A 144,179-nucleotide genomic window follows, 5' to 3' on the forward strand; every position below is an offset into this window, starting at 1 on the left:
AAAAATATTAATAATATACTTCAAATGCATATGTTTTATAAATTATATAGATAGATAGATGAGAGAGAGAGAGAGAGAGAGAGAGAGAGAGAGAGAGAGAGAGAGAGAGAGAGAGAGAGAGATAATGACATCATTATATCAAGGAATGTTCTATGAAATTTCTCCTCAAGTAGCCCAATAAATTGAGAGCAGATTTCTTGCTCTAATGAATTAAGGACACTTTACAGGAAGTAATTTTCTCCTGTAAGACCCCAAATATTTTTTGAAAACTATTTTTCATGTTAAATTACAATATTTTCATTATTCAGGAATTTTCTTATGAATTTATTCTTTTCTATATTAGTCTGACTGAAAAACAAAGGGAAGATTTATCATTTAATAAACAGAAGGGGAAAACATAGCAAAATACTCATTGTACCCATGTATATCATATGTGTAGTTGAATGCATACACATGTAGTGTACTCCTTTAGATCTTATGAGCCTTAAATCATTTGCTTTTATTAATGTGAGTTTCTGAATTCTATATTCTCTTCCTCTATTTGATTCTAAATGTTTGACAATGATTTCTTTCTACTTTAGTTATTTAATAAATTGTACATGAACATGTCTCCTAATTATTCGGTAATATTTATTTCATTATAACTTTAAACACCTTGGGAAATGTTCTCATGTTTAAGAGGCTAGTTGTTGAATTAGCTTCTTCTTCAACATTGCACACTTATAAACTAAAGATGAATTGACTACTTCTATATATGCTTCAAGGGTTTTTATTTATTTATTTGTTTTCTGGCTATTTTATTTTAAATGGTATTTGGGTTTTTTTCCAATTATATGCAATGGTGATTCACAATATCATTTTTTATGAGATTTTGAGTTCTGATTTTTCTCCCTCTCCTTTTCCCCCTCCACAAGTCAATAAGTAATCTGATATAGATTATATATGTGCAGTCATGTAATCATATTTCCACATTAGTCATGCTGTGAAAGAAGAAACGGAATAAAAGGGAAAATTAAAAAAAAAGTGAACATAGTATGCTTTGATCTGCATTCAGACTCCATAGTTTTTTCTCTGGATGTGAATAAAATTTTTCATCGCAAGTCTTTTGGAATTGTCTTAGATCACTGTAATGCTGAGAAGAGCTGACTGTCTCATAGTTGATAATTGTACAATGTTGCTCTTTCTGTATACAATGCTCTCCTGACTCTATTAACTTCCCTCAACATCAGTTCATGTATTTTCAGTTTTTTCTGAAATCTACCCACTTATCATTTCTTATCCCACAATAGTATTCTATTACATTCATATACTACAACTTGTTCTGCAATTTGTTCCCAAATTGATGGACATTACCTCAATTTCCAGTTCTTTGCCACCAAAAGAAGAGCTGCTATAAATATTTTTATACATATATGCCCTTTTCCCATGTTTATGAGTTCTCTATGATACAGACCAAGTAGTACTACTGATGCGTCAAAGGATTTTATAGCCCTTTGGACATAGTTCCAAATTGTTTTCCAGAATGGTAGATCAGTTCACAACTCTAACAACAATGCATTCGTGTTCCATTTTTCCCACATCTTCTGTAACATTTATAATTTTCCTTTTTTATCACATTAGCTAATCTGATAGGTGCAAAGTGGTTCCTAAGAGCTGTTTTGATTTATATTTCTGTAATCAATAATGATTTAGAGTATTTTTTCATACGAATTTAGAGAGCTCAAATTTCTTCATCTGAAAACTAACTGTTCATATCCTTTGACCATTTATCAACTAGAGAACAACTTATATTCTTACAAATTTGACTCAGTTCTCTTTCTATATCAGAAACAAGACCTTTATCAGAAATGCTAGTTGTAAAGTTTGTTTCCTGTATTTCTGCAATCCTTGTTCTATTGGTTGCATTGGTTTTGTTTGTGCAAATAACTTTTTAATTTAATGTAATCAAAATTCTCCATTTTGTATTTCATGTTTTCTGTCTCTTGTTTGGTCATAAATTCTTCCTTTCTCTATAAATCTGAAAAGTAAACTATTCCTTACTCTCCTGATTTTCTTATGGCATCACTCTTTACGTACTTACTTTATGTAAGTCGTACCCATTTTGACCTTTTCTTGGTATATGGTGTAAGATGCTGATCTATGCCCAGTTTCTGCCATGCTATTTTCCAGTTTTCCTGGCAGTTTTTGTCAAATAATGAATTCTTATCCTAGAAGCTGGTGTCTTTGGATTTACCAAGCAGTAAAATACTATGGTCATTTACTACAATGTCTTGTGTATATATCTATTCCAGTGATGCGTCACTCTGTATTTTAGCGAGTACCAAATACTTTTGATGATTGCTGCTTTATAACTACAATATAGTTTTAGATCTGGTGTGGCCAGGTCACATTCTTTTAAATTTTTCATCAATTCCCTTTATATTCTTGACTCTTTGTTCTTCTAGATGAATTTTATTATTTTTTCTAATTCCATAAAATGCTTTGATAGTTTGGTTTGTATGGTACAGAATAAGTCAAATAACTTAGGTAGAATTGTTATTTTTATTATTTTACTTCAACCTACTTATGAGAAATTGATCTTTTTTTCCAATTATTTAGCTCTGACTTTATTTGTGTGTAAAGTGTTTTATAATTTTATTCATACAGTTCCTGTGTTTTTCTTAGCAAATAGACTCCCAAATATTTTATATGTTCTACAGTTATTTTCTTAAATTAAATATCTCTTGCTGCTGAACTTTATTGGTAACATACAGAAATGCTGATGATTTATGTGTTTATTTTATATCCTGTGACTTTGCTGAAGTTGCTAATTATTTTGAGCACTTTTTTGGTTGAGTCTCTCAGTATACTCTCATATCATCTGCCAAGAGTGTTTAGCTTTGCTTCCTCACTGTCTATCATTTTTTCTTCTCTTGTTGCTAAAACTATTCTCTGGTGCAATATTGAATAATAATGGTGACAATGGGCATCTTTGTTTCACTTCGGATCTTATAGGGAATACTTCTAACTTTTTCCTATTAGAGATGACACTGATGGTTTTAGATAGAAGCTACTTATCTTAAGGAAACTTCAAGGGATTTTATATAAAACTAATAGACTTTGCAACTCTAAATCTTCTTTTGTTTTGTTTTCCTTCCTTCTTAAAGAATGTTCTTTTATTCTGGGATCAATTAGATTTTAGATGAATATACTTTCTCCCCTCGCACATAGCCTGAAACACTTAAGAAGCACTTCTTATTTTAATAAGTCTCTGATGGAGAATTTTTCATAAAGTAAGGCAATCTAAAGATGAATTTCTTTGAAAACTCTAGACTGAATGAGGACATGCTCTTCTTTCTCCATTATTAATATTTTTTTTACTCCCTCAAACTTAAAGTCATTTAATCAGAATTTTAGAACTGAAGATTTGAAGTTGAATTATTTTATTTATGAAGTTTTACATGAAACTTTTCTCTCCTCTTTCAGTTCAGGTCAATGAACAACCGAAGTCCTTTGAAGGTTTTACACCTATTCACTTTATACTTTTCCACCTTAAATATTCTTTTTTCCCTTTAACAGGTTGTTCATAAAGACTTGAGTTTTTTTAACACTTTAGTTACAGTGATGATGATTAGTTTCCTTTTGCTTGATTTGCAGTTAGTTTGGTGTGATTGTGTCAGCTGTTGTGTTTTTATCCTCTGTATTTCCCTTCTTATAGTTTCCTACCACAGTGTCTTTGGCAATGAAGCAATTTTTTTGTATCCTTTCACAAATTCTCAAATCTGAAAAGGACCTTAGTGCTAAGTCCAACTGTCTCATATTACAAAAAGATCCAACTTTCTCCTAAATAAGAAAAGTACCTTGCTGTACTGGACAGATTAATTTTATAGGCCCACTCTATTTTCAATGCTAATCATATACATTCCATTGTTACCTTCTTTATAAAACATAAATATTACCTTTGACTGAGGGAGAATTCTACTGAAATGGCGAGCTAGCTCCTTTCCCCACACAACTTAATGGTTAATCCTATCCTTTGACCTGAGTTTATTTACTGATTGTGTGACCTTAGTGAAGTTACTTAAACTTGTTAGTCTCTGTTTCCACATCTATAAAAGGATCTAGAGAAGGAAATGGCAAACCACTATAGTGTCTTTGTTGGAAGAACACCTCCTCCCTCCCCCCCGCCATAGGGTCATGAACAGTGGAACACAATTGAAAATGATTAAACAACCACAAAATTTTGGGTAGCTAGGTAGCACAGTACATAGAGTGCAGGGTCTGGAGGCAGGAAGACTCATCTTCCTGAGTTCAAATCCAGCCTCATACACTTACTAGCTGTGTGATCCTGGGCAAGTCATTTAACTCTGTTTACCTCAGTTCTTCATCCAATAAAAGCAAGCTGGAGAAGGATATGGCAAACTACTCGAACATCTTTGGCAAAAAAAACCCCAAAAGTAGTAACAAGACTAAGAACAAATCATTAGGAGTTCAGTCAACTGACTGATTAGTCCTCATTGTCTGCAATTTTGATAGTATACTGGGGAAAGTGCAGGGTTAGAAAAATTCCAGGTGGGCTTTGTCATGACCTCCAAGAAGGCTTCAGGTAACATTGGCCTGTGTTACTTCTACCCTCAAAACTGTGATGATCCAAAATTGATTGCATTCTCAGGTGAACCTAAGTCCAGAATGTCTATATATACATTCTGATAAGAATGGTCTGAGAAAAATAGAATCAATCTGAAAGGAAGAAAATCTACCATAGAATGCTACAGGAATAGGTTAAATGGTCATGGGCAATGTACTTGTTTTATTTTTACTGTAATCCTATTTTTATTTTATTTTTATTGAAAATTTTCCCACAAATAGTGTTGGGGTGTGTGTGTGTGTGTGTGTGTGTGTATGTGTGTATTTGTAAAAAATAAGGCACCTTTTTATCAGTCTGTTAACTAGCATTTATTAAGCATAGTAGTAATGTACTAGTACAATTCTAAGCAAGGGAACTACAAATACCAGCAGAAAGAAAGATAGCTCCTGCCTTCAAGGATCTGACATTCTAATAGGGGAAGACAAACGGAAAATGAAAAGGGGGAAGAGGAAAAGGCACACAGCTGGAGGCATGGTAGAGGAAGTCCAGAATACAGCCTTGAAAGGAAATGAAACATGTTTGTCATGGGCCCCTCCTTAAATGGGAGTGCTGGAGGTTCATCTACTCAGGAAGAGTGGCTGTTGGGACAGAATGGACCTCTACTGTGGCAGTTCCAGGGCTAGAGCAAGGATTTGGAATGAAGAGCTAAGCAAAAGTTCTCAAAATGAAGGATAACATCCCCTGGGCAGGAGCACTGCACTCATTGGGGTAGGGGTATTGGGAGGTAGATAGTAGCCTTGGATACAATTGAAGGGCATTTATTCATAAAAATAAGGGAGAGGTGGAAGCATAAAGAAATAATAGAAAAAAAGAAAATTTTGAAAAACCATTTGCACATGTTTTATCTGTTGTGTAACAGAGTTAAAGTCATAGTGATTACATTATTTTCAGAATAAACCCACAAAATACAAGTTATATCAGATCAGTGTTCAAGTTCGCTGACAGGTCTTAAGATGGAAATGTTGGCAGGAGAGCGTGTCTAGCTTTGTCGGGAAGTTCAGCATGCATTGATAGGAAGATGTGCATGTAATGACTTGTTTACAATATGATATGCCATGGTTACATGATGCAATATTGCACCATCAAAATTTCAATGCAGGAAATAAATTTACATTAAATTATTATATTTAACATGCCATTTAAAATATACATATATACATATTTATATATAATGCAATGATGCAAAGTTAAAAAAAAAACACTAAAAGGTTAAAGGAAGTAGATTTCCAGGGGAGCATGAATATTTTTTTAAAAGGCGTCATAGGCCAAACAAGTTTGGGAACCTCCAAGCCAGGGCATGGTAGAGGAAATGCTGAAGCTGGTCTGGAGAAGAATTTATTACTGATGATGATATTTATAATAATTAAAACTCTTAAATTTTTCCATAATTTGTTTTAAAAATTGAAGATCTATCTTCAATCTCTGTACAAGAATGCCTGTATTAAAAAGAAATGAAGACATCCATTTTTTCCTTTGATTTCTTTTGCTTAAGGTGCTTTTGTTGTAAATATATTGCCCAAAGAGAAATAATGAATAATCCCAAGCAAGGCAGGTAATATAGCTCCCTGATCAAGCCTAAATTCACTAATTTGCTTTGCTTCCATAACTCTGGTTTTGGAGCTACAGGTTCAAATTCAGTTTCTGCTATTCACTTAATATAAGATTTTAGGCAAATCACAAATTTTCCAGGGCTCATTTTCTTTATGTACTAGACAGGGATACTGAACTTGCTCTACATTTCTCACGTAGTTGCTATTGGGTTTAATAACATTACGAATGTAAACACACATCCTAACCATAATGCACTACATTAGTATATACTACAATTATTATTCCTATTTATCACTGTAAATTATTGGGAATTAGCACTATTCAAAATGATGTTTAAAAGGTACGCATAGACAAGTTTTGGTTGGTACAAGTACAATTACAAGTAGACACTAAATTCCAGATATCTTTGCTTTGGGGTTTCATAATTTCATAGACCAAAAAGGTGCTGCAAAATATCATTTGATCCAATTTGATAAATGTCAGAGGATGGCTGGTGTGGTGCCCCAGGGTGCCACGCAAACATTTAGGTCATCCATCTATTGACTTCTTATCACTGCAAACAGAAATTCACTTAAGTATCACTAGGAGATGAGTGTCTAGCCTAGACCTAAAAATCTCCAGAAACAGACATTGTATTATTCTCTCCTGTCCCCATCATTCATTCTGTCCACACAGTGCTATAATTCAAGTCAAGGAAACTTGCCCTTTCCCTGTGAGTATTGCTCCAATGTCAATCAGGACTCTAAGAGCAGCCATTAATTAACTCATACATCCAGAGTAGATACAACTTTTGCTTATTGGAGAAACATTCCTCTATCATGAGTCTTTTCTAACTTAAAAATATTTTAAGAGTTCAGTTATATTTCCTTACAGTAACATTAGCTTGCACATATCTAGACAGAATACAGTATCATAATTACTTGTCTTAGTAGACATAGTGCACAGGTTGAAAAAGGAGGTGGGAGGCATCACAAACAGAACATTGTAGAGGGATCACAGATTTAGAAGCAAAAGGGAACTTGGAGTGCATCCAGTACAATTTATCCAATTTTATAGATAAGAAAACTGAGGGACAGATAAAAGCAATGTCCCCAATGTCATATAGGTCACAAGGGCCAGGTTTGATGACAGGACCTTTGACTTCAATTTCACCCTCTTTCCACCAAGCCCGTACTGTTCCCCAGGTCTTCTTGTTCTTCACACATGATTCTCCATGAAACATCTCCATGCACCCAGAATTGTCTCCTTTACTTCTGCTTCTTGGAATAACTGACTTCCTTCAAGATTCAGCTCCAATGGCCACCTCAAGAGGGAGATCTTTCCTGTCTCTGTCCTACCCGACCTCAAACTAGTTGTTAATGCTTTCTCCTTTAAAGTTTCCACCTTAGACCTCTACCAGGTAATATCACATGCACATCACACATATTCTACCGTGAACCATCTGGTCAATTCTTTGGCCTTATCCAAGTGTGATGAGACAGCACAGGACAGAGATGGGCTGGCCTCCCCTGATGTTATCTCAGTCTCTTGTTTTCCCCACTGCTGCCATAGGCAGCCATACAGGAATCACCTCATGATTCCAAGCTCCTTGATGTCTTCTCCTAAGCCCCTTCCTCTATTTTTTTTCAGATGGCATTGACTTTTGAACTTCTATACTCCTGTGTTGGGTCACTGCCTTTGACCTTACCAAAAATCATAGATTCATCTTTGTTTCAAAAGTTACTGAATGGCAAGGTAGCATACAGGAATTATACCCTTCCAGAAAAGACCTTTGGTGCCACTTAGTTCAATTTATATTCCATCTACAACACATCCAACAAGTGGTCACCCTTGTCTTGAAGACCTCTGCTCAAAACAACCCAGGACCACATTCAATAATGGAAGAGCTCTAATTGTTAAATTGGGTTCCCCTTACATCAAGCCCAAATCTGCCTCTCTGACTTCTGCCCTATGTTTCTAGTTCCATTTTCTAGAGCCTAGAAGAACAATAGACCCCATGACCATTCTTTTAAATGATTGTTGAGGGGTCACTCAACTGTGGTCACAAGTATCCAGTAAAAAACAGTTTCCAGGAAACCTAGACTTTTGTCCAAAGTTCAAAGGATTATTTTCCCTCCATTTCTAAGGAACCATTGTGACTCAAGGAGTTACTAAACACAAAGTCAAGATGACAAGGGTTCAAATCGTTCTTCCAATACTTACTACTACTACTAGGACCACAGGCTAGCACTCTCTGTGTGTCAGTACCCTTATTTTTAAAATGAAGATGTTGTACTAGATGGTCTTGAAGATCTCTTCTATCTCTAAATCTATGATCCTATGATCTTCCTCGACAAATTAACGTTCTTTTTATCAAAAAGCTGATTGTAGGGAAAAAATTTCTATCTTTCTGTTAGGTCTCTAAAAACAACATATATATTTACATATGTGTGTGAATACATATATATGTACAAATCCTTGCTCAGTTTACCAAAAGATATACAATACAATTTCATGTTGTCACTTTTTACTTCAATTAATCTTCAAGTCATCTAATCATGTCCTTCTCTACCTTTCCCTTTCTGTCTCCATTTGTTTGCTATTCTCTAGGCCTTTATTTAGACAGAATTTGATAGGAAAAGGGCAATCTTTCAGATATAGTTTGGGACACTCCTGCCCTGTTAACTCATAACAGAAATACCATAAGACTCAAATTATTTCTCCGAGATTAGCAATATTTAGTGGGATAGGCAGAAATAATTCTAGTCATATCCTATCTCTGAAGAGATTGGAGTGGTCAGTCTCCAAGAATTCAATCACCCCAGGAAAAGGGTGGATGGAAGAGAGATGAGAAATATTTGTCTGCCCCTTTCTGAAAGCCCATTTAGACAAAATCATGTCAACACATGAATAACCTACTTGGACAACAAACGCATTACACACACAAAATGAATAATCAAAAATTAGGAAGGAAAATATGAAATATATCCAAATCTTCAGTTAAATAAGGGTCAAGAATCAATAGGCACCACAGACATTTTACAAAGAAGCATTTTACTCAACACTGTATAAAATGCTACCACTTACTTTAAATTATCAAATCTCAAATATTTTAAGGTTTCTATGCTCAGATGAGCCTTTACATTATTCAATTAACAAACATCTGTTAAATTTCTAATATAGTAAAGCACTGTGTAATGTACTGCACTAAAAGACATACAAAGATGCTGCTTCCGTTTTTGTCTTTCACATAGAAAGAACCGAAGCAATTGTTGTATTAAATATTTCAGAACTGATTTGAAATATTATACAACATTTATTATTAATAATAAAATTATATAAACAGGTCTCTCAGGCTTTCTAAATAAATATTAGTTTCTCCATAATTATGACCGTATCTCTGGAAATTTCTAAAAAATTAACTTTTCACAAAGAATGAGCAAAATGATTTTTAACCAATAATTATAACAAGAACTAATAGTTCATAGTTCTTTAAGGTTTATGATGCTTTTACATGTGTTATCTCATTTGATCTTTACAACTCTGCTAGGTCATTGCTATTATCATCTTGATTTTATCTATGTTAACATCACTAAATATTTATTAAGTGCCTACTATCTGACAAGAACTGTGATAAGCACTGAGGAACAAAAACAGGCAAAAAATAGTTCCCTGCTCACATAGAGCTTGTAACCTAATGGGGAGAAAACATGCAAACAAATAGATATATGCATGCATATAATTATGTGTATATAGCCCTCTCTCTCTCTCTCTTTCTCTCTCATGCACACATACACATACACACATACACACACACACACATACACACACACACACACAACTATATGCAGAATAAATGAAAAAACGATCAAGCAAGGAAAGCCCTGGAATTAAGAGGGTTGGAGAGGGCTTCCTGTAAAACAGGGGATTTTAGTTGGATTTTAAAGAAAACATGGAAGTCAATAGTTGGAGTCAGGTAGGCAGAGTATTTAAGGAAATGAGAACAGCAAGAGAAAATGCCTGGAGTTGAGTGGAGTGTCTTGTTTGTGCAATAGCCAGGAGGTGAGCATCACTGGATAGAAAACTGTGTGTCATGAAGTAAGATATAACATTGTAAAAATGGGAGGGATCAGGTTATGAAAAGCTTTGTATATCAAAGAGCATTTTTGCATTTGCTCCTGGAGGCAATGGGAAACCACTGAAGTTTATTGTGTCGGAAGGCAGTATGATTGGAGCTATACTTTAGGAAAATCACTTCAGTGGATGAATGGAGGATAGACTGGAGTGGAGGAGAAACTTGAGGCAGACAGACCCACCAGCAGACTTTTGCAATAATCCAGACACGAGGTGATAGAGACAGCACTGGTGGAGGTATTAAAGGAGAAAAGTGAGCATGAAGAGATGCTGCAAAGGTGGAAGACAGGTCTTAGAAACACCTTGGATATGGGGAATGAGAGGATGGCAATTAAGTCCTAAGTTGTCAGCCTAAGAACTGGGAGATTGGTGTTGCCCTGTTTGGTAAATAGGAAGGTGGTGGAGTAGGAATTAGGAGAAGAAAATAATGATTCCTGCTTTGGACATATTGTTTAGAAAATCTGTTGGATGGGCAGTTCAAGATATCTGAAAGGCAGTTGAAGAAGCAAGATTGGAGGTCAGCAGAGTTGGGAGGAGAATAGGGCCAATCTGAGAATCACTAGCATAGAGATGATAATTTAGTTCTGGGTTCTGAAGAGATCACCAACTAGTGTAGAAAGAAAAAAAGAAGGCTCAGGAAAGAATCCTGAGGGGCACCTTTGGTTATATACTATGATCTAGAGGAGCATCCAGAAGAGATAGAGAAGGAATGGTGATCAGACAGATAGGAAGAAAACCAGGAGAGAGTAGTGTTCCAAATATCTAGTGAAAAGGAAATATCAAGAGATAGTAATTAACAGTGTCAAAGAATACAGAAAAGTCAAGAAAAATGAGAATTGATAAAAAGGCCATTGAATTTGGCAACATTAGTAAATTTAGGGAAAAAATTTTTGGTAGAATAGTTTGGTGGAATAACAATATGGGAAGCCAGATTGTTAGGGGCTAAGAAAAAAGAAAACAATGATAGAATGTGCGGGCATTTATTGTACATGGTCTTTGAGGAGTTAATATTAAGAAATTCACATTCAATACTTTGTCCAGGGTCACCCATTTGAGGAGAGATCCAAAACCAGGTTGTTCTCATTCCAAGTCTTATACTCTATCCAATCTGATAACTGTAAAATGATATCTCAAAGTTGTTTTAATTTACATTTCTCTTATCAAGAGTGACTTAGACCATTTTTTTATATGACTATATATCACTTTGATTTCTTTATCAAAAATCTTTCTGTTCATATCCTTTGACAATTTATCAATGGGGAATTACTCATATTCTAATAATTTTGACATTATCTGCATATTTGAGATGAGGCTTTCATCAGAGAAATTATAATCCCCCCCCCCAATTTTCTTTTGTTGGAAACTTGGCTACTTTGGTTTTATTTGTAGAAAACCTTTTTAATTTAATGTAATCAAAATTACTCATTTTACACAACTCAATATTCTCTATCTCTTGTTCATTCATAAATTGTCCTCATATCCCTATGTCTGGTAGGCAATATGCTCCATGTTCTTCTAATTATGTTGTATTATCTCTCTATGTATCTAGATCGTAAGTCTATTTTGGTCATATCGTCTAAATGGTGTAAGATATTTGTCTATGAACAAGTTCTGCCAAACTGTTTCCCAGTTTTTCCATTTTAAACCAGATAATGAATTCTCATACCCAACGCTTAATTTTTTTTTAAATTTTGGCAAGGTTACTATTATTATTTACTGCTGTGAACTTTATGTCTACTCTTAAACTGAAGTACCTTTCTAACATCTCAGTCAGTACTACATAGTTTTGTTAATTGCTGCCTTATAGTTTAAGATCTAGTACTGTTAAATCTTCTCCCTTTATATTTTTTTTCATGAATTCCTTTAATGTTCTTGACTTTTTATTCTTCCAAATGAATTTTGTTATTATGTTTTTCTAGTTCAGTGAAATAATTTTTTGGTAAATTAGTTGAGATGACATTGAATAAGCAGATTAATTCAGGTAGAATTTTCGTTTTTGTTATATTGACTCTGCCCACCAAGAAACAATTATCATTTCTTTATTTATTTAAATCTGACTTCATTTGTATAAAAAGGTTTTTTGTAATTATGCTCATGGAGTTCTTGGGTTTGTTTTGTTAGACATACTATTTTATACTCTTCGTAGGTTTTTTAAATGAGATATATCTTACTAACTAATCTTGCAGGGTTTTGTTGGTGCTATATAGAAATGCTCATTATTTATGTGAGTTTATTTAATAGCCTGCTACTTTGTTAAAATTGTTGTTTCAACTAAACTTTTTAGTTGAATCTCTAGGATTTTCCAAGTCATCTGCAAAAAGAGATAGTTTATTACTTCATTTTCCATTGTTATTAATTCAATTTCCTTTTTTGTCTATTATTGCTATTGCTAGCATTACTAACAATATTGAATAATGATGGTTATAATGGCAATTCTTATTTTTCTTTTGATATTATTAGGCATGCTTCTAGCTTATCCCCATTACAAATAATGTTTGCTGGTGGTTTTAGGTAGATGCTTCTTATCATATTAAGGGAAAATCCGTTTATACATATGCTTTAAAGTACTTTTTAAAATAGGAATGAATGTTGTATTTTGTCAAAAAGGTTTTTTTCTGCATCTATTGATTTTGTTAATTTTATTACTTATATGTCAATTATATTAATAGTTTTCCTTAAGTTAAACTATCTTGCAATCCTGGTATTTTTACTATTACTGATTGAGGTATCAGTATCACATTTGCTTTGTAAAAGGGATTTGATAGGACTCCTTCTAGCCCATTATTCCAAATAATTTATTTAATATTGGGATTAGTTAATCTTCAAATGTTTGGTAGAATTCACTTGTAAATCTTATTTGGTCTTAATGTTTTTTTCCCTCTTTGGGAAGTTCATTCATGCCCTATTCAATTTCTTTATCTGAAATAAGTTTATTTAGATAATCTGTTTCCTATTCTTTTAAGCTGCACAGTTCATATTTTTTGGAGCTATTCTTCCATTTCAGTAAAATTAGTAAATTTATTGGTACATCATTGAGCAAAATAATGCCTTATAATTGTTTTGATTTCTTCTTCATTAGTGGTATATTCACCATTTTCATTTTTGATACTAGCAATTTGTTTTCTTTTTTCCTTTTAAAACGTAATATTCAGCAATGCTTATATATTTTCTTGATTTTTTCACAAAACCAAATTTTAGTTTTATTTCTTAATTCAATAATTTTTGCATTGACTTTTCTTAATCTTACTTTTGATTTTTAGGATTTCCAATTTGAAGTTTAATTGAAGATTTTTAATTTTTTTAATTGCATACTGTAATATTAATGTAAGTTAAATTGTGGATGGGGGGAAGAGTTAAAGATTTTTCCCATCCATTAACAGGCCTCAATACTTTTTGTTAATCTCTTTTGAGGCATTGAGTCCGAGGGCCATGCACTTCTGCTCTAAAAAGTGTATAAATACTCTGAAGGGAGGTTTTACGTTCTGTCTTACTCATTGGAATTGTTTCTTTGGTTAGGCAAGATTCTGGGTAGCCATTGAGGAGTCCCCCAGCTTTGGAAACCCAGATGTTGGTACTTCTCTCTCTGGTTATTATGTATATATGTAATGGTTAGACAGTTGGGTTTGTCTGTTCATCTGTGATGTATGCATTGCTTGTGGTCAGACAATTGGAAACCCTCTCTGTGGGTCTTCGTTTCTCTTCTTGTGTTTTTCTCTGTTGGTATATGTCTTTGATTAAGGTGATTATTGATCCTTCAAAAGTTGTTTTTCTTTCAGAAAAGAAGATCTAAGAACCTATATAGCAGGTCCTCCTGTGTATGCCAGAGTCCTTGCTGTTACACGTACCCAATTCATTGTTCTGCATTTTCTCTAATTTATTCACATAAATATTTAGAGATGCAATTTCCCTGCCACTACTATTTTTTTTGCTGCATCTTATAGATTTTGCTATATTATTTCATTAAAGCTCTTCTTTTTAAATGAAATTATTATTTCTATGTTTTTTTTCTTTAGCTCACTTATTCTTTCAAATTGGGCTGATTAGTCTCCAAATAACTTTTAGTCTGTTTCCATGATCCATTTTTGGATATAATTTTATTGCATTGTGAACCTAAAAGAATGCATTTAATATGTAATTATTATTTCTGCCTTACTGCAAGACAAGGATTCTTAACATTTTTTTCTGTAACATGGATCCTTTTAGCAACCTAGTGATGGCTGTGGATTTCTGAGAATAATGATTTTTAAATACATAACATAACAAAGGAAACCAAAGGTTAGTGTATTTTTTCAAGCAAAACTGAAAATCAGCTACATATCCCTTGAGGATCTGTCTCTGGTGAAGAACCTCTCTGCTAGACCTTACTAAGATATAGATGACCATTGACGGAGAACATTATCTTTGCTGATGACATCCCAGATGTTATGTGTGTAAGAGAAAAATGAAAACCAAAATAAGCATTAGTATATACTGTCTACTATTGTCAAGGTTATTTTTGGATAATAAAATACAGGTTTTTACTATTGATATTTTGGGAATGTTTCTTTACAAAGCAAAGAATTTGTTAATAATTTTTGCAATTTGGGGCAGCTAATGGAGTCATGAAGAGTAATGCATGACTGAAATGACTCTACCATAAAAATGTGGATTTTATGACATGCCTTATCTGAAAATCAGCTTTATTTGGAGCTTCAGTCTTGCATCTTCTCATTATATAATGGTTGTTCCACAAATAATGCTTGAAACATCCTAATGAGATGAAATGATTTCCTTCTTATTTATTTTGTTAAGATCTCTTGAAGTTTTCTCCCATTATTTTATGGCAATTGGTTAACAAATCAGAAAGCATTTATAAGCATCTACCTTGTGCCAAGTAGTGTGTATTATAACCACTTGGAATACAAAGGTTGACACAAAAAAATTGTTGACATCAGTGTGTGTATATATGTGTGTGTATGTGTGTATGTGTATTCTCTGTATGTGTATGCATGTATGTGTGTATATATGTGTGTATGTGTGTGTATATTTGTATATATACATACATACATGATATCTAAATGACTGTAGGAGAGTTGCACTAACAGTTGAGGACATTATGAAACTCTGATGTAGAAGGATGACATGAGTTCAGTCATGGAGGAGACTAGGAATGCTAGAAGAGAGACAAATGAGGCAGGAATATTTTTCAGGCATGGGTCACAGGTATGGAAAAAAAGTGTATTAAATGTGAGATAAAGCAACCAGTTCAGTGTCAATAGGAAACAGAGTAAGCTGAGCAAAGAAAAAGAAGGTAGGAAATGAAGTTATAAAATTTTTAAATTGCCAAAGTGAAGAATTTTTATTTGAATCTAGAGATAATAAGAGGCAACTAGTGTTTAATGAATAGGAAGATGTTATGTCTACACTTATTTTTAGGAAAAATATCTTTGGTAGCTGTAGGAGGTTATTACTGTCTTCCCAAGGTAATGAGAACCTCAGCTGGGGTAGAAGTTGTTAAAGAGAATAGAAATACAAATGAACGATTTTTTCCTTCCATACTATTATACAATTGTCATCGACATAAGACTATAAATTTTTAGCAAATTTGAAACAAAATATTTTTATTCAGTGTAATAGTACAATGAGAAACTTTAGTAGAAAAATAATCAATTTAAAAGATCTAAAAATTTTATGTGAGAGTTTTCTAATTGGGGTTTCAAAATAAGTTCACCCCATCTTTTTACTTTTTGTTTTTCCATTTGCCTTCAATTTCACCTTCTGATTGAAGAATTTGCTTGACTTTTTTATATGACTAAGTTTAAATGACTACAGCACTTTAAACTTCTCATGAAATTTAAAGAAAATCCTCAAAGAAATTATCAAACATCATATTTGATTGAAAACATAATAGAAAATAGAAGCAGATACTAAGAGGTGTAGTAGCCAAGCTTCATTCACGTGATTAGAAGAGGTAGACTTTTAAAATTAAGATAGTGATTTCCTGAAAAAATGGCCTTAAAAATTGTTTTCTTATCTATGATTCTATCCTACCCATCAGACCTTATCTGAGCAACAACAGAAATGTAAGAATTCATGTCCTTATAAAAGATAACATTTAGTCTAAATCCCTACTCAATGCAGGAATAGACTTTCTTTTTCAATATCTAATACTTGCTTAAATCCTTCTAGAGAAAAAAAAAAACCTCTCCATTGTTCATCCTTCTTTGGTTTTAGAACATTATTTCATTTTAATTTCCACTATTGGGACATGGAGTCACACTTATCTTCTCCTTACGTTATTACAGGAACAGACATTGTTAGGTTCCCAATTGGGGAAAAACCATACTACACAGTAAGAAGTGAAAAACTATCACCTAAACTCTGTAAAAGGTGAAAGCCCAGATATGGTGACCTGTTAAAAATCATAACTTAGAAGCTGAATCATAACTCAAATACTGAGTCATAATTCAGATGCTATGATTTGCTTCATGACTGGTACATTACCAGTACCCAACAGTGCTGCATGAATGAGTGGATGTCTGAGAATTGGTTTCAATACTAAGTATAAACTAAGATATCAGCTGTAATATTATCTAAGCAGAAAACCCCAAAATATCCACCAATCTACAGTGAAGCCCCTTATTACTCCTTCTTCCTTTGTCTGATTTCTATAATTATCATGGGGATTTTTTTTCTTTGAAGGGACTCACTGAAAATGAGCCATCTGGCAGATGCCCCAGATAGCTCATTTGTAAGTATTTATAATGATTGATTATATTCCTATTATTAATCTGGAGCCTTTTGACCTCTTCCTTTGGTATTAAACTCACCCTATGCTTATAGGGGTTCCCCACCCAGGGGAATTCTGAACCTTACAGACGTATTGGTTTCTGTTCTAGAAATGTTAATGAAATTTGGAGAATTTCATCAGATTCCTTTCATAACTGGAAACTTTTCATTCCTTTATTAGACAAATGTTTATTTAGCATCTACTGTGTACCAGGTTCTGTGCTAAGAACAAGTTATACATACAGAATACAGGCAAAAGACAGTCCCTGCCTTCAAGGATCAAATAATCTAAAGAGTGAGACAACATGCAAAAAAAAATAAAACAAAACAGAAGTTGTGTAAAAGACAAATAGAAAATAATTAAAAGAGAGAAAGCACTGGAATTAAGAAAGACTATGGAAGGCTTTCCTATAAAGATAAGATTTTGTTGGGACCTAAAGGAAGCCAGAGTTGTAGGTGAAGCTGAGAAGGGTTGCATGCTTTAGAGATGGTCACAGAGAAAGCCCAGAATGTCTGTCAGATGATTTTTAAATAGGATCAAAGACTTATCAACCCTCTCATTAAAAAATTCCTTTTATTAATTTCTTTATTTTTAGTTTTCAACATTCCCTTCCACAAGATTTTGAGTTCCAAATTTTCTCCCTATCTCTCTCCTCTGCCCACCACGAGACAACATGCATTCTGATTAACCCTTCCCCCAATCTACCCTCCCTTCTATCACCTCTCCACCTTATCTCATGCTTTTCTCTAAAATTTCCCTGTAGGGCAAGATAGATTTCTATACCTCATTACTTATTTATCTTCTTTCCCAGTTGCATGTAAAAACAATTTTTAGTATTTGTTTTTAAATTTTGAGTTCCAAATTCTCTCCCTTCCTCCCTCTCCACCCAACATTATTGAGAAAGGAAGCAATTCAATAGAGGTTATACATGTGTAGTCATGCAAAACACTTCCATAATAGTCATCTTGGGTGAAACTAACTATATTTCCCTCTATCCTATCCCACCCATATTTATTCTATTCTGTCCTTTGACCCTCTCCCTCCTCAAAAGTATTTGCTTCTGATTATCTCCTCCTCCATTCTGCCCTCCCTTCTATCATCTCCCTTTATTACCTTTCCCCCTACTTTTCTGTAAGGTAATATAGATTTCTTTCCCAATTGATTGTGTATTATATTTCCTTCTTAAGCCAAATTTGAAGATTCACTCATTCTCTTTCACTTTCCCCCTCTTCCCCTCCATTGTAAAAGTTTTTTCTTGACTCTTTTATGAAAGATAAGTTACCCCATTCAAACTCTCCCTCTGTCCTTCTTCCAGTGCATTACTTAATTTTATTTTTTAGATATCATCCCTTCATATTCAATTCACCCTGTGCCCTCTGTGTAGATATGCATTTCCTCCAACTACCCTAATACTAAGAAAGGTCTCATGAGTTACAAGTGTCATCTTTTTAATGTAGAGCTGTAAACAGTTCAACTTTAATACATCCCTTATGGTTCTCTATTTCAATTCATATTAATTTGTGAATAACCACTATTGTTTTTGTGGGGGGAGCAGAAACTATCTGGTTAAGTGGATGATGTGGTGTGCCTGAAGTCAAGAAGTCTTGTCTTGTATTCAAATCTGGTCTCAGACATTTACTAGTAATGTGACCCTGAGTAAGTCAATTAGTTGTTTTTGCCTCAGTTGTTTCTTCATCTGTAAAATGATCTAGAGAAGCAAATGGCCCACTATTTCTGCCAAGAAAACTCCAAATGGGGTCATAAAGAATTGAACGTAACTAAAAAATGACTTGAAACAAGTGCATATTTTATGAAATTGAGCAGGACATTTTACTTCCCTGTGAATCTGTTTCCTGAAAATGAGGGGTTGAGGGGCAAAGCTAGAATGCCAGAGTAAAAGCAGAGACTTGACTGAGCTCTCCCCCAAATCCCTCCAAATACTTGTAAAAATAACTAAACAAACTCTAGAGCAGCAAAAACCACAGAGTGAAACAAATTTCCAGCCAAAGAAAACATGGAAAGTCAACAGGAACAAATTTGTTGCACCAAGCTGAGAGGAGCACAGCCTGTTGCAAACCGCACCGGCACAGACTGGGCCCCAGTAAGCATGGTAAGAGCCTCAGAGGACTGAATCATTGGCAACTGTGGCAGTTTCAAGACTTCTTAACCCATAAATGTTAATGACAACTTAGAAGATATGTAGGAAAGGTCTGTGGGACCTGGGTGAGAGAGAAACATGGTCTGGCCCCAATCCAGGAGAGACAGCAACAGAGGCAGTTTACAGGGATGTCTTTGCTGGCACTGACAGAGTTTTGCTCTCTTGTTTTGCTCATGGTTAGATCTAGGTCACAGTGCTGAGTGGTGGTACTGGGGAAATGAAGAGTGTGGTTGTGCAAAAGTTGTGGTGGTGGTGGAAAGGGAATCCGCCTCGCAGTTCCAAGACATAAAAAAGTGCTTGTAGTCACTCACAGATTAGAATACAGGTCAGAAAAGCAGGAAATACCTCTCCTTTGATCATACAATAAATTATTTTCTTCAGTGAGCTTTCGGACTGTTTTTTGGACTCTGCTTTTTAGTTAGGTCTTCTCCTCATTGGCTTTGTGGATCTCTTTTGACATTTGGGTTAGTCTATTTTTTAAGGTGCTATTTTCTTCAGTATTTTTTGGATCTCCTTAAGTAAGTTGTTGATTTGTTTTTCATGATTTTCTTGCATCACTTTCATTTCTCTTCCCAGTTTTTCCTCTACTTCTCTTACTTGATTTTCAAAATTCCCTTTGAGCTCTTCCATGGCCTGCAACCAATTCCTTTTTTTATTGGATACTTTGGGTACAGGAGGCTTGATTTTGTTCTGGTTGTGTTTTGATCTTTGTCTCCAAAGTAAGATTCTGTAGTCTGAGTGTTTTTTTCTTCTGTTTGTTCACTTTTCAAGCCAATTACTTTACTTGTTGACTTCTTGGCTCTTTCTTAAGGTAGGACTCTGCTTCCAGTTTGAAGGGTGTACCTTCCCAAGTTTCAGGGGTTTCTTGCAGCTGTTTTCAGAGAAATTTCTTGGAGCCTGTGAATTTTCAGATCTTCCAAGGTTGTATGATTAAACTGATCTGCTGTTTGGAATAAAGAGCAGAATAAACATTTTAACCTGGATGAGCAGACAAAAAAGCATTCTCTTGTAGTAGGAAGGCAAAACTGGCTAGGATGAGTGAAAGAGTAGTCAGAGGTTCCAATAAAGGTACTGTGATGAAAGGGAGGGTAAATTCAAATCAGTTTTCTAGAATTCTTTGAGTCTACCATCTTGTTAAAAATTGACTAAATAGAATTATTACTCCTTTTATACATCTTTGGGAAATATGGTAGTTACTTTACATATCAAATGGCAAGGATCTTTAAATAAGAAACATAACCTATTTGGTTATAGATCTGTAGCTATTACTAAGGCAACTTCAGTTTTAGAGAGATTCTATTCGTAGCATCTTTTATCAGTTGCAGCTTCCCCCTTCACTTTATTTGATTTCATTTTCACTGGATGTGATCATTGTAATAGCAGAGCTTCATGTACCTGACATGATTTCAAATTACTTTAACATTTTCAGCAGATTCTTCTATCATTCATATGTATATGAATATCTGTGAGGAAAATTATGATTAAACTTGATTGTTTTTTATAAACATGAAAATAACAGAAAATAACCGAGAGCTGCCATGAATTGTGGCATTTTAAGCAAAAGGTGCATACACATGAGTCAAAGTATTATACTATTTTAAGTTTTCAGGACAGTACTTTTTAAAATTTGTCTAAGAATTTGATTTTTTAATGAGCTATTTAGCTTTTAGTTTAGACTGTTAGGTTAGTTTGAACCTACTTCATCTGTCACCTGTCTCTGTTTTTTCTATACTGAGTTACCTCAGCTCAAGCATTTCATGATGAGGTTTTAGACAGAAAGTTTGGAGAAATAATGATCTATATTTTCCAACCCTTCCCCACAAATAAATTGGCATGTTGTAGCATTATCTTTAGTCAAAAAGAAGAAATTATATTTCTAAAATTCTAACAATTCATCTAACAAAGATGAATTCATTAAGGTCACATGTAGATTATTTTAACTTCCTTTTTCTGCCTGCCTTATTGTACCTTTTTACTGTGTTAATCTATGCTTCAATATCAATTACTATTTTTTGTATAGTTAATTATCCTTCTTAATACTCAGAATCAATCCATGGACAAAGGAAGAAAGAAAAAAATTAAATGAGAGATGGTAGATATGTGTATACTACGTTTGTTCATGTGGTTTCTCGAGGGAGGACTTTTCTTTTCTAATGAGGGAAACATTTTTTTTTTCACTGATCTTGAAATCCAAGATTGATGTTTCTTGATTAATTTGCTTTAATTAATGATCACCTAGCCACAGGTAGTTAGCAAGATACTTTTCTATTGGAAAAATAATAGCACTCAATTTGGAATAGGAAAACTTGAGTTCAAATTTTGACTCTTGTACTTCCTATCTGAGCATTGATAAGTCACTTCAACTCTAATAGTTTCAGTTTCCTCATTTATAAGTTAAAGATGTGTAAGGTTAATATAAGTTTCATGGTGGGTGGGGGGAAGAGTGAAAGATCTTCCCCATCCGTTAATATACCTCAGACACCTTTTTGTCAGTTTCTAATGAGGCACAGGGTCACGATGGTCATGCCTTCCAATCCTGAAAAGAGTATACTCCTAGACAAGGTCTTGCTTTGGGGCTTACTTATTGGAAGAAGGTACATGTCTAGATGAGACTCTGGGCAGCTCTTTTAAGAAGCTCCCCTGGCTTTGGTGCTTCTCTCTCTGGTAATGATGTATGTATTGTCTATGGTCAGATAGTTGGCAATCCTGTCTGTTGGTCTTTCTGTTTGAAATTTCTGCTTATAATTCCTGTTTGTATTTTCTCTGAAGTTCAGGCTGCTGACTTTTCCCCCTGAACTAAGTCAATGATACATGTGTTTGATTAAAGTAGATTGTTGACTCCTCAAAAGTTACTTTCCTTTTAGAAAAACATATCTAAAAATCTGTAAAGCAGGTCCTCTGGGGTCCTTGCTGTCACAAGATGATGGACTAAATAATCTGAGATTTTTTGACATTCAATTAAATCATATCCCTGTGGGCATACTCGTTTGACATGGAAGTTTGAGCATTATTCTTAAGAAATGGTTCTTCATTCATACATTTCTCTACAAATTCTTTCATTCACTTCTATAAATTAAAACCAAAAGTTAAGGAAGTTATACCAGGGTGGGAAAATGATATAGTTACTAAGAGAGAAATGAGAAATATTTCTAGCCCTGAAGGAACTGACTTTATATACTGGATTGGTACTATGTAAACAGTTTCTGTAAATAGATGACAATTGGAGGAGGGGGGAAATTGATTAAACTCACTATATCATTTTCTATTTCACTTCAATTCACCTTCACTTTTGATTCTTCTGAAATTATGGCTTTATATGACTTATTACCACTTAATATAAAAACAAGAATATGTTAATTTTGGATTCAAACTTATGATTTCATGTGTGTGGCAAACTCATGGTTTAGAAATTCTTTCTATCAGTGTAGATTAGCAATATGCATTGGAACACTAAGGAGTTAAATGACTTGGCCAAGGTTACACAACCAGTGTATATGTAAGGTTGAGGAATCCAAAGAACATCTTTCTAATACTATATTAGCTTACTTCTGACAGAGAAAATATAAATGTATATATATGGACATATAGACATACATACACACATATACATATATACACACACGTATGTATGTATGCATGTGTGTGTGTATGCATGTGTGTAGTGACATATCATTTTCTAAATGAGTTCCAGATTCAAGGCACAGTCAAATCTCGGTCCACTTCACCATCGCTCTGTAATGACTATCCATGATATTCAAAATTATGGTCTAGTTCCATGAGTTGACCCTACAACGGCATGCCATAACCTGGGTAATAGATCTTCTTCATGCGTTTAGTTTTGTCTTTTTGAGTTTCTAAGATGACCTCCATTTACCGACTGCAGATGTTGTTAAAGTAATCTTGTATTGTTTTTAGGTTGGGAACAACCATCATATTTTCTTTTGTAAACAGAAGTATAAGGAGAGGTTCACGATCTACAGAGAATCCTCCTCTTCTACTTGGACTTTACATAGGACATCCTTCCATACTACTAACAAACACAGTATTAGGAAGCATAATTCTTTCTGTTTTATACCTCAGTTAAAGTTGATGCTCAAGGAATAATTAAGCACAATTAAGAGGGATCATATATATTATCACCATATATTACTTTTATGTGATCTTAACACACAATTGATTAATATCTTATTTGAGAATAGGCTATAAAGTTGTACTTTACTCCATTATCATGTTTTGCTTTCATTCAGCAAACAAAATCTACAACAGGAGGTATTATTTTCTATACTTTAAAGCCAATTGTCTGGGTAAAAAGATCAGAAAATCACTTGCAAAAACCTTCTCATGTTTACATCAAGAATGCATATATTTGTGGCTTGCATAGACCATTCACAGAGAAGAACTAAAATATGTTATGAAAAATTTTAAAATGCTGAAGGGCAGCTGTAAAGATAAATCCAACAAGATTTGGTGGTCCTTGTATAATATGAGGGAGGCAGAGGAAGAGAGCATAGAAAACTAATTTGAGATTTTTTCTCCAGCATTGTCTAGGGGAAGAATTTGCTCTGACTGACTAATACAAATATTAAATCTGATTCGTTAATTATTACTTTGGTGAAATAAATTAATTTAGTAGGATACTACTGAAGCTTAGGGCAAAATTCCTTAAGAATATCCTTTTTCCTGGCCTTTTAAATAATTTCTAAGCAGATTTCTGGTCCTAAATTAATTTTCTTAAGAATATCATCTTTCTACACATATCAGATTGGCTAACACGACAAAATAGGAACATTATAAATGCTGGAGAAGATGTGGGGAAATTGGAACATTGGTGCATTGTTGGTGTAGTTGTGAACTGATCCAAATATTCTGGGCACCAATTTGGAACTATCCTCAAAGGGTTTTAAAAATGTGCATACTCTTTGACCCAGGGATATCATTTCTAAGGCTATATCCCAAAGAGATCATAAAAATGAGAAAGGGACCCATATAAAAATGTAATATATAAAAAAATATTTATATTATAAATATAATATTATACATATATATGTATTACACACACATATATTAATAAAATATTTATAGCAGCTTTTTTTTTTGTTGTGGCAAAGAATTGGAAACTGAGGGAGTGTCCATCAATTGAGAAATAGCTGAAGAAGTCGTGGTGTATGAATGCAATGGAGTACTACTGTGTTATAAGAAATGATGAACAGGTGAACTTCAGAAAAATCTGAAAAGACTTCTATGAACTGATGGTGAGTGAAATGAGCAGCAAAATGAGAACACTGTACACAGTAACAGCCACATTGTTCTGTGACTAACTGTGATAGACTTAGTTCTTCTCAGCAATGTAAGGATCTTAGACATCTCCAAAACACTCATGGAAAATGCTGTCCACGTGCAGGGAAAGATCTATGGAGTCTGAATGGAGATTGAAACCTATTATTCTCTGTTTCTCTCTCTCTCTCTCTCTCTCTCTCTCTCTCTCTCTCTCTCTCTCTCTCTCTCTCTCTCTCTTTCTCTCTCTCTCTCTTTCTCTCTCTCTCTTTCTTTCTCTCCCTCCTTCCCTCCCTTCCTCCTTCCCTCCACTTCTCTGTTGGTTCTCCTCCTACTTATATCACCATTTTTTCTAACTATCCATGTCATATTCCTTTTTATTTTTTTAAATATTTATTTTAAACCTTCTTCTTTTAAACTCTTGATGCTTAAATTCTCTTTCCCAAAACTTTCCTACCCACTGAGAAAGAAATATCAATTATACATGTGAAATCATGAAAAACATATTTCCATATTAATCACACCACAAATGTAAGAAAAATAAGGAAATTGAGAAAATTATGCTGCAGTTTGTATGCAGATTTCATCAGTTCTCTTGCTTTAGGTGGATGGCACTTTTCACGCTGAGTCCTTTGGAATTGTCTTAGGTCATTCTGTTGATGAGAGTACCTAATCCGCAGGCACCTCCATTATTAGTTATAGCATAATACTACTCCATCACAATCATATACCACAACTTGTTCAGTTATTCTGCAATTGCTAAGCATACATTAAATTTCCAATTCCTTTGCTATCACAAAAGAGCTATTTCTCTCTCTCTCTCTCTTGGTATCTATCTATCTATCTGTCTGTCTGTCTGTCTGTCTGTCTCTATATTTATCTATATTTCATATAGGTCCTTTTCCTTTTTATTTCATCTCTTTGGGGCATAGACTTAGTAGTGCTGTTAGTAGGTCAAAGCGTATACACAGTTTTATGACCCTTTCAGCATAGTACTAAGTTATTCCCTGGAAGAGTTGAACCAGTTCACAGCTCAACCAACAATGCATTATTGTCCCAATTCTCCCACCCTCTCTCCAACATGTGCCATTTTCTCTTTCTATAATGTTAGCCAATCTGATAGATGTAAAGTATCACTTCAGACTAGTTTTAACTTGTGTTCCTCTAATCAATAATGACAGAGCGTTTTTCCATCTGGCTACAGATAACTTTAATTTCTGTTTTTCTGAAATCTCCCTGTACAAGTACTTTGACCACTTATCAGTTGAGGAATGCCTCTTATTTTTGCAAATTTGACCCCGTTCCCTACATATTTGAGAAATGAAGACATTATTGGAGAAATTTGTGGTGAATTTTTTGCATTACTTGATTGTCTGTGGTACCTCCTGGAAAAATGTATTTTCCATGATTATTGTTTTCTTTCAATTAGGTTGATTTTTGCTTTTGCATTGTATATATATATATATATATACACACACATACATACACACACACACACATACAATGCTTCCAAATACTCAAATACTGAGAAAAGTGTCAAGATTTACAAATATCATCTTTCTATGTAGGAATGTAAACACTTCAACTTTAGTAAGTCACTTATGATTTCTCTTTCCTTTTTACCTTTGCATGCTTCTCTTGATTCTTGTGTTTGAAAGTCAGATTTTCTATTCAGCTCTGCTCTTTTCATCAAGAATTATTGGAAGTCCTCTATTTCATTGAATAGCTTTTTTTCCCTAAAGTATTACACTCAGTTATGCTGGGTAGGTGATTCTTGGTTTTAATCCTAGCTCCTAGCCTTAACCCTAACCCTTGGAATATCATATTCCAAGCCCTCTACTCCTTCATGTAGAAGCTGCTAGATCTTGTGTTATCCTGATTGCATTTCCACAATAGTTGAAATGTTTCTTTCTAGATGCTTGCAGTATTTTCTCCTTGACCTGTGAACTCTAGAATTTGGCTACAATAATACTAGGAGTTTTCCTTTTGGGATCTCTTTGAGGAGGTGATCAATGGGGTCTTCCAATATCTATTTTACCCTCTGGTTCTAGAATATCAGGGCAGTTTTTCTTGATAATTTCTTGCTCTTTTTTGATCATGACTTTCAGGTGTATTTTTAAATTGTGTCTCTTGCATCCATTTTCCAGATTAGTTGTTTTTCAAATGAGATACTTCACATTGTCTGCTATTTTTTCATTCCTTTGGTTTTGTATTATAATTTCTTGATTTTTCATAAAGTCAAGTAATTGGCAGAGAAAATGCCCCAAAAAGGGAAAAAATAAGACTATAGAAGGTGCTTGGTGAACAGGTGTTTTCTTCCATACTTTTGTTTGAGGATGAATAAGGCATATCATCAGAAGAAGACATGAAAGTCAAGGCTTCTACATTGAAAACCTCCAAAAAATATGTAATGGTCTCAGATCATAGATGAGCTCAAAAAGAATTTTGAAAATCAAGTAAGAAAGGTGGAGGGTCTCATTTAGCAAGCTTTTGACTCACTTTTCATGATTTTCTTTCATCACTCTCTTTTCTCTTCCCAATTTTTCTTTCACCTCTCTTACTTGATTTTCAAAATCCTTTTTGAGCTCTTCCATGGCCTGAGATTATTGCATATTTTTTGGAGGTTTTGGATGTAGAAGTCTTGACTTTTATGTCTTCCTTTGATGATATGCTTTGTTCTTCTTCATCCAAAAGAATGGAAGAAAATGCCTTTTCACCCAGAAAGTAATCTTCTAGTTTTGTGACTTCTGCTGCTCTAGAATTTGTTTAGTCATTTTTGCAGGTATTTTATGGGCTGTGGGGGTGAGAGCTAGTGCAGGACCTCTGACCCCCTCCCTCCCTGGGGCTTGTAATTCTTAAAAATTGTGTCACTAGTATTACAGTTACAAGGTATACACATAGAGAGAGGGAATGGATACCAGATGAATTTAAGGGAATGACATTAAAAAATTAAGGAATTAAAAAAATACACCAGTTGCAGAAGGAAATGAGACGTAGAATGGGGTCAATCATTTACATGAAGAATCACAAAGGACCCATTACAGTGAAGGGGAAGATGGGAAGGTGAATGAGGAGCATCACTTGAATCTTATTCTCATCATTATTGGCTCAAAAAGGGAATCATATACATATTCAGTTGAATATAAAAATCTATCTTACCTAACAGAGAAGTATTAGAGAAATAGATCATGTAAATGAGTGAGTTGGGGGGGAGAGACTGACAGAAGGGAGAGCAGATTGGGGGAGAAGTTATAGGTAGAAGCAAAACATTGGTGAGGAGGGAAAGGATGAAAGGAGAGAAAGAATACAGAGGAGGAAGAATAGGATGGAGGGAAATGTGCATCTAGTAGTCATCACTGTGAATGTGAATGGAGTGAACTTTCCCATAAAGTGAAAGTGGATAGTAGAGGGGATCAAAAATCAGAATCCTTCAATATTTTTTTTTACAGGAAACATACTTTAAGCAGACAGACACATACAGAATAAAGGCAAGTGGCAGGGGCAGAATCTATTATGCTTCAACTGAATTAAAAAAAAATAAACGGGTTGAATCTTGATCTCAGAGAAAGTAAATGCAAAAATAGACATATTTTAAAAATATAAAGAAGAAAAACTACATCATCTTCCTAAAACAGACAATGAATAGGGTAAATTATATGTTCAGTTATATACTAAATATGTATGCACCAAGTGGTATAGCATCTAAATTATTAAAGGAGAAGCTAAGTGAGTTATAGCAGGAAATAGACCATAAAAGTATGCTAGTGGGGAACCTCCATTGTCCTCTCTCAGAACTCGATAAAGCCAACCAAAATATAAACAAGGAACTAAGGAGGTAAGTAGAATATTAAAAAATAGATATGACAGACTTTTGGCATGATTTAGACACCATCAGCAAATTAGAAGAACAAAGAATAGCTTACTTGTCAGATTTTTTGGGAGAAGAAGAATTCTTTACCAACCAAGAGGTAGATTTTCAAAACATAAAAATACATAATTGATTATGTTAAATTAAAAGGCTTTTGCATATGCAAAACCAGTGCAGCCAATACTAGAAGGAAAGTAGAAATCTGGGAAACAATCTTGACAGCAAATGTCACTGATAAAGGCCTCATTTCTCAAAGATACATATAGAACTGAGTCAAATTTACAAGAATGGAATCCATTCCCCAGTTGATAAATGGTCAAAGGATATGAACAGGCAGTTTTCAGATGAAGAAATCAAAACTATCTAAAGCTGTGTGAGGAAGCAATCTAAATGACTTTTGATTAGAGAAATGAAAATTAAAACAACTTTGAGATACCATATCATACCTATAAAATTGGCTAATATGACAAAAAAGGAAAGTGATAAATGTTGGAGAGAATGTGGGAAAATTGCACTGTTGGTGGCATTGGGAAAAGATCTAACTCTTCCAAATAGCAATTTGGAACTATGCCCAATGATCAGCTAAACTATGTGTACCCTTTTATCCACCAATACTACCACTAGGTCTGTATTCCATAGAAATCATTTAAAAGGGAAAATAATCTACGTGTCCAAAAATTATTTATAGCAGCCCTTTTCACTGTGGCAAAATATTGGAAATTTAAGGGAATGCCCATCATTTGAGGAATGGCTGAACAATCTGTGCCATATAATTGTAATAGAATATTATTTTGCAAACAGAAATGGTAAATAAGCAGATTTCAGAAAAAACCTGAAGACTTGTAGGAACTGATACAAAGGGAAATGGGCAGAACCCGGAAAACATTGTACATCAGCAACATTGTTTGATAATCAACTATGAATGACTCAACTCTTCTCAGCAACACAATGGTCTAAGATAAGTTCAAAAGATTAATGAAAGAAAATACTATCCATGTAAGAAAAAGGACTGATGGACTTGGAATGAAAATTGATGATTTTTTTATTTACTTTTTTCTTTCTTGTGTTTTTTTCTTTTGATCTGTTTCTTCTTTCACAACTGTGACTAATATAGAAATATTTTTACATGACAGCAGATGTGTAAACTATATCAAACTGTCTTCCATTTTCAGAAGAGTAGAGGAAAGGGAGAGGAAAATTTGGAACTCCAAATCTTATAAAAATGAATGATAATTTTTTCTTGATATGTACTGGTAAAATGCTATCTACTAAAACAAAATAAAAGGCTAATTAACTTCCAGATCTCACATAACTAGTAAGTGTCCCAGGTAAGATTCAAACATAGATATCTCTATTTCACATTCTGTACTCTTTCTACTATGGCTAAATGTTTTCTTCAGGATACAAGAGTAACATGCAATTAACACATTTATGTTAGGATAAGATGTGATTTCAGTGACAGAGTGAACTATGGATGTGGAAATTCTCTTTACCAATGTAGGTTGACATCTTTAGAAGATGTAGTCTTAGCGAATTGTTTTGAAAACTAGTAGTTTTAATGATTTGTGTGGGGCCACACACTCTGTGTCATAAGTGAGACTTGTGTTCAGGTCTTCCTGGATCCAATGTAAGCTTTATATCCACTATACCGTAATGTTTCTTGGAAGAGGTTTTAACTACATGAACTTTCCTAAAACACTTCTTTAATAAATCTCCCTTGTTCCTCAAATATTCAGTCCTTCAATATTGCTCAAAATAAAAATTCCAAAATCATTTCTCAGCATTCAAGCCTTTCAACAGTCTGATCTTTTTAACTCCACTTTGTTTATTGCGTCTTACCCTATCATCCACCTGTCTCCAAATGACCCATCATTTTGGCCTTATTTGTCACTATTCCCATATACAAAGACCTTGATATTTTTACATTCATATGTTTCTAAGTAGACCATTTAGTTGTTGAAACTTGCACTTTCTGACACACCCATAAATCAATTTAATTTTCCATAATTAATAACTTCTTTCATGTATAATCCCATTTTATATCATAGCAATACTGAGATAAATAGCAAAAGTGTAATTTTTTCTGAATTTTAGAGACAACATTGTATGGTGAATGGAGACTGCTTTGTTGTTATAATATTTCTCCTATTCAGAGACCAATAGAATTGATTTTCATCAGCAGTAATTGGGTCATTAATTGATGAAGCTTTGGGGCCATGCCTTTATAGCAATTTCTTTATTGAGTGATGGAGTTTCTTTGTTCTCTGTTTAATTTACAGGTAGCTATGTTTTTAAAATCTCCTTTAACAATCTGTCAAAACCTATGGACTCTTTCTCAAAATAACATTCATAATTAAAGGAAATGCTAATTTTTAGTTAAAGGTTAGTGAAAATTAATGTTAGTTTTCCCATCTAAGTTTATAGACCTCTTGAAATCTATCCATTCTTCCCTTTGGAATTCATGAATGACCAGAGAGTCACCCATAAGTTAAGCAAAAAACAAACAAACTCCATAACTCAATAAAGAATTTGCCATATAGGCATGGCACACACACACACAAATCACCATTTAATGGCCCAGTTATATAATATAAGTTTAAGAATTCCTGCTTTTATTTTATCAAATGGAAGTAAGTCACAATAAGCTTCTATTACATTCATGTCTTCTGAGTAATTTACTTGACCTCTCAGTGTCCCAGAAAACTGTCTAAAATTTAATTACAGAACAGTTGCTGAACTACATTGGTATGGTAAATTCCCTCACCAGAAGTTCCTTACATGAATACACTGATTAAGCACTTAACTCTCCAATAAAAAAAGAAAGAAGGAAAAGAAAATTTCCCCTTTACAGAAAAAACAAAAGATATTTGAGTACATTGTTGGTTTTTTGCAAAGACCTCCAAACATGTGCACAACTGAACTCTCATGTCTGGATTGCCTATCCTCCTCACCTCTGTCTCTTGAAATGGCTAATGTTACAGTAGGTGTTGCTGTGGAGTACTATGTTCTGTTATCCTCTCATTCTCCCTTTCCTTAGGGTAACAAGGGTAGAATTTATTTTTCAAGACTTGCATTCACAACCTCAGTAGCACCATGTCCTGCTGTCTCATTCTTTTATTGGAGATCTAAATGAGACTAGTGTTCAAATATTAGGGTTCTGCTGTGGTTAGTTAATAGATTATTTGTAAAACTCAACTGCAATTTAACAGAATCCATGGAGATCTTTAACTGCCCTCATGAAATACAAACCACCTCTCTACCATCCCTACAAACACACTCTGATCTCAAGTAACATGTCCACAAATAATGGGAGCAAACTAATTTACAAAAAGAGAAGTGTTACAAAACACAGCCCTTGTTGATAGAAAAATATTTTTTTTCACCTCTACCTAAACACATGTAGGGAGAGAAGGAATAAGTAGGGACCCCTTAGCTGTTAAGCCAGAGGATACAGTACACTACTGACCAGTCCTTATAATTGAGTTCCTACAGGAGTACCTGTATTCTTTGGATGAGATGCTGGCTTTCCTAGGTTTTTTGGGGGGAAGGTCTATTTGTTTTCCAAGTCTTTAATTAGTCTTTGATCTGCTTTCAAGTATTTGCAGCCCTGCACCTCCAACTATGTTCATCTGCTCTCTTACAGCACAAAACTTGTGCCATTAGCAGATCTCATCCCTTCTAGAACTAATCTTCACACAGCACTGACAGACATTTTTCTCCTCAGGGAGCTAATTCTTTGACCATTAAGAAGTGTACCAGACTTTCTTCATTCACAACACTATTAGGGTTGCACTTTCAATGTAAGTTTTTTCCTGATTCACTCAGTTGTTAAAGCATTTCCTTTCTTGAAATGATTTTGAATTTTGAAAAATATACTTTGTAATTATCTGTGTACATATTGTTTCCCTTTCCTAAACTCAGTAAATATAATCTCCTTGTTTTTGTCCTCATATTCCCAATAGTTAATAGTTCCCTACACACAGTAGGCACACAAGTATTTAATGAATTGGCTTTCCCAAGCATAGTAAATATGACACTATCTAAACTGATTTGCAGACTTAGTTATATATAATATTATTACCAAGGAGATATTCTATGGAATTAGAGCAAAAGAAAGTGAATCAACAACAAAATTCATCAGAATGATAAAAGATCTAGAATCTCAAGGTAAATAAAATAAAACAGCATGAATAAAAGAAATATGGATTCACCAGGTCTAAAACTATTTTATAAAAGAATTGTGATTTTTTTCTGGTTAAAAAACAAACAGAAAAAGAGATTCATAGAAAGGACTAGATAAGCAATAAACTAAAGGAATTTAAAAAAATCTAGCTAGGCTGTATAAAACTAATGGCTAAATTACTGGGAAGCTGAGGAGGAGGTTATAATCCTATTGTAATTTGACCTGCTCGGAAATCTAAAAAGCAGAATGACAGACAGTAGGATCAGAAAAAAACAATTATACCATACATTACAATAATTTTAATATGAATATGTATGAATAATATTAATTGTGAATATAGAAAGTCAAAATATTAAAGGAAAGTAAAAAGCAACAAAAAGAAGTAAATAAGCTTAAGTATTCTATGAAGCTAGATTAGACAGAGAAATCTTAATTGAACAATGAATAGAATTGATTATAAGAAATTAATGTACAAATTATGATTCCACAGAATGAAAAAGTTTAGCATAAAAAATCAATGATGTGAGAACAAGAATTTCTAGCAAGGGGAAATATTTGTATCATTAATAGTATGTGATATCCTAGATAACTAAGAGAAAACACTAAGATTCATTTCTTAGTAGATAGGTAGCAATGAAATATACTTTCAAAAGAAGATTTGTAAGCTATAATTTACTTTTGTATATATATTCCAAATCACCAGTAGTAAGACAGATGAAAATTGTGCTAAATTCTTGCCTATGGAAATTGACAAAGATGACAAAATATGAGAATGCTCATTCTTGGAAGGACTGGCGAACTGTTGGTTAAGGTGTAAGGTAGTCTATGCATTCTTGATATCAAGTTTTGCAAGAATAGTTACACTTTGATCCAGGGATTCAACTACTGGGCTTTTATTTCAAGGAAGTAAAAGACAAAAAACAAAGGACTAAAATATAGCAACATATTAATAGCAGTACCATTTATGCTAGTAAAGAACAAGAAATGAATGGGTGTCCAATGATAGAGGAATTGTGGGAAACATTTATGAGCTTAAAGGAATTTTATTCTGTTGTAATAAATCATGCATATGAGAAATTCACAGAAGCCTAGAAAGGGTGGGTGACCTTAACAGGACAAAATAAGTAGATTCAAAAGAAGATTACATTTTTTCCATGATTCACAGCCATAAAAATTCCCTTTATTACCAATAAAATATTGATATTAAAAAGGGGGATTTTTGTTTGGTTTAGTTTAGTTTAAGAAGAAGATTAAGGGTTTTCAAAGCGTTGCAAAATTTGCCTAATGCAGTGTCACCTGGAACCAGTTACTTGTCCTTCTGCAGTGTCTATCAGAGATATTAATGGACCGACTATGTGGGCTGTCCATCCAAAGATACATCATAATCTAGGCTATAGAAATTCTTCATCTACTGAATTTTCCCTATATATTTAATTAGATTCAATTCTTCTGTGTGATTTTTTGTGCTTATGGATCTCTTCAAGAAAGCACTATGATGTGCTAGTCTCTTATCCAATTAGTACAAAGTCAGCTGCTAAGAACAATGACTAGAGAACCTTACAGTATCTAAGTAATTCTTCACTTTGGCTTCTGTACTGGACTTTATTCATGTTAGTAATAAATTTATTTGGCAATTAAAAATGTCCCTATCTTATGTTTCACTTTTTTATAGGATTTTTATATTTCATTTTTATATTTGTAACCCCAGCACTTAACAACTTATTACATAGTAAGTACTTACTAAATAAATGTTCCTCCCTTTCTTTTCCCTCCCACTTTTTCTTTTCTTCCTTCTTTCTTTCATCTTTTCTTATCTCCTGTCCTTCTTTTCTTCCTTCCTTCTTTCTTTACTTTACTCCTTTCCCCCACCTGTATAACAAAGAGATGTGTTACACAAGGAAATTATTTAAATTGATATTTTTCCAAGTTATGTGAAAGGAGAGTATACCAATTCAATAACTTCAATTCAAAATACATTTATGTGTCAGAAAAAGTGCTAATTATTGGGGAAACAAATGAGAAAAATAGTCCCTGCCCTCATTGAACTTATAATCTAATATAAAAGTTTGGACAAAATGATGGCTTATTGTTATTCTTTCCCTCCCCTACTTATCAAAATATAGATAATGGAGAAAACATCACTGTTCCCAATATATAGAATAGAATTATAAAACATTGGTATTAGACAAGACCTCAGAATCTTACACATGAAGGAAATGAAGCAATGATAAATTAATTGACTTGTAAATTTCACATGGCTCATTAGTGACAACACCAAGAAAATAACTCAGTACTCCTGATTCTCATTCCACTTCTAAAAATATATCCTTAGAAGCTGCTACTTGAGAAAGCATACTGTGGTGCAGGCATAGTCCATTAATTACAGAGAAGTATTCATCTAAGTTTGGACATCTTGACCTTCATAGAGACCTTCATACATAGGCATTGGTAAGAAAAAGAATATAACATTCTTGTATTCCAAGAAGGTAACATGGATGAGGAAAATAGGGAGGTAATACCTTCTATAGATATTGGGAATTGAAAAAGATTGATTGTCATATATACCAAACCCTGTACTTGAGGGTGAAGAAAAGAATGGTTGAGAATTAAGCTGATCTTTATAAAGTTCATATACTTGAACTAAAGACAGAAAAGACACACAGGGGCATGAATGTAGGACAAGAAAAACAATCAACAAGAATAGGTCCAAGGTAGAGACCAAGAAATGATTGTGACCCATTACCTTTGCATATAACAAATCTTGCCTCTCTCTCCACCATTCTATCTCTGTATATGCATAATATGCACGTATGTGTATATGTATATATGTACACATATATGTATGTATTTATATACACATATATCTATGTACGTAATTAATTTAGCACAGTACTTTTTGACCTCTTTGATCTTCCCTGCTTTTTACTTTTCAGAGTTTTTTAATACCTGTTTAATCCTCCCTTTCTTTACAGACCTCTAAAATTACCATTTTCTAACCTCTTAATTTTGGGTCATTCAATGTCTAGCTCAGTGTTAACTGTTGGATCTATGTTATTTACACTTGTAAATAACTGGTCTTTTTCACACTGTTAGTCTCACTTTGCTGTGACAGGGAGGGAGATTCTTCTATTATAGTTTAAGTAAAGAGTGAAAAATTGGTTAGCTCAATGTTGCTAGAGCTGTTTAGAGGCAGAAGTAGTAGGTTCTCTGTAATCAGAAGCTTTTACTTAAAGACTGGATGATTATGTCTTCTGGAAGATGTCAGAGGGATTGCTGATCTTGTATGGGTAATGAGTTTAGTTATGATTGGAGTGGTTGATTCAGTGAATGCATTCAGGCCTTGTTCATGCATAGTAGATAAACAAAATATATGCTTATCTGGTTAGGGTATCAGGGTACAGCATCCTGTCACCTACCTCAAGTTAGTGGGATAATTGTCTAAGCTGACATTCCACAACCACATCAAGACACTCTTATTCTGTGAATTTCTGCAGGTACTTTTTTGCCCTTCCTATATCTATCCTCTCCTTCATGACAGTCTTAACCACAATTTCCTGAATTCTACCTTAAATACAAGAACAGGTTTCTAGATCTTACTTTTCTGAATAATTCCATCCGCTAGGGGGATCAATAAAAATATTTTCTTGTGCTCTGTCATGGAATTATTGAATCAATCAGCATTTATTAAATAGCTACTAGGAGCCAGTCCTTAGTAATGTGAAGAATGAAAACATACCTATTCTAAAAAAAAATCACATATAGTAGGAGAAAGACATTAAATAGTTCTTAAATAAATTATTGTATTGCTTCAACTATAAGCCACAACCAAATATAGGCCATACTTTTAAATTGAGGTATCTTATATAGGAAATACATGTGTTATATATATTTGTGTATGTCATATATTATGTGTATATCATATATATTACATATTATATATGTGTGTACATATCTATATATACATATACAAATACATACATACATACATATACATACATACGTATATCTATATACCATACACATATGTAGTATGGCTGTCTCAGTGTGACTTTCAGGGAAGCAAGAATAGTCATCTCTAGCATTTTCTTCTTTCACTCTTCTTCAAGGGAAAAATTAATACCTGCTAGAAGAGGCAGCAGGAGGTTGGGACCTGAAACTTGATCATTCTTTTCACAGAGAGAGGGAATACCAGAATAAAATTACATCTGTCTACTCCTGAAAATATTGTAAGACTAGGAAATATAATTTAGGTTAAATCTAAATTTCTGATTTCTGTTTTTTAATAAAGGAAGGCTTCAACCTTAACATTGAAAGTATGACCCCACCCCAGCTCCAACCCACCAAGTTGACTGAGAACAGAAAATCAGAGAAAATATACCTATAAGAATATATACCAGACAGGCTTTGGGAAAACCTGTAAAGACATACAAACTGATGCTGAATGAAATGTGTAGAACTAAGAGAATATTGTGCACAGTAATAGCCACAATATGTGAAGACTGATTTTGATGGACTTAGCCCTTCTCAACAATTCAAGGACCTAAAACTTTTCCAAAGGACTCATGATGAAAATTGCCATCCATATCCAGAGAAAGACCAATGGAATAGATTGCAGAATGAAGCAGACTTTTTCTCTGTTCTTTTGTTTTCTTTTCTTTCTCGTGGTTTCGCCCATTAATTAAAATTCTTCTATTCAACATGACTAATATGAAAATATATTTAAAAGGAATGCATGTGTAGAGCCCATATCATATTGCAGGCCATCTGGGGGAAGGATGGGGTAAAAAATGAGAGAAAATTTAAAACTTATGGAAGTTAATGTTGGAAAATGAAAATAAATACATATTTTTTTAAAAAAAAATATATACTAGGAAATACAGAATGAAGGAGCTTCTTTGAGAGCTAGGTAGGCAACTCAACCAAGAATCCTAGATCTCATTCAAAGGGAAAAATCTCCATTCCTAGTGTCACAAGCTATTCACAGGGCCATGTTCTAGATTGACAGCTCCTTTCATGATTTTTCCCCCGAGTTACTTTAATGACTTGAGAGATTGGCATGACATTTCTTCCTTGAATCTAAAAACTAGAAGATTCCAGAAGAGACTAGAAAGAATAGCTCTCTTCTTTGTCACTCTTGAAAACTCTACTTCTCACATAAATATGAATCATTCATCCCTACCGATAAAGAAAGAGTCTTGTACTGGTGGGTTTTAAGGTTCAAGTTATATACACACATGCCCACACACAAATGTGTGTATACTCATATTTTATGGTGTCACAATTTTCTTAGGGGTTAGGAGGTATTTTTAAAGAACCAGAAACACCACTGCTGTATAAGCTATAATTTTATTTTGGTGCATTTTGACTAGAATAATGAAAGTTTGAAGGTCTAAAATGGAACACTCAAGAGTAGAGCAGAAAGAGTAGAACATTCAATACAGCAGCACCAATGAAAGGGGACTTTGAGGCCAAGAATGCTGCTAGTATCAGTCACCAGAATTTTGGATGAAATGTTCTGCTTATGGTAGAAAGATAAGTTCAGCTGTTTTCCTTTGGAGAAACTAGCCTAGGAGTTTTAATATCCAACTTCTACCAAGTTCTTCATATCTCTTATTCTTGAATAAGTTAAGGGTGTATGAGTTCTTTGCCTCTCCCACAACAGGCAGCTATCCCCTCTCTAGTGGTCATGACTTTTTGTGGAAATAGACAAAAACTGCCACTTCCTCAGATAACACAAGCAAGAGAACTAATCAGTGGCCAAAAAGTATTCCATTCTCACTTCCAGCTTCAAAAGCAGAGAACGTTTTCTCATAGAAACAATGTGACGAGTAAGGCAATTAGTACAAATGAACAGATGTCAACAAAGTGGACAAAGAAAAAGGAAAATACATGTGAAATTACCATTCCATGTCCATCTATTCAAAAAGAATATATATATATATAAAACTGAGACCAATCATAGACTATTCCAATTCCATTTGAAGTTGTGTATTCTTGTATTTGTTCCAACATTGTAGTAGGTTAGTTTATTAAAGTTTTCAAATTCTATTTTATGAGTGCCAATGGAAAATTTGATGAGAAGAATAAGGTAATGTTGTTTTTCTCAGAAAAAAAAAACAATTGTGAAATAAGGTTTTAGTCAACGGATTTGAGAAAGGAATAAGGTAGTTTTTTAATAAGAAACTGCATCATGAGTCACTCAATTGAAAAGTACAGAGAATATTTATTGCTTTTTGAGTACAAAATAAATTTTAATTGGTAGAGCAAAACATAAATTTACTGGCTTCCTTCCCAAAATGATTCCCCCATCAGAAAATTCCATGTGCATGCTAAGATAATATAAGAGTTGTTGATAAAAAGAACCCCAACTCTATTCGGCCATCCTTGGACTCCACATATCAATCAAAGCATAAAACAGCATATATGATCATCAAAAGTGTTTGTCACTGTCAAGGAGGATGTGCTAGATAAAGCCCAAGTGGAAATGAATCACAATATCATAGATTTATATTTGAAGTGGCCCTAGAGTTCACCCAATCCAACCCCCTTTTTTAGAGATAAGCTAATTTCGTTAGAAAATGGAATAAAGCATGAACTGATACTAAGTAGTCTTTAATATATTTGTAATAATGATGAGTATTAAATATTCCTCACTATTTCTATTTCTCCCAATGTAATGTAAGCTAAAGAACAGGAATCATTTCAATTTTATGCTTGTATCCCAGGGTTTATCACAGGGCTTGGCACACAAAATGTCTGATAAGCTCTTATTGATTGATCAAGAGATATCACAGAAGAAATCTACGTAAACAAAAGCAAGTCTCATTTGTGAGAAGCAACTGATAAGAGATGAATAGGCCAAGTTTTGCCCTGGTATTCAGAAAATATAAAATAACACAGAGGAAAGGTTCCAACATGTTTGGTACATGATTTGTGAAGGAAATATAAAACAAACACGTGCAAAAGAATTTGCCAGAGTGAAAAGATATGGACAGATTACACATTGCACTGGTGTAGGTAATGCCCAGACTGATCAATTAGCAGATCAATAGAAACATCAACTTATAAATATTTAACATTCATTCCCTAAATGGAATATGTATTTTTTCCTGTGTAGTTGAAGCATTTATACAAAGGCAAAATTCCCTGTATTGCTAATAATTGATTTTTTAGATATGAAGCAAATTTAATTTTTAAGATATGATCCAAAAAAGAGGAGAAGCAAAGAATATCTATACCTAATACTCTTTCAGTTCTGTATAAAGCCACAGTTATGTTTCCCTGGGAAGAATTTGAAAGAAAGCATATGGCAAATGTCTATAATATTGAGAAAAAGGAATAGAGAAAAGTGTCAAAACTGCTTTAAAATGAAGCAAAAACTTCTTAAATTGAAAAGCCTTGAGAGAATCATATTACAAGCTAGATATCCTCATACTTAGGAATGAGAGAAATTGAGACTATTGGTAAACACAAGAGGATGGACAGTACATAAGAGATTTAAATTCACATCATCTGTATTATTTGGAAAATAATAATGGGTAGGGTGAATGCCTTATTAATTGGCAGGAAATAAAAGAAAAATTAGAATCAACATATCCTAGGATTATCTGGATCATAGTTCTAACAAGAATGGAGCCTTTTCTGCAGCTGGAGTTCTTCTCGCTGAGTGACATAATAATAGCAAAGTAATTAGCGATGGCAACAACAATGGTCATCTTTTGAGGTGCCTCCAACTTTCTCATGGAAAAATAAACTCAAAAGTAAATACACTTTTATTGTTGTTTTAGTGACCAGTCTTTTCTATGGAATATAAGAAGCTTTCAATGGATGCTATAAAAATGTTGTGTTACATGATATTCAAAGCAATGTACACAAAGATGAAAAGTACGCAAAGAACAGTGTTATGTAAGGGAAAACAGGTGAAGCCACACCTGGAACTTTAAAAAATATGCTTCAAAATAAAGCAAATTTTAAAGAACTTCTAGTATTTATCAGGTACAATACTTAGAAATCCACATTTCATCTTTACATTTGTCTTCTCTGGGAACAGTTATGAGCCTTTGTAGGAAGTGAGCAGGTCACAAAGATGTTATGAATGGATTGTCATCAGACCTACCTTGATTTTGTCTTTGGTCTTAAAGGGTGTGGGAAATAAAATTTCCTTGATTTTCTTTAAGAGCTTTTACATGCTCCAAGGCCATGTGTAGAGGAATGCAGGATGAGGTAAAGGAAATGATACAGGTGTTCCCATTCATTGGTACTATATCTATGACTAAACAAGTAAGATGCAAAGGCTTTAACTATACTCCTAGAAATATTAGATGTTCAATAGAAAGACTATTTTGTTGAGAGCATCACCACATTCCCTAACTGGAGAAAGACACTCTGTAACCATCTGGGTGACCTTGCATATATTAGTTAATTTATGTCTTAAGCTGTAACTCTGTAGTCAATCTACTAAGATGTAGAATGTTAGAAATGAGTGAGCGAACTGACCATACACATGAGAGTGTATCTGCAGTATTGAAGATACAGGTTCCTCTTTCAGAAGAGACAGGGAACTAGTAGAATCAGAGATATCAAAGTGAGAGAGTAAGTCCCCCTATGCCGCACTCCACAGTTCCAACCCTGGACATAATGTTACCATTATTGTAGAGCAAGATTACATTAACTCTTTTTTGGAAAGTTATTTCTGTGAGCTTCAAAAACCTGGCAATTTTTTTTTCTGGTTCTCGCCATAATTTTAACTGTCTTTAGCTTACTGAGAATTTCCCCTGAGGGACCATGAAGGAAACTAAAAGTGATGAAAGAAAAATCACTTCTTAGTTTTTATTGATAAAAACTGTAATCAAAGCTTTGTTTGGGAGAGATGGTTGAAATTATTGATATAAATTGCATTTGCGATTTCTTTCGGGATTTTGATTATCCTTGAGATTTATTTCTCCCATTACTATTATATAATTGAAAGTTAACAAAATCTGCATACAAATAACATTCTGGTGACCTGGGACAAAGCCTAATTTACTCCAAGAAAGTATCTTAAAAACTGAAAGAATCCATTTCATTATGCAAATATATAAGGAGTAGAGCATGCTTTCTTTTAGTAACAGAGTTGACAGGCCAGTCTTTGCATGCTTCCAAGCTGACCCAGTTTAAAAATCAACATGTATTATTTCAACATATTTAGTACGCAACACACTCCTAAATTGCCAAATAGTCTCTAAATCCCAATAGATGGGGTAATAACAGTGCTATCAGGAAGTATATTGCTGGCCAAGAGGTTAAGAAGTGTGGCATCAGCACCAATACAGAAACGAGTAGGGCAATATGCAGTTTTTACATATAAAGGGTGTTGCTTCTCCAGCAAAAAGGGTCTTTCTCAGTCTACTTTTGTTAACATTGCCATTAAAATATAAAATGTATTTTTTCCGTTGTCTTTCTTACACTTTTTAAATATTTGATGCTGTTACTTACACTGAAGATAATTAAGACCTGTTAAAGAAGTAGCAGCTAATGTTAATGATTAAATTATAAACTTATTTTAAAAGTGTTTAAGCAAGTAGAATTGCTTGAAATTATTTGATCGTTTGCCAAAGAAAATTTGCCATCTCCACCCATTTCATTCAGCAAATAGAAACACTCTAGTTTCTTTATGCTTTAAATAGAGGTTTAAACTTGTCTGCTATATAAATCTTAAACATTGAAATGTAGAGAAACATAATTATTCTATATTTGTAAGAGGGAAATCTGTAGGTTCAGTCATATCATTTTTATTTCAGATTATTGTTCAGAGGGCATGGATTTGTTAATCTGCCTAGTAAGTAAAAGTCACAGGGAAAATTGTGCTTGTTCATTTTCATTTATAGGTTGTCTTTAAAATAATGGGGTAAGACTTGGTTTGATAGAGTAAAACATCAAAGTGTTTTTACACAATGTACTACAGTTTTCAACTTCATTGAGATGCAGAGGTAGAGAAAAATAATCACTTTCTGTTTTGTTCAATTTGTTAGTTAATTAATACCTTAAAAGCAAGTAGGTTTATCATTACGGTTTGGATGTATTGCTTAACTACTAATGTGTATGTGAGATTTTTTCTGTATACTTATATATATATGCACATAGATATATTCTTATATATGGATAGTTTTTCTACATATATGTATGGGTGTATGTATATATGTACATGTGTATGTATACATGTAAGTATGCATTATTGTTGTATATGTACAAGGATATAGGAGAAAAGTTTTGACTGCAAACATTTCCTAAGTAATTTGTCATTCATTCTGTTTTCCCTGTTATGCACAATAGCACCTATGTTAGGCAAATATAGCTTTATAAAGCTTGATTCTGGAATCTTGTCTTCCATTAATTTTTAAAAACTGCTTACCTTTAAGGTTCTGAGTCATTTTATTTATTTTTTCTAGCTGTGAAACCCAAGAAAATCAATTTTGTTTCCGAAACTGTTACTGGATATCACATAAACATAAGAAATTTATCAACAAGGACAAAAGGTAAGACAACTTATTTGAAAATGCACTTCATGCTCTGAATTCAGTCATCTGTGTAATTTTCATTATAATCAATTATACATATTCAGTTAAGAATATAAGAACTTGTAGTCTGAAAGACTAATAACAAAACACTACCTGTTTTCCGTGATTCATAGGAAAGGGAGATAAACTCCACAACTGGGATCAAATATTTAATCACTTTGCTAATAGAACAAAATGAATTCTAATGAAGATCAAATAATTATAGATGAAATGAAAAAAGAAGGAAAGAGAAAACTTTATATCAGTATAACAAAATCATGCTAAAATTGGAACACAGCAAGTTCAATATAAAAAAGGCAAATCAACTGTCAACTACCATAGCAAATAATTATTTCTTTCTTTTATTTGGCAAAGTAATGAACTGTGACTTTGGCAGAACTTGGCCTTGATAAAATATATCAGTTTTAGACAAATAACGGATTCCAAAATCACAAATGATAACAATTGCATATAGTATATTATAAAATATTTGATAAACAAAGAGCAATTACACTACTACTACGTTATGTAGTTTAGGTCAATTCAAATCACTTTATATAACTGAATTGTGAGATATTTCTTCCCAAGAGGCTTTATTAGCAGACACATGAATCCTCCAATTTTTATTGAATTAGCACCTGAAACTGGTCTCCTATAAACATTAGAATTAAAATGAGAGGATCAAGTAATTATGACAAATGTAATGGAAATATCAATAACTCACCATTATATATGACTGAAGGGACTATAATTTTTTCCCTTACAAATCTCCAGTGACATAGACAATGGAAGTCTAAATAGCTCTGTTTGGCATATGAAGAAATTGAGATTCAGAGAGGTTGTGATATTTCTGAGGTCCCACAAATTGTAAGTTTGGACACTGTGGTATTTTTAAAAATAACTTAATTTTTCTCTTAAACAATACAATCACATTGTCACATAATCATAGTATTTAAATGTTCGACAGGATGGAGGAAGCTTTAAGTATAGTACATACCTAAAAAAAGAATCCCCACTACAAACTATCCAGCAAGTGAGACCCTCATGGAGAAACCTGTTTTTATTTGGACAGTTCTAAATGTTAAGAAGTGTTTACTTATGCTGCCTAAATCTGGCCTCTTTCAACTTTTACCCTTTGTTCTTAGATTTTTCCATCCAAAGGCTATTTCCAATGACATAAAACATGGAAAGTGTTTTATAAACTTTGTAGCACAGGGTACGTGGTAGGAAGAAAAGAAAATTCTCAAGAATCAAAATATTAATGTGCAAGGAGAAACAATCCTGCTCATCTTGAAGGATAGTTCCAGAAGATGTCAAGATACTTAAAATTCTCCATCATTATTCTGTGCTAGGCTTCTGATTCGTTTTTCAAATTCCATATCTATTTCCTTCTTTTTTTTCTATTTGTATTATATTCTGATGATGATATTTCTCTTTCTGCCTCCATTGGTTATTCTTCAAATGTTTTCCACCATGATTTTCTCATAGAACTATATCTTCTTAATACATAATTTTTTTATCTCTCTTTTTATCTCTTGCTTCTGAATATGGTAGGTCCTTCCTGCCTGGGGTTTCCTTCCAACAGTTAAATCACAAGTGCTGATCAAAACAAACAAATGAATAAAACAAAACAGTGTCTTCCAGAGCTAGAGAATATTCAAGTCCTGAGAGTCATTTCAACAAGTCTCAATTATATTTAACAGGTTAAAGTCTCTTCTTTGTGGTTGGTACTGTAATTCACCTTTGTAGTTACTTAATATGATGTATGTAAATATAAAAGAATTGAAGATTTAGAAATGTGTGGGACCTTGATGGTTATTTAGTTCAACTTTTTCATTTTTCAGATGAAGAAACTGAGACCCAGAGAAGCAACTTGTCTATGATCACACCTTTAATAAATGGTATAGACAGGATTCAAACCCAGATCATTTGAAGCAAATTCAGCACTATTTCCACTGCATATTCTGCTTCAATTCTCTCACTACAGGCTTTATTCCTAGTGCATTTCTAGGATGTTGTCTCTTAAGAATATCCTTGTTTATATGTTCCTCCTCTTCCTATGTATCAGCTATTGTCTATGATTAATATCTTGGTGTGTACATATAGACTACATTCTTCTCCCTTTCTTCTCAGTTGACATTTCTTTCTGATACACCAAGGATAATAATTTTGAAACCATAGATATAAGAATTAATAAATTTAACATAAACATTTGAAGCTTTAGGAAAGAGATTTCTTTATAATTATGAAATTATACTCACACCACATCTCATTTATTCCTTTTATTTAAAAGAAAGTCAGGACCTCTAGGTGGTGCAGTAAATAGACCATCAACTCTGTAGTCAGGAGGACATGAGTTCAAATCCAGCCTCATACACTTGATACTTATTAGCTGCATGACCTTGGGCAAGTCATGTAACCCCAATTGCCTTCCATCCCTCCATCTCTCCCCCCCCTCAAAAAAAAAGAAAGTCAATGTGACAAGGTCTGTTAGAAGAAAAAAGAATATGATAAACTAAACTCAGATCAAAGTATAGACCTTAAAGACTCAGTTTAAATTTTCCTTGTACATGTGAAATTTTCATTAAAAAACCCAACAAAACTTTTCTTTAGATAGGCAGCATGCCACTGTGGAAAGCTTACTGGACCTAGAGTTATAAATGACCTTGATTGAATCCACCATGTTGATCTTACTAGTTGTGGCAAATCTCTGAACCTTCAAGAGCTTCAATTTCCTTGTCTCTAAAATGCAGATGATGATAATGATGATGATGATGATGATGATGATGATGATGATGATGATGATGATGATGATGATAGTGGTGTTGGTGGTGGCAGCTGCTGCTTATGTTTACACTGTGCTTTACATTTTCTCAGCATTTTAACTTTCTGATTTTCTTACTTCTTACAACTTCCACCCCTGCCCCAACTCTGTATGTGTTGTTTGATCCAGTAACAGTGGACTCCTTTCTGTTATTCCGAAGTGACACTCCATTTCCCAACTCAGAACATTTTCAGAGGCTGTCCCCCATGCCTAGGATGGTAGGTCTTCTCATCTATGCCTTCTGACTTCCCTGACTTCCTTCAAGTCCCACCTAAAATATCACTTTCTACAGGATGCTCTTCCCAAGCCCTGAGTTCTAGTACTTTTGGACTGTTGATTTCTTACTTATTCTGTACATAGTTGGTTAATACACAGTTGTTTACATGTTGGCTACCCATTATATTGTGAACTCCTTGAAGGACTATTTTTTTACTTTCCTTGTATCCCAAGAGCTTAGTATTATGCCTGCAATATAGGAGACATATAATAAATTTTTATTGTCTGATGGTAAGTGTCTATATATTTTCTCATTTGTTCTATAGTCACAGTTGACCTAATTTGAATCAAATGAGGCAGTTTGCTTTTCAAACTTCAGAGCTGTTTTTTCATAAATACCAGTTTTTATGATTTGGTTTGGTTGTTATCCTTTGGTGAGTGGTCACAGCTTAGTAAGTATAACATGTAGAATATCAATGAAATGGTCCCTGAGTTAAGAAATATCTAGGGTAAGCAGAGCTTTGAGTATTATCTATGTTGAGGTGACACAACTCGTGTCAGATCCTTCTGACACTAAAGCATTCCTATTTACAGATGATCATACTGGTGCAGAGGGCCACAAAATGATAATATCTTTGAGTTAAGAATGCAGAAGTACTATACTTGAAGAAGCCCCATTCCCTGAGTCCAAGCAAAATCCTTAAACTTCATACTTTGTAAATTGAAATTCTTCATGCACTTCATTTCATCAATTTGCAGTGCAGTTTTAGAATCATCATTGTGTAAGGATTGCCTAGGATCTGCCTATAATACAACAGTGGATTTAAATTAATGTTCCTCTTAATGGTTCTTATTATCTCTGATTCTGATTCAGTTTTATCAATGTTGATACTCTTTTCCTATGTATTTATGTGTTCGCATGCCATTCTCTACTTTCCTGTAGAATATAAGCTTCTTAAGTAAGTGGTGTTTTTTTTCTCTCTTTTTATACTTGTACCCCAAGTATGGTGCCCTACGCATAAATTTCTGTGTCTCCCTCCCCTCTTTGATTAGTATCAAAAGAGTGACAGCTTGGTACAGCGGATAGAAAACTGGCCTTAGAGCCAGAAAGAATTGAGGTCAAGTCTCACGTCCAACACAAACTGGCTCTTCACCTTGCACAAATTGCTTTACTTCTTTTTGCCTTAGGTAGCTCTCTAAGGCTATAAGTTATAGACAGGATGCTGACCTGCACTGATGGAGGGAGTTTTCTTCACCAGAGCATCCATTATACCAATGAAATAATAAGCCTACTTCATGTTCCTGTCCTTTGTAAAACTACAGGCTAAGATTAGATATGAAACCAGAAGGCCTAGAACATAAAACTCTGAAAAGCTTATTCTTATGAAAAGACTCCCATCTTATGTTCATTTTTTTTCACTTGAACACAATAGGATGGAAAGAAAAACTGCATATGTTTAGCTGTATATTACATAAATTCATATATTTGAATATTTCGTATTTATGTGAATATATAAATGTCCTACACATTTATATATTAATATATTACAGATTCTTTCTTGGTTTTTGTAAATACAATTTATAACAATAGACTTTAAGGTTTGCAAAATGCTTTAGCTATATTATATTCTCAAGTGTAAGAATCTGTACCTCATAGCTACCCTTAGAAGTAGGTGCACTTTATATATCAGGAGACTGAAACTGGGAGGAGACAAGTGTCTTTTCCAGTATTACACAGCTTGTAAGTATCTGCAGCAGGATTTGAATTTAACTGACTCCAAGTTAATCAGTTCACTGAATCACCTACTTGCTTAATTTGTTTTGGTATGGACTCTATAACAGGGCCAGTGTTCTCTAAAATTTCAAATTATCTTAAATTCACATACCAAATCTAGATTATTATGATTTTTTTCTGCTTTTTAAAACAAGGGTAAGGATGATGAAACAGGAAAAAATAGCAGAGTTGTAATTTTAATGTTTCAAAGAACAAAAATGCAAAATTTGCTAACAATTTGTTAGAAGAATGAAAACTGGAAAGCATTTCTTAGTAATAAAGAGCAAATTAATTCATTAGGCTAGCTTATAATCAATAAAATGATGATCATTAGTTTCTCTTGGTAACCAAAGACACCTAATGGAGACATTGAATACCTTAAATATATTTTTGGAAAGGGAATTCCCCTGAGAGGAGAAATCAAACCTGATTGGTGAACAATTATTGAGAGGATGAGCATATTAATGAGGAGGTGGGCTAAAAGTCTTTACATCCTCCTGATGAGAACTTGGCTACATCATGAGACTCAGCCATCTCCAGCAATATGGGCAAAGGAATCCATCTCTACCCAGACCACGCTGGTTGATTTTCACCTTCATGAGCTGGGTTACCCTAAACTCCAACAGTGGGGTATAAAGACATAAGCTTAATGCTTTGGGGCTGGAACTCATTCACATAAGATTTTCTTTACCCTCGTAATAGAAATAAAACATCCTAGTTGTGTGGGATCCCACCCAAGATTGAGGAGCATGTTATGGAGGATGTGGGCAATCTCATCTATCAACTTTGTCCTTCAGATACTGGCTGATTGACCTACATGGCCTAGTCCTTAAATGAGGAAATAAAACAGTTGTATCTTAATTAATACTAGGTTATTAATATGATAGAAAACAATAATGCTCTCATTTGAAATATTTAAAGTATATTCATTATTCAAGATAGTCAGCAAAATTAAACAAGTATTCAGAATATTAAATAAAATCCCTGAACTCTGAATGGAAAGCAAATATAGAAATATTAGAGAGTGATGCTAGAACTCATAGCCACTATAACTTTGATTCCAAATTTTGTATAGCCAGCTCCTAAGTGAATTAAATTGTTTCTGAAGTAGTACCCCTGACTTTATGATTTGTGGATAGGAAGATTGATTTGTTTATCATTCTCCAGTACTAAAATACAAGAATACTTTCTATTCTTCTAGTTGCTTCCACTCTCTAGATATGTTCTTCATTCTTATAGCAGTCGAATATTAGAACTGGCCTAAATCTTAGAGATCAACTATTTCACGCACTTCCTTTTACAGATGGGCAAACTTTGACCCAGTGATGTCAACTGACATGGTATTTTGGGGATCAAGATTTATCTTTATTTAAATAAAAATAAAGCAAAAAAATTATCAGAGCGTAATGCCAATTTAAACTGTACTAAAATTTTAAATTATAGTTTTAAGTATGCAATATCAACACAACACCAAGCTTTTGTGTTAGCAAAAGGAATCATATACAACAATTTTTCCAAAGCCAGATCTGATTAGCAGTCATTGCACTTCAAAATGAGTACATTTTGGAAACCTCTGCTATTCGTGCCTGGGACTCACTGCCAGAGAAAGGAGTTAAGAATACAGACAGAAGAAGAAGGGAAAGGAGGGAGAGGAGGAGAGGGGAGGATTGGGAAGCAAGGGGAGGGGAGAGGGACAGGAAAAGAGAGCGTGTGAGGGAGAGGCAGAGAGAAAGACAGAAAGATATAGAGACAGACACAAAGACAGAGACAGAAAGACACAGAGACTGAGAGAATGACAGAGACAAAGAGATAGAGAGACACAAAGAGAGACTGACATGGAGAGATATAGATACAAGGAGAAATAGAGAAAGTATGGTTTATTGGTTAGAGGGTGCCTTGAAGTCACAGAGTTATGGGTTTAAGTCTTGCATTTGATATATGATGGTTGTATGACCCTGGACAAACCATTTATGCTCTGTGTTCAAGGTAACTAAGGACTATAAATTGCAGGGAAGGTGTTAACTTGCATAGGTAGAGGGAATTTTCGTACTTGGGAGTTACTTATCAGAATGATGTAACAGCCCTAGTTTCTAACATTGACAGTTCAAAACTGTCCACAAAGAAAGTATCCATTAATGTAAATTGACTTTTGATGCCAAAATGTGCTCAGACTTCAATGATGATTGATTAGTTGAAAGAGATTTTAAAAATATGGTTTTTTTCTTTAAACAATAAGGGATATGTTGGTGCAAGCCTTTGTTATGTTATTATATCTGTGTATTATATTATGTGTATAGTTATCTATGTACTATGTAATATTTTATCTTGTAATGCATATTTATTTCATGCAAATTATTCAGATAATGCTAGATACCATGGGGGAGAGTGAGTATAGAACACAATCTTGGCTTTAAGGGGCAACCAATTTAGTTGTAGGGACACATGATAGACATGAAAGAAGTTATATCATGGTGAAGAATTACATAATAAGCCAAGACAAACATATGAACAACTTCACAACATAGTGTATAGCAAACTGAGAGGTGGATTTTACTGAAAACAATGTAGTAAGAGTTTAGTGGGATTATAATTATGATCAATTTCTTCTTTACATCAATTCATTTATGAGATTTCAAAAACATCTGACATTCCTCACAGTCACAGAACAAGCTTCTATCAGATTGCTTTTGTCCAGGTGTACAGGAGCATGAAGTACAGAGAAGAAAACAATCCATTTGTGGTATTCAAAGTGGTGAAGAAGACAAAGGAAAAGACGATAGTATTGAAAATGTCATGACTGATTTTTCAAATGTTTATGCTTCAGGTAGGAATTAAAGGATCATATACCTTTCCTCTTTGTCAATGTTTTTTGTCACATAAAATAATTTCATTGTTTTGATATGTACTGCTTAGAGAAAAGAATATATTTCATATAAATCACAGGGTGCTCCATCCATTCCTTACGAAGGGGAGGGTGAACTATGGGTACAGCACATTGCATTATACTGTCAAATTCAACTGCCGTATTGTTTTTTCTCTTTTCTTTGTCTTTTTCCTTTCTCATTTTTTTCTTTTTCTTTCTCTCTTTGCTTCTTCCTTCTTTCCTTACTTTCTCCCTTCTTCCTACTTCCTTTCTTCCTTCCATCTTGCTTTTCTTTTCTTTTCTTTTCTTTTCATAGGAGATGTCTCCCTGAGTAGGGAAGGAAGCATTGATATATCTGGAAATTGAAAAAAATCTAAAAACACAAGTTATACATAAAGATTTTTTAATTTAAAAATCACGCTTTGCAAATTATTTTAAAAGCAAAACCAGCACAACTGTCTTGAAAAGTGGATAGAGTAGATGATAAGATAATCTGTTTCCATATTCATCCCTTCACATCTTGATTATGAAGAGTGCATAAGGCATTACTCACATTTAATTACTAAATAAGCCTCTATTAAGTATCTTCTGTGACAGGCACTTGGATGAGTCAGCTGTTCCAATTGCATAGAGCAGACAGAACACAATGGATGGGTGTTTAAATGTTGGTCTCAGACTAGTTCTAGAATTCTTCTGTTACAGTGTGTTGATAATGCATTAGTGAATGTAACAGTACAGAATTTGTCTGAACTTTTGGTCTCCACTTGGCAGTTGATATGCCACATTATCCTAAATAATATTTACTAGTACAATTGCAAGGAATCCCTGATAAAATTTCATGGCAACTATTGTTTATCTAAGTCTAATATAAAATCTTGATATTTCTTTGAGTTTTTTTTTTCTAGATTTATTACCATCTAAACATGGAGGTGAATTCACAGAACATTTTCTGCTAGAGGTGGTCGACATTCTCCTCTGTTATATCAGAAAAATGTTTGATGAAGAAATTAAAATACTGGACTTCCATCACCCTCACCAACTTCTTGAAGGTTTGGATGGGTTCAACTTAGCAGTGTCTGACCAACCTGAACCACTGGAACAACTACTTGTTGACTGCAGAGATACATTAAAATATGGAGTTAAAACAGGTGATATACAAAACAGGAAGGTACATTTTCATACTGGGAAGTTGTTGTGTTTGTTCTTTGTTCTCTAAGAGGACCATGACATCAAGATGATGATATGACTTGCAGGTGACCATGATTTAAGTGAAGGAGGGCTATGCAAAGTCACCAGCCTCACTTTCTCCTCCAGAGCCATCTGGGTCCAGTGACCAGATATTCATTAGGATGACTGGAGATGGCACAGGATACAATGTGAAGCCCTGGCCATTTTAGGCTAAGGTCTTATTAAATTCCCATTTTTGAGTGAGATACACCCATTCAATAAACAGGCTTCTATAAGTAGTTGCTGAAGGGATGGCCACTTTAAAAATAATCAAACTGGGAGGGGTAGACCCTCAGAGTTCCTGGGTAAAAGAGAAACAGTTACTATTTAATACTTTTTGAGAGTAGAGTATGCCTAAAATGTCATACTATCACTGTTAAGTTTATTACCAAATGTACATTTTCAGGAAATTTGAATATGTATTTCTGTGTACAAATGTGTGTATGTATATCAGCGTTTGCATATATGTATGCCCATTTGTATGTAATCTCACACGACATTGAAAGAATATTACTTGGTTATTTTGATGGAGCTATGGTTTCATCAATATATTTATTAACTCCACTATATCTACTTATTCTATTATACAATTTTCTAACCTGTACTTTTGTTTGTCATAATTATGACTTGTCTGATCCTTTATAATTATTATTCATAATTTTCCACAAATTTTTACAGTGAATCTACCAAATATTCCGAGTTTTTAAAATATATATTAATAGTTTACAAAATAAGTGAAGTTCATGAGCTGTGTATTTTTTTAAATACCCCAAATATCTCTGCTTTCATCAGTTTGAGATACTTCCAGCATGGAGACTCCCTTCTTAAATACTTATTGCAATCTCTCTATGACTTATTAGCTAAATTTTATTGAGTTGAATGAGAAGCACAGAAGTTATATAACACAAACAGCTAATCAAAGTCAGAAATCAGACTTCTATTCAACTTGATTTTTAAGAATATTAATTTTAAAAATATTTTAAAATGCAAAGCTAAATTATACACAAGTACCTTAGTTAATAATGGCGCCATAGTGAAATGTTCTCATTAGATGAATTCATATATTAATATAATGGGACTCCATGAAGAAAAGAGCTCTCCTAAATATTTTCTCCACCCTGTCAATTGTACAATGTTGTAGATAAAAATCTGCTTTTTTTTCAGTGAGATATCACTTTTCCCCCCAAAAAATCAATTACTAAGTTTTTATTTTCTCTCCTCTCCTTCCTGCCTCCTACCCTCCTATCCTCCTTGTAAATATAAAACACTTATAACATATGCAAAAACCTTTCTGATATACAACATAGGCATAATCAAACAAAACAAATTCCCTTGTTCCCACATTTAAAAATGTATTTAATTTTGTGTCTTGAGTTCATCATCTCCCTCTTAGAAAGTGAATAGCCCTCTTTGATTTAATCTGCTGATTTAATTTGAATTGTTTTCTCAAGTTTTTCATTGAATTTATTTACCCTACTCCTTACCACTTTTCCCCCTCTTAGTTGTATTTAATTAAAAATTCCCCTACCTCTAATTTTATTTTGGTAGCTTTTTCTCCACCTTCACAAGAAGGATTTCTTTTCATTTCTCTCTTCATTAATTTTCTTCTTCTTTCCTTCTTTTCATCTTCTATTTGTCAGTCAATTTTAAATATGTATTCTTTGATAAATAGTCTGGATATTTTATTTATTATGGACCCTGGTAATTTATATGGATCCTTTCTCAGAATAATGTGTTTTAATGCATAAAGTAAAATGCATAGAATTACAAAGAAGTCAATTATTTTGAACTGTACTTAAAATACTTTAAAAACTTCAGAAAACAAAAAATAATTCATTAGTGAAGAAAAAGTATAAGAACCTCTCATCTGAAATGACTTTCTAACCTTTTTCTCGATGTCTTTGCTCTGGCTATACCTCAATAACTGGAGTCCCTTCCTTTTCACCTCCACCTCTTGGTTTCTCAAGTTTCGTTCTTGAATGAAGATCAAATCTCAACTTCTAGAGGAGGAATTTCCCATATTTTTAGCTGCTGTGTCTTTGTCTCTCAGAATACCTTTCATCAGCTCTCTCTATATTTTATATGTGTCTAATTGTAACATAGGTTCATTAGAATGAAAAATCCTTAAATTTAGGGACTTTGTATTTCTAGCACTTAGCCTAGTGTATAGTGAGCATTTAATAAATTCTTTGGGTTTACTGACCAAGTTTTTATGCCTTGCCTCCTGATAACATGTGTGACACCTCTGTTCTGTTGTTTCTTTCTAGGACATCCTCGCTTTTTTAATCAGCTCTCCAGTGGGCTTGATATGATTGGATTGGCTGCTGAGTGGTTGACAGCTACTGCAAATACTAACATGTAAGTGGGTTTTCTCTACCTTCAGATGCCTTATTAATGAACTCATCAAACAAACATTTCTTTTGAAGCAGTATTTTCCTATGCTCAAAGTAGCTCCAAATCCTGAGAATCTCATCTCTTGGTGTCATTGGGAATATCATGAATCACAGTTGAGAAACTTGAGACATTGAAGCTCATTAAACAGGACTCACTCCTTTTTTTATTGTAGTACCAGATCTACCATATAGCCTGGAAATTCTCACCATGTACTACATTGATGTCCTAATCTACCTTCTCCAGTCTGTACAATCCATCCTGACAACTGAGATATTCATGTGAAGTCACTAAGCTAATCACTCACCAGATTTTCAAGGGTCAGGACTTCTTGAACAAAAAGTATATTTCCAGAATTGTTTAACTTGAACTTCAGTACCCAAATAACCCCAATGCAAGTTAGTAAGTCAATTTATCCCCTATCATCTGACAATACATATTATAGTGTCTAAAGGGCAGGTAGTTAGTGTATGCTTGTCAAACGAATAAAGAATTGCTGAGTGAGTAAATGAACAAATGAATGTATGAACATAAAGTTCCTCCTCCTTCCTTCCTCCCTCCATTCTCCTTTTTCTTTCCTTCTTTCTCTCCCTTTCTTCCTTTCTCCCTTCCCTCCTCTTTGCAATATATTGCTTTAATCATCTGGTCAGCATTTTATTTATACTGTGTAATCAAATTCCAAAGCTCCCAGGACAAGGAGAAAATATTGCAGGAAGCCATAAAGAAACAATTCAAATATCGTGGAGCCACAGTCAGAAAAACGCAACATGCAGCAAGTTCCACATTAAAGGACCAGAGGTATTGAAATATGGTATTTCAGAAGGCAAAGTATCTAGCAATACAATAAAGAATGAAGTATTTAAAATAACATCCACACTCTTTAGAGAAATTGTTCTAAGGTGTTCTTTGTTTTTACACTTCCTAGTTTAGGTATCAACACCATATTTGCATCATAAAAGGAATTTGGTACAACTCCTTCTTTGACTATTATTCTAAACAGCTTATATCAATAATGAAATGAATTATTCTTCTACAGAACATTTTGATAGCTCCTAATAATTGCTTTAATTTCCTTTTCCTTGGTAGTAAATTTATTGTTTTTCTTTTTGAGACTGATAATTTAGTTTTCTTGTTTTTAATCACATTAACCAAATGGTTTATTTTATTGTTTTCTTCTGATAAAACAACTTCATAGATTTTTTATTTATTGGTTCAATGGTTTTCTTACTTTGAATTCTATTCATCTCTCTGTTGATTTTTCAGGATTTTCAATTTCATATTTAATTGAGGATTTTGGCTTAGTTCTTTTTTATAGTTTTCTTTTTCAATTGCATGCCCGATTCATTGGTTTGCTTTCATTATTTCATTGATTTAAACAATTGGAAATATAAATTTTCCCTAAGCACTGCTTTGACAGAATCACATAAACTTTTGTATGTTGTCTAATTGTTGACATTCTCTTTAATGAAATTATTAGTTGTTTTTATGATTTGTTCTTTGACCCACTAATTTTTTGAGTTAGATTATTTAGTTTTCAATTACTTTTTGTCCATGTCTCTGTGGTTCTTCATAAAATATAAATTTTATTGTATTATGATTTGAAAATTATGCATTTAATATTTGTACTTTTCTGTATTTGTTTTTGAGGTTTTTAATACCCTAATACTTGGTCAATTTTTGTAAAGGTATCTTCTACAGTTAAGGAAAAGCCATACTCTTTTCTATTCCCATTCTTTTTTCTCCAGAGGTCTATCATATCTAACTTGAAAAATTCTATGCATTTGTTTAACTTCTTGGTTGTTTAATTTTTCTTATGTTTTCTGCTTCTGCGAGGGGAAAGTTGAAATCCTCTGGTAATATAGTTTTACTGTTTATTTCCTCTCATGTCTCATTTAACTTTTCCTTTATGAATTTGGATGCTATATTTGGATGCTATGCTATTGTTGCATTGGTACTGATATTACTTAATTGTCTGGGCAGCTAGGTGATGCAGTGGATAGAACACCAGTGCAAGAGTCAAAAGGACCTGAGTTCAAATCTCATCTCAGACACTTGACACTCACTAGCTGTGTGACCTTGGGCAAGTCACTTAGCCCCAATTGCTTCATCCTGGGTCATGTCAAGTCATCCTGATGAAAGTCTTGTCACTGGATTCAGATGGCTCTGGAGAAGAAGTGAGGCTGGTGACCTGCACAAGCCTCCCTCACTTGAAACAAAGTCAAGTGCAAGTCATGTCATTATTTCTGATGCCATGGTCTTCTTCCACAACAAAGGACAAACACACACTCACTTAATTGTCTGTGGTACATTTGAGTATGATATAGCTTTCTATCTCTTTTAATTAGATCTATTTTTCCTTTTGTTTTGTCTGCAAAACTGATTGCAATCCCTTGTTTATTTTTTATTTATTTATTTTTTTTACTTCAACTGAAGCCATTCCAACCACTTATTTTACTCTGTGTGTGTATCTCTCTGTTTCAAGTTTGTATCTTGTAAATAACATTTTGTCAGATTCTGGTCTTTAATCCATTTTGCTTATTAGCTTCCACTTTATAATGTTCATACCAGTCATATCCACAGTAATGATTACTGTGTAATTCTCTCCATCACATTTTTCTCCCCATTTATCCTTTTCTATCTCTCTTTTTACCTGACCCTCCTCAAAAGTATTTTGCTTCTGACCACTGCATCTCTTAATCCTCCCTGCCTTCCATCAGGCACACCTTTCTCTTATCCTCTCTTCCTTCTTACTTTCCTGTAGAGTAAGATTGAGTTCAATATTCTTCTGTGCATATATGTGTGTGTGTGTCTGTATGTGTGTGTATGTGCATGTTCTTTACTCTTTGAATCAATTTTGATCAGATTAAAGTTCAAATGTTGCCAGTCACTCTCCCATTTTCAACACAACTCTTAAAGAGTTTTTTTGGTATCTCTTTTATGTTAGGTAATTTCCCCCATTCTTGCCCTTTTCCCTTACTCTCAGTGCATCCCTCTTTCTCAGCTCTTAATTTTATTTTTTTAAACCATCTCATCATAGTCAACTCATACCCATGCCTTCTGTCTATGTAGATTTCTTTTAACTTCCCTACTAATTAGAAAGTTTGTACAGCTTACTAGTATCCTTTTCCCATAGAAGAATATAGCAGGCTAAGCATATTTAATCCCTTATGATTTCTCTTTCCTGGTTAACTTTCTGTTTCTCTTGGGTCTTGTATTTGAAAGTCAAGATTTCTATTTAGCTCAAGCCTTTTCATCAGAAATATTTGGAAGTCCATTTTTTTCAATTTTTTCCCTGAAGAATTATACTCAGTTTTGGTGAGCACATTATTCTGGTTGTATTCTAATCTCCTTTATGTCCCAAAATATCATATTCCAAACCCTCTCATTTTTCAGTGTAAAAGCTACTAAAATTTGTGATTGTGGCTACACAATTTTTGAAATGTTTTTTTCTCTGGCTATTTGAAGTATTTTCCCTTTGACCTGGGAGTCCTGGAATTTGGCCATAATATTCATGGGCGTTTTTATTTTGGAATCTCTTATAGGAGATCAGTGGATTTTTCAATGTCAAATTTGCCCTCCAGTTTTACAATATCATGACACTTTTCCTTCATAATTTCTTGAAATATCATGTGTAGTTTTTTTTCATTATGGCCTTCAATTAGTCCAATAATTTCTATTTATTTATTATTTATGAAATAAAGCAAGCATTTCCATAACAGTAAAATTAAAAGGTGATTGCATATGAAACTGCAAATATGCTATGCATAACTTGCTATTCCTTTCAAATACACAACAAAATTGTCATGCAAATTTCTTCCAAAATCTTCCCACTCCCAGAGAGGGCTACCATTAGATGCAAATAGATATCTCTGTCTGTCTCTGTCTCTCTCATATATATAGACATTTCTGTAGACATCTATATGTAGATATCTATAAGTAAAATTATTCTCTACATACTTTTTTATCAATTTTTTTCTATGAATACTGATAACATCTTTCTTCATATGTCCTTTATGGTTAATTTTGACATTAAAACAATAATTCATATGATTAGTAAGTATTAAATAACTATTTAAAATAAAAATTCTTACTAATCTCTCTTAAATCTATTTTCCAAGTCAATTGTATTTTTAATGAGATATTTTCCTATTTTTTTCATTCTTTTGATTTTGTTTAAATGTTTTGCAGTGTCTAATAGTTTTATTAGAATTTATTTGCCAATCTTATTTTTGAGAAATTATTTTCTTCATTGAAGAAATTAATTTTTGTATCCCTTTTTTCCCAATTGACCAATTCTCCTTTTCAAGGAATTCTTTTCTTCAGTGGATTTTTGTATTTCTTTTAGTATTTGGTCCATTCTAGTTTTTAAGGTATTATTTTCTTCAGTAATTTTTGTTCCTCTTTTTACTGAAACTCGCTATAATTTTGTCACATCACCATTATTTTTTCCCAGTTTTTTCCTCCACCTTTCTTTTGATTTAAAAAATCCTTTTTGAGCTCTTTCAGGAATATTTTAGGGGAATTGTGTCTAATTAACATTTTTTTAAGGCTTAGGATGTGGCTGTTTTGATTATTTTATCTTTTTCCAAGTTCATGTCTTGATCTTACATATCATCACAGCAACTTTATTTGTCCCAATTTGTTGTTGTTCTTGTTGTTGTTGTTCTTTGTTTATTTTCCCAGTATTTCTCTTCACTTTTAATTTTATATTAAAGTGGAGCTCTGCTTGCATGGTGGACAGGGTACTGTCCTGAGTTTCAGGTTTTTCATAGTGTTGTTTTCATAGCTACTTATGGAGTTCTGCAAGTTTTCAATTACTTATAGGTGGTATGATCGTAGGTGATATATTATCATTGTTCTTCTTGCCTGTATTCTGACTTGTGATCAACCACAAAAATTATTCTCCACCTTAGAACTGTGACCAAGACCGCTAGTCCCATGGGGCTCCAAATGGTAGTACACTAGTGCTCCTTTTTCTTTGAATTGACAAGGTGACCCATGCTGCATTGCACCATAGGCCTGACCATCATCCCAATGAGACAGGTCATTCTTGCTGGTATAATTTGCCTTAATCTGGAAAATTTTGCCCTAATTTTTTGGCCCTGCCACTCCAAAATTTGATTTGAGGTGTTATTTTAAAGTTGTTTGGAGGGGAATTTTGGAGAGTTCAGTGAATTTTTGCTTTTGTTCCACCATCTAGGCTCTAGTTCTTTTCAACTGCTTCTAAGTGAAGAAAGGAACATTTAGGATTAGAGGATATTAGAGGCCACTAAGATCATTCTCTAGAGATTCCTTCTTTTTCTTAAAGTTGTGTCTATGAAGACTAGAATAAGATTTCCTGTTATTTTATATTGGGGAAATTTTCAGTTAGGTGGTCATCCTTCTGCAACAGCCTGTTATGGCTAACAGTTATCTTCCATAGGTCAAATTCAAAAAGAACTTAAGTCAAAAACTTATCTATCTGTTTCCACTGCCAAGGACTTTATCTGGTACTTGATCTTTACATAATTATGTAAAGGTCATTTACTTCTATAGTTTGAGATTTGTGTTTATTTTTTGTTGTTATTGTTCAGTCATTTTAGAGGCCCTTTGGGTTTTGGGGTTTTTTTTGGCAAAGATAATGGAATGGTTTGCTGTTTCCTTCTCCAGCTCATTTTACAGATGAAGAAACTATGACAAACATGCTTATATGACTTGCCCAGGGTCACATAATGATTAAATGTCTTAGGAGAGATTTGAATTTAGGAAAATGGGTCTTCCTTAGTTCAGGCCCAGAGCACTCTATCCATTGTACCACCTAGCTTTCTGCTTTAGTGTGGGTTACAATATGCAAAATATCTGCTTCCTTATAAGCTAATGTAATGTGAAGAAGAAGTTTATAAACTGCAGTTAGTGTGGTTGATAAAATTTGTACTTGGAGTTAGGAATATTGAGTTCAATTCCTGCCTCAGTATTTACTGGTTTTGAACATGTTACTAATATTCAGCCTAAGTGTTCTCCTCATTTATAAAGTGGGGATAATAATATCATCTAGTTCTCTGACTTATTCTGAGGACTAAATAAGACTATGTTTTTAAAGTACTGAATTCATATTCACTGTGAATTTCTTTTCCTATATCTCTTGGTCAAAACAAAATTTTTGATAATCAGAAAATTGATCTTCTGACTCATGGGCTCTGCTGCCAAGTTCTTTTGAAGCAAATCAGAATTTTCAAGACAGTTCCTTTGGCAATTAGGAAATGGGAGAAGATGAGTTAGACAAAAGTGAAAGTAATATGCTCTGTAAGATGTCAGGAATACATAGGTACCAATAAAAAGAAATATCTCACAGAAATGAATTTTAAAAATCAATCTGAAACAAGTAAGCTGGACATTCATTCACAATTTGTTTTCACATAGAAAAAAAGAATTTTCTTTTTCTTTTGAATATTATTAACACTTTGGAAAGCTTATTTTTTTAATGTGACATTCCATAAGAAGTTAGCTAATAATAAGTAGGACTAAAACTATCATAAATTCAAAGATTATGATTAAAAATCAACTAGATTCATGATTACTGCTTATTTTGTCACTCTTGAAGGCCAGTGCAGTACTGTGAAAATGACAGCTTACTTAGTATCAGGAGACTTGGTTTTGAATTTTCTTTCTTCTCCTTGCTGTGTGACAGTAGACAATTCACAAAAACTGTTTACATCTTTATTTCTTTATCCATAAAAGGGAATGCTGATAATGCCTATAGAACTTATCTCACATAGCTGCCATGAGCTTCAAATGGGGTAATGTATTTAAAATGCTTTGTAAAACTTAAAGTACCATGTAAACAAGGCATTGTTTATGACTATCAATGACTACTTAATCATTGCTAATTTTATTATTTCTTCTATGATTATTTTAAATTCCCTTTGAAGACAGTAGGAAGCATTTTAAGATTAAGGCATAAGAAATTTGAAAGGGCTAATTATGTAATTATGATCATAAATCTGGTTTTTGAAGCATGCTCAGTAGTTTACAGAATTACTGTTCTTAAAACCAGCAATTTTGTTTACACATATAGTGGGGGAAAAAAAAAGACAGATTATTGGATGATGCAGTTGTGACTAATAGATTTAAAGAAACTTCAAAACCTTTTAAATATAGGAAAGATATCACATGATATTATTATTATTATTATTATTATTATTATTATTATTATTCACCTATCAAATCATACATTGTATAATCCTGCAGAGTCAATGTAGGAGATAGCGTGGCATAGTGTAAATGATATTGGACTTGCAGTCAGGAAGCCATGCTTTCAAGTCCTATCTCAGGCATCTGTTAAATGTCTAATCCTGGACAAGTCACTTCTTCTCTTTCAAGCTCAAATTCCTCACATGTAAATGTGTTTGAAAAAAGGACCAACTTTACACATTGTTGTGAGTACTGATTAATATAATTTATGTAAAATACCTTATAAATGTTTAAGTTCTATGTAAATACTATGCCAAAAATAAGCACAGATGTGCTTACGTTATGTGTGTGTAGATTTTAATACTATCAGCAATTTTATTATCTGTAGGTTTACATACGAAATATCACCTGTTTTTATTGTCATGGAAATGATCCTCCTTAAGAAAATGCATGAAATAATTGGCTGGGGAGAAACAGCAGCTGATGCAATATTTTCTCCTGGTACGCAGAATTTTTAAGGGCCAGATTAAATTATCTAATTAAATCATATAATGGGGTATAAAATAAAATTACTTGATTTTATGTTTTAAGAGTGAAATTTAAGCATGGTTTTCTTTTAATTTTTTGGTGCTTGTCAAATTTCAATTTATTTTACTTGGATGTTTTCTCTCCCTACTTTTCTCTCTTTTCTTTACACTGGATAAAGAGAAAATATATAATTAGTTGTACTGATTACAAGACAGTAATTGATTTTTGCTGATTTTTCTCTTCTTAATTAAAAATTAAATCATCTCCAAAAGAATGACTCTCAAGGAGTAGGAAAAGGAAAAGATACAAGTGAAATTTTGGTCAATGTAAAACCATAAGATATCAGAAAAAATCTCTTTTAAAAAGAATAAGGTGAATGCTTAGCTGTTCTAAATAAATCCAAGCCTCTAGATTTGGATGATTACATTCCTCAGTAACAACAATTCTAAATCTATGATCCTGCTTAGAATCCTATGAACTTTGGTAGATGAGATTTTTGACTCTCTCTTGATCATCTCAGATGTTGTGGTGAATAGCTGTTAAAAAGGAGATGAGAAAAATATGACTTGATTTTCAAAAACAAAAGAAAACAAAACAAATATATAAAACAGATTTTGAAAATTATCACCCAGTAAATTTTTCATTAATCTCCTGAAACATTCTCGAATTGATTATTATACAATAGTTTATGTGTACTTAAGGAAGTAATAACCAATAGGAAGCAGTATGGTTTCAACTTGTTATACAGATTATCTTATTGTCCTGTTTTTATTAGAATTTCTAGACATGTAGGCCTGACACTATTAGAGACACAGAATAATTTAATTTCAGAAACATCATGGGTTAGACATTTGACTAAAACTCATGAATTCCAGATTAGGTGCATTTTCTATTTTTTTTCAATTTCTTTCTTTATTTTTGGTTTTCAACATTCATTTCCACAAGATTTTGAATTTCAAATTTTCTCCCCATCTCTCCCTTCCCCCACCCCAAAACACCATGCATTCTGATTACCCCTTCCCTCAATCTAACCTCCCTTCTATCACGTACCTCCCTTCCCTTATCCCCATCTTGTCTCTTTTCTTGTAGGGCAAGATAGATTTTCATACCCCATTACCTGTATTTCTTATTTTCCAGTTGTATGCAAAAGCAATTCTCAACTTTCCTTACTAAGATTTTGTATTCTAACTTCTCTCCCTTCCTACTTCCCCACCCACCCCCACTGAGAAGGCAAGTAATTCAATATAGGCTATATAAATGTAATTATGAAGATCTGTAGCTCAATTCCCCCAGGGTCTTTAGGCCAGAGCTCCAACAATGGCAACTGCAGCTGCCTGAGGCCAGGGCTAGACCTCTGCATTCCCTTCTCACCCAGATGACAGAGCTTTCTCACTGACCTCTGAAGCTATCTTTGATGTTTATTAGTTGAGGAATCTGGGACATGCAGCTGCTGCTGGTGGCACCTTGAAGTCTGCTCCAGTAAAGTCCTTGTTGGGGTGCAGCCAAGGCTAGGCCAAGCTCTTCTCCACACCCTGTGTGATAGACCTTTCCTGCCTACCTTCCAAGTTGCTTTGGGCTGGAAGTCTCTTTCACTCTTGTTTTGTGGCTTCTGCTGCTCTAGAATTTGTTTACAGTCACTTTTTACAGGTATTTTATGGACTGTGGGAGTCGAGTTTCTCGAGGTGCATCTTTCTACTCTGCAGTCTTCAAGACCCTCATGACTTTTCTATTTTATCTTTACTCTTTGGCATCAGGACTTCACTTGACATGCTTATGTTTTGTATCATTATCTGTAAAATGACAGTGTACTCGACATTTCAGGATTTTGCAAAGTATGTCAAGATATTTTCAAGTATGTATATAGGGTCAGTGATAGGTTCAGGTCAAGTGTTCTATGGAGGGGATTCCTATTCAGGTATTGGACAGAAGAAAAGGACTCAGACCTTCTCCAATAAATTAAATGATTCTATGAAAGTAGATAGCATTAAAATAATTTTTACATTTTCCCCCTCAGGGATTTACTTGTATTTTATCAGAGAACTTCAAAATTAAGTAACTTATGGTATTAAACTTTTCTTTTAAAACTTCTATGATAATATTTTCATAATGATATCAGTGACAATAGATGGCTTTAATTTCATTTTGTGGATTTCTCAATTCAACATAATTTTCTTTATCCATTCTGATTTAATGGAAATTGAATTATTAGTACCCCCTTTCTCCTTTTATCTTAGGTGGGAGCATATCGAATCTATATGGCATATTGCTAGCTCATTACAAAATTAATTACAAATTACAAATTAAAGCCAAAGGCATGGCTGTACTCCGACAGATTGTATTATTTGTATCTGAACATGTAAGTAAAGTTTTAAATGAATAAACGGTCCTAAAATGTATAACTTAAAAATGACAATAAACATTGATAAGACCCTGAAATGATAGGAGTGCTACTCCATGTAGCAAACAGAAGCACATTTTTCTGAGGCAAGGTCTATGGGTCTATATAATAAAGTGCTTTGTGTATGGGAATGTTGTTATAGTGATTTGGGACTGGGAAGATAGCCAATATAAATAATTCAGTATAAAAAATATCCTTTTTAACATGTTAGCAAAAAGATGCAAATGGAAAGAAAGACATAGCATTCACTTTATCTAAAAAAAGAGGCTTGCAGCATGTTTAATGCGAGCTCCTTCTGTCTCTTTTTTTAATTAAATAAACAATTGTGAGACCAATAATAGTGGAAGTGTCTCAGATTCTGGGGTAGGGACAAAGACATTAGTTAGAAAGAAAAATTTTCATTGAAAAGCTACTTGTGAAAAGATAGTTTATCACAAAAATTCTGTTGCAGTTTTTCAAAAAACTATGACCTTTAAGATATTGTGTGTGGATGTGTTTTCACACAGATGATATGATATGATACGACATGACATGATGTGATGTGATGTGATATGACCTGATTAACTTTGTTGTGGTTCAGTTCTTTCATTCATGTCTGACTCTTTGTGACCCCATTTTGGGTTTTCTTTGCAAAGATACTGCTATTTTAATTAATTAATTTAATTTTTTAATTTATAAGTTTACGATTTCCTGCTCCAGCCCATTTTACAGATGAAGAAATTGAGTTAAACAGTATGAAGTGATTTTCCCAGTGTCACACATCTAGTAAGTGTCTGAGGCCAAATTTAAACACACAAAGAACTCTTCCTTCCTAAGTTCAGGCCTAGAACTTTATCTGCTGCACCACATAGCTTCTTAACATGATTAATATAAAACAGTACAGATTTAAAATAACCACTGAAACATGTTTTAGTCTTAAGTTCCTGAGTGAGTACATTATTTTCACTTTCTACTTTTGATTTTTTTTCTTTTATTCTTTTTTTTAAATAAGTAAAATCTCCTAATTGGCCTGGTTTTCATGTACTTCTCTACTGTCACATCATTTACTACCAAATGCCCTACTACTGCTAACTTTCAAGCTCAACTTAAACAAATTATGTTTCCTTTGGGAGACCCAATTTGTGAAATGGGTAGTGTTTCCTAAGGCTAGAGAGCTCAAACTAATGGGTTACAGTTTGTTAATTTAAATGGGCATTATATCATTACACTTTAATTGACACATGTTGTATGTAACTGTTCTATTTCATTTATTTTCCCCAAATGGTTAATATTCTATGTTATCCTTCCATCTAGATACAATTTTAATATCAAAGGTGTAATGTAAAAATGTTAAATCAGAATTCTATTACTCTGATTGACTAATATATCCCTTGTTATTTAACTACTCTACAGGAACAATTTTTATTTTTTTCTCTCTAGTATGAGAATATGAGGGTTCTCATATGAGAATAAAAGTATGAGAATAAAAAGGTTCTCCAAAATTTGGGAAATGTTATTTTGGTATAATAAAGCCTATACTGGCAATTACAATGAAATTTAGACTACTAAATTTTCAATCTCACCTGTCACTACCATCTCAGTCACATTCATGAGATAAGACAGCATGTGCTAGTGGGCAAAATGTAGACTTGGTGGGGGTAGGTTGGAGATCTGTGTTCTAGTCCTGACTGTTCCTATTGATTTTACCTTAAGTGAGTCATTTATTCTCATCCTCTCATGTACAACATGAGGAGAGGTTGGGAAAGATATGAATAATGACCTGAGTTTTTGAGCATGGGCATATCAGAGATGGACAAGCACAAGAGAGCATAGGACAGGACCACCATCTTACCCTTAAAGACAATGGTGTAGATGTGAAAATGGAAGTCACCAGTGTAAATAAAGAAGAATATCCATAATCCTAGAAAAATAGCTATGTAGGTAATAAACATATTTTATTATAATAAACACATTATACATTATGTATAAATATAATTAGAAACATATATTATCAATCCAGATGTACACATACACACACATATAAAGCTAAGAGTGTATTTCTTTTTTTCCCCCTTTTATTCAAACCAGTGATATCATCAATACAAGGTGAACCCTGTGGAGACTTTTTCCATTGTTGATCATCTCCAATTATTCTAAAACTAATAGTGTTAAGGATTTGTCAGGGGGACAGAAAGGTAAAGTGGGTTTTGTGGAGTGACATAATCTCTAGGTGTCAAAGGCAAGACCGAAACACAGATCTTCATGGCTTTAAGGCATTTCTTTAATCACAGCACCATTCTTTCTTTCTTTCTGTCTCTGTCTCTCTTTGTGTCTCTTTTTCTCCCCTCATCACATTGTTCTTTTGCATTATGGAGCAGTATATAGAACATTAAATAAATATAAGACACCATTGTTTCTCTAAAAGAAACAAATGTGTATATCCTTTCCTGACTCTCTATCCAATAGGTGTGCTCCTTCTTATACATCTATATCTTTTTTTTCAAGAGTCATTATTCCATAAGAAAAATAGCAGCAGTACTTGGCATTGGAACTGATAATGTAATTGAGGTAAAATATGATGAAAGGTAAAATTTAACTCTCCTCTTACAAATCTATAAATAACCTGACTTCTAAAGTTCCATTATATTTTGATTTCATTCAGGAAGACATCTAGTTCAAACCAGCTTAGACTTCCTATCAATGTCTTTCCTCATTGTTTTTAAAGATATATAAGTTTCCACTCTCCTTAATAAAAATCTTTCATGAAATCCTACCATTCCTTTTAATGTCCTATATTTCACATCCCTTTTTCAACTCAGCTCCTTGAAAAGTCCCCTATACTAACTGCCTCTACTTTTCATTCCTCAGCTCTTTGAAAATTGATCTCTGACTTCATTATTCAACTGAAACTGCTCTCTCCAAAGTCACCAATGATATCTTCACTGTCAGATCTGACACTCTGTTCTTTGCCCAATCCCTCTTGATGTATCTGCAACATTTCAGGCTACTGAAGACCCTCTCCTTCCAGATACTCTCTATTCGGATTTTCTTTCTGTTATTGATTTGCCACCTGTTTCTCTTACTGAACCTTCTCAGTTCCATTTACTGGTTCATCATCCATTTCACATCACCTAATTTTGTGTGTTTGCCAAGGTTATGACCCACCCCCCTCCCTTTCTTGCTCTTCCTCTTTCATCTTCATCTTTCCCTTCATCTTCATCATCTTCATATTCATTTTCCTCTTGCTTTCTTTTCTCATCAAATACTATAAGTTTGAGTGTCATCTCTATGTAGATATTGTTTATATTTAGGCTAACTGTTCTGAGCTTCAGTCCTAGTTGCCCATTTTCTACTAGATGTCCTGAGAATACTTTAGCTAGTCTAAAACTGAACTCATTTTCTTTCCATCTGAATACTTGCTTTCAGTGTTCTAGTCCATCATATACAATTTTGCCAAAATAATTTTCCATAAATAAAGGTTTGATCATTTGATTTCTCTACTCATCCAACTCTTATAGTTTCCCATTGCCTCTAAAATGAAATGTAACTACTCTATTTAGTTTTTAAGTCCATATATAATCTGCTTCCAACCTATGTCTAGTATCATTGGAAATTACTTCCTATTCCCTATTCTACAATACAGCCAGATTGGCCTTATCTCTATTCCTCACACAGGATTCTCCTTCTCCAATCTCCTTGCTTTTGCACTGGTGGTTCTTCTTACTCTGAATGCACTTCTCCTTTTCCACTACTTCATATAGCCCTTGTTTTGTTTTTTTTCCTGCAACTCAAGCTCCATCTCTTGCTTGAAGTCTACTATGATCTCCCCAACCTCTCCCATCTCCTTTCCAAACTACCTTGCTCCCAACTAATTTGAATATGTTTCTAGTTACTTCCTTTATATTTAAACTGTCCATATTTTGTAGGTATTTTCTATTTCTATCATTAGCATATAAGGTCTTTGAGAACAGGGACTGTCTCAGTCTTTGTACTAGTATATTCTATGTCTTTTGTAATACCTGACATATAAGTATGCTGATTATTGGTAGTTTTGTTTAGTTTTAGTCAAAAATAAAAATTAATTAAATACTCTAGGTTGGGTGTAATGGATAAGGTACTAGATTATAATATGTATTGCACAAAATGGTTGCTGTAAGGGAAGAATTGTGATTTAGTGAGAAAAAATACTAAAACTAATTGGAGAGAGTCAAGATACCTTTATTCAAATACCAGCTTTGCCATTGACAAATTCTCTTACCTTGGACAACTCATTTCCTCTCCTTAGGCCTCAGATTTTTCATACGTCAAATGAGGATAAAATGGTATACTCTACTTACCCATTTTCTGAGATTGCTATGGGAATAAAATATATGTAAATGACTTTGTAACCCTAAAGCATTGTAGGACTATAAAATGATAGTGTTTATGTTGAATATAATTATCAATACATTATCATGATTATCTTTGAATAGTTCTTATGTACAGGGCACTGTGCTAGGTACAGTGGGAGGCACAAAAGAGCTATATTGACAGGTATCATATTTCAAAGTCAATAATACAGAATGTAAATAAGAAAATAGAATAAATATGTAATGCTTTGCCTTCTAAATTCTATAGAACCCACAGGTTCATGCTGAAGAATACATCTCTTTAATTTAGCATGAAATCGTTAACAACATACTAATTTATACTGCTCTCTCTTGTTTCATATTCTTTATATATAAGTTTATTACACTTCAACTCCTCATGTGAATAAGTGTGTGATTAACTGCACTATAAGGGCCATGTGAATGAAAAAGAAGGAAATATCATTGTGAGCTCATACCTTCTAAAAGTGATAGCGGAGGAAGGCATTCAGCCTCTCTGCCTTTCCAAATGCTTTAACTTCCTCAAGGAAATTCACCATATAGAGTCACAGCACTTGCATTTAAAAATCTATGTTTATAGTCATTGCATCAGATGAATTATTTGATACTTAAGATTAAAGTAAAATATGTTCACAATGCTGTTACAACTATTAGTGAAATTCTAATTTGCTAGACTGCAGACAACACATCCTTCCTGCAAAATTAGTACTGACAGGTTGGTAACTAGTGTTACTTGATATTGAGCCACAAGAAGTTAGTGAATTGTTCTCAGAAAGCAAGTTAATTTACCTCTGCGCATTGTATTAAAGTGCCATAGACACATTCAGAGCTCTGGACTATTTAAAGAAATAATGAACTCAAATGATGGCCAGTTTGATTGATTTTGTTTTTGAATAATATGTTCTTGGATATATAAGTAGGCTAGTGTCAAAGATGAAAAAAAAAAACAACACCAATCAATCCACAAGCATTTTTGAGTATCTGCTAGTTTTCTTTTATTAACAACTTAGAAGCATAGCTACTACGGTAATGACTTCATATACTAATACTTCCACTCCTAACGAAGTTTACATTTAAGGAACAAGTAACCAAATTACTGCAAAAAACAAAGAATCTCAGAGAAAACTGATTCCCACTTTTCTCAAAGTATTACATGTTATGGAGCTATAGATTTTGATATCAGATGGATCACTTACTCTCATTTAAGCTCACTTTTCTCAACTGTAAAATAAGAGAGTTTGAATAGAAGTCCTCTGAGATCTTATTCAACTCAAGGTCTATTATCCTATAATCAGTCTTGAAAATTGAGTTGCTCACACTTTCAGGAGATTGCAAAACTGAATTTCATTGCTCTATTTTCTGGTGCCTTCATTATTTTAATTCTGGGCTAACTGAACAGGTTAAGAAGCAGTTTGGCGTTATAGGTAGTGAACAAGGCTTGGAGTAAGGCACATTTTAGGTTTAAATCCTGCCTCACATACTTTTTGAGTGACTAAACAAGTCAGTGAAGGCTCCCTGGAATCTCAGATTTTTATCTACATAAGGGGATAATTATAATATCAATGCCACAAGGTTGTCCTGAGGATAAAACAAGATAATTTATGCAAAGTACTTTATAAACATTAAAGCTCTGTTTTAATGTGAGATGTTAGATGATTATGAAAGAATAGCAGTGCCATTAACTAAGAAATGCTAAATATTTCCAAATATGTATATGTGTAATGCAGTTGATTAAAAAGACCAGTTGATAATCATAAAGATGATTTTGAGAACCCACTGTGCATAGGTCAATTTGCTAGATAGTTAAGATACTTCTCTTAAAGTTGATATCCTTTAGAAAATGCCATACAAAGAACCTGACCTTCAAAATCTATTTGAATTTTTATCTTTTATATGTTCCCACAAATGAATAGCTAACAAAATGTGTATCTTTCCTAACAATTTTCATTTTTAAGGGGGGAAGATGATTCCATTAGAATTAGAGGAGGTATACTACAAGCCAAGAGAATGGTATGTTTTAAAAAGTCTGTGTATAGAATATCAAATGATACAAAAATATGGCATCTTCAGCACTGTATAATTGAAAAAGAGAACACATATATAAAACTATCCCCCAAAGAACAACCCAAATAGAGCTGCACAAGCTCTACTACTGTAAGATGTTTTAGGTAGCTTCTCCACTGACTTTGCTTAATACTTAATACTTTAAGGGACACATAATTATATGAAAATTTTGAACAGTTAAAGAATTCTTTGGAAAGGACCATCAATTACCTTAATGTTTGAGCTCAGAAGCTGTAAGAATCTTGCTTCCTCACACATATGTCAGTGATCTTATGTTCTTCACAGGGACTTACTCCCTTCTGTGTCAGTGCCACAGCAGGTACGACAGTGTATGGTGCGTTTGATCCTCTGGATGACATTGCTGATGTTTGTGAGCGGCACAGTCTCTGGATGCACGTGAATGTAAGAAATACGCTTGTGTCTGAATTCCACATTTCCTTAAAAAAAAATGAATATAAGAATCATCAATGATTCTTTGTGTGCCCTGAAGGCAAGGCAAGCAGTTTTCTTCAAATCTCATTTCCTCAAATGAATACATGTGTGCCTGGACTTAAATTGGCCTACATTGCACAAAAACAGATGGAAGTGCAACTTTGCAAAATGCTTTTAAAATGATAATGTAGATAGCTGTCATTTTATTGATTGGTAGATGTCAGGTTAGAATTTTCCTCTTTGTTTTCCAAGTCCAAATCTATCATTTTGTGTGTATGCTTGGCTGACTATCTCATTAAAAATATCAAGAATTAGCTTACAGTCCTTCAACTCAAAATAATGAAGTAATCGAGTCATTTAAGAATATCTAAACATTTTGAAACTACCAATTCAGAAAATTGTTCTTTAGCAGTGTTCCTCCAGTCTTTCAACGAGAGCTCTGCTGAAGTAAATACTGATGAAGTGGAATTTGGCTTGTTGGGTATCATTGCCAAATTTCATGGCAAAATAATTATTTCATCCATCTCTGTTCATTGTCCTCAAGAATTTTATTTTCATTAATTTGAAAATAAGGACTTTAATTGGCCATGTAATAGAAGAATACTCAGAGAGCTATAGTAAGAATTAGGGCTATGCTTTTGAAAACAGGGATTGTTCTAGCTCAGTTTAAAACTGATATGCAAAATAGGGCTGATGAATAAGACATAAATGAGAGATTTTAAAAACTAATGAAAATTTATATTTTTTCCACATTTGTTTCAGGCATCATGGGGAGGTGGATTATTGATGTCCAAAAAGCATTCTTATAAGCTTCATGGAATTGAAAGGTGAATAGACTCTGTTATGTTGTTTTGGGAAAAGATCTTGGCTGTGCAAAAGTAGTAGATATTATTCAATCAAAAATTACTTTTTTGTATGTAAGGCATGGTACTAAGCTCTGGATATATAATAAAAGGCATAAATGTAGGGGAGATGATACATTTACATGTATAACAATAAACAAGATGCATACAAATTGACTGAAGGTAATCAAGGGAAGAGGAAGAATCTGTAACTGAGTCAACTGGTCTGAAAGCCTTCCTGAAGGAGGTGGTGTTTGAACTGAGTCTATCAGGAAGACAGAGATCTTAAGAGATGATAGTGAGGAAGGAGAATTTTCTAGGCACGGTGGATAGTCAGTGCAAAAGCATGGAGATGGGGGATAATGATTTGTATGTGTTAATCAGCAAGTAAATCACCATCATCATTGTTATCATCATCATCAACAAGCAATTAATTATCAGTTACTATGTGCCAGGCATTGTACTAAATGCTGTTAATACAAAGAAAAAAAATTAAACCTGCCTTCAAGTACCTTACATTCTACTTGATAAAAACAGCATAGACATGCATAGGTGTATACAAGATACATGCAGACACAAGGTAATTTTAGAGAAAAAAATATTAGAAACTGGTGTGGTGCGGTAAGAAAAGCCTCCTTACAGAAGCTAGCACTTGATCTGAGTCTTGAAACAAACCAGAGTTTTTAAGAGACAGCAATGAGAAGAAGCAATATTCTAGGTATGAGAAATAGCTAGTGGAAAGGCATAGAGATAGGAGATATAGCATCATGTGGTAGGTACAGCAAGTTATCCATTATGAGTAGACTATGGCATGGAGGGAAGAAAGTTAAAAAAAAGACTGAAATGGCAGAAAGCTGTCAGGTTATGATAAACTGTCAGTGCCTAAAATGGTGAATAATAGAGGTCTATTGGAGTTTTCTAAGTTAGGGGTATGGAATGTGTGTGACATTGTCATACCTATGCTTTGGAAATGTGCTAATATTCATTTCTGGCTTAGTGTTAGTTCTATTAGTTCACAACTGATTTATCACATAGGGCCAACTCTGTGACCTGGAATCCACACAAACTGATGGGAGTCCTTCTTCAGTGTTCTGTTGTCCTGATCCGAGAAAAGGTAAGTTGTGCACATTCCTGCATCCTGATCTTCTTTCTATCATGTACAAGGCTCTCAATTTGTAGTAAATATACTGGTTATAAAAGTATATATACAGAATCTTTGTGTAACTTGTTTTGATTATCTACAAAAAACAATGATGAAAGGTGTAATGTTATCTCCTTATGATTCCCATACCTGAAATTAGCTTAGTTGCCAGCCAATCAAGAGTACTGTTATACCACAAGAGGTTGATGTTACTTCAGGCATGAATTATTGACTGTGCTAGAAATATGAGCAATCTTCTCATCATTCCTACCAGGAATTTTGCTTACCTGCATTGGTAAAAGAATTTCCATCCACTGAGATAATCTAATGAGGTTAAAAGCGTAAATATTATTCCCCTTTCAAGTATTATATGATTTGGAGCCTCTGAGATCACATAGTCAATTGCTGGGTGGCTCAGAAATCACAGATTTTTACAAATATCAGTAGAATGACTGGGCTTGTCCTGATTGCTATAAAATGAATAATTATTTATATTTCTATCTGATGGTAAGAAGTTACACATGTTTGGATGCTTTCTTCATTCTTCCACCTTAGTTTCTTTTTCTTTCTTTCTTAACATATAAAATGAACTAAGTAGAGCAATTTTACTTTCCCCTAATGATTGTCCTGTTATTACCTAAAGAAGTTAAGAGAGTTTATCCTAAGATAATGATTCTGACAATCATGAACAGGTAGAGCATTTGTTCAATAAATGTTTAAGAGGAGTGAGCAAAGACTCTGGCAAGTAGGGAGCAGGTTCCCATAAGTAGAAGTGATTAGATTCTCAAACTAATTGAATATATTATAGATTTTGGTAGCTTTTAATCTCTGAAATAATCAAGAGGCTTGGGAAAGCCTTATGGTTTTATTATTCAATTCTTTTAGTACTCTAAGTGGCATCATTTTGAGTATGACTTTAAGGTCATGTATGAAAAAAATATGTACATTGGTAATGTGTAACATTATGTACTAATAACATTTTGTAGGTAATAGATGTATATTTAAGGTGCTTTGAAAATCTTAAGGTACTATATATACATGTATATGTATACACGCATATCTATCTATCTATCTATCTATCTATCTATCTATCATCTATCTATCTATCCATCCATCTATCTATCTATATGTTATTATTTTGCCACTAATATCATTGTAGAACTTCATTTAGAAGACACTGTATCTCTGGATTACCTCAGTTTGGATGATATATAGCTGGGATACTATAACAAGGTAGACAGTTTATAAGATCTAGTCATATTTTGAACAATGAAATTTAAAGAGCTAATATAAAAATTTTGCTCCTTTGACTTTGAAGATGTTTGTCAATGATCCTTTTTATTTTAAATCTAGAAAATGATGGAAAAGGCTTTAAGGAAAAATTGCATTTAATATAGTGCATTTTAATAGTATCTTTCAGATGGTTTTAGATCATTGTCAAACCACAGGTTACAATTCACACATGTAATACTAGATTTGCTTGTCAATTTGAGGGGGGGGCATGAATGAAAGCTATTCATCAATAAAGGAATAAACATTATTAAGCTGAGCATAAGAGCAAAATTTTCTCCTATGTCACATAGGGAATTGAACATATAGGTTTGGGGGAGGGAAGGTAAAAGGGAAGGAAGTGATTCATCATTTCTCTTTCATCCTTCCCAAATCAGTGTTCTTCTGAGTTCTTTCTGGTCACATAACTTAGCAGAACCAAAAATAAATAGTTGACACTGAAAGTGTTGGTTCATACTAGAGAATATTGTGTTCTTTTTATACGTTTCATTTATCTTTTGTGTGATGATAGAGACTACTGGATGGATCTGTTGATGGGTGAATGTGCCAGACTGGGTTGTTGAAAACATTTTCCTGAAGCAGTTTGAATTGACTCATTAATTGGCCTTTAAGAGAGGAATGCCCTTTGGCAATCTTTCAGATACAAAAATTAAGTTTTCATGTGAATTCTAGGCAATAATGAAATAAAGAAACACAATGTTTTATCAGTGGAGGAGTCTTAGGTCTTATTAAACTAGTCTCTGCATATAAGTTTATATGATTGGTATTTATACTGTGATTCATTATTGTTTTCAACAATCTTGGGAAGAAATCAGGCACTTGTCCTTAAGTATATTTCAAATACAATTTTTCTATATTCTAAACCTAATTTTAAAGGGACAATCATTTTCTTGTGATTTTAAGTTTGAGGAACCTGTTTTTTTTAAATCATTAGTGAAGCATTGTCCTAGTGAAAACATCTGCTTCAAGTTTCATCTAAGTATCTCACATTTTTCAAAGTGAATTAGATCGCTTTGGATTCCAAAGTCAAAATTATTTAATTTTTAATTACATAAATTACATATTTACTGTATTTAATATTGTGCACTATAAATTAATATTTAATATTAACTGTATTAAATATTGTGCACTATAAATGACATTAGGGAGAGGGACTAGAAATAAGACTGGACTTGTGATTTCATTGGTATAAGATTCCTCCTGGTGAGTAAATTCTATACCAATTAAAGTTGTCACCTTCTCTATATCTAATAGTTTTAAAGAATGGCCTGGACCTGTTAGGTTAGGTGACTTGCCCAGGGTTCTGTAGATATTAGGGATAGCAATTATGATCAGAAAAAAAGGGGGGGGGGGACTGAGAAGGCAGAGTGAGAGCAACTACAAACCTAAGCTCTGATACAAACTCCTTCAGATGCCTCTAAAAAGAGGGAGGGGCAGAAACTAATAGGAGACACACTGTGGCAGATTTCCAGCCCAGGAAAGACTGGAAGGTCAACAGGAAGGATCTGTTGTGAGGGGCTGCAGGGGCACACAGCGCACAGACTGTTCCAGGGTGTCCCCGTCACAGCATGGCCAAGTGAGAAACCTGGAAAGTCTGAGGCATCAACTGTACTGTGGAATCTCAGGCATATCAGCCTAGGATGATAGTCCAGCAGAATCAAGAGAGTGAGAGCCATGGAGCTCCAAGTAACCACAGCAGCTATTTCTGAGACTATCAGCCCACAGATTAAATGTCTGTAAGTTACCTACTTGAACTTCCAGGAGCCAGGATGGCAGAGTGATCAGTAACTGCTCTACATGCCCCTTGTTGACTTTGAAAAACTGATAAAATATTTCCCCAGAAAAAAATTCTGGAACAGTGGAATCAGCCAAAGGAGCAATCGCTTAGCCCATGAGGCTAGGAAAATTGCAAAGGTAGGTCTCTCTTGCTGTGATTCAAGGGGACCAGTGTAGAACTGGAATTGTCTCAGACAGCCCCACCTCAGCAACTGAGAAGAGATCCTGATCCTCAGGGGACTAGATCCCCACAACTGCCAACATTAGGACCCCAGGGATGCCTCACCACCCCAGGGCAATCAGAAAGACACTAGCACAGACAGGATCACCAACTGCTGAAATTCCCTATGCTCTAGCTCAGCAGAGACCTCCTGTGACCAGACTAACCCTTGCCCACACTTAATAAAGCTAGTTCCATGGTAACTTAGGGGAAACCCAGAGAGATTTCACCTGGCCTCTGCTTTCCAACATCAGCCAGTTCTGGACTAGGTAAGCTGCAGCATTTTAACTTCTAGCTGAAAGAACCAGAGGTCACAACACACAAAGCCTCAAGTTCAAGATAAAAGAACTGTGAGACAGACAGCCCTGTGCCACAGAAGCAGAGATTTACTTTAAAAGCCAGGAAAAGGGTGATCATCATGAGCAAGAAACAAATGAGGAAAGATAAGACCATAGAATCTTTCTGTGGGGACAATGACCAAAGTATGAATACCAAACAGCTCAAAATTGAGATTGTACTCCTATCTGAAATTTCAGAAGGGAATATGAACCGATCTCAAGCACAAAATCCATTCTTACAACAGGTGAAGAAGGATTTTAAAAGTCAAATTGGAGAAATAGAAGAAAAATTGTACAATGATTGTAAAAATATGAAAAAAGAAGTCATTGAAGAATTTAAAAGGAAAATTGGACAAATGGAAAAGGAAACTCAAAACCTAATTGGGAAAATTGGAAAATGGAAAAAGAATTACAAAAACTAACTGGAGAAAATAACTCCTTGAAAGGAACAGTTGGACACATGGAAAAGAAGATGCAAAAATTAACTGAAGAAAGCAATTGGATAAAAATTAGAATTGGGCAAGTAGAAGTTAATGACTCTATGAGACATCAAGAATCAGTCAAACAGAATCTAAAAAATGAAAATATAGAAGAAAATGTAATATATCTAATTGGAAAAACAACTGACTTGGAAAATAGATCCAGGAGAGAAAAAAAAATGTAAGAATTATTGGTCTACAAAAAAGTCATAATGAAAAAAAGAGCTTGAACAATATCTTCCAAAAAATCATCAAGGAAAACCTGCCCAGAAGTTCTAGATCCAGAGGACAAAACAGTCATCAAAAGAATCCACCATTCACCTCCTAAAAGGGATCCCAAACTAAAAACATCAAGGGATTTCGTTGAAAAATTCCAGAACCATCAGGGGAAGGAAAAAATGCTACAAGCAGCCAGAAAGAAAGAATTCAAATATCGAGGAGCTACAGTAAGAATCACACAGGACATTGCAGCTTCTACATTAAAAGATCAAAAGGATTGGAATATGATATTCCATAAGACAAAGAAGCTGGGACTACAACCAAAGATCAATTACTCAGCAAAGTTTAGCATAATATTTCAGTCAAAGAGATGGACATTCAATAAAATAAGGGACTTCCAGACCTTCCTGATGAAAAGGCAAGAACTCACTAGAAAATTTGATCTTCAAACACAAGTCTCAAGAGAGACATAAAAAGGTAAACAGGGAAAAAAACAAACAAATTTGCTATTCAGTATGGGCAAACTGTTTATATCCTTATAAGGGAAGATGATACTTGTTAATCTTGAGAATTCTATATTTATTATGACATATAAAAGGGATATACATAGATAGAGGGAGTGGGCATAAAGTAAATGATGTGATGATAAAAATCTGATTTAAGACTGTGAAGGGATTGGAATAGGAGATGTGAAAAGTTGATGGCAGAAAATGGTAAATAACATCACAAGAAGAGGCACAAAAATATATTACAGTAGAGGTAAGGAAGGGAGGGAGATGAGCATTGTTTGAGATTTGCTCTCATCTGATTTGGTTCAAGGGGGGAACAATAAACTCAATTAAGTATAAAAATTTAATTGGCTCTATAGGAAGTAAAAGGGGAAGGGGGAAAGAAAAAGGAGCGGAGGCTAAAAGGGACGGGAGAAGTAATAATGGAAAAGGGGATTAAAAGGGAGGGTAACAGAAAGAAGGGTCTATTGTGGAGGAGAAGAGAAAAGGGAGAACTAAAAGCATAAAGTAGGGAAAGAGTATGGAAGGAAGGACACAGATAGTAATTACAGCAGTGAATGTGAGTGGGATGAACTTTCCCATAAAACAGAGATGGATAGCAGAATGGATTAAAAAACATAATCCAACAATATGTTGTTTATAAGAACACATTTGAATAGGGACATACACACAAGGTAAAAAGTTGGAGAAGAATATACTATACTTCAGCTGATATAAATAAAGCAGAGGTAGCAATCCTAATATCAGACAAAGCAAAAGCAGAAACATAGCTAACCAAAAGAGATAAGGAAGGAAACTAAAACCTGTTAAAACACACCACAGACAATGAAGCAATATCTTTAATAAACATATATGCTCCATATAGCATCCAAATTCTTAGAGGAGAAATTGATGGAGTTACAGGAAGAAATAGACAGCAAAACTATTCTAGTGGAGGACCTCAACCTGTCTCTCTAAACTTGATAAATCTAACCTCAAAATAAACACGAAAGAAACTAAGGAGGTGAATAAAATTATGGATAAGGTAGATACAATAGATCTCTGGAGAAAACTGAATGGGAATAGAAAAAAATATACCTTTCTCTCAGCAGTACATGGCACATTTAAAAAAATGGACCATGTATTAAGGCATAAAAAATCTCACAATCCAGTGCAGGAAGGCAGAGATGGTCTGTGGATCCTTCTCAGATCATAATGCATAAACTTTTATGTAATAAAAGGTCATGGAAAGATAAACCAAAAGTTAATTGAAAACTAAATACTCTGATCTTAAAGAATGAGTGGATTAAGCTACAAATCATAAAAACAATCAAGAACTTCATTTAGGAGAATGACAATAATAAGGCAACCTCCCAAATTTTATGGGATACTGCAAAAGCAGTTCTTAGGGGAAGATTTATATCTTTGAATGCCTAAATGAATTAAATAGAGAAAGAGGAGATCAGTGAATTGGGCATGCAGTTGAAAAAGCTAGAAAAAGTATAAATTGAAAATCCCTGAATAAATGCCAAATTAGAAATACTGAAAACCAAAAGAGATCTTAATAAAATTGAAATTAAGAAAGCTATTGAGCTAATAAATAAAACTAAGAGTTGGTTTTATGAAAAAAACAGTAAAATTGACAAACCTTTGGTCAATTTGATTTAAAAAAGAAAATGAAATTACCAATATCAAAAATGAAAAGGGTGAAATAACCTTCAATGAAGAGGAAATAAAAATAATAATTAATAATTATTTTGCCCAACTGTATGCCCATAAATTCAACAATCTGAATGAGATGAATGAGGATTTTTAAAAAAAATATATGTAAATTGCCCAGATTAACAGAAGAGGAAGTTGAAAATTTAAATAGCCCCATTTCAGAAAAAGAAATTGAACAAGTCATCAACGAACTCCCTAGGAAAAAATCTCCTGATCCAGATGGATTTACAAGTGAATTCTATCAAACATTTAAAGAACAGTTAATTCCAATACTACACAGAGTATTTGGGAAAACTGGGGAAGAAAGAGTGCCACCAAATTCTTTTTATGATACAAACATGGTTCTGAATCCTAAACCAGGAAGAGCCAAAACAGAGAAAGAAAATTATAAACTAATTTCTCCAATGAATATAGATACAAGAATTTTCAATAAGATTTTAAAGGAAAGAGCACAGCAACTTCTCATGAGAATAATACATTATGATCAGGTAAGATTTATACTAGTAATGCAGGGATGTTTCAATATTAGGAAAACTATTAACATTATTGATCATATCAACAACAAAACTAACAGAAACCATATGATTTTCTCAATAGATACAGAAAAAGCTTTTGACAAAATACAACACTCATTCCTGTTGAAAACACTGGACAGCATAAGAATAAATGGAATTTTCCACAAAATAATAAGCAGTATCTACCTAAAACCATCAACAAGCATTATATGCATTGGGAATAAGCTAGATACATTTCCAATAAGATCAGGGGTGAAACGATGATGTCCGTTATCACTTCTGTTATTCAATATGACACTAGAAATGTTAGCCTTGGCAATAAGAGAAGAAGAAATTGAAGGAATTAGAATAGGCAAAGAAGAAACTAAGCTATTATGCATTGCAGATTATATGATGCTATTTTTAGAGAATCCCAGAGAGTCAAGTAAAGCATTACTTGAAAAACGACTTTGGCAAAGTTGAAGGTTTACAAAATAAACCCACATAAATCATCTTCATTTCTGTATTTGACTAGCAAAGCCCAACAGCAATTGATAGAAAGAGAAATCCTATTTAAAGTTACAGTAGACAGAACAAAATATCTGGGAATCTATGGGTCAAAAGAAACCCAGGGACTATATGAACACAAAGAAATAAATACTTTTCGCACAAATAAGTCTGATCTAAGTAAGTAGAAAAACATCAATTGCTCATGGGAAGGCCAAGCCAATATAATAAAAATGACAATTCTACCTAAATTAATATACTTATTCAGTGCCATACCAATCAAACTACAGGATAATTATTTTCTAGAGCTAGAAAAATATCAAAATTCATCTGGAACAACAAATAGTCTAGAATATCAAGGGAACTAATGAAAAGAAATGCTAGGGAATGTGACCTAGCCCTACCAAATTTCAAATTGCATTATAAAACATCAATCATCAAAACCACTTGATATTGTCTAAGAAACAGAGGGGTAGACCTGTGGAACAGGTTAGGTACTCGAGACAAAGTATTCAATGACTATAGCAAGCTACTGTTTGATAAATGCAAGGACCCCAGCTTCTGGGATAAGAACTCACTGTCTGACAAAAATTGCTCGGAAAACTGGATAACAATGTAGCAGAAACTGGGCATAAACCAATTCCTAACACTGTACACAAGAATAAAATACAAATGGATACCTGATCTAGGTATGATGATTGATACTATCAACAAATTAAGGGAGCAAGGAATAATGTATTTGTGAGATTTATGGAGAATGGAGAAATTTATGACCAAAGAAGAAATAGAGAACATTATGAACTGCAAAATGGGTAATTTTGATTACGTTAAATTGAAGTTTTTGCACAAGCAAATTCAGCACAACCAAGTGTAGGAGGGAAGCAGAAAACTGGGAAAGAATTTTTGCTACTAGTGTCTGTGATGAAGACCTCATTTCTAAAATATATAGAGAACTGAATCAAAAGTACAAGAATACAAGTCTTTCCTCAATTGATAAGTGGTCAAAGGATATGAAAAGGGAGTTTTCAGAGGAAGCAATTAAAGCTATCTATAATCATATGAAAAATATGCTCTAAATCACTATTGATTAGAGAGATACAAATCAAAACAACTCTGATGTACCACATCACAGCTATCAGATTGACTAACATGACAAAACAGGAAGATGATAAATTTTGGAGAATATGTGGGGAAGTTGGAACACTAATTCATTGTTGGTGGAGCTGTGAATTGATCCAACAATTATGGAGAGGAATTTGGAACTATGCCCAAAGGGCTACAAAAATGTTCTTTGATCCAGCAATACTGCTTCTAGAACTGTATCCCAAAGAGATCCCAAAGGATACCACATGTACAAAAATATTTGTAGCAACTCTTTTTGTGATGGCCAGAAACTTGAAATCAAGAGTATGTCCATCATTTGGAGAATGGCTGAACAAATTGTAGTATATTAATGTAATGGAATACTCTTGTGCTATAAGAAATGATGAATAGGAAGACTTCAGAGAGACTTGGAAAGACTTGTTTGAACTGATGCTGAGTGAAAGGAGCAGAACAAGGAGAACTTTGTGCACAGCAACACACAGTGTGTGAGGAATTTCTCTGGTAGACTTAGTCCTTCATAGCAATGCAAAGACTTAAAAAAATCCCAATGTGCTCTTGAGGTTAATCTCTTCCCATAAGGAGAGAAAGAGCTATGGAAGTGGATTGCAGAATGAAGCAGACCATTTTTTTTTTTGTATTATGTTTTGTTTTGTTTTGTTTTATGTTTTCTCCCATTCATTTTAATTCTTCTATTCAAATGGCTAAGGTAAAAATCTATTTCATAGAAATGTATGTGTAGAATATATATAAGATTGCATGCCATCTCGGGGAGGGAGTGGGGAGAGAGGGGCAGTGTGGGGAAAGGGAGTGAAAAAATCTAAGATATATGGAAGTGATTGTAGAATACAGAAAACAAATAAAAATAAACAAAAACATAAAAAATACACAAAAAATAAAAACTGGGTGTGTCAGTTATCAAGAGCAAGTGATAGTACATAGAGTGTTCAAGTGCTACTTGGGTATCCGTGAAAAGGGAAAAGATCCGGAGGAACTTTCAAGAATGTTGATTTTGTCCTCTATGGAGGATTTTGAGAGAATTACATCACCCACCTGTGCCTTTGCTTTGGATGGCACTCCCCCAATTTCTTGAAAGTACCTCAGAATGAAACTTATCCAACAGAAAATTTATCTCACTTAACCAATTTCTCTGTAAGAGCCTTCTTGTATTTAGGAGCATTACAAAGAACTTTAGCACTATATTTGGAAGATACTTCAATCAGCAAAATCACACATGAAAAACAACTGAAAAATTAAAAATTACACTAAATAAAATAGGAAATGGGCATTTGTTTACAATATGAGAGCTAAAACAAGGAAGCAGAGTTTTACCTTGTTCGACTTCAGCTGAGAAAATGCATGTTGAGTGACTGATTTTTTTCAACTTTGCACATGTTCATTAATGACTGGAAAAGTTCCACACGTATTGATTTTAGTGTTAAAAATAAGTTTTAGGGAAATTTATAAATACAGAATACGTGAATAGTGAGAATCAATAGTATGTTTTATATTTCTCTAGGAAGGGACATATTATCTATACTAGTGGACATAATCCAGTGAAACTGAGTTTCTTGAAATGTCAAACAATTTAGTGTAAATGTTAAATCAGTAGAAAACAATGTATTTTAAAATAGTTAAAATTTATTCTCTACATATATAATTCCTTTTCCAGGTTCTTCTTGAATCATGTAATCAGATGTGTGCTGAGTATCTGTTCCAGCCTGATAAACACTATGATGTTGGCTATGACACTGGAGACAAGACAATTCAATGTGGTCGATGTGTTGATATTTTTAAACTCTGGTTAATGTGGAAAGCAAAGGTAGGATTTCACTATATTGCTTGGGCTTTGCCTTATCTGAGGGAAATGATTATGCTAGCTTATCATAACTTCTTGAACACCACCCTGACTTGCACACTCACTAAGATGTTAATATATATTCTAAAAAAAAAAAAGTGGAGCTCTGTGGATCAACACTTAACCATCTAATGTTCATGATCTAATAGCAATGGTTTTACTTTTGGGAGCCAATCAAAAGAAACATTCATTTAAACAAATGATACTCTATTAAATAGTGTAATAAATAAAATGACTAAAGATTTTTCCATGTACATATCCAGTATTAGTTACCACATTATCAGTAGAGAGGGGCATATAATAGAACATCCAAAAAAATGAATGTAAGAGACACATACATTCCAGGAAGATGACAAGAACCCATACAGACAGTGAACGTATGTGGAGAATACAAGTAATGGGAGATGTGGAAAGAGCACATGCATGGCCAGGCCAACTCATACCTCTGATATTGCAGCACAATCAATGTCACTTGGTAATTCTTCCACTCTGTTCTCTGCAGATACACACACACACACACACACACACACACACACATATATATATATATACACATATACACACACATATATGTATACATACACACACACATGTATATATATGTATACAGAGAGAGAGAGAGAGAGAGAGAGAGAGAGAGAGAGAGAGAGAGAGAGAGAGAGAGAGAGAACACTGGCTTTGCTGTGCATTCTGGTTCTGTTCTGGACAGTTCATGGTGGTATCATATTATCTCTGTTCAACATTCTACCCCACCCTATACCTATCTACTCTCTGCCATCAAGTACTTTGGTTTTAAGGTCCATTTAATATCTTTTTTTCACTCCCATCTATTAAAATGTGGTGAAGAGAAAACCCTTTCTTAACAAGAGTAGACTGAAAGTTTTTTTAGTGTGTAGCCTCTAGAATGATTGGACAACACATCTGCCAGGTAGCTAACAAAAGTGAGCCAAAATGCTACAGGCTTATAGAAAATCTATTCTTCTTGGCTACTCAAGTCTTGGGCTAAATAAGTTTTCAGTCTGAGATGACTCTCTGAATCAAAGTTCGAAATTAATTATAACTCACCACTCCAACCCATCTTCCAGTCAGTTACCATGTGACACACTCTTCACCTCTTAACCCTCTTCTATAAATTCAAGTAGCTGATTATCATTTTCAGGGTCAGATATAAAGCATTCTGTTTGTAATTTAATTTTTGTACAGGTAAAATTTACAAATTGTATAAATGTAACATCTTTCAGATTTTGTAACAGGGAGCAGTGCTTCAAAAATTTATGCAATGAAATTTCTTTGAAGCAAATTTTCTTCATGAAATCTGATACCTACTCTGTTTCAAGGTTTCCTCTGGCTTGCATGATACATACATACTATTACATTATATATAATTATGTGTATAATCATATGCACATATATTTAATTACAATGTCATTGTAAACAATTATAATGCTATTTGAATAATAATTAACTTCTCTTCTAAGTTTTAGATTATTTCAAGGATAGAATTAGAGACAGAACTTGTATTTCAGCAGTATAGAGAACCCCACAGTGAGAAACCCTCCTTCTGCCATTTCAGGTTTATACCTTCTTCTCTTAGATAATTTCTTGGAGTGGGGAAGGACCACTAAGATATTAATTACCTTGTCAGGAACTGGAGAACCAGAATATGTCAGAGGTGAGATTTGAACCCAGTTCTAGAGTTGCAATTATCAACTCTTTTATTGGCTCATTTATTTCATATCAAAATGTAATATAATTAGTATGTAGAACTTGAAAATATTTCTCTCAAATATATTTGAAAATAACATAATCTTGTGATAATTTGATGGATTAGATTTGAACCCAGGCATTCTGACATCACATATGGCACAAGTTGCTATGAGAAGTTATTATTGTAATGCGCTGTAGCCTACTTATACTACCTATGCATCCTTTTTGCCCTTTTCACAATCCTTGATACGTTGATTGTTTCAAAAGTGAGATCATACAGTGATTTAAGAAATTGATCATGAGAATTTTAAATTCATACCTACATAAGTAATTCATAAAGGCATGCCATTCAAAATGTCATGTGATTCTTAACTGTGTTCCTTGCCTTGATTGCCTAGAACATATTGCTTATTACGACCAAGTCAGGAGTTTACAGTGAACTTTCAATACATAAGGCTTCTTCCATGGTCAGAAACTCTACCCTTAACTCATTTTTACAAAAGCATGTAATTAGTGGAAAGATCACAAATATTGACACTGAAAGAAGGCTACCTAGGTGTATAACACTTATCTGAAAGGATTAATTTCTGAATTCTTCTAATTATATTTTGAGAGGAGCTCCAAGGTGGAGAGGGAGTTGTCACAGACACATTCATGACAAATGACAAGTGACAATTTTATGACACCTACAATGTGGGCATCTGAAAGAAAAATATCTTGCAGCAATTAAGTACGTGACATCTTTCACTTGAATCAAAAGAAATTAGGTGGGATAGGATTATATTAAAGAAAACTTTATAAAATCAATCAATCAGTTGGCATCTATTAAGATCTTACTCTGTGAACAGGCACTGGGCAAAGCACTATAGATACAAAGAAAGACAAAAACATGTTCCATGACATTAAGGAGCTCCCATTCTTAAAGCGAAGAAAGTAGGCAAGCAATTCAATATACAATATACATACAGAGTAGAAGGAAGATAATTTCAGAAGAAAAAAGACTCTACATCCTGGAGATGTGGACAGGAAAAAAAAAAGAAACTTCCTACAGAAGGAGATTTGAATTGAGTCTTAAATGAAGTGTGGGAAGGCAAGAGGCAAGTAAAGAAAAAGTATTCCAAGTGTGAGAGACAGCCAAAGGAACAGTAGTGACAAGACATCATGTGTTATGTGTGTGGGAAGGTAAATAGACCAGTGTATCTGGATTTTAGAATATATAGATGAGAGTAAAATTTAAAAGACTAGAAAGATATGAAAAGGTCAGGTTGTGAAGAGTTTTAAATGTCAATCAATATTTCATAGCTGAATCTGTGGGTAGTGGGGTGGGTAACTGGACTTTACTTAGTAGGGGGTAATGGATCAGACTGCACTTCAGGAAAATCTTTGGTAACTGAGTGGATGGATTGGACTGTCGAGTAGCTTGATTTATTGACACCAACTAGAAAACTATTGTAATAGTTTGTGTGAGGAGGTTGTGCTAGTTTATTAGATGTGTAAGAAGGTGATATATGGGAGATGTAGTGAATATTCAAATGACAATATTTCAAAACAAATCAGATGTGTAGAGTGAATGAGAAGGAAAAGTCAAGGACTAAGACTGAGAAACTAGGTGACTGGAAGAATGATGGTGTCCTTGCTAGTCATAAAACAACTTGGAAAGGAAGTGGATTTTAGGAGAAAGAAAGTGAATGCTGTTTTTGGATTTGCTGAGTTTGAGATGTCTTCTAGATATTTGGTTTAAGAAGTCCAAGTATTATTTATTGAATGAGATTGTACCTCACAAGTCATTATCTCGAAGAAGACTTAGAGATTAATTTATATAATTTCAAACTGTACTAAGATCCTTGGAGCCACAGGTGAGAAATGGGTGACAGGTGGACAACAGAGGTGAAATAGCAGCCCCAGAAAGGGCTTGGTAAGCTCACACACCAGAGGTGCTAGTCCTACTGAACACCTCATAAACTGACACATAGTAAACACTATATAAATGCTTATTCTTTTTCCTCATGCCCTTATAGGCATAAAATAAAATGCATATGTCTTCCAAAAGGAAGCAATTTTATTGAAATAAAACTGTCAAACTATTTAAAAAATAACCAGGTTAACAGATACCTATGTAAATGGAAAGCAGGAGAGGGCCAAAGACAGAGCCTTGGGGAACATCCAGGCCTACAGACCATAGCTTAGATGAAGTGAAAGAGATTGAGAAAGAGTCTCAGACATATAGGAGAACCAGGAGAAAGCAGTATTTTGAAAATCTAGAGATTATCCAAGAGGAGGTAAAGATTTATAGTATCAAAGGCTATAGAAATTTCAGAAAGGATGAAAACTGAGAGAAGATTGTTGGATTTGTCAATTAAAACATGACTTACAGCTTTGGAGATAGCAATTTCAGTTGAATGTTCAGGTTGAAAGCCAGACTGCCAGAAATTCAGAATGAGATTACAGGAAGAGGAAATAATTAGTATAGACTACTTTCTGAAGTAGTTTATTTGAAAAGAGGAGGGAGGAGAAACATAGGATGGTAGGTAGGGGAGGATGGTCAAATCAGGAAAGTTTTTGTTTGGTTTTTTTTTAAAGAAGGGAAGACATATTTTTGTTGGTAGATAGAAAGAAGGCTGCTAGTAGGCAGGAAAAGTATGAAGTTTAGAGAAAAAATGAGGGTAAACTTATGTAGCAGATAAGAAGGTGAAAGATTACATGTGAATGTTGAAAGGTTTGACTTCCCTAAAAGAACTGTCACATCATCATTAGAAATAAGAGTGACAGAGATGATAATGGGGAAGATGTCTGACTGATGTGAAGAAGACAGGAGAGGGAGTTAACTTTTTTTTGAGAATTCAGCTTTTTAAGGTAAAACATGAAATGAAGTTAATTCTTCAGTTGAGAAGGTTGGGGGAGGCAGTAGAGTAGGGATCTTGAAAAGAGATAAAATTATAACAATTATTTTATAGAATGCAGTGACCTTAGTTCAGATTTGCAGGACCTGCAGGACCTCAAGGGAAAAGATTGAATGGTTTGGATAAAATGTTCTCCAAGTAAACATTTCACAAATGACCTTCAGAAACCCCCCAAAAAAGAAATGCAGCAGAATTTCTCAGGACCAAAATTTCATGCCAGAACAAAGCAATTTAATATAACAAAAGGAATAACTCAACTAGGATAAGAAATGTAGAGTTTTCATCTTTACATTTTCTACTCATGACTTTATCTTTGGATTGTATTCACTTTTATATAGAATCACAGGAATATAGCATTATAGCTAATGTGATTTAGGAGGTCTTGTCTCACTCCCTTAGGTCATAATTGAAAAAACAAAGGTTCAGAGAATTAAATGGGTTTTTGTTCTATTAAATGTGTGTGGATCTTCTTTTGACACACAAATAAGGAGTTTATGTTTTATGACACATTTGTTTCAAGACTTTTAACTTACTGTAAGGCAGTGTTATACAGAACTTTAGAAATTAACTACCATGTATAACAGATGAAATTTTAGGAGTGAAAATTAAACTGAGTCAGTGTTCATTACAGGGCACCTCTGGCTTTGAAGTTCAGATAAACACATTTATGGAGCTGCCAGATTATCTTTACAAGATTCTGAAGAAAAAAGAAAATTTTGAGCTTGTATTTGATGGGGAAGTAAGTTCCTAAGTGGTATTCCCTTCCCTTCCCTTTCCTTCCCTTCCCTTCCCTTCCCTTCCCTTCCCTTCCCTTCCCTTCCCTTCCCTTCCCTTCCCTTCCCTTCCCTTCCCTTCCCTTCCCTCTCTTCACCTGCCTTCCCATCCCTTGCCTTGGCTTCCTTTCCTTTTCCTCTTCCTTTTCCTTTCCTTCATTTTATTTTTATTGACCTTCATCTTCCCTTCTCTCCTATCTAAATCCTATCCCTTCTCTCTTCTTTGTTTTCTTTCTTTTTTTTTAAGAGACAGTGATGATCCTTTAAAGCCAAAGAAAAATGTTTTGCTTTGTTTTCTTCTATTCTATCCTGTTTCTTGTTTTCATGTAATTAAAGTAGATGCTTCTTGTATGATGTGGATTTTTAGTTTAGATAAGTTCACTGAAATGCAAAAGTTATTGGAACTGAAGTAGTGTTTCTTAGTGAGCTAATTTTCGAAAACACATAAGCTAAAAACTGTATATTTATTCTCTTTGAATTCTACTATAATTACTTATCCTATGAAAAATGCTATACTGATTTTTCTGCCATGAAATCCAGAGTAATCTAATGTTCCCTTTTTCCCTTAAGTTATAAAAATGTTGCTCTTTCTGAATAGCATGAAAAAGTGAACATTGTGGGTAGGAAGTGAAGTCATGTAATATTTTTGTAACAGGAATAAATGAATACATTAGGAAAACTATTTGGTGGAGTTATATTAATCATTCTTCATAGTCCATTCTCTCATCCTTCTTTGGCTGCCTGTGAATGTTATTCATGAAATAATTGTAATAAAAATGAATGGAAAATGTACTGGAAATAGTTATATTTTTTGTGTGTTTTATTACATTCTGTTAAATATTCCCTAATTACATTTTCTTTTTTTTTTATTAATTTTTAACATTTATTTTCACACAATTTTGGGTTACAAATTTTCTCCCCTTTTATCCCCTCCCCCCCCAAACCCGAGCTTTCTAATTGCCCCTGTGACCTATCTGCTCTCTCCTCTATCCTCCCTCCCTGCCCTTGTCTCCGTCTTCTCTTTTGTCCTGTAGGACCAGATAGCTTTCTTGACCCCTTAACCTGTATTTCTTGTTACCCAGTGGTAAGAACATTACATTTGGTCCTAACACTTTGAGTTCCAACCTCTTTAGCTCCCTCCCTCTCCACCCCTTCCGCTTGAAAGACAGGCAATTCAATATAGGCCATATCTGTTTAGTTTTGCAAATGATTTCCATACTAGTTGTGTTGTATAGGACTAACTATATTTCCCTCCATCCTATACTGTCCCCCTTTACTTCTATTTTCTTATGGTCCTTTCCCTCCCCATGAGTGTCGACCTCGGATTGCATTCTCCTGCCCATGCCCTCCCCTCCATCCTCCCCCCCACCCTGCTTGTGCCCCTGTCCCCCACTTTCCTGTATTATGAGATAGGTTTTCCTATCAAAATGAGTGTGCATTATATTTGTTCCTTTAGTGGAATGTGATGAGAGTAGACCTCATGTTTTTCTCTTGCCTCCCCTCTTTATCCCACCACTAATAAGTCTTTTGCTTGCCTCTTTTATGAGAGATAATTTGCCCCATATAACTTCTCCCTTTCTCCTCCCAATATTTCTCTCTCACTGCTTGATTTCATTTTTTTTTTAATATATGATCCCATCCTCTTCAATTCACTCTGTGCACTCTGTCTCTATGTATGTGTGCGTGTGTGCATGTGTGTGTGTGTGTACTCCCACCCAGTGCCCAGATACTGAAATGTTTCAAGAGTTATAAATATTGTCTTTCCATGTAGGAATGTAAACAGTTCAACTTTAGTAAGTCCCTTATGATTTCTCTTTGCTGTTCACCTTTTCATGGTTCCCTTCATTCTTGTGTTAGAAAGTCAAATTTTCTTTCCAGCTCTGGTCTTTTCATCAGGAAAATATGAAAGTCTTCTATTTCATTGAAAGACGATTTTTTCTCCTGAAGTATTATACTCAGTTTTGCTGGGTAGGTGATTCTTGGCTTCAGTCCTAGTTCCTTTGACTTCTGGAATATCCTATTCCATTCCCTTCTATCCCTCAATGTAGAAGGTGCCATATCTTGTGCTATCCTGATTGTATTTCCACAATACTTGAATTGTTTCTTTCTAGCTGCTTGCAATATTTTCTCTTTCACCTGGGAATTCTGGAATTTGGCCACAATGCTCCTAGGAGTTTCTCTTTTTGGATCTCTTTCATGCAGAGTTCTGCGGATTCCTTGAATATTTATTTTGCCTTCTGGTTCTAGAATCTCAGGGCAGTTTTCCTTGATAATTTCATGAAAGATGATGTCTAGGCTCTTCTTTTGATCATGGTTTTCAGGTAGTCCCAGAATTTTTACATTGTCTCTCCTGATTCTATTTTCCAGGTCAGTTGTTTTTCCAATAAGATATTTCACATTATCTTCCATTTTTCGAATGTGCGCGGTATGTTCTGAGATATCTGTCTTTCTCGAAAAGTCCTTAGCGTCCATCCGTACCATTCCAGTTTTGAAAGATCTATTTTCTTCACTGAGCTTTTGAATCTCCTTTTCCATTTGGTTAATTCTGCTTTTGAAAGCATTCTTCTCCTCATTGGCCCCTTGTACCTCCCTTGCCAGCTGAGTTAGGCTAGTTCTCAAGGTGCCAATTTCTTCAAGATTTTTTTGGTTCTCCTTTAGCAGGGAGCTGATCTGCTTTTCATGTTTCTCCCTCATCCCTCTCATTTCCCTTCCCAGTCTTTCCTCCATCTCTCTAACTTGATTTTCAAAATTCCTCTTGAGCTCTTCCATGGCCCGAGCCCATTGGGTGGACTGGGACACAGAATCCTCATTTTCTGTGTCTTTGCCTGATGGCAAGCATTGTTTCTCCCCATCAGAAAGGAAGGGAGGAAGTGTCTTTTCTCCGATAAAGTACCCTTCAATAGTTTTATTTCTTTTCCCTTTTCTTGGCATTTTCTCCAACCAGTGGCCTGACCTCTGAATGTTCTCCTCATACCCACCTCGCCTCCTGGTCCTCCCAGCCAGCGTTTGGGGACTGAGATTCAAATGCTGCTTCCTGCCTTAGGATTTTTGGCCGGGGCAGGGCTGCTATTCAGTGTGAGAATTAAGTTCAGGTGGTCAGGGGCAGGGCCGCCTCTCAGGCACAGTTCCCTCTGGGGGTTTATGCACAGACCTTCCACAATGGATTCAGGCTCCTGCCCGTTTGGGGAGCCCCCGTCCGTATCCGCCTTTCAGCCCCCACCTCCCGGGGGGGGGCCGAGCCATGAGGGCACCCCACTCCCCTCTCAACCCGCCAAAGAGATTCTCTCACCCACCCCCGTCAGTCACCTGTTGGTGGGGGAGCCCGTGCCGCCGCTGAAGATCCTGCCCCCGGAGCCCTCTCAGATCTGTGCCTCTCGGATCCGTGGCCACCGCCGCCGCAGGTCCGGGCTCCTTGTCTGCAGCGCGACGGACCTTTTGCGAGAGGTTTGCAGGTCCCTCTGTGGGTGGGGGGACCCACGTGGCCGCTGGAGATCCCGTCCCCATAGCCCTCTCAGATCTCCTCCCCTCAGTGTCGCGGCCGTGGCAGGGCCGCACTCTGCTCCCCGTCCCAGTGCCCAGTCCGCGGCGCGAAGGACCCCCTGCGAGAGGTCCGCAGGTCTCACAGGAGCAGAAATCTCCCTCACTCCAATACTCCGTGGTCTCTGGGTGAAGAATTCGCCCTGTCTTGGTCCCCTCTAGCCGTTCTGTGGTTTGTGTGTTCGGAGCTATGTGTATGTGCGTCTTTCTACTTCGCCATCTTGGCTCCGCCCCAATAGTTGTATTTTTAAAAGTAAAAGTATTTGGGTCTTTCTGGAAAATCATATGATGGCTCCAGTTTTTCCCTGTTCACCACCAGTTTTTAAAAGAAAACTGGAAATAAAGAATTTTGTAGACTACCTAGGTTAATATGTATAAAACATTTTCAATTTTTAAAGTGCTATTTGAACATAAACTTGTATTCTTAAAAATTACATTGGTCTTTTCTTTTTTACTGAGATTGTATCTTTGGAGGCATTGGGGTTAAGTGACTTGCCCAGGGTCACACAGCTAGTAAGTGCCTGAGGCTGGATATGAACTCATTTCCTAATTTACAGGCCAATACTCTATCGGCTCTGCCACCTAGTTATCCTTACAGTTGACCTTTTCTAAAAACAAGCAAGATCTACTTTCAAATAATTAAGATGTCTAAAAATATAGAGAACTTAAACAAAATTTTATCTTATTATTTATATTTTGCTCTTGCTTTCAAGCCTGAACTCACTAATGTTTGTTTCTGGTATATCCCACCAAGACTTAAAAGTATCTCAAATGAGTATGAGAGGCAACAAGAACTTCAAAAGGTCAGTTTATTTTGTTTTCCTTTCTTTATTTCTGCAGTATTTTAGATTGTATGACTAGTTTGCTCCTGTGTTTAGACAGTAGTGCTAATGATATCTAAGTCCTGTAAGCATTTGTGTAATGTTAACTGTGTGTCAGTTTATGAGGTGTTCAGGAAGACTAGTACCTTTGGTATGTGGGCTTGCCAAACCCTTTTAGGGGGTTGTTCATCTACCTCTGTTGTCCACCTGTCACCCAGCTCTCACCTGTGGCTCGAAGAATCTTAGTTCAGTTTCAAACTCTAATAAGTTAATCTCTAAGTCATCTTAGAGATAATAGCTTCTGAGGTACATTCTCATTCAGCCTATGGTAGTTGGACATCTTCAACTGGATAACCAGAAGGCAATATTAATATCCAAGAGAAGCCTAAAAAGGTGAAATTAGAAAAGAAAACAAGGGATTCAGTGGAGGTAAACTATTTAGATCCCTACATGGGAAGATGATACTTTTATTTCTTAAAAACTGCACCACTAACAGTACAGCTATAGGAATACACACACACATATATTTATATGCATATGTATATGTGTCTATATACACATATATGTATAATATATATTTATATAAAATATATACATATACACACATGTATATGTATATGTGTGTATGTATGTAGAGAAGGTATGAGTATAAGGTAAATTTGAGGAAATGATATAAAAATAAATAAGTGATGAGAAAGAGGACTACACTGGGTGCAGAAGAAAGGGAGAGGTAGAGAATGGGGTAAATTATTCTACATGAAGAAGTGCAAAAAGCCTATTACAGTGTATAGAAAGATGAGAGGATGGGGGTTGGGCTTTGTTGGAATGTTACTTCCATCAGTATTGGATCAAAGAGAGAAGAATATACACAATCAATTAAATAAAAAAAAAATATCTTACACTAAAGAGAAGTATTAGTGGAGGAAAATAAACAAAGAAGAGGGGTAACTGATAGAAGAGTGGGCAGTCCAGTATAAAGAGTAAACAAAAGCAAAACACTGGTGAGGAGGAAAATGGTGAAAGGAGAGAGAGGACAAACAGTAGAAAAAATGGAATGGAGGGAAATACACAGTAATCATAACTGTGAATGTAAATGGGATGAACTCTCCCACAAAACAAAAATAGATAGCAGAATGGATAAAAAAAATAAGAATCTTACAATATGTTGCTTTTAAGAAACACATTTGAAGCAGAGACACACATAGATTAAAGATAAGGGCTGGAGCAGAATCTATTATGCTTCAGCTAAAGCATAAAAAACAGGGTTAGCAATCCTGATCTCAGAAAAAAAAAAAACAGAAACAAAATAGACCAAATTGAAAGAAATAAGGAAAGAAACTATATCTTATTAAAGGCTATCACAGACAATGCAGTAATATCAATCATACAATAGTCTACCTGTGAAGTCTATGGAGAGGGGAATAATGCATGCTCAAACAAGAGACATAGAGCTTTACAAAATGTAAAATGGTAATTTTTGATTATATTAAATTTTTGATTATATTATATTATATTATATTATATTATATTATATTATATTATATTATATTATATTATATTATATTATATTAATATATACTATATATTATATATACAATTATATATATTATATTATATTATATTTTTGATTATGTTATATTATGTTATATTATATTTATATTATATTTGATTATATTATATTTGATTATATTATTTGATTATATTACAACCAGTGTCTCTTATAAAGGCCTCCTTTCTCAAATATATAGAGAACTGAGTCAAATTTATCAGGAGACAAGCCACCCTCCAATTGATACATGGTCAAATGATATGAACAGGCAATTGCCAGATGAAGAAATTAAAGCTTTCTAAAGGCATATGAAGAAGTGCTCTAAATCACTTTTGATTAGAGAAATGCAAATAAAAACATTGCTGAGGAACTACATCACACTATCAGAATGGCTGCTGTGACAAAAAATGAAAATGATGAATATTAGAGAGAATGTGGGAAAATTGAGACTCTAATGCATTGCTGGTGAGGTTTTGAACTGATGCAACCATTCAGTGGGCAGTTTGGAATTACCCAAAGGGAAGCCAAGTCTTTGATCTGGCAATGCCACTACTTGGTTTATATCCTAAAGAGAACATAAAAAAGTGAAAAGGATCTACCGGTGCAAAAATATTTATAGCAGACCTTTCCATGGTAGCAAAATATTGGAAATTGAATGGAGGCCCATCAGCTGGGGAATGGCTGAACAAGTTGTGGTATATAAAGGTAATGAAATTCTACTGTGCAATAAGAAATAGTGAACAGACAGATTTCAGAAAAAAAAAATTGGAAAGACTTGTACAAAGTGTTGCCAAGTGAAATGAACAGAGGTTGGAAAACGTTGTACACAGTGTCAAAAACATCATGTGATGATCAACTATGAATAACTCAGCTCTTCTCAGCAACACAATGATCCAAGAGAAATACAAAGGACTCATGAAGGAAAATACTACCCACAGCTACATACAGAAAGGAAGGACTCTGAAAGTAGATGGAAGTATACTTTTTTTTAAACTTCATTCTTTTTTGTGTTTTTCTTTCCTTTTGATCTGTTTTTTCTCCACAACTCTTACTAACATGGAAGTATGTTTTATATGACAGCACAAGTATAACCTATATCAAATTGGTTGCAATTTTAGAAGAGGGGAAGGGAAGGAGGAAGGGAGAAGAATCAGAAACTCAAAATCTTCTAAAAATGAATGCTAAAAATTGTCTGGATATATAACTGGGAAAAAATAAAATACTATTAACAGAAAAGAAGATGAATAGTCCCTACTCTCAAGAAACGTTCATTCGTAATGAAATAGGGCAAAGGCATAGGACATTTTTTTATTATTTAATTTCCTTATTTTTAGTTTTCAACATTCATTTCCACAAGATTTTGAGTTCTCATTTTTCTCCCCATATCTCTCCCCCCCACTGAGATGTCTAGCATTCTGATTATCCCTTCCCTTAGTCTGCCCTCCCTTTGTACTGTCCCACTCTTATCCTCTCCCCCTTTATTTTCTTGTAGGGCAAGATAGATTTTTATACTGAAGTGCCTATATAGCCTATTTCCAGTTGCATATAAAAACAATATTAATCATTTGTTGTTAAAACTTTGAGTTCCAAATTCTCTCCCTTCTTCCCTTCTCACCAACCCTCATTGAGAAGGCAAGCAATTTAATGTAGTTTATACATGAGTAGTTATGTTGTGAAAGTCTAAATACATTATCATCCATCCTATCCTGCCCCCCTATTTATTCTACTCTCCCTCAACCCTGTCCCTTTTCAAAAGAGTTTGCTTCTGACCACCCCTTCACCCAATCTACTCTCCCATCTATTACTTCCCTTGTCATCTTCCCCTCACTTTTCTGTAGGTGAATATACCCAATTGAGTGTGCATTCTATTCCCTTCTTAAGCCAAATCAGAAGAGAGTAAAGTTCACTCATACCTTTTCATCCCTCCCCTCTTCCGCTCCACTGTGAAACCATTTTCTTACCTCTTTTATGTGAGAAAATTTAACCCCATTCTATCTCTCCATTTCTCCTTCTCCCAATTTATTCCTTTCTCACCCCTTAATTTTCTTTGTTTTAAATATTATCCCTTCATATTCAACTCACCCTGTCATCTATCTATCTATCCATCTATCTATCCATCCATCCATCCATCTATCTATCTATCTATCTATCTATCTATCTATCTATCTATCTATCTATCCATCTATCTATCTATCATCTCCTCCAACTGTCCTAATACTAAGAAAGGTCTCATGAGTGAAAATATCATCTTTCCATGTAGGAATATAAAGACTTCTATTTTAATAAGTCCCTTATGATTTCTCTTTCCTGTTTACTTTTTCATAGTTTCTCTTGCTTCTTGTATTTGAAAGTCAAATTTTCTATTCAACTCTTTATTTTAATCAAGAATGCTTGAAAGTACTTTATTTCATTGAATGACCACTTTTCCTCCTGAAGGATTATACTCAGTTTTGCAGGGTAGTTGATTCTTGGTTTTAACTCTAGCTCCTCTGACCTCCAGAGTATCATATTCCTAGTACTTCAATTCCTTAATGTAGAAGCTGCAAGATCTTATATTTTCTTGACTGTATTTTCACAGTACTCAAATTGTTTCTTTCTGGATATGTACAATATATTCTCCTTGATCTGAGAACTCTGTGGCTAAAATATTCCTAAGAGATTTCCTTTTGGAATCTTTTTCAAGAAGTAATGAGAGGATTCTTTACATTTCTATTTTACCCTTTGATTCTAGAATATCAGAACAGTTTTCCTTGATAATTTATTTTATTTTCTTTTTCAAATTATTTACTTATTTGTTTTTAGTTTTCAACATTTATTTCCACAAGATTTTGAGTTCCAAAATTTCTCTCCATCTCTCCCCTCCACGCAAGCCATGACAGCATGCATTCTGATTACTCCTTACCCCAATCTGCCCTCTCTTCTATCACATCTCTCCCTAACCCTATCCCCATCTCCTCTGTTTTATTATAGGGCAAGACAGATTTCTATACTCCATTACTGAATATCTTATTTTCCATCTGCATGCAAAAGCAATTTTTAACATTAATTTTTAAAACTTTGAGTTCCAACTTCTCTCCCTTCTTGCATTGCCACCCATCCCTACTGAAAAGGCAAGTAATTCTATGTATGCTATGCATGTGTAGTTACACAAAACATTTACATAAAAATCATGTTATGAAAGACTAACTATATTTTCCTACATCCCATCCTTCTCCCCATTTATTCAACTGCCTATTTTGATGCTGTCTCTCCTCAAAAGTGCTTTTTTATAATTACCCCCTCCTCCCATTTCCCCTCCCTTCTATCATCCCCCCACACCCCACTCATTCCCGACTTTCCTGTAGTATGAGATAGATTTTCATAACAAATTGAGTGTACATGTTATTTCCTCCTTAAGCCAAATGTGATGAGAGTAAGGTTCCCCTTTTCCCTTTCACCTCCCCCCCTTCCTATCCATTGAAAAAGCTTTTTTTTGCCTCTTTTATGTGATAGATAATTTATCCTATTCTATTTCTTTCTTCCTTCTCTGAATATATTCTTCTCTCACCCTGTAATTTTATTTTTTTAGATATTATCCCTTCCTATTCCACTCACCCAGTACCTGCTGTCTACATGTATATGATCCCTCCAACTACACAAATACTGAGAAAAAGTCTCAGGAGCCACAAACATTATCTTTCCATGTAGGAATGTAAACAGTTCAACTTTAGTAAGCCCCTTATGATTTCTCTTTCCTGTTTACTTTTTCATGTTTCTCTTGATTCTTGTGTTTGGAAGTCAAGTTATCTATTCAGCTCTAGTCTTTCAGTCAAGAGTGTTTGAAAGTCCTCTATTTCATTGAATGACCATTTTTTACCCTGAAGTATTATACTCAGTTTTTCTGGGTAGTTGATTCTTGGGTTTAATCCTAGTTCCTTTGATCTCTGGAATATCATATTCCAAGCCCTGCGATCCCTTCATGTAGAAACTTCTAGGCCCTGTGTTATCCTGATTGTGTCTCTGCAATACTGAAATTGTTTCTTTCTGGCTGCTTGTAATATTTTCTCCTTGACCTGGGTACTCTGGGATTTGGCTACAATATACCTAGAACTTTTTCTTTTCTGATCTCTTTCAGAAAAGAGTGATCAGTGAATTTTTTCAATATTAATTTTACTCTCTGGTTCTGAAATATCAGGGCAGTTTTCCTTGATAATTTCTTGAAAGACCCTGTCCAAGTTCCTTTGTTTATCATGGCTTTCAGGTAGTCCTGTAATTTTTAAATTGTCTCTCCTGAATCTCTTTTCCAGTGTTTCCAATGAGATATTTTATATTCTTTGCTATTTTTTTATTCCTTTAGTTTTGTTTTATAATTCCTTGATTTTTCATAAAGTCATTAGTTTCCATCTACTCCATTCTAATATTTAAGGAATTATTTTCCTCACTGAGCTTTTGTACCTCCTTTTTCATCTGGTCAATTCTGTTTTTTAGAGCATTCTTCTCATTGAATTTTTGGATCTCTTTTATCATTTGGGTTAGTCTGTTTTTTAAAGTGTTACTTTCTTCATTATTTTGGGGGGGTTTCCTTTAGCAAACAGTTGACTTTTTTCATGATTTTCTTGAATAACTCTGATTTCTCTTCTCAATATTTGCTCTACTCTTCCATGCGTTTCAAAATGCTTTTTGAGCTCTTCCATGGCCTAAGACCAATTCATATTTTTCTTGTAGGCTTTAAATGAAGGTGCTTTGACTTTGATGTCTTCTGTTCATATGTTTTGGTCTTCCTTGTCACCAAAGTAAGATTCTGTAGTCCAATTGTTTGTTCTGATTTTTGCTCATTTCCCTGGTCATTTACTTGACTTTTGAGCTTTCTCAAAGTAGTTCTCTGTGTCCAGTGGGGATGTGTGTGTACTGTCTCTCACACCTTGTTCCCACAGGTTTTTTTACTTACCTTCCAATTTGTCCTCGGAGTTTTGGGGTTCTGAAGTCTTTAAACCATCACAGGTCTGAAAGATTCAGGACCCATAAGGCCTGCTCAGGTCCGATCTTTGCTGGAGTGGCCCACATTGGGCTGTGCTCAGCTTCCTGCGTGGTCTGACAGACATTTCCCTGAGACCTTCCAGGTTGTCTTTTGCTGGATATTTGCTCCACTTTGTCATTCTGTGGGTTCTGTAGCTCCAGAATTTGTTTAGAGCCATTTTATACAGATATATGACTGGACTTGGGGGGAGTGTTCTAGAAAGTTCATGCCTTTACTCCACCATCTTGGTTCTGCCACTAATACTTTCTTAAAAGATGATGTCTAGGCACTTTTTTTTGATCATGGCTTTCAGGTAGTCCAATAATTTTTCAATTATCTTTCCTGGATCTAGTTTGCAGGTTGGCGTTTTTTTCCAGTGAAATATTTCACATTATATTCTATATTTTTCATTCTTTTGACTCTGTTTTATACTTTCTAGATTTCTCATAAAGTCATTAGCTTCTATTTGCTCCATTCTAATTTTGAAGGAATTATTTTCTTCAATGCTCTTTTGAACCTCCTTTTCCACATGTCCAATTCTGCTTTTTAAGACATTCTTCTCATTGGTCTTTTGGACCTCTTGACATTTTGATTAGTCTATTTTTAAGGTGTTATTTTTTTCAGTATTGTTTGTGTCTTCTTTAGCAAGCTGTTGACTTGTTTTGCATGATTTTGATGCATAGCTCCCATTTCTCTTCCCAATTTTTCCTTGATTTTTCTTAGCTTTTCAAAATTCTTTTTGAGCTCTTCCATGACCTTAGGCCAATTTATCTTTTTCTTGGAGGCTTTTGATGTAGGAGTTTTGAGTTTGTTATCTTCTTCTGATTGTATGTTTTCTTCTTCTTTTTCACCAAAGTAAGATTCTAGAGTCTGAGTTTTTTACACTGTTTGCTCATCTTCCCAGTCAGATACTTGACCTTCTAACTCTTTTTCATGTTGAGACTCTGCCTCCAATGGGGTTGGAAGTGAGTGTCCCAGACATTAGGGTTTTTGTACGAGCTGCATGGTCCACCACCTTCTCTGGGCCTAGAGCTCAAGAAGCAGCTGCAGCCCCTGCTGCTCCTGTGGCTGCTGCAACCACCTCCACTTACCTGGTATTGGGGTTAGACCACATCCCTCCCCCATCCAATTCTGATACTTTTCCAAATAACTTTCTGAAAACTGCCACAGCTGCTAGTAATTCAGTCCTCTCATGGCCTGCTCCAGACCTGTCTATGCTGGCACAGCCCAGGCTGGACTCTGTTTCACTCCAAGTCCGGTGTGATATACCCTTTCTGCCAACCTTCCATCTGTCCTGGGCTGGAGTTTGTTTTTTTTTTTTTCATTCTGTCATTTTGTGGGTTCTGTAGCTCTAGAATTTGTTTAGAGTCATTTTTACAGGTATTTGGAAGGATTTGGGGGAGAGCTCAAGCAAGTCCCTGCTTTTACTGTGCTATCTTGTTTTCAACCCCTGCATAGGACAAATGTCAAAGTAACTTCCTTATTAGAATTTTATTGGATCCAGTATTTCAGTTGTGGGTTTGTTCCTTCCACTCATGAAGGTGAAACCCTCACCAATCTTTTTTTTTTTCCTTTTTTTCAAGTTTTTACATAAATACTCTACAATTTTTCAATGAGCTGACTGACTTTCTCTTCTTTTGAGTGTGTGTATATCTGGGGGGGGGTAATCTTAGAAGTAATAATATACTATTTGACTTGTCTATTTATTGTCTTTCTTTCTCGCTCCTTGGCTTTCTTCTTTTCTTATTGTTCATATTCTTGACAATGTCTTTCTTGTGACTTCCTGTGATAAAGGAAAAATCACTGATCTCAATTTGTAATATATCTACCACTCAATTTTCCCTTCCTTATTCAATTGAAATTATAATCCTTTTGAGAACTTAGATCAATATCTGGAAGAGACCTCAAGTGTCAACTGTTCCATCAAGCTTATTTTAAAGTTGAGGAAACTTACACACTTGGACTTTAACTGCCTTGCCATAAGTTACTTGGATAGTCTATATTAGTTCCAGATTTTGACTCCTGGTCCTCTGATTCCAGTTCCATGCTGCCTCTTATTTGTAGCCATGTTACATCATGGAGAATTTGAGAGAAGGATGAATATTAGTTTTAAAGAAAGCTACTACAAGGTTGATGTATCTACTTATTATCAAGCATGTCCCTTGAAGCAAGGCACATGTGACAAATAAAATAACAAGTGGCCTTGCAATGTCTCAGGAGTAAGAAAATGCACAGAAATAGCAATAACAAAGGATTCTTTTATGTTAGTGAAAGTATTCCTTGCTATGAATTTCCCTATGACATGATACTTTTTGCTCCAATGTTATCTCCCTTGGGCCTTAACATTAACCTGTATAGTGATGTACTAAGAAACTATCCAAAGGAAATACTGGTCCCCTTTTTATTAGCATGAATAGATAAAACATTTACTACCACAAAAAAATAACCTTGTTAAACAAATCTGTTCATATTGCAGTATACATGAGTTTGCCATGTTGCGATAAAATAACCACTAAGATCTAATATTATTGTCTCTGCTAGATATTCTAATATGTCATACAATATTTTATTTTTACCATTTTCCAGGTGTTTTAGTTATTTTATTTTCCAATACATAAAATCTTTTGCAGCCTAAGTGTAACACATTTTATTTTGATATATCCTAGCTGTTTTAAATCTTCCTCTGAAAGTTCACAATGGTTCATTATGGACATAAAGATGCAAACACTATCAGCTCAGATCGTACTTCTCTTCCTCCCTCTGTTGAGCTAAATACCTCTTCTTTTAAAATATGCTTGATAGCTTGCAATTTCCATAGTTTCCCTCAAGCTAAATGCAGGATTTTTAAAATCTAGAGTGAAAGAAAATAGTGTTCAATTGTAAAAAAAAAAAAAAAAAAAAAAGCCACTTTTCTGTTTGTATATTGTACACAGATTGCACCCAAGATTAAAGCACTGATGATAAAAGAAGGAACAACTATGGTCAGCTACCAGCCACTTGGAGATTAAGTCAATTTTTTTCGAATGGTCTTCTCTAACCTTGCTACCAAAAAATCAGGTGTTGATTTTCTTATTCATGAAATTGAGAGGCTTGGGAAGGCTTTTTGATGCTATACTTACACTTGTCAAAATGATCCACTTTATGAATGGGTGTGACTTACTGAAAGCCTGTCTCTTGCCTCAACTATGTTTTGTTTTATTTTGTTTGCCATGCTAGAATGATGTAATGAAGGGAAAATCAGACCAATAGAAAAACTTAAATTAGTACTAGATGAGATGAAGGTCAAATTCAATTTTTTGTATCCATACATTTGTAATTATTAAAAGTGTCTCCCCTACATTAATATCTATTATTAATTTGTTCCATAAATGGTAAGATTCATGAGATATTTCTCTTTTCTCCTATGATTTATCAAATATTCCATTTTAAAAAACATTTTAATTTAAAATTTTGAGTTTCAAATTATACCCCTCCTACCCTCATGCTGTCCCAGATAGTAAGCAATCAGATACAGGTTATACATATACAATTATGCAAAAACATTTCCATATTAGTTATTTTGAATAAGAATACTTGAATGGGGGGGGCAGAGCCAAGATGGCAGAATAGAAAGACGCACATACACATAGCTCCGAACCAACAACCCACAGAACATCTGTAAATAGCAACTCACTGCGAATTCTGCAGCACCAGAAGCCACAGAACATTGGAGCGAAGGAGATTTCTGTTACAGAGGGACCTGGAAACCTCTTGCAAAAGGTCTTTTGTGCCACGGACTGGGCGCCGTGGACTGGGAACCAAGCACAGCCTTGCTGCGGCCCCGGCACCAAGAGGATCAGATCCAAGTGGGCTTCAGGGATGGGATCTCCAGTGGACGCGCAGGTCCCTCCACCCACAGGTGACGGGGGTCAGTGAGAGGGTCTCTTTGGTGGGTCAAGAGGGGAGTGGGGTGCCCCCATAACTCAGGCCCGCTCGGGAGGCAGCAGCAGAGGTGGGAGCAGACAGGGGCTCCTCAAGCAGGCAGGAGCCTGGATCCATTGTTGAAGGTCTCTGCATAAACCCCCTGAGGGAACTGAGCCCAGTGAGGCAGCCCTGCCACCTCCTGAGCACCTGAACTTAATCTCACACTGAATAGCAGCCCTGTTCCCGCCAAAACCCCTGAGTCTGGGAAGCAGCATTTGAATCTCAGACCCCAAGTGCTGGCTGGGAGGATCTGGAGGCGAAGTGGGTGTGAAGAGAATATTCAGAAGTCAAGTCACTGGCTGGGAAAATGCCCAGAGAAGGGAAAAAAATAAGACTATAGAAGGTTACTTTCTTGGTGAACAGGCATTTCCTCCCTCCCTTTCTGATGAGGAAGAACAATGCTTACCATCAGGCAAAGACACAAAAGTCAAGGCTTCTATATCCCAGCCCACTCAATGGGCTCAGGCCATGGAAGAGCTCAAAAAGGATTTTGAAAATCAAGTTAGAGAGGTGGAGGAAAAGCTGGGAAGAGAAATGAGAGACACGCAGTCAAAGGATGAACAGCAGGTCAGCACCCTACTAAAGGAGACCCAAAAAAATGCTGAAGAAAATAACACCTTGAAAAATAGGCTAACTCAATTGGCAAAAGAGGGTCGAAAAGCCAATGAAGAGAAGAATGCTTTCAAAAGCAGAATTAGCTAAATGGAAAAGGAGATTCAAAAGCTCACTGAAGAAAATAGTTCTTTCAAAATTAGAATGTCACAGATGGAGGCTAAGGACTTTGTGAGAAAGCATGATATCACAGAACATAGCGAGAAGATTGGAAAAATGGACGATATTGTGAAATATCTCATTGGAAAAACAACTGACCTGGAAAATAGATCCAGGAGAGATAATTTAAAAATTATGGGACTACCTGAAAGCCATGATCAAAAAAAGAGCCTAGACATCATCTTTCATGAAATTATCAAGGAAAACTGCCCTGAGATTTTAGAACCAGAGGGCAAAATAAATATGCAAGGAATCCACAGAACACCACCTTAAAGAGATCCAAAAAGAGAAACTCCTAGGAACATTGTGGCCAAATTCCAGAGTTCCTAGGTCAAGGAGAAAATATTGCAAGCAGCTAGAAAGAAACAATTCAAGTATTGTGGAAATACAATCAGGATAACACAAGATCTAGCACCCTCTACATTAAGGGATCGAAGGGAATGGAATAGGATATTCCAGAAGTCAAAGGAACTAGGACTAACACCAAGAATCACGTACCCAGCAAAACTGAGTATAATACTTCAGGGGAAAAATGGGTCTTTCAATGAAATAGAGGACTTTCAAATTTTCTTGATGAAAAGATCAGAGCTGAAAAGAAAATTTGACTTTCAAACACAAGAATGAAGAGAACCATGAAAAGGTGAACAGCAAAGAGAAGTCATAAGGGACTTACTAAAGTTGAACTGTTTACATTCCTACATGGAAAGACAATATTTGTAACTCTTGAAACTTTTCAGTATCTGGGTACTGGGTGGGAGTACACACACACATGCACACACGCACACATACATAGAGGCAGAGTGCACAGAGTGAATTGAAGAGGATGGAATCATATCTTAAAAAGAATGAAATCAAGCAGTGAGAGAGAAAGATATTGGGAGGAGAAAGGGAGAAATTGAATGGGGCAAATTATCTCTCATAAAAGAGGCAAGCAAAAGACTCATTAGTGGAGGGATAAAGAGGGGAGGTGAGAGAAAAACATGAAGTCTAATCTCATCACATTCTACTAAAGGAAAGAATAAAATGCACACTCATTTTGGTAGGAAAACCTATCTCACAATACAGGAAAGTGGGGGACAAGGGGACAAGCAGGGTGGGGGGGATGATAGAAGGGAGGGCCTGGGGAGGAGAATGCAATTCGAGGTCAACACTCATGGAGAGGGATAGGATCAAAAGAGAATAGAAGTAATGGGGGACAGGATAGGATGGAGGGAAATATAGTTAGTCTTATACAACACAACTATTATGGAAGTCATTTGCAAAACTACACAGATTTGGCCTGTATTGAATTGCTTGCCCTCCAAAGGGAAGGGGTGGGGAGGGAGGGAAGTAAAGAAGTTGGAACTCAAAGTGTTAGGAACAACTGTTGAGTAATGTTCTTGCCACTAGGAAATAAGAAATACAGGTAAAGGGGTATAGAAAGTTATCTGGCCCTACAGGACAAAAAAGAAGATCGAGACAAGGGCAGAGAGGGATGATAGAAGAGAGAGCAGATTGGTCATGGGGCAATTAGAATGCTTGGTGTTGGGGGGGAGGGGACAAAAAGGGAGAAAATTTGGAACCCAAAATTTTGTTAAAATGAATGTTAAAAGTTAAATAAATAAATTAATTTAAAAAAAAAGAATACTTGAATAAGGGAAAAAAATGAAAGAAAGTGTAAAATCACATACTTCTGTCTGCAGTCAATCAATGTCAGTTCTTTCTGTTGTGGCAGAGATTATGCTTCCTCATTAGTCCTTTGGAGTTCTTGGATGATTTTATTCTGGAGAATAGTGGAGTCACTCATAGTTCATCGAACAATATTGCTTTTCTCTGGTTTTCTCCTGCTTCTGTTCACTGCACTATGCATCAGTTCATATAATTCCATCCAGGTTTATCTGAAATCATCCTGCCTGTCATTTCTTATAACAAGATAGTATTACATTACAATCATATGCCATGAATGTTTAGCCATTCCTGAATTGAAGGACATTCCTTTGATTTCCAATTCTTAGCCACCACAAAAAGAGCTGCTATTTAGCCTTTTCGGCATAGTTATTCCTTGCTCTCCAGAATGGCTGGATCAGTTCACAACTCCACCAATAATGGATTGATGTCACAGTTTTCTCATGTCCTCTCCAATACCCATAAGTTTCCTTTAATTTCATATTAGCCAATCTGATAGGTGTGAGGTAGTACTTCAGAGTTGTTTTAATTTGCATTTCTCTGACTAATAGTGATTTAGAACATTTTATTTCGTATGATGATAGATAAGTTTGATTTCTTTGTTCTAAAAACTGCCTGTTCATATCTTTTTACCCTTTATCATTTAAGGAATGACTTGTACTTTTTTTTTATAAATTTGACTCAGTTCTCTATGTATTTGAGAAATGAGGCCTTTATCAAAGATATTTGTTGCAAAAAATAATTCCCCAGTTTTCTGTTTTCCTTATAATTTTTGTTGCAATCGTCTTGTTTGTGCAAAAACTTAAATTTTATACAGCCAGAATTAGCTATTTTGCATTTTTTAATGTTCTCTATATTTTCCTGGGTCTTAAATTGTCCCATTATCCATAAAAAAATTACAGATAAACTATTTCATACTCTTTTAATTTACATCTTGTATCACTTTTTATGTACAAATCTTGCACCCACTTTGAACTTATCTTGGTATATGGTGTGAGATGTTGGTCTATACCCAGTTCTTGCCACACTGTCTTCTAGTTTTCCCAGGAGTTTTTTGTCAAACAATGAACTTTTGTTCCTAAAGATGAATCTTTGGGTTTATCATATACTACAGTGCTATGATCATTTACTTTTAAGGTAATATATACCTTAATACATACATATATGCATGCATATATGCATACATATGTTTATACAAACACATACACACATATGTATATATACTCTTGATCAACTGCTGTACTTTAACAATTATCACTGTATAATACAATTTGAGATCTGTTATAGCTAGACCACTTTCTCTCATTTTTTTATTGAGCTTTACTTCTTCCAACTGAATTTTGTTCTTTTTTCTAGCTTGATAAAATAATTTGTTGATAGTTTAATTGGTATAGCTCTGAAGAAATGGATTAATTTAGGTAGAATTCTCACTTTTATTATATTGATTTGTCTATATGAGCTACAAACATACATTCATTTCTTGTGAGTCCATTTGGAATTTGAGGTGCCAAATGGTTTACCTTTAAATTAAAGAATCTCTTACTGTGGACTTTGAATATTCAAGAAATATTGAATTAAAAATAATAATTTCAACATACTAAGGAAAAATGGTTGTGCAAGTGTCAAGTTTAAATTGCTTTAAGGGGGGAAATAAGTCTATTAAGTCTATATGAGCAATAAGTATTTTCCCAGTTGTTTAGAGCTAACTTTATTTGGATGTATTTATCAAATATTCCATAATTTTGAAGAATAGCACGAGGACTAGAATACGAAAAACTGATTCATTTTACTAGGCAGCTAATATTTACACAGCAGTTAAAGGTTTGCAAAGTATGTTACAAATATTGTCTCATCTTAACCTCTCAACTTGAGGAGGTATGTATTATTTCTCATTTCATTATACAGATAAGGAAACTTAGCCTGAGAGAGGTAAAGAATATTACCCAAAGGCACACAGTTAGCAAGTGTCTCACACAGGATTTGAACTTGGCTCTTCCTGACTCCATGTTTTATACCCTATTCTCTTCACCTCTTAGCTATTTTCCTATTTCTTATTCTTTTTATTACTTTAACATCATCATTCTGTATACCTATACATGCAATTTTAAATTTCTCATCATCATTTCATTATTCTTCCACCTCTTCTTTTCCCTCCTCTCATGGCAATAAATAAATAAAAGGAAATCATATGAAGAATTATACCTTTAAGTGTGTTTGGTAATTCAAAAGTTATTTATTGTCCTTACAAAAATACAATTTTGGAAAATATAACAAATGATTTAGATACCAAGTTTCAATACTTAACATTAGTAATATGACCTGTTCATTCATTATTTTTGCCATTTTTCTTTAGGCTTATTTTAATTAATATTATTTCATTTGTACTGAGCAATTGAAATGGGAGATACGTTGGCATAAATACCATTAGTGAAGCTTAAAAGATCAAAAATAAATTTTAATTAGAATTCTGGAATATTGAGCTATATAATATTGTTCTACATCACCACATGAGATGAAATCTCATTGGATATAATAGTAAAAAGTGTTAAAATATATTGCCAGTCACATTATATAAGAAAAGCATTACTTAATGGCATTAAACTTTAAATTAACTCATTAAATTCTGAACTCCTTGAGGACTGGAAATACTTTGCTGTTTTTTTTTTGTTTCCCTAGAAATTAGCCTGACACATAGTAGGTGCTAATCAATGTTTATTGACTATCATGATTGACTATGTAGACTTTGAGCTGAGGCTAGTTCTGCATTTTGTGACATTTTATGCTTGTATAACAGATAAAAGAAATAAAATGTATAATATAGCCACTTTTGCTTTCTTAGATAACTGGATCAATTATTTATTATATTTTTCTATCCACCCCCCCACCCAAATTACACATAATTGCATACTGTATTCAATTGGAATGAATCTTTTGCATACAGAACGAAATGCATTTAGTTAGGATCGTTGTTCTAATCCTCCATCTGGATGTTAATGATTGGCTCAAACAACCCTCTCTAAATAAAATTGCTTTTTATGTACTAATATACTTATTTCCCCCCTTAAAGCAATTAAAACTTGACACTTGCACAACCATTTTTCCTTAGTATGTTGAAATTATTATTTTTAATTAGATATTTCTCGAATATTCAAAGTCCACAATAAGAGATTCTTTAATTTAAAGGTAAACCATTTGGCACCTCAAATTCCAAGTGGGCTCACAAGAAATAAATGTATGTTTGTCACTCAGAAGGTGAGGAACAGAGAGAAATAAGAAAGTAATAGAAGAAAAAATGTTGACCTAATTTTTATGATTTAATTGTGAAAAAGTATCCTAAAGTCACACTCACCTGTGAAGTTTTCTTAGAGTATAGTTGGAAATCCAAAGAGCAGATCTTAGTAATTCTGGTATACTACATTACCTGACTCCAATGTCAAAGTCAAGTGGTGAAAATTTTGGCAAGGGAAAAACATCTCTGAGTTAGTTCTGGAATCCCCATGAATTCAATTCTTTTCCTTGTTAGCACCTACTTCATTGAATCTGAAAGTTATGAGTCAAGCAGTCTAATTCTCTCCCAAAGAGGGAATTCATCTCAGTAGCATCTGTCCCTGAGATCTTCTAATGACAAGAAACTTATTATATTCCAAAGAAGCCACTCCCATTTCTTAAAAATAATTCATTGAAACAAAGCTGTTCTTTTTACCGAGATAAAATTCTTCTACTATAATTTTCATCCAGTTGTCTTAGTTCTTTTTTTTCGTGCTGTAATTGATAAGTCCATTTCATTCAATTCAACAAATATTTAATTAAGGGCTAAGTATACAAAGAAGTGTCCTGGGTCCTTTTAATATAAATGCAAAAATAAAGCCTATCCTGTATGCTCAGGGGTAGAGCAGTAGCTGATAATTACCATAAGCTTGATGATGAAATAACTGCCTGACCCAAGGAATATACATTATACTGGGTAGTGTACAGTATGTACACAAATAAGTAAATACAATATAAAGAGAGAGCACTAAGAAATTGGAAGCAGGAGAGGTTAAGAAAGTCCCTATGTAGAAGGTAGCACTTGAGATGAGCCTTGAAAGAAACTAAAGATTAAGAATTAGAGATGAAGTATTGTCCAGGTTTGGGAGCATTCTATACAAAATCACTGAGGAAAGAAATGGAGTGTTGAGTTTGAGGATAAGCTAGTAAGCCAGGTTGATTGGTCTACGAAGAGAGTGAGGCAGGCAGGCAAAACAATAAGCATTTATTCTGCATTTACTATGTGCTAGTCTCCAATCTAAACTCTGAGCATACAAAAATTAGTGAAAACAAAGACAGTGTCTCCCCTAAAATGGGGGTGGGGGAGGAACAATATAAGAAAAGTAATTGAAAATGAGTGCCAGTGAAGGGCCTTGATGGTAAAGTACAGAGAAACATACTGATCAAAGAACGGTATGAATCAGGGTCAAAGTGCTCCTCCCCAGAATTGAATCCCTAGGAAAAATGCTTCATAAATTTCATCAGATTGATAAAGGAGTCTGTGACTTGAAAATCCCTGATTTAGTTCAAATAAGCAGCTAAACTCAGCAGACAGATCTGTATGTGGAGCTGTATAAATGACTGCCAAATTAACATCTAAGGAAAATTAAATAAATTTGGAAATCTATATGGAATGCACATTGTGGAAGATGTTAAATGCCAACATGAGAGCTTTGAATTTTAACCTAGAGTCAGATAAAGGGGATCACATATCTACAGCTATGTTATGGGAATTGTGGGCAACTCTTCTGGGATATAAGCTGCCTACAAATCACCTTTTATGCACTGATAAAGTGAGTTTCCACACCAACATGTTAATACACCAGCATGTTGAAATCATAAGTCCAGCTGAGACTAGATATTTTCCAGCAGTGATCAACAGCCCACAGATATAAATCATAATGATGGGTGGTGGATCTGACTAATGTTGGAGGTTGACAAGAAAGGAACAACAAGAAAATGACAAGAAATTATTTGAGTAGCATAGAGTAAAACTGGTTAACCATTGTGTCTAGATCTTGGATGATGGAATTAGAATTAGGTAGGATTAGAGGCAAGGACTATCTAGGAAGAACAAGACAGATGGAGATGGCAGGATAGCTTATAATCAGAAAGAAGAATTTTAAAGTTAAAGATTATGGAGGTAGGATAGATGTGAATGATAGGGATTTCTAAAATATTATTCCAGGGGTCAAATAAATGGAGAAGCAAGACGACATGGCTAACTAGGGTCTTCAAGGGCATATTCATGTGCATTTTGAGGGAAAGGGAAGGAACCAAGCATTTATTAAGCACTTTCTTTATAACAGACACTCTGCGAAGAGCTTTACAAAATTATGTCATTTAGTCATCAATAATGTTGGGAGGTATATGCTTTTACTGTCACCATTTTACAGTAGAACAAATTGAGCCAGACAGAAGTTTAAGTGACTTATCCAGGATCACAGATCTATATCTATTAAGTCACTGAGGCTTATATTCAGGGTGTCTTGAGTCCAGCATCAGCCCTCTAACAGCTACACCACCTAGATGCATTGAATGAAATGGAAATCTTTAAGTGGTTTGAAAGAGATTGTTTTTGAAAATTACATTTTGAGCCAGATAAAGAACTCTTGAAAATCAGAGTGAATGATCTTGGATAAGCAGATTATAGTAACAAGGCTGTGAACTGGATGAAATAGGTGCATGGAGTGAACTTCAAAGGGATAGTGAGGAAAGATGATGAGGAAAGTGGCAGGGAGGTTATAGAAGTATCCCTGCTCCTTCTCCTGGGCCAGTGTGTTAGGAGGCTTGGACAACGGAGTAACCAGAGGGTGGCTGTAGAAGGTGGTCAGGCATTGTCTTCCAGAGATAATCAGGAATTCATAAGCATCAGACAATGGTCAGAGTTTGAAAAGGGCATTTGAAGTAAGTTACTATTTTTCACCTAATTTCCCTCTTTTCTAGGCTAATTAATCTCAGCTTTTTGATATGTTCCCCCATATGACATCATTTCCAGATCTACACCTCTGTGAGTTCCCCTCTCTGGTGGGGCTAAACTTTACCAATTGCTTCTCTTGTTATCTAAGATCTAGAACAGAATATAATATTTCAGATCTATTCTGACTTAGATGCCCTTTCTATTTATATAGCCCAAGAGTGCATAAACATTTCACAAAGTATTTTTCCCTGTTCATTTGTGTTATTTTAAGTAGTCTTTTAAAAATTTATTGTCATATGAACAGTGGTTAAGTGAGTTTCTCCACCCTATGCTTATGTTGAGAAGTGACATGGTACAGTAGAGAGTTGACTTAACAGTCAGGAAAACCTGTGTTCAGGTCCTGCCTCTAACATCTTTCAGTGGTGTTGTTTAAAGCAAGTTTAAAATTGACTTTAAATGTTTAACCTCTTAGTGCCAAGGTCAATCTGTAAGACTATAAGTTGCAATTAAAACATCTCTGAGGTACCACGTTACCCCTATTAGTTTGGCTAACATGATAAAACAGGAAAATGGTAAATGCTAGAGAATATGAGGAAAAACTGAAACATCAATGCATTGGTAGTGGAGTTGTGAACTGATCCAAAAATTCTGGAGAACAATTTGGAACTATACCCAAAGAATTTGCCTTTTTCCTTACTTACCCTTTACTCACCCTTCCTGTGTATATGCTTTGATACAGTAATGCTACTACCAATTCTGTAGCCCAAAGAGATCATAAAAATGGGAAAAGTACCCACATGGACAAAAATATTCATAACAACTTTTTTGTGGTGGCCAAGAATTGGAAATTGAGAGGATGGCTATCAATTGGGGAATGACTAAACAAGTTGTGGTACGTGAATATAATAAGATACTATTCTTCCATAAGAAATGATGAGCAGGTGGACTTCAGAAAAACTGGAAAGACTTATATGAAATGATGATGCATGAAGTGAGCAGAACCAGAACACTGTACACAGTAACAGCAACATTGTGCAGTGACAGTAATACAAGCATCTAAGACAATTCCAAAAAACTCATGATGGAAAATGCTATGCACATCCAGAGAAAGAACTATGGAGTCTGAATGTAGATCAAGGCAAGCTATTTTTCCAATTTTGTTTGTTTTCTTTTCTTTCTTGTAATTTTTCTCTATGGTTCTAATTCTTCTTTACAACATGACTAGTGTGGAAATATGTTTAATATGATTGTGCATGTATGACCTATGTCAGATGGTACACCATGTTGGGGAGGGAAAAAAGGAAGGAGAGGAAGAAAATTTAAAACTCAAAATCTTATAAATGTGAATGTTGAAAACTAAAATTAAATAAATAAATTTTGAAAAGGGAAGTGAATGTTGAAGACTTAAAACAAATAAATAAATATTTCAAAAGACCATAAGTTGTAGAAAAAGTACCTGCATCCTTTGGTAGAGGGAATTTGGTCACCAAGGAATTCCCTATATGTCTGGGCAAAACAATAGTAATAACGATGATAAGTACATGTGTGCACATACACTTTTTGTTTGTGTATATTTGTTGTAATAGAGGAAGCCCTGCCCCTTAAAGATGCAGAGATTTCTCCCTTCCTCAGTCTGCTGTCAGTTCATGTAGAAGAGGTTAAAACATCTGCTTTTAGAAAGACATGCTGGTATGGAGTGGAGGTTTCTGATCCCAGATCAGATCATTCATTTTCAGGTATTCTCAGTTTCTGGTCAGCCTTCCTCATGATGAAGCAAGGATTCCTTGACTACTGGGAGAGGGGAGGGAAACACACCAACAATAACCGAAAGGTAGACAGACTCCTCTGTGGGATTTTACTCTCTCTTTCCTGATTGACTGGTTTGACTTAGAAAGAAATCTTACAAACTTCTAGGTGGGGAGGGATCTCTGACCTTCATTACCCAGGCCAACATGTGTCCCACGACAAAAAGGCCTCTGTTCTTTGTCTTTTTGTGATTGTCCTTTTCTGCTCTTGGGTGAAAGGGTGTTGCGTTAGGCTATGAGCTTCAAAACTTTGGGAGAATGAGCAGTCAGGGGTCAATATTGTGTTTTGTAGTTAGTTGAGCTTGTTTGACTCAGAAAGAAGTAGGCCAGAGGATACCAAAGTAGCCAAGAGGAAGCGGCAGTTGCTAGTCTACAGGCACAGCTGACCTTGAAAATTTAAGAGGACACTAACAAAATTGAAAGTAAATTTTTGAGAAGGTTCCATACGTGGTGGAGATTTGTATGCTATTTCTATTTTGATTCGATAATTGCCAGGAGTTTATTATATCTAAATTTTCTAAAATTTTACTTAGGTTCTTCAACTTCTTTCCTTAGTTTTTGACTAGATTTATTTAAAGCTAATAAGTGTTAATTTAATTTCCAGAGAGTTACTAGAGCTCTTCTGGTCATCGAGTCAATTGGTAGATGGTGGAGGTGGAATAGGAGATATCTCTTTGCAAAAGGGAGCATCCCTTCTAAGAGAAATGGAAATGTTAAGTTGAAAGAAGGGTCTGTGGAGTGGGGGACCTTGCTACCCCCAGTGCTCTTGAACTCAATGTTCCAGACCATTTCCTCCATGTGCTAAGAGGGGGTGATATTAAGCTGATTTGATCTACTTGTTGATACATACCACCTTCTCTCTCTTCCTCACTTAAGCAGGTTTGCCTGCATTATAGTTTGTAGCTTATTGACAGATTGAATTAATGATACTTGGGACGGGGCCAATGATAATTGGGATGGCTCCTTCTCTTTGCAAGTGTTGCTCCCTTCCATGATGTTAATGCTCATTGATTATCTGATAACTAACTATTTGTAAAAAGAAATCTACCCCTTTGAGGAAAGTAGAGCTGATTGGGGAAACATGACAAAAATAGAGGATTCAATGATAAGGGGACATATATGAATTGTTGGGGAGGGAGATGTTAAGTGCTACATAAGATTCTGAATAAACACAGTTGAATTGGGTTTAGAGCATGCACTGACTGAGACCCTAGAAGGGCTTCCCACTCTCTAAAGTACTAGGGAATGCTCATCATGTAGTATTCAAATTGCTGTGCTAGGGAACCATATCCAGAGGCCTATAGCTGAGTAGAGCCACTGGCTACTAGGCAGATTTCTGCTATTAGAATGTGTAGATAAGGAAGCAGACTCTTTCTATATGTATGAAACAAAATATTAAAATAAGTTATAATCTCTTCCTATGAAGATAAAGCTATTATCTGAGTTACACATTTAAGGGTCTACAAGAAGTTCTGCAAACTAGAAAAAAATAAGAGGCAATGTATAGCAAAATCTTTATCTCTTAGGTATAGTCTATGCCAGCTCAAATATTTTTCTTTCAAATGGTAAATTTCTGTTGCTCTGTCTAATATCAGCTATGCTCTGAGTTGAAGTTCAAGTGATAAATATCCTTTCTGGATCAGAGCTTTCTGGATTTTGCAGTGTCGCCATTTTTTTCCCATTCTACTTCCTTGCTTTAGGTTTTGTTGGACTTAATTAATGATGTGACTTTATCACATCTTGGTGCTAGACTTTCCCTCTAAATAATGGAGGCCCCTTTCCTTCTGCCAATAATTTCTACACCTAGATCATTCTTGAACCTCTCGAATAGAAGATGCAGGTCTTCCATCCAAAAAGTATTCATCCTGGAAACAAGAAGACTTCAGCTCAAAGGGATTATACTTCTCATCTCCAAATTGCCATTTTAGGCCTTACTTTTCCGTATTTTAAATACTTTTACTTCCAATTCTCATTACCTCTCATCTGAATTATTCTAATAGTTTCCTAACAGTTCTTTCCTATATCTAGTCTCTTCTCCTGTCAATGAATTCTCTATATTGATACCAGAGTACATTCCTAAAACTTCCTGATAATGTCATTCTCATGTATACAGAATATTCAATAGTACCCTACTACCTGATGAATGAAGATCAGACTTCTCAGTCTATTTTTGAAAGTCCTATATACTTTGTACCCAGACTTTTCTTTTAGCACTTCATCTCCCACTATCACCCTTCATGAAGTCCACTCTCCTGTGAAACTAAACTATTTAGTTCTCTGCTTTCATGTTTCCAGCATCTAGCATAATGCTCCTTTTTTATAGATGTTTGATATATTCACTTGCATTGAACTGAATTGGGCTATTTGGTCTACTTATCTACATACTATCAGATCTTAAAAGCTTAAATCAAATGTCACCACATTCATGGAGCCTTTCTGGATACCCTCAATTAGAAGAAATCTAGCCTCTGATTTCCCATAATATTTACTATTTACACCTCCCTTGTAGTACATACTTCATTTGGCTTTGTAGCTATGTGTGGATATGTCTATTATTTCACTGCTTACAAACTCAAAGGCATGGATTTCATCTACATTTTCTTTGCATCTTTCATTTATTTCCCCTGTCACAATTCTTTGAGAGCAACTAGATGGTGCAGTGGATAGAGTACTGGGCCTGGGGTAAAGAAAACTCATCTTCCTTAATTTAAATCAAACCTCAGACACTTACTAGCTATGTGACTCTTGGCAAGTCACTTAATCCTCTTTGCTTCAGTTCGGTAAAATAACCTAGAGAAGTAAATAGAAAACCACTCCAGTATCTTGCCCAAGAAAACCTCAAATGAGGTCACAAAAATTTGAACACAACTGAAACTACAGAACAGCAATAACAAGGCACAGTCCTTTGCACAAAAATAACAGACACATATAGAATTGATTAGCTCACTGATATATTTATGCCACGTCGAATAACCAAGAGGAAGGGCTAGGAGTTTAAGTCAAGTATTCTTTGATCCTCGCTGCCACTTCTAACCCCTCCTTCAGATACTACCTCCAACCAATTCCTCTTCTTTAAAGTTCATGCCATCTAATTATGTCATCTCAGCTGTGTCTTTGTCATATATAATGTTATCAAGTAAGAGAATGTTTTACAAATCTTTTTAAAAGTAATTTTAACATTCTTTTAAAAAGTAGTTCCAAATTTTTTCTGTTCCTCACTCTTTTGAAAAGGAAATTTTATGACATTGTTATACATGTGAGGTCATGTAAAACATATCCACATTAGCCATGTTGCCAAAAGATCCACATAGCTACATATAAACAAGAAAAGTTAAGAAAATTTTAAAAAGTATTATTAAGTTCACATCCAGACTTCATAAGTTCAGCAGATAGCATTTTTCATCATGATTCCTTTGGAACTGTCTTGGATCATTTTCTTGATCTTTCACAATTGGTCTTACTTATGATACTGGTAACACACATTTTTGCTAGAAAACATAAAAGCCAAACACTAAAATCATTGCTGTTTATTCTAGTTTGTCAGAAATGTAAACTACTGGGAAAAGTTTCTTTCCCAGAAGATTTTATATTCTACTTGGAGAAAATAATATAAGTAAACCTAAAATGATTTTAGAGGTGTTCTAACAAATGGAGAATCAGAAAAGACTCTTATGGGAAATGGAACTTGAACTGAAGTTTTCAAAAAAAGTCTTAGATGAGAAGGAAGAACTTTCATGTAATGAAGTAAAGATTGTACAAAAACACTGAGACTAGAGATGGAATATCACTTAGTAGATATAGCAAGTGGGGAAGCAGAGAAGGGAATAAGCATTTATTAAGCATCTATTACTTGACAAGCATGGTACCAAGCACTTTACAAATATATTCTCATTTGATTCTCTCAAAAATCTTGTGATGAATTAGACACTAAGGCTTCTAAGGCAAGGATATAATGTATAATGGACAATATTTGCACATATAGTAACTTTTTGGGGAAGCTTGATAAAGTAATCCTTCCTCTACCATACTTCTGAGGTGGTACAAATTTTTCTGCTTAGTTAAAAACACTGCTTCCAATATGGTTTTGTGCCTCTTCCTGTTGTGTAACCTACCTTTTTCTGTCTCCTGCTTTTCATATCTTCCATTATAATCCCTTTGCACCCTTAAATTGCATTTTTATCATCACATCAGTTAATTTATACCCACTCCCTCTATTTATGTATATCCATTTTAAATGTCATAATAAATATACAATTCTCAAGATTAACAAGTATCATCCTCCTTTAACGTATTATCTGCCTATATTGAATAATGAGTTTTTTTCCCTGTTTACCTTTTTATTTCTCTCTTGAAACTTATATTTGAGGCAGATAGCAGAATGTATCAAAAGCCACAAGGAAAAAATATGTTGTTTACAAGAAACACATTTGAAATGGGGACACATATAGGGAAAAAGGAAAAGGTTGGAGCAGAATACATTATGCTTCAGTTGATGGAAAAAATGCATGGGTAGCAATCCTAATCTCAGAGAAAGTAAAATCAGAAACAGATATTATCAAAAGAAATAAGGAAGGAAACTATGTCATGCTATAAGACACCATAGACAATAAAGTCATAGCACTTATATACATGTATGCCCCAAGTTGTATAGCATCCAAATACTTAGAGGAGAAGTTAAGGGAATTACAGGAAGAAAAAGACAACAAAACTATACTAGTGGGGAATTACAACCACCCATTCTCTGAACTTGATAAATCTAACTTCAAAAAAGCAAGAAAGATGTTAAGGAAGTGAATATAACTCTGAATGAAGTACATATGATAGATTTCTAGAAAAAATTGAATGAGGATATAAAGGAAAATACCTTTTCTCTCATCAATACATGGTACACATATAAAAACTGACCATGTATTAGGGCATAAAACCCTCACAATCCAGTGCAGAAAGGCAGAGATAGTTAAGGCATAATTCTCAGGTCATAATGCAATAATAATATATGTAATAAGAGGCCATGGATAGCCCAAATATTATGTGGAAACTAAATAATCTAATCTTAAAGAATGAGTGGGTTAAACAACAAATCATTGAAACAATCATCAACTTCATTCAAGAGAGTATTATATTGACTGTTTATAGTGGCCTATAAACTTTTTTGGTATTTTGCATTTTCTATGACCTAAAATAAAAACTGTCCTACATGTTATATGAACATTAACTTCAGTGTTTGGACAGGAGTAAATGTCCAATTTATCCATATCTGTTGAGATTTAAATGTGAGTTATAAACTAAACTTCATGGAAGAAATTGTTGGACCAAATTCTACTTTTCTCAAGAAAAATTCTGTGGAGAAGCAAGAGGACTAAAAGACCATCAGTAAGTCTTCAACTATTTATTAGTTAGCTCCCAAAGAGTGATATATAAGAACTGAAAGTGGTTAGTGTAAGCCCAGAGCTCATGATTCTAAGGCAGGAATTATGTACCCTCTTGCACCCACCAGAAAAATATAGAAACTAGGATATAAATATAACTAAGGAAAAGCAAATGGAAATGAATAGACAAATAAATCTAGTGAAGAAATATTTGGAGTGAAAACTAAATTTTCATGAATGTTTTATAAGTTTAATTTCATTTATTGAAGTATAAAAAATGTTTCATAAATTTGATTGATTTCTGATATTTGATATGAATTTATCAATTCAACAACCATAAGAAACAATGTATTATGATAGAAGTAATATTGAGATAGGAGGCAGTTATTGTAATTCTAATACCAACTGCCTTATTTGTTTACTGGGTGAACCTGGGCTAGTTGTTTGACTTTTCCATTTCCTCTTGCAGAAAAAAAAAAATGAGTCTCAGAATACTTTCCCTACCTTCCTAAACAGTTGTGTTGAGGATCACCTAAGAGAAAATATGTAAAAGCAAGTTGGAAAATATTTTTCCAATGTTACATTTTAATCTTCCTGCAATTTCTATATATATGCTTTTGTTAAAACTTGAGTCTTCCAGGAAGCCTTTCAGCATTAAATGAGGACAGGAAGTATGCAGCTCTCCCTATTATCCCTATTACTACCTAAAATAAAGCACCATCAAACCTTTAGCTATCCAACCTAATGTGTCACTGAAAAATAGTTTGAATTTATGTGCATCTTACTTTCAGTATTTCAGTTCATCAGACAGCTAGATGTCTATAACACACCAAAGATCGGATAGTCTTCTCATTTCTGCCTTTCAAACTTTATTTCTACTTCTTTTAAATTCTTAACTAGGAGATATCTAACTGCTTTTATCATTCAACTTATGGTGACCTTCAATCTCTTTACAATTGTATGATTATTAAATTAGTTTTGGTCTATGAATTCTTACAACCCACTCTGAGCAGACCAAGACTCTTAATGGCTACAAAATTCTTTTCTGATCTCACTGTGATAAGGAAGCTGTGTTTTACATCCTTCCTGGTTTTCAATTCACTGAACAATTATAGTGAAGAAGCTGATATAAGTCTTTCAGTATTTCCAAACAAGAATAAGACTTACCTTGTTTTGTCAGAAAATAGAAAAAAATTTAAAAATATATAAGCTACTCATGAACAAATCATTTATTTAGCACTTTTTAAACACAGCTAAGTTCTGTATAAAATTAACTGTAAACTCAGCTCGTTTCTCCTTGAAAGTTTGATTTAATGCAGTGTATATATGTTGAGTGTGTATGTGTGTGTGTGTGTGTGTGTGTGTGTGTGTGTGTGTGTGTGTGTGTGTTTTAATTCTGGCTCTGCTACTCATTGACCATGCAACTTTGCACAATTTAATTTGGGAAATCTCGGCACTCAATCACTCTATGACTGAGTTTCTTCCTTTGTAAAATCAAGATGCTGAATGTCAGAGGTTTGTAACATGAGGCCCACATATTTCTAATGTTAAAATATATATATTAAGTAACAGGTTTATTAGAATATTAGAAGTTTTAAATGGAAAATGAACTATGGCTTAATATAAAGATTCAAATCACTTTGTGAATTATACGTAATGATATCATGCTTTTATGCAAAAAAAAATTCTATTTCTTGAGTATCAAAGAAATGTGGGTATGAAAAGAAACATAGTTTCAAAAATACCAAGGAAACTAGACAACCAGGATAGGAAGTCAAAGGTAGAGAAGTATGACACTACAATTCATTCACATATAGCCATTTCATGACTTAAAAATTAATGCAAATTGTACCTGCCAAGCGATATTGTCCTAAGTCTTCCTAGGTTGTTCAACTCTTACAATCCCAATCAAGTGCCAGGATAATGATCTCTCCAGTGAAGAATGAAAAGCCTTACAGAGGTGCATATGTATGTTTTTTTTTTCCCCTTGGAATTCTAAAATCGGAAGGCTAAGTAATATACAATAAAGGAGGAGAAGCAAACTTCAAAAAGATTTTAACAGAGGGAGAAAAAGTCATTAATTATTAATATTATGGTGTACAATTCATGTAATACATATGCTAAATATGACACACATGTAATATTAATTCATTTACATTCCACCAGGAAATATAGTCCTAGAAGTCACAAAATTCTAAAAGGTAAACATTTCTTTATATGTTATTGACAGGACTATAAAATTATAGAGACCAAACACTATTGAAAACATTGCAGTAGTTATAGTTTTGATCATCTCACCACAATAAAGGTTCTAAAATTAAAAAATAAGGGAGGGGCAGAGCCAAGATGTTGGAATAAAGGCAAGAACTCACCTGAACTCCACTCCATATCCCTCTGAACACCTTTAAATAATGTCCTAAAATAAATTCTAGAGAGGTAGAACCCACAAAAGGACAGAGTGAAATAATTTTCCAACCCAAGACCACTTAGCAAGTCAGACAAAAAGGTCTGTCACACTCAGGTGAGAAAGGAGAGGCTGTGCCAGCAAAAACCTGGCACCAGCTCACCAGGACCAGGTTTTTCAAGTGACTAAATCAGCAGTAACAGTGGCTACTCCTGGGGCTCTCATCTCACAGATGGTCATGCGGTCAAACCGGTGAGAAAGAGAGTACAGGAGCCTCTGCTAGAAACTGGGGCTAGACTTTGTTGCTTTGCCCATACTCTTACCTGGTTTGCAATTCTGAGTTGCAGTTGCAGGATGAGGAGCACCGCTGGCACACCAAAATTTGCAGGACACAGTGAAGCAGGGACCCTTATCCAACATTTGAGGAAGGATAGGATGAAAGGAGAGGGAGTACAGAATAAACAGTATTGAAGGGAAAATCTTGAAGTTCATTTCCCTGATAAAGGACTTATCTCTCAAATATATGGCTAACAATCAAAGTCATTAAAAATACAAGACATTCCCCAATTGATAAATGATAAAAAAGTATGAATAGCTTCCAAATGAATAATCAAAGCTATCTATAACCATATGAAGCCATTCTCTAAATCACTTTTGATTGGAGAAATGCAAATTGAAACAATTCTGAACTACTATCTCACATCTATTAGATTGGCCAATAGGATAGAGAGGAAAATAGCAAATGTTGAAGGGGATGTGGGAAAATTGAGAATGCTAGAGTTGTGAACTGTTTCAGCTCTTATGTAAAGCAATTGGGAACTATGCCAAAGGTTCTATAAAGTCATGCATACATTTTGACCTGATTATACCCCTGCTAGGTCTGTATCCCACAAGAAATTTTAAAAAAAGAAAAGTGCCTATTTTTACAGAAATATTTATAGTAGCTCTTTTCTGGGGGCAAAGAACTGGAAATTGAGAGAATATCCATCAATTGGTGATTGACTAAACAAGTTGTGGTATATGCATATGATGGAATATTTTGTATGATAAATTAGGTGCTCTCAGAAAAATCTGGAAAGACGTATAGGAGCTGATGCAAAGTGAAATGAGTAGAACCAGGAGAACATTGTGCATAGTAATAGCAATATTGTAAGATGATCAATTGTGAATGACAATTATTCTCAGTGATCAAAAACAACTCTGAAGGACTTATGAGGAAAAATGCTGTCCAATCCTAGAAAAAGAACTTATGGAGTCTGAATACAGATCAAAAATAATTTTTAACTTTATTTTTCTTTGTATGTCTGTTTTCTTTTGCAATATAACTAATATGGAAATATGATTTGCATGACTATACATGTATAGGCTATATCAGAATGCTACCCTTCTCAATAAGGGGTAGGGAGGGAGGGAGATAATTTTGAACTCAATTGAAAAATAAATGTTGAAAATTGTTTTTAATGCTTAATTGGTGAAAATAAACACTATTTTTTAAATAAAAAGTTAAAAAATAAAGGGATTATAATTCAGTGTATATTTTACTTTTCATTTTTGTACTTTACAATTTCATAACAGAAAGGAAGGATGCAGTTTGACTTAAATATTTAATCTGGTACTAGAATTGTTCATTGCAATTCTGTATGGAATAGTTAGTTTTTTGAGGTTACTTTTTTTTAGCATTGACTTGATTTAGGAGTTTTCTTGTATATTGTTCTTTTGCCCTTAATTTCTGATCTCTGCATCACTATAAAAATTCTCCACCCCCATTTTCCAAATTCTTCATTATTTCATATGAGCCAATAGCAATAATAGAATTTAAAATAATTTGCTTTAATTTTATTTACTGTAATTTGGTTGAATCTCATTTTCTTTCATGAATATTAAGTCCTAAAGTATGTGTGAATTATTTTAACATCTTATATTAATAACCAGAAGATAATTTAATATTTATTGAAATATACAAGAATTCCAGAAAGCAAATGATATTCCTAAATAATGAAGATAAATCAATTTAAATGAATTTGTGATTTCATCAATGTGGCTATTGCCTCCTACAATGAAGAAAGAAATCAGCACTGGATATGACCATCCTTTAACAGTCTAGTTGGTATCTTTCCATAATTCAGTCCCAAAGCTTGCTTGGGACTAAGGAAAGCTTGAATTGGAGATCTGCTTTAAGTTCTTCTGACATCACGAGGACATAAGTGGAGTATATGGCTTATCCATCCCTTATCCTTTACCCTTACTGTGCAATATATAATTTTTAAAGATAGATATCCCTGATATATTAATGTGAGCAGTCAGAAATATTAGCAGAAATCCACATTGTTTTTTTCAAATTCTGTTTCTGATATTCACAAACATAAGACAACATGGAAAATTTAGGAAATTATGATGGCTCCATTGGAACAGAAGGCTCAAATAACAGGTGACTGCCAAAGACAGTCTTCCTTTCTGAGGGAAACTACACAGTCATGGCTTCAGGAGCTTTGAAGTAATGCAAGTATATTGAACTGACACCATCTATCTGTATTTTCCTCATGGCATCCATGATATCCAAACTGAGAGCATTTTACCACTGTGGACATTTGGGAATATTGTATGACACATTTAATCTTTCAAAGGTACCACTTTCCCTGCTTATAAGTCTCAGCATCCCTGTTTCCCTTCTGTCCAAACACTTTAAGGTAAATAGAATGAGAGATGAACATCATGTTCTCTGAAAAGGAGAACATGATATTCAGCTTCACCCACAGGGCAACAGGGGAAACTAAATTGAGAATTATGTTGTTTCACAGAATTCACATAGTGTACTAGGCACCATTCTGTTTATATAACTCTGGTCTGTCAGAATCAAATAATTTTTGGCTCAATCAATAGCTAGAGGGTTGAACATAATTTACACTTTATTGTAATTCATTTTTATCACATAATAATTACCTAAGTTATCATCTTGAGGATAACTAGAAATATTTAAAAGAAAGCTTTTTTCAAAGAAGTTAATATTTCTTTAAGTCCAGTATTTCTGTGATTTTTGACATATGTGACTAGTAACTTTATTTAAGGTCCCTGTCAATTGTCAGTCTCTGAAAAAATTCATGGTTTTTAGATATAAAATAAAAAAATTATATTTGAAGTATAATACAATGATATAATTCAGCATTTTTAGTCTATTCTCAATCTTCAGGTCTTGCCATTTGATTGGAATCTAAAGAAACACAAGATCTGGGGATACCTCCATCAAAGTCTGAGTGTAGGTCGTGGCCAAGGGGTGGTAAAGTTATGACTCATCTGGTATATAGTGGCTCTTATCTTTCTCTCAAGATTCTTTGCTACTTCAGTGTATCACCAAGGCAATATTCAGGACTATGAATATGCCAGAGTAGTTCTCAATTGCAAAATATAAATGACTTTCCATATAGAAGGCAGAAGAAAAATAATTTAGACACCCGAAAGCCAAATCCCAGAACCAGAAAGCAAAATCCATCATGGTGATCAAGAAATTAATAAACATGATCCGCCATTCCAAACCCTCCCCCTGCCCCAGGGCTTTCTCACAAACAAACACTCAAGAGCCTGAACCCTGCCATGAATGCCTGCCTGAGTCCTCTCTCCCTGACCCAACCTAGCTCATTGATTCTGCTCCAGTCTTTCAGCAAATTCCTCCCAACATAGCTTCCCTGTGACTTAATGGGACTATTAATGAACAGGGAAGATTTTCCAATTAAATTAGCATTGCATTCAGTTAAACTGACTTGATAGTCACATGGTGGTAGATATTGGTAAGGTTGTTTGAGATGTAGATTTTTCTTTGGAAAGATGATTCAATACAATCATACCATAGTGAATAGAATAATTTTAGTTAAGAAAATTTAGGTTCAAATTCAACTTCAGTCACTAGCTATGCAAACTTAATAACCTTACCTGAGCCTCAGTTTCCTTTCTTATAAAATGTAAATAATGACACCTGCTTCATTAAATTGTTTTTAAAAAAATGAATTTACAAAGTACTTTGCAAATAATAAAGTGTAATATAAATGTCACCAATGATGATTATGTGAGCTTAATGGCAATGGGAGTCAGCATCATTGGCTTCATGTTTTTAATATGACACTGAAGTCAGGATTTAATATTTTAACTTCCTTAAAGTTATACTGAGATATTTTGCAGGCTTGCTAATATCTAGGATCCATTCTCCTTTTCTCCCGCTTCTAGGGAGAAACATTGATAATCTACCTTGAGAAAAGGGAAACAGAAGTAAGATTTTTACTCTTCTAAGATGGGTTCTTTGGGATGTAGCATCATAAATCATTTTATTGCATATTTTAAGGAAATGTGTGCTCTCTATCTGAGTTCATGGTGGTAAACACAATGCTTTAGAATAATTTTGTTTTGTTGTTAGTCCAACACTCTCTGCCTATACACTATGATTCTCATAGTAATCAGTGAATGTGGTAGGACAGAAGATGTCAATTTTTCCCATATTGGCTCACAGACTGTGTGAAATCTCTCCACAGGACTTTCATATGTCTGTAAGCCTAAAATTAAGAACTTCTACTATGATAAGCTAAATTTTAGATGAGTTGCTGATCTTCATCAATAGAAATAATTTCCACATTTAAAGTTCTTCTCCTAATGAAATCATTCTTCTGGTTACAATAAAAACAAATAAGGGTCACAACAGTATTGTGCTACAAGAGGGACATCAAAGCAAGATAACTGTAGAAAAATTAGTAGTGCAATTATTTTGTTTCATTTTACTTTGGTTTACATGTGGACCAAGCAAAATACTCCTTCCCAATGCAAATCAGTAGCTATTCTTAAATTCCTCCTCATATTACATCCCTACGATATCGTTCTCCACCATGTCTTCCTTCACTCCAATCTCTGAGAGTTAATCATTCTTTTCCCAAGGTCAAACCATCTACATATATACATGAACTCCGCTATATCCTAACATACTTTCTGAATACTGCTCTACATCTCTTCTACTTTCTGCTAAACTCCTTGAAAAAGCTATCCACAGTTCAGGCTATTACTTTCTCCCCTCTCACTTTCTTACAAATTCTTTATAATCAGGCTTCCAACTTGAGCATTTCATTGAAACTACTCCCTTCAAAAGAATCAATTATCTCTTAATGTCAATGAACAATTGAATTATCTCTGATTACCTCTATTTTAAACTGCTTTAAGAATTTGGGCACATCTTATATACAGACCTAGTCTCAATCCTGCTCTCCAATTATGTATCACCAACTGCTTATTTGACATTTCAAATTAGTTCTTCCACAGCTATGCAAACTGAATATTGATTTTTGTGTTCTGTTGAAATCCCCTGTTACTGTTGAGGGCATTCCATCTTTATGGTCACCCAAGGTTTCTATGTCAATTTCATCCTTTCTTCTCATTCACATTCACCCTATGTTATAAATAGTTGCTAAATCTTATGGTTTCCTTCTCCATAACATCTATTAGATGTCTTCTATTCTCTCTACTCAGAGCTACCACCCTTCCCAGGCTTTAAAAGTCTTTCATCTTTTTATATTGCTACCTTGTCACCTTGTACAGTTCATCACTTACACAGCTGCCAAAGTGATTTTCTTGAGCATTGATTTAACCATCCTCACTGAGCAAGATCCATCAGCTCTTGATTACTTCTAGAATCAAATGTAAACTCCCATATTTGACATTAAAAGGTCTTTACAATGTGACCTCTTCCTTGTTAGGTGTTAAAAGTTTATAACTTGTTTTGATTTCTTGCTTGGTGTCTCCTTGCATGATCTTCACTGCTCAACACATCCAAGTCCCACAAGAGTAACCAATGACCTGATTCTGAACTGCCACCATAACCCCCTACATTTCTTTTCACAGATACGAGACTCACCACTTTGTTCCATAATCCTTGTTATTCTTGTTCTTCTTTATTCCTTCTTGCTACTAATAAGAGCAAAAGCAATATTATGTTAATTGAATCCACTTAAGAAGGATTTATTAAACATCTTCTACATAAAAAGTAAGAGACAGTTTAGTATAATAAATACAGCTCATAGCCAGGAGGTGGGAACTTCAAATCCTGCCTATGATTCTGGGCATTCATTTTCAGTTCTCTCTAGGGTCTAGTGTGTGCATGTGTGTGCACACACATGTGTGATGTATGCATATGTGTGTGCATATGTGCGCATGTGAACATGGGTACATGTGTACACGTGTCTCAGCATGTGTGCACGTACATGCCTGCATACATATAGATGGTGCAACATGTGTGCGTTTGTGTGCTTGTATGTATGCACATGTATGCCTGTGTGTGCATGCATGTGCATATGTGTGTGATATTATAAAAATATCGCATAACATGACATACTGGATTAATGTCTGACCTCAAGAGGGAAAGTTCAATGTTCAGCTCGAAAACATTCTAGACGAAAGACTATTGACAAATTGTTTATGGCTGTGTTAACATTTTTACATATACATTCCCATATTTTCACATATGTATTGTTAAGAATATAAATATGTATGCATATATAGAAATATATTTACATATTTATATACATAGAGGTTTTTTTTTTTTATTTACTCAGATTGACACTACTAGTAAGTGTCTGAAGCCTGATTTGAACTCAGCAAAATGGATCTTCCAAATTTCAGGCCCAGCATTCTATTCACTGTGCCACCTAGCTACCCTGTTGAGTCCAAATACAAAGGAATGCACAACAATAATAAAGAAAAAAATCAATTCACTTGATATAAAATTATAATATATTTACCTTTTCTTCAATAAACAGATAAATGTGAATATCCTATATTTTCTTTTGGTCTAATGCTCTAACAATAATGTCTTCTTCTATTTGTTTCACTCTTTTTCTCCAACTGTAATCCTCCTAAACTTACAAATTCTCATGGTTTAAAAAAAGACATTTAAATACAGAAGTTTTTGAAGTAGACTACAAGATTAGCCACCTCCACAGAAAGAATCAAACCGGGAATTAAATGAAGAATCAATGACACAAAGTTCTCCGGCCTTGAGGCAGTCAAAGAAATGTCCATATTTGTTGTCATAAAAAACACTTGGAGCTCCCATAAAGGAAAAGGTAAAAAATAATCATCTGAGTCACAGGAACAATTTCAAGGTAAAGCTCATTTTAAAAAAATCCATATGTTACTTGGCTCTACATTGTGCTCATTCTGAGATTACCTCCTGAATTACCTCATCAGTATTTCTTTTTTCCTCAAATTTATTGCTATTTGTTTTCAGTTTTCAACAATCACTTCCATAAATTATAAATTCTCTACCCCTCTCCCTCGCTCTGCTCCCCAAGATGATATGGAATCTTATATGAAATCTATACATACAATCCTGTTAAATACATTTTCACATTAGTCATGTTGCATAGAAAAATTAAAACAAATGCGAGAAACCACGAGAAAAACAAAACAACAAAGGGGGAAATAGTTGTTTCACTCTGTGTTCTGACTCCATAGTTTTTTCTCTGCATGTGGATGGCATTTTGCATCATGAATCCATTGAAAATGTTTTAGGTCTTTACATTGCTGTGAAATGCTAAGTCTATCAAAAACAGTTTTAGCACACTGTGGCTGTTACTATGTATAATTTTCTCCTTGCTCTGTTCACTTCATTAAGCATTGGTTAATATAAGTCTTTACAGGTTTTTCATAAGTCCATCTGTTCATCATTTTGCATGGCACAATGGTATTCTACTACATTCATATACCACAACTTGTCCAGTCATTCCCCAATTGATGGGCATCCCCTCAATTTCCAGCTCTTGGCCACTACAAAAAGGGCTACTATAAATATTTTTCTGTACATGTGGGTCCTTTTCCCATTTTTATGATCCCTTTGGAATACAGCTCTAGAAGCAGTACTTCTGGGTCAAAGGGTATGCAGATTTTTTTAGCCCTTTGGACATAGTTCCAAATTGCTTTCCTGAATGACTGCATCTTCTCCAACATGTATCATTTTCCTGTTTTGTCATGTCAGCCAATCTGATAGGTATGATGTAGTACCTCAGAATTATTTCGATTTGCACCTCTCTAATCAATAGTGATTTAGAGTATTTTATCGTATGACTACAGATAGCTTTAATTTCTTCCTTTAAAAACTGCTTGTTCATATCCTTTGACTACTTATCAAGTGGGAAATAACTTGCATTCTCATAAATTTGACTCAGTTCTCTATATATTTTAGAAAGGAAGCCTTTAGCACAGATACTATTGGTGAAAAATTATTTCCCAGTTTTCTGCTTCCCTCCTAATCTTCGTTGCATTGGCTTTGTTTGGGCAAAAAGTTTTCATTTTAATGTCATCAACGTTAACCACGTTGCATTTCATAATGTTCTTTATCTCTTTTTTGGTAATAAATTCCTCCATTCTCCATAAATCTGACAAATAAACTGTGCCTTGGTAGCCTAGTTTGTTCATAGTATCATCCTTTATATCTAGATCATTTACCATTTGGACTTTATTCTGCTATATAGTGTCAGGCATTGGTCTATGTCAAGTTTCCTCCACACTATTTTCCAATTTTCCAGCAGTTTTTGTCAAACAGCGATTTCTTATCCCAAAATCTGGGATCCTTGGGTTTATCAAACAGTAGAGTGCTATGGTCAGTGACTACTGTGTCTTTTGTACCTAATCTTTTCAGTTGATCCACCCCTTTATTTCTTAGCCAATACCAAGTAGATTTGTTCATTATTTATTTTGCTATATCAGTGGTAGATATCAAATTCAAATAGAAGCAAGATCAATAAACCATATGCAAGGATCTCTACAGGTCCCACATTGTCCCATATAAACCACATATTAACATTATCTATGTATTATTATATTTTTATCTTAATATTTCCTAATGGTATTTTAATCCTGTTTCTACTGTGATGTGTTATGTGGTTTCACATTCTATATTAGGCCATGTACAGTGAATTCTTTATCCTTGATACTATAGTGGTTTTATGTTATTCATGTCAACCACACAATATTCTTTTTCAATAAAACTCTTGCCATTTCTGTTACATGCTACTTTCTTTCAGGGTTCTGATAACTTGCATCTACTTTGCTCATCAGAAGATAAAGAATAAGTTTTAACTCACCTGACTTTTGCCCATACTTTTAAGTCTCTGATCTTCTAAATTTGCTTGCTCTCTTATCATTATAACTATCACTGCAACAATTTTTTAAAATAGTTTTTCTTAAGAAGTGTTTACAATCAACTAATCAGATCAGACCAGGTATTTGTAAAGTGTTTAACACAGTACCTGGTTTATAGGTGCTTAATACATGTTTGTCGCCTTTCCGTACACAATAATAAAGATGGCAATTTTAAAGTATTACGCAAGAGGATCTCATGTTGTTCATTTTATGAGTTTCCAATTAAAAGAATTCCTAAGCTTATAAATATGTCAAACTTTCCCACTCATGAGTATGATTTAGCATGGGAAAGGCAGTTCTCAAGAATGACATTTTTAAAAACACAAGTCCAAGTGATTCAGATGAAGAATAAAAAGAGTAATTGTTTGAAGAAACTAATGCAGGTGACTAGAAAACACCCTCACCAACACAGATATTTTAAAATGGATATGTATAGAATATGTAAGCCAACACAGGTCATAGTAGGGGTAAGAACTATGTCAAAACTGCTAAACCTCAGAATGAGCTGAGGCTGAGGATGGATGCTAAAGACATTAGAAATAAAATATATTTGTTTGAAGTTATACTAGGATGGGGGCACAAAAGAAAATTCAAAGAAGAATCAAAGATCCTCACAGGATCATAGAGTTGAGAAGGAACTTAGAGACTATTGAGTTTCAAACACTCACTTTACTGATGAGTAAAACGTGATATAGAGAGGTTAAGTGACTTGACCAAGAAGTCTATGTTCAAGCTAGATTTTGAAGTTATTTTATTTTTTATTCATTTTTTTATTAATTTGATGATTCCTTTTTAACAGTTAAACATGATCCTTTCAAAAATATTATCTCATCTTTGTTACCTTTTGCCCATGTAATTCCAGATAGATAGATAGATAGATAGATAGATAGATAGATACATACATACATACATACATACATACATACATACATACATACATACATGGATGGATGGATGGATGGATAGATAGATAGATAGATAGATAGATAGATAGATAGATAGATAGATAGACAGACAGATAGATGATAGATAGACAGAGAGACAGATATTTCTGTTCAAATTGCTCTCCACAGAACTTAAAGGCTATAACCATTTAGAGCAGAATAGGAATCTTGGACATCATTTAGTACAACTTTCTCTTGTCACATTTGAACAAATTGAGATTCAAAGATGTTAAGTGGCTTGTGTAAGGCCACACATCCAATAAGAAATAGAACAGGACTCCAAATTTCAATTTTCTGACTAAACTCAGTTCTCTCTGTACAATTCTATGAAGTCAAAGGTAAAAAGACATAAAATATAAAATTCATCAACCCAGTTGATTTGCAGTTTGATGTGTTATCATCCTTTTTATTACACTATGTTATGGCAATGCTTATTTTTTCCCAAAAATTAAAAATGAATAAATAAAGCTAAAAAAGAAGGTAGAACAAAAATAACATAGTTCAAAATGCAACTTTATTTCTCTCAAACGGGCATAAATGATCTTCATATGTCTATCTCAACCCTTCAATAATCTGATATTTCATTTTATCCCTGATACAAATTTCAGCGTATTTCATCATGGCTTAGTAGCAAGTATTCAACAATTGCCTTTGGTCAGGTAGTGCATCACTTTATGATGACTTTGGTGATGATTCTATCCAAATTGTTCTAGGCTGGTCATGGGACCATAGATGTAGAGAATCTTAGAGTTGGAACAGATCTCACTGAGCATCCCATATAGCTCACAATAGAACAGAAATTCTCTCCCCAGCATATGAGAGTAGTCATTTAATATTTGCTTAAAGGCCATAGGAAGAAGAACCTCCTACATTCTAGGTCAGCTCATGCTATATTTGGACATTGCTGATTGTCAGGGAATCCTTTATTTGAACCAAGCCAAAATCTACTTCTCTTTACCTTCCACTTATCATTGCTACATCTCTTTTCTAGAGTCAAAAAGAACCAATCTCATCCTTCCAACAAGGTAAATATTTGACAGAAGCAACCCTCACCCTAACTCTTAAATCAACTTCATGCCATCCACAAACAGAAATATTCAAAACATATGTACATGTACCCACATATATACATATACGTGTATATGTGTGTGTCTTGGATATATACATATTGTACACACATGTACACATATATGTGTTTGGGGTGTATGGATATCAATTTGTATATTTGGATTCATGTATACACACACACACAACACGCATACTAATCAAGTCATCATGTCACTACAATACTCAAATCCTTCATAGAAGAAGTTAGGGAGCACAGTGAATAGAGTGCTAGCCCTGAAGTCAGGAAGAAGAGTTCAAATCCAGTCTCAGACTTACTAGTAGAGTGACTCTGGAAAAGCCACTTAACCTCTCTGTATTTCGATTTCCTCAACAATTTCCTAAAATGTGAGCAATAATAGCACTTACCTCTCAGTATGAAAGTAAGGAACAACTAAGATAATATTTGTAAAGTCCTTAGCACAGTGCCTAGCACATGGTAGGCTCCATGTAACTGCTTAATTTCCTTTCTCCCTTCTCTTCATAGAAATACAGAATTTTAGAGTTACAAGTCATCTACAAGGCCATCCAGTTGATCTCATGCCTAAAAAAAAGATCCCTATCCCCTCAACAATATAAGTGGCAATCTACCCTTTCTTGAAACACTTCTAATGAGTGGGAAGTGGCACTTCCCCAAAAAACCCATTCCCCTCATAAACAGCTCTAATTGGGCATTCAGGAAAGACTAGCAGGTCTGACAGAAGGGCTTGTCAAGTCCTCTTCAGGACTGCATATCCACCTTTGTTGTGTACCTCCACCCAACTCTCTTGTGGTTCCAAGAAGTTGTAGCATGCTCATCAGCCACACCCAGGTCAATCATCTCAATAGCTAGGCTAAACCAAGTTGAGGGTAATTGACAGGCTTCAAACCTCTTGGTGAAGAGTTCCCCTGGTAGAATGGACAAATGAGAACAATTTGTTCTAATGGCCATGAAGGTGGCTGAAGCAGGTGCTGTAGAGCACTTAGAGACTGACATTGAAGATGCCAAGGTCATTCAGTGCATTGTGGGCCATCATCAGTCATCTTGACTTTTGTCTTGTCACTGACTTCAATGACTCTTGTATTTGAAGATCAAATTTTCCACTGAGCTCTACTATTTTCAGCAAGAAGGTTTGGAAGTCAGCTATTTCACTGAGTAGCCATCTCCTTGCCTGAACGATTATGCTCAGTTTTGCTTGGTAATTCATCCTTGCTTGTAATCCAAGCTTTGCCTTATGGGATATCATATCCCATTCCCTCCAATCTTTTCATGTAGAAACTGTAAAGTCTTCTATAATGCTGACTGTGGTTCCATGATATTTTTTTTTTCTTTCTGACTGTTTGCAGTATTTTCTCCATGACTTGACAATTTTGGAATTTTGGCTACAATATTCCTTGTTGTTTTCAATTTGGGATCTATTTCAGAAGGTGATTGATGGATTCTTCCCATGATTAATTTACCCTCTGGTTCCAGGACCTCAGGGAAATTTTTCTTGATGACTTCCTGAAAGATGCTGTGCAGGACTTCCTTTTTAGCATGGCTTTCTGGTAGACCAATAATTGTTAAATTATCTGTCTTGGATCTGTTTTCTGGTTCAGGTGTTTTTTTTCCTAGTGAAGTATTTTATATTTTCTTCTCTTTTTTTATTCTTGTGATTTTGTTTGACTGCTTCTTGATATTTTAGTGTCATTAGCTTCCACTACCCCAATTCTAATTTTTAAAAATTTGTTTTCTTTAGTCAGCTTTTGTACCTCCTCTTACATTTGACCAACTCTACTTTTTTAAGGAGTTGTTTTCTTTGGTGTACTTTTTTCTCATTTTGCTAATTGTATTTTTAAAAGAATTATTCTCTATAGTTAATTTTTGTCCTTTCTTTTCTAAGTTGTTGATTCTCTCTTATATATCTATCATTTATTTTCCCAGTTGTTCTTCTACCTGTCTTGTTTGACTTTTTAAAAACTTCTTGAGCTTTTCCAAGAAGACTTTTTGCATTTGAGACCAGTTCATAGCTCCCTATGATGTTTTGGATGTGGGCATATTGATAGTTATCCTTTTCTGAATTTGTGTTCTGACCTTGCCTGTTACCATAATAATTCTCTGTGGTCAGTGCTTTTCTTCTTTGCTTTTTGCTCATGGTATTTGCCTTTTCCTTGGCTTCTAAAATTGATCTGTTTCTGGGACACAGGGAACACTGTTCCAAGCTTTTTGTGCTAGGGGCCCTGGTCAATGACTTTATGTGTGGGTGTCTCAGGTGCTGGCAACTAGAGGCTGGAGGGATATGGTACTTTATCTCCTGCAGAGCTGGAGCTGCTGGTAACTGGTGTGTACCAAGGCCAGGTGGAGTTTTTCTGCATTTCCCTGGGGTTATACTGTAGCTCCCAGAGTGAGGGATGGGAGTGGTCTGGTTGATGGAGGAGGTGTCTTCACCCAGGGCTGCACTACAGGATGAGTCGGTTCAGCTACTGTAGAACACCTGTCTGCCAGTGCTTGTAATGGCTTTCCCTGGGGGCATTTGCCACTTCCTCTGGCTGTGCCAAGGCCCAGAGGGTTTGGTGTAAAGTATATCTTGGTATTGACACCTACCTACTCCACCACTCCTGGGCTCAGAATCTCCTGCTGCGTTGCTGAAGTGGGGCTTGCCACTGGCTTGCTGGGACACTCCCAGTCCTGCACTGTTTCCCTTCAACCACAGCAAGAGGGACCTTTCCTGTAGTATCCTTCTTAATCTGAAGATTTTTCATCTTACTGAGAGCTATTCAAAAGTAAAATAGGATGGAAATAGAAGTCCTTAAGGAAAGACATGTTGATCATTGGTCAGGGACATTACAAATAAATTTTTCATTTAGATATATTTTGAGCTAAATGAATTCTGAAGTCCCGTTCAGATCTGAGATTATGTGAACATATGATAGTCCCAGATAATAGAAATTCCCCATCCATTCTAGATCTTTCTTCTGTGACAGGCTTGGAAGTTACTTCTCCAACATCTTCTCTAGGTCTTATTTATGTCCATGTAGTCTACTGTATATTTCAGTGATATATTGCTTCTCTTTCTGCATCCATTGACCATTACCAAAATGTTTTTCTCTCCTTGGTTTTGCCCAAGACTTATCACAATACTTAACATATAGTTGGCACTTCATAAATGCTAACTCACTGATTAAAATAGCCTAGAGGAAAGCAATATAAAATTAAATGATATTATATAATACAAAAAAATATATAAATAATAAATATATAGCTTAAAATATTTTAGCCTTCGTTTATGCCAAGAATATGTATGTATGTAAATCTATAATAGACAACATTTATATAGCCCTATTTCCAGAAAATGAGTTGAGTGCTGTAAAATTATAATCTCACTCTTCCTCAAAATAATATAGGGAGTTAGGCGCTATTATTATCCCCATTTTATAGGCATGAGAATTTGGGGAAGCAGATGTTAAGTGACTTGTCCAGTAACATATAACTAATAAGTGGCTGTTACTGTATTTAAACTAAGTTCTTCCTGATGCAAGCTACCTAATTTCATATATAGACACATGCATATTCTAATATATACATATACTTATGTAATTTTCTTTTTGTATGGGTTATATATAACCTTCCACTTTGAGATACAACTATGTATATGCACAAACACACATATGTAAACACATACATATATTTGTGTATGTATGCATATATATATATATATATATACTCACACATACATCTATAGATATATGTGTATAGTTTTATATATAATCATTGCCTCAACTGAAAAGTTAAGAGGTTTTAAACTCAGCAATTTATAAATCTAGGTGTTTATATTATCACTCTGTTTCTAAATTATGATATTACTCTTGGAAACTTGGATCTTATTAATTTTTGACAACATACAATAGAATTAATAATAACTACAAGATTTTCATGTACCTAAGACTAATTTTCATGTTCTTTAAAAAATCCTTTCTCCTATGTTGTTAATTATATTTGTTTCTTTAATGAACAAGAACCAAATATTTTAAATGTATTAGAGAATTCCAAGCTTGATTAATTTTTTGATTTTTCAAATATTTATTTTTTCTAATTTCACATAAATGTAACATTATTATATTTTTAACATTGTGAGTTTCAAATTCTCTCCTTTCTTCTCATTTCATTTTAAATCAGTTTATGTTAAATCTGTAGCATTCTCTGATAATATTCTGGTTGTTATTTCTTAGAGCACAATGGTATTTTATCACAATTATATATTGCAACTCATTTGATCTTTCTTCAATTGATGGGCATCCTTTCAATTTAAATACTTTTGTACATATAAGTGTTTTTTTTTTCCTTTTTAAAAAAATCTCTTTAGGATACACACCTAGAGGTGGTATTAGTGGGTCAAAGGGTATACATGGTTTTATAATTTAGGGGGCATAGTTCTTAATGTTCTCCAGGATATTTGGAGCAGTTCACATTTCCACCAATAGTATATTTGGGTCCCAATTTTTTTGCATCCCCTCCAACATTTGTTACTTTCTTTTTCTGTGATATTAGTCAATTTGCCGACTGTGAGATGATATCTCAGAATTGTTTTAAATTTGCATTTCTCTAATCAATATAGATTTAGAGCATTTTTTCCTATGACTATAGATGGCTTTGATTCCTTCAGTTGAATACTGCGTTCATATCTTTTGACTGCCATTTTAAGAATTGCTCATATTCTCATAAATTTGATTCAGTTCTCCCTATATTAGACAAATAGCATTTTTATCAGAGATCCCGGCATGTAAAGTATTTCAGGAACCCCAAATTTGCTTATGGTATCAACCTTAATGTCTAAATCAAGTATCCATTTTGACACTCTTGGTGTGAGATCTTGCTCTATATTTTGTTTATGACAAACTGCTTTCCAGTTTTCCCCACAGTGTCTATCAAATAATGAGTATGTTATCTCAGATTCTTAGAAATTTTGGTTTGTTAAATACTAGATTATTTTGATCATTTATTATTGTATAATTAATTTATTCCATTGATCTACCACTCGATTTCTTAGCTAGTACCAGATGGTTGCGATAATTACCGCTTTGGAATACAATTTGAGATATGATAAAGATTTAAACCACCTGCCTTCACATTAACTTGATGTTCTGCAGCTTTTGTTCTTCCAGATGAATTTTGTTATTATTTTTTCTAACTCTAAAAATATAATTTTGGTAGTTTCATTTTTATTACACTAAATATATGAATTAATTGAGTTAAAATTAGTCTAGGACTACCAATGAACGATTAACATTTTCCATTTATTTATATATGATTTTTCAAGTTTAATTCTCAGAGAAAAGTCATCTTTTGAGGACCTTGCATTTTTGTACACCTACATAGCATATCTAATAAATATTATCATCTAAACTGACTTCTTGAATTTTCATCTTTTCAATCTATTGCTTAATAAGTTCTCTTAGAGTTAGCACCTGGCATCTGTTCAGTAAAATACACATTTGCTTACAGAGTTTAAACTTAACACACACACACACACACACACACACACACACACACACACACACATACACTTCATCCCCATAACACTAAAAGATGGTAGACAGCTGAAGAATTTTAAAAAGACACTATTCTATGTGCCTGATATTATCTGCTACCAACTAACTATTCATGAAGCTATCTTCCTTAATTTATGCAGACACTTTCAGTTCCATCGGTTCCCATCAGATTTGGAGAGTTTGGGTGAAGAGCAAGGATTAATTCTCATAGTATATTTATGATAGACACTTGGGTAGACATGAACATGAATCTTGGGATTGTGGGACTTGAATCATTTGCATAGAAATGGATTGAGCATTTTTATAATGTGTGGAATAGCTTGATTGAAATGACATGGACTAAATTGGACTAAATTCTTTTTGGATATTGATTTTGCTGGCTCACAGCCAATTTGAATAAAGAAACCAGAAGCAAATCCACAAGTGTTGCAGTGAGGTATAGCAGAAGGAGCCCTGAACTGGGAGTTAACAGAACTGAGTTCTAGTCTCAGGTCATTCACCCAATCTTGCCAAATCATTGAACTTCTCTGGACCTAAGTTTCTCCATCTATTAATTGAGGTTAAGCTCAGCAATATGGCTTCTAGGACAAAGTTCCCGGATGTTATTTTCAGGGCAGGGCATATTTCTGATGTGCATTTCTGAGGATTCAAATAGAAATACATGATTTTTTTCTGGCTTTCATTCTCCTATGCATTTTCTTGTTCAAAGATTTTCAGAATTGTATACAGATGAGTTTTTTTTTAATGGTGTTTTACCAGTAATTAAAGGATCACACGTTTACCTCTAATGATAACTCAGAATTATGTCACTTCCTTCACAATAAACTTATGAGGTAGGTAATAGAAGTAATACATGTGAAATTTTTTTTGGTTATTTAGTCATATTTTACGCTTCATGACCCTGCTTGGCATAGTGGTTGGTTTGTTTGTTTTTGTTTTGTTTCTGTTGGTGTTTTTTGGTAAAGATTTGCCGTTTCCTTCTACAGCTCATTTTACAGATGAGGAAACTGAGGCAGTCAGGGTTAAGTGTCTTGCCTAAGGTCACATAGCTAATAAGTTTCTAAGACTAGATTTGCACATAATTCCTTGACTCCAGGACTTGTACTCTATTCACTGTGCCACTTACCTGCCCTTGTAGGGCTGTGTGGGTACATATATGTGTATGTACGTGTGAGTGCCCCCCCATATATATATATATGTGTATATATATATATACACATATATATATATATGCATACTAAAATAAGAATTAGGTGCAAGAGGTAATCAAATTGTTGTCGTCTCTTCAGCCTAAGAAATCAAGAATCCAAATAAGTTAATGATCTGATGAATCAGCATCAGAGTAGTCTAAACTTGAGTCACTTAGCTCTCAGTCAGTGCTTCCTCCTTCAGCAGCCCCCACAATATGGCATAATGGGATCCATGAGTTTGTGCGCGATCTATTCAGCAATTGCATTTCTGTTTCTAGTCTCTCTCTCCCTTCCTTCAATTTTTCAGGGGCAATAAACATTAGGCCTCAAAGCTCCTCTCACCTCCACCACACACACACATTTCAGAGAATTTGAGCATTGATAGGGGAGTGAGGACAACTCTAGTCCTTTATATTTTTGGTTGAATGGAATTTTCTAGAAGACTATGCCACTTGAAGTGAAAAGATCTCACCTATGTGGCTCCTGTGGTTACAGGAACAATCATAGAAAAAAGCTAAACAGTAATATGGAGAAAAGACTTTACCTTTCTCTTCATTATTTCTATAAACCTCATAACCCTATGTACGGCAAGTAGGTCTGAGAGAAGAGGGATCACCATCCCAATGTGCTTCATGTGTGTTTACTTTGGTCAAACCAAAACACAATGTTGAATTGGGAGCATTTTCAGACTGTAAAATTGTGATACTCATCAGAAAGTGTGCGAAATGGTGCCAATTGTTTACAGACTTTTAAAATCCCTTTTGTCTATTTTTGTCTAATTTTTTTCTATATGTGGGAGTGAAGTTAATGTATTTGCTTATAAGCAAATGGATTATAGGTATTGAAAGTGATATTCCACTCCTGGCATTCTATATACTCCTTCCTACAAATATTTGATTTAGATTAATTCCTAGAAGAGAAATTAGAGCTCATAAAATTCAGCTGTTTATTTTGGAAATAAGGAAATAGGACCAGAGAGGTTAAATGACAAATGCTTTGTTCAACATCATGCAGGTAGCAGTCAGCATAATCTAAATTTAATCCAGTCCTCTGACTCTTAGTCCAGGGTTCTTTCCATTATACTATGTTTTTCAGAAGAGGAACCTGGAACTCAGAAATGTCAATTCAGTTCCTCAGAATGATACAGTCAGTTCCATTATTTGAACCCAGATATTTTGACACCAAGTCCTGTGCTTCTATGTTTCTTTTCAAGTTACTTTGAAAAATGTTTAGTATTAACCACTATTTTGATTTGAAATTTGTTTTGATAGTTCAATTTCATCTGAGCTCCTAACTGACTGGCACAAAGACAAAAGAGCTTTTTGTTTTTTAAGATCAGAACAAGAAACAAAGATGCATATTAATTTTCCGACAATGTAGAACTATAAAAAAGGGAGAAAGTAACTTTATAGGATGTATTACAAAGAAAAGTAAAATTATTAGAACTTTTGTGAAATAAAATCTATTGGATCATATTTATAACAACCTCTATAGTTACCCTAGTTTTGCTCCTCCTTTTAAGAATTAGGAGAAAAAAATGATTACTGAAGGAAAACTAATAGCCTCCTCAGGACATTTTTTTTAGGGTAAATAACTATGTTTACTATAATGTTTAAGTACCTTAACACTCAAAGAAATTACTGTCTATTCAGATTTATAAACCTTTTCTTTTTTTGGTAACTGCTATGTTGGGAAACTAGTATAATGTCTGTACCATAGATTAAAAATATAATTGCCACATAAATGATATGTCCTTTGTACACAGGTAATTTTATGCTTTGAAGGGTGAGAAATTTTACTGGGGTATGAATTGCCTCCACTGAAGCAAATCACAACCTTCATAGATCTTACCTTGCTCAGTTCTTGCTTATCCTTTCACATAAATCCTCTATGGAGCATTTACCCATGGTTGTCTTACTTTTTGATCTAAGGATAACTATTACTCAAATATGTACTTGAATATATATTTAAAGCCTGGTTCTAATGAAGTAATATCATTTGTTGGATTTTCCTAGTGAACCAATTAGCTTCACTCAATTCCATAGCCACAGACTACATGCCAACCTTAACTAGTTATATGACATACAACTGCTCTCAGTTGAAAGTAGAAATGGACAATAAGGTACTTAAATAAAGTACTTAAATAAATGTAATCTCTATCTCAAAGTCCATTGGAATTGGATTCTATTTTTATTGGTGATGATGAAAGCTTTGCCTTATTTGAGGGGCAGGACAGAGATAGTGAGAGAAAAGAGAGCTTCAGCTTTCCTTGGTATCCTTTCCAGACCTTTTAGGGTCATTTCCCCTTTGAGACTCTTGGGAGTCCAATCTTCTTCAGGACTTTTCAAACAACAAGTGACTTTGTGCTTATGGCTTCCAGTTTTGAGAAAGAAGATGGGAACTTCCAACTCCACTTTAGATTGTTGAAGGAAAAGACTGGGAAGAAATGAGAAGGTCAGTTTCTATCATGTCTCTCTTTGAAACTTGCTACTCTAGAGATGTCCAGGAGTTTCTGCTTGGGTGTGATCTAGGACAGTCTCTCTTAGTTGAGCTGTGTTATCTCACTCTCAATGAGAAAACACTTTCTCTTTGTTTTATCTGGCATATATCCTCCTATATTTTTTCTTCTCTGATTTCTGTTTTGCTACAAGATAAATAAATCAGTTTCTTTGCTATTTGCTATATGTGTTTATTATAGAACTGGTATTAGGTGAGAAAGGGATCAAGCTTTGAATATAGAGTTTGAGATCTCTTTTTCTAAAATGAAAAAGCATCAGAAGTGTGATTGAATCCAATAATATTAACTGAAAATATTTAAAGGAGCAAATAAATATACTCCTAGCTTGGTGCCCCCCCTCTCTGAGACGAGTAGAATGGACTTTGATCACAATAAATTCTCCCCTGGGGAAATGTGGAAGAATAGGTTACAGATATACATTCTACCTCCCTTTGATCCACACAACAGCAGCCCCAGCCATAAGACAAGCCGCAATATACATACACTTCTTTGTGAGTGTCACTATCTTTAAATAAATTAAAGAAAATTGCTAGTTATTGATGGTTCAGTAGTGCTGTTGTCATGAACAAAAGAGGGTCCCATTGAAGCTATTTGATTTTTCTGTGGCATGTCATTATGTTAAAATTGAATACTTATATTTTTCCCCTTGTATTTGGATTCCACAAATGTGGATAACTGAATTTCTGGCTCCCATAAAAGCCATTTACCTAACAAATTGCATTGTGTACAGGATAAGTTTTGTTTCTTCCTGTGAAATGCAGAAGATAAAGAAAACTAGAAAGGGGTTCATACCACATATAGAAAAAAATTAGACAAAAATAGACAAAAGGGATTTTAAAAGTCTGTAAACAATTGGCACCATTTCGCACACTTTCTGATGAGTATCACAATTTTACAGTCTGAAAATGCTCCCAATTCAACATTGTGTTTTGGTTTGACCAAAGTAAACACACATGAAGCACATTGGGATGGTGATCCCTCTTCTCTCAGACCTACTTGCCGTACATAGGGTTATGAGGTTTATAGAAATAATGAAGAGAAAGGTAAAGTCTTTTCTCCATATTACTGTTTAGCTTTTTTCTATGATTGTTCCTGTAACCACAGGAGCCACATAGGTGAGATCTTTTCACTTCAAGTGGCATAGTCTTCTAGAAAATTCCATTCAACCAAAAATATAAAGGACTAGAGTTGTCCTCACTCCCCTATCAATGCTCAAATTCTCTGAAATTTCTTCAAAATAAGAATTAGGTGCAAGAGGTAATCAAATTGTTGTCGTCTCTTCAGCCTAAGAAATCAAGAATCCAAATAAGTTAATGATCTGATGAATCAGCATCAGAGTAGTCTAAACTTGAGTCACTTAGCTCTCAGTCAGTGCTTCCTCCTTCAGCAGCCCCCACAATATGGCATAATGGGATCCATGAGTTTGTGCGCGATCTATTCAGCAATTGCATTTCTGTTTCTAGTCTCTCTCTCCCTTCCTTCAATTTTTCAGGGGCAATAAACATTAGGCCTCAAAGCTCCTCTCACCTCCACCACACACACACACACACACACACACACACACACACACACACACACACACACACACACACACAGGAAACCTGTGCAGAGGAGGTAGAAATGAAAGAAAGTAGTGATCTTACTCTATTTAAAGCAGTCAGTATTTGTGCTTAGAGCTGTGGTCAGCCAGAAAAATAAGGAACAGAAGAAACTAAAGTGCCTGGATGTGGTGGTGGTGGTGGTGTTTCCATTAG

The 144,179-nt window shown here is 34.5% G+C and overlaps 1 protein-coding gene across 1 annotated transcript; it reads left to right on the forward strand.

Moving 5' to 3' along the window:
- The first annotated feature begins 19,074 nt into the window (after positions 1-19,074).
- On the forward strand, positions 19,075-103,176 carry LOC140502642 (glutamate decarboxylase 1-like). Its single transcript, XM_072606640.1, is given in 15 exon segments — positions 19,075-19,170; positions 50,551-50,716; positions 51,661-51,903; positions 54,250-54,340; positions 61,932-62,044; positions 64,306-64,427; positions 66,954-67,032; positions 70,771-70,829; positions 71,165-71,281; positions 72,074-72,138; positions 73,189-73,267; positions 83,601-83,750; positions 89,025-89,132; positions 93,417-93,506; positions 103,003-103,176. Coding segments are annotated over 15 exon segments (1,752 nt in total).
- Positions 103,177-144,179: the final 41,003 nt, after the last annotated feature.

This window comes from Notamacropus eugenii, chromosome 4, assembly GCF_028372415.1.
Source record: "Notamacropus eugenii isolate mMacEug1 chromosome 4, mMacEug1.pri_v2, whole genome shotgun sequence".
NCBI lineage: Eukaryota > Metazoa > Chordata > Mammalia > Diprotodontia > Macropodidae > Notamacropus > Notamacropus eugenii.